This window comes from Oncorhynchus keta, chromosome 35 (genome assembly GCF_023373465.1).
Source record: "Oncorhynchus keta strain PuntledgeMale-10-30-2019 chromosome 35, Oket_V2, whole genome shotgun sequence".
Taxonomy (NCBI): Eukaryota; Metazoa; Chordata; class Actinopteri; order Salmoniformes; family Salmonidae; genus Oncorhynchus; species Oncorhynchus keta.
The window spans coordinates 76,040,518-76,143,017 of NC_068455.1; the positions used below are offsets into that span (position 1 = coordinate 76,040,518).

The window sequence follows — 102,500 nt, forward strand, 5'->3', positions numbered from 1 at the left end:
GTTAGGACGCCTGATCATTTGAGGGTTTTTCTTAATTAATTTTTTTTTAAATTAAAATTCTACTTTGAAGAATAATAGTGAAGACATCACTACTATGAAGTAACACATGGATTCATGTAGTAACCTGATTCCCATGGTCTCCTCTGGACAGTTGATGTTGAGATGCGTCTGTTACTTGAACTCTGAAGCATTTATTTGGGCTGCGTGAATCAGGCTGGTAACTAATGAACTCATCCTCTGCAGCAGAGGCAACTCTGGGTCTTTCTTTCCTGTGGCGGTCCTCATGAGAGCCAGTTTCATCATAGTGATGGTTTTTGCGACTGCACTTGAAGAAACTTTCAAAGTTCCGTATTGACTGACCTTCATGTCTTAAAGTAATGATGGACTGTCGTTTCTCTTTGCTTATTTGAGCTGTTCTTGCCATAATATGGACTTGGTCTTTTACCAAATAGGGCTATCTTCTGTATACCAACCCTACCTGGTCACAACACAACAGATTGGCTCAAACACATTAAGAAGGAAATAAATTCCACAAATTAACTTTTAACAAGACACACCTGTTAATTGAAATGCATTCCAGGTGACTTCCTCATGATCTGGTTGAGAGAATGCCAAGCGTATGCAAAGCTGTCATCAAGGAAAAGGATGGATACTTTGAAGAATCTCAAATATAAAATATATTTTTTGGTTACCGTGTGTTATTTCATAGTTTTGATTTCTTCACTATTATTCAACAATTATTCAACAATTTTTTTTATAAATAATGAAACCCTGGACTGACTTAGGTGTCAACTTTTGACTAGTACTATATATATATACACACACGCAGTACCATTATATATAATATAGTGCACTACTTTTGAACAGGGCCGTAGGGTAGTAATTGTTGCCATCTCTGTTACGTACAGAAACCTTCAGGTTATAGTGGCTGGCAGATCTGGGTTGCCAGATTGAAGGGTTTCACATATAGACACTAGAAACCCACCTCTGTGCTGTGTGTTTGTATCCCACATGGCATGCTAATGCCCATAGGTCTCTGGTTAAATGTAGTGCACTAAGGAATAGGGTTATATTTGGGATGTCTCCCCAGTGACCGGGAAGATACTCAACACTGGCATCTCACCCAGGCTCGAAGTTTAATGCTTTATTAAAACGACAAAAGAAACTACAACAAAAAACGTTGACATTTTTTTTCCTTGTGCATTGTATAAAGATAAACTGTCAGGTAAGTACAATCACTCGTTTTGTTTTCTACTTTCCAACCAGATAATATTCTACAGACCATGTCTGTCTCAGGTTCAAATCCCAACTGACACTAACAACCATCTCTTCTTCGTGTTTCTTAGCAACTATGTTACGGTCAAATAGTTTGGGGGGAAAAATAAGACGCCCCTAACCACAGATCTAGTATCAGATTTCCCACCTCAAATTTTACTTTGTCCTGGACTAAAAAAAAATGAATGCTTTTTAAATCCAGGACTAGGCTTCATCTCGGTCTTGGAAACCGGTGACAACGTTCCTCACCTGAGATCAGCGGTTAGTTCGGGCATATAAATGGAAGTACTAAAATGGTCATAGGCTTCTTCTAGAAATCCTATTTTTATAGGTCAGAGGCAACTTGTTTTAGCACCAACTCTGTTGGGACGTGGGGACAGGGTGGTTAGGGTTCTGATCCCAGATCTGTATCCGCTACCTGGATTGGTGGCTTTGGTCAGGTGGTGCGGGGACCGCTTTTGTTTAAATTGAAAATCCCATTTAGTTTAGGGAATAAACGTTTCTACATAATTAAGAAAAGATAAATAAATCGGACTTTAGTATGACCTGTTTGAATATTTTCCCTCGTGATCAACTCTCTTATTTGTTTCTATCGATCATTGTCTCCTTCTGTCTGTATATAATCTGTTACAGATTCATTGGATTGGTTTCTATTTGCTTTTTACAGGTAAAACAATTGTTTAGGTTTTAAAAAATGACATTTAAACTCAATGTTGGACAATGAGTGTACCTGTCCTGTGACTGATTTCATTATTAACTGACAACGATGAAAGGAGGGGAAAAAACGAAACGGTCATTTCAACCTTGTCAGTGTTTTATTTGTATGTTACAAATAAAGGAAACTTGTTTGACTACTGTTCCAGTTGTCCTGGTTTATTATATATTTAGTTTGATGTAGTTACCAGTTACCGGTGCGTAAATCCCAAATGCCACCCTTATTCCTTAAATAGTGAACTACTTTAGACCAGATCATTGTGGGTCCTGGTCTAAAGTAGTGTAGTATTTTCTGTTTTCTATCAGTCAGTGAGACCAGGTTGTTGTTTTTTTTTCTTCACAGATGAGCCCTGAATTAACAGAAAATATACACGAAATATAAAATGCAAGCAGAAATATAAACACTCGTTAAAAAAAAATCAGCTTTCTGAATTGCCGTAGAGGAACCCGAACATCAAATTGAAGATTGTGAAAATTGTTCCACAAGTAACATGCAAAAACTTGAAGCTGGTTTACTCACCAAAGACCAAAGGACTTTCCAGAGTTTTCCACCCCTGAGACCGGGGTGGAGACTCGGGTCTGTAGTGATGTTAGGTACGGTGGGAGTTTTTTTTTAACGGCTTTATACGGTGCATTCGGAAAGTATTCAGACTCCTAGACTTTTTCCACATTTTATTACGTTACAGCCTTATACTAAAATTAATTAAATTAATGTTTTTCCTCAATCTATATGTAATACACCATAATGACAAAGCGAAAACAGGTTTTTAGAAATTTAAGTACCTTATTTACAGAAGTATTCAGACCCTTTGCCATGAGAATCGAAATTGAACTCAAGTGTATCCTGTTTCCATTGATCAATGTTGAGATTGGGCCCCCTGAGTGGCGCAGCGGCATCACTACAGCCCCACGTTCGATCCCAGGCTGTGTCAGAGCCGACCGTGACCGGGAGACCCATGAGGCGGCTCACAATTGGCCTAGCGTCGTCAGGGTTACGTTCTAGCAAATCCTTGTGGAGGGCCGGGTGCCTGTAAGCTGATTTCGGTTGAAAGGTGTTTCCTCCAACACATTGGTGCAGCTGGCTTCCAGGTTAAGCGAGCATCAAGAAGCAGGGTCGTGTTTTGGAGGACGCATATGGCTCTCGTCCTTCGCCTCTCCTGAGTCCCTAGGAGAGTTGCAGCGATGGGACAAGACTGTAACTATCACCAAAAAAAAGATCATCCTTGAGATGTTTCTACAACTTGATTGGAGTCCACCTGTGGTAAATTCAATTGATTGGACATGATTTGGAAAGATATAAGGTATAAAGTCCCACAGTTGTCAGAGCAAAAACCCAAGCCATGAGGCTGAAGGAATTGTTCGTAGAGCTCCGAGACAGGATCGTGTTGAGGCACAGATCTGGGGAAGGGTACCAAAAGATTTCTGCAGCATTGAACGTCCCCCAAAACATGGCCTTCATCATTCTTAAATGGAAGAATTTCGAAACCACCAAGACTCTTCCTAGAGCTGGCCGCCCGGCCAAACTGGGCAATCGGGGAAAAGGGTCTTGGTCAGAGAGGTGACCAAGAACCTGATGGTCACTCTCAAAGCTCCAGAGTTCCTCTGTGGAGATGAGAGAACCTTCCAGAAGGACAACCATCTCTGCAGCACTCCACCAATTAGGCCTTTATGGTAGAGTAGCCAGACGGAAGCCACTCCTCAGTAAAAGGCACATGACAGCCCTCTTGGAGTTTGCCAAAAGGCACCCAAGGACTCTCAGACCATGAGAAACAAGATTCTCCGGTCTGAAGAAACAAAGATTGAACTCTTCGGTCTTAATGCCAAGCGTCACTTCTGGAGGAAACCTGGCATGGTGGTGACAGCATCATGCTGTGGGGATGTTTTTCACCGACAGGGACTGGGAGACTATTCAGGATCAAGGTGAAGATGAGCAGAGCAAAGTACAGAGAGAGAGAGATCCTTGATGAAAACCTGCTCCAGAGCGCTCAGGACCTCAGACTAGAGCGAAGTTTCACCTTCCAGCAGGACAACGACCTTAAGCACACAGCCAAGACAAGGCAGGAGTGGCTCCGGGACAAGTCTCTGAATGTCAGGCCTCCCGAGTGGCACAGTGGTCTAAGGCACTGCATCACAGTGCTAGCTGGGTTCGAGTCCAGGCTCTGTCGCAGCCGGCCGTGACCGGGAGATCCATTGGCCCAGCATCGTCCGGTTTAGGGGAGGGTTTGGCCGGCAGGGATGTCCTTGTCCCATCGTGCTCTAGTGACTCCTGTGGCATGCTGGATGCAGTGCATGCTGGTCGCCAGGTGTACGGTGTTTCCTCCAACACTTTGGTGTGGCTGGCTGCCGGGTTAAGTGGGCAAGAAGCAGTGTGGCTTGGTTAGGTTGTGTTTTGGAAGAGGACTCTCTTGACCTTTGCTTCTCCCGCGTCCAAATGGGAGTTGCAGCGATGAGACAAGACTGCCAATTGGATACCACGAAAAAGAGGTACAAATAAAAATGAAATGTCTCTGAAAGTCTTTTGAGTGGCCCAGCCAGAGCCCGGACTTGAACCCGATCTAATATCTCTGGAGAGACCTGAAAATAGCTGTGCAGCGACGCTCCCCATCCAACCTGACAGAGCTTGAGAGGATCTCCAGAGAAGAATGGGAGAAACTCCCCAAATACAGGTGTGCCAAGCTTGTAGCGTCATACCCAAGAAAACTCAAGGCTGTAATCACTGCCAAAGGTGCTTCAACAAAGTACTGAGTAAAGGGTCCTCCTCCCAGAGCGCTAAGAACCTTGGCGTGATCCTGGACAACACCCTGACGTTCTCAACTAACATCAAGGCGGTGTCCCGTTCCTGTAGGTTCATGCTCTACAACATCCGCAGAGTACGACCCTGCCTCACACAGGAAGCGGCGCAGGTCCTAATCCAGGCACTTGTCATCTCCCGTCTTGATTACTGCAACTCGCTGTTGGCTGGGCTCCCTGCCTGTGCCATTAAACCCCTACAACTCATCCAGAACGCCGCAGCCCGTCTGGTGTTCAACCTTCCCAAGTTCTCTCACGTCACCCCGCTCCTCCGCTCTCTCCACTGGCTTCCAGTTGAAGCTCGCATCCGCTACAAGACCATGGTGCTCGCCTACGGAGCTGTGAGGGGAACGGCACCTCAGTACCTCCAGGCTCTGATCAGGCCCTACACCCAAACAAGGGCACTGCGTTCATCCACCTCTGGCCTGCTCGCCTCCCTACCACTGAGGAAGTACAGTTCCCGCTCAGCCCAGTCAAAACTGTTCGCTGCTCTGGCCCCCAATGGTGGAACAAACTCCCTCACGACGCCAGGACAGCGGAGTCAATCACCACCTTCCGGAGACACCTGAAACCCCACCTCTTCAAGGAATACCTAGGATAGGGTAAGTAAGGGTAAGTAATCCTTCTCACCCCCCTTCTCCCCCAACAAGATTTAGATGCAAGTGGCTGTTCCACTGGTTGTCATAAGGTGTATGCACCAATTTGTAAGTCGCTCTGGATAAGAGCGTCTGCTAAATGACTTAAATGTAAATGTAAATGGGTCTGAATACTTATGTAAATGTGATGTTTTTTTAGATATTTTATTTTATTTACAAAAATGTCTAAAAGACTGTTTTTTCTTCTTCATTATGGGGTATTGTGATGTCATTATGGGGTATTGTGATGTCATTATGGGGTATTGTGATGTCATTATGAGGTATTGTGTGTGTAGATTGAGAGAGGAACAATGTAATCCATTTTAGAATAAGGCTGTAATGTAACAAAATGTGTAAAATGTCAAGGGGTCTGAATACTTTCTGAATGCACGATAAAACTAAACTGCAACTGCCTAGTCTGATTTGGCTAGGGGATACCTACACACACACACACACAGATTTGTAGACTTTATTTCAACAAGAAACTCCAGGCAATCATTAGCTATGTTTCCATCTAATTGCCGACAGATTTTCATGTGAATATGCTAATTTCTGCATGAAAGCATTTTCCCACCAAAAATGTGTTTCATTTCAAATTGACTTCTTCGGATAAAAGGCTGTGTGTGCTGATATAGTGCACAGAAAAATACCTTTTGCAAGAAAAAATAAATAGTTCATCTCTTAAAGGGGATTGGGGGGTCTACTAAGCTAACATATACATTTGTTTTAAGGTAATACCATGGATCATTTAGCTATAGAATTTTAGGACCCCTGTAGGTATCATTAAATATTGAATTTGGCCTTTACTACCAACCCCCATAGAAACACATTAAATAACACATTCATACGTGGCAAGAAAGTACCAGACAGTCAAAAAATAAATCATAAGGAATAAGGTTTTTGAAGTGTCTGTCCTTTATCTAGGACAGTGGTACCCAAACTTTTTATCGTCCAGTACCCCTTCAAACGTTCAACCTCCAGCTACGTCTCCCCCTCTAGCACCAGGGTCAGCGCACTCTCAAATGTTTTTTTGCCTTAATTGTAAGCCTGCCACACACACACTATACAATACATTTATTAAACATAAGAATGAGTGAGAGTTTTTGTCACAACCCGACTCGTGGGAAGTGACAAAGAGCTCTTATAGGACCAGGGCACAAATAATAGTAATCAATAATCCTTACATACAGTGGGGAGAACAAGTATTTGATAACCTGAAAAATCATCAGTGTTTCCTACTTACAAAGCATGTAGAGGTATATATATCATAGGTACACTTCAACTGTGAGAGACGGAATCTAAAACAAAAATCCAGAAAATCACATTGTATGATTTTTAAGTAATTTATTTGCATTTTATTAAAACAGACATTTTTCCATGTTTTTTTTGTTAAAAAAGTTTGAAATATCCAATAAATGTCGTTCCACTTCATGATTGTGTCCCACTTGTTGTTGATTCTTCACAAAAAAATAAAGTTTTATATCTTTATGTTTGAAGCCTGAAATGTGGCAAAAGATCGCAAAGTTCAAGGGGGCCGAATACTTTCGCAAGGCACTGTGTGTGTATATATATATATATATATATATATATATATATATATATATATATATATACACTACCGTTCAAAAGTTTGCGGTCACCTAGAAATGTTATTGTTTTCCATGAAAACATAAATGAAATGAGTTGCAAAATGAATAGGAAATATAGCTAAGATGTTGGTTATAAATAATGATTTTTAATTGAATTGTGTCCTTCAAACTTTGCTTTTGTCAAAGTATCCTCCACTTTCAGCAATTACAGCCTTGGCATTCTAGTTTTCAATTTGTTGAAGTGATCTGAAGAGATTTCACCCCATGCTTCCTGAAGCACCTCCCACAAGTTGGATTGGCTTGATGGGCACTTCTTACGTACCATACAGTCAAGCTGCTCCCACAACAACCCAATAGGGTTGAGATCCGGTGACTGTGCTGGCCGCTCCATTATAGACCGAATACCAGCTGACTGCTTCTTCCCTCAGTAGTTCTTGCATCGTTTGGAGCTGTGCTTTGGTTCATTGTCCTGTTGTAGGAGGAAATTGGCTCCGATTAAGCGCCATCCACGGGGTATGGCATGGCGTTGCAAAATGGAGTGATAGCCTTCCTTCTTCAAGATCCCTTTTACCCTGTACAAATCTCCCACTTTACCACCACAAAAGTACCCCCAGACAGGGAGCAACTATTTGTGAAAATGTTTTGTTTTTTTAAACAGAAATACCTTATTTACATAAGTATTCAGACACTTTGCTATGAAACTCGAAGTTGAGCTGAGGTGCATCTTGGGGGTGGGGTATGGAGGGGGGTTCAGGGGACAATGGGGGGGGGTCGGCGGCCTGGTGATTTAGAGCTTGGGCCGGTGGCCCAAATTGGTTCGGGTCCCAATTGGTCGACGTGCCCTTGGGAGGGGCACTTGACCCTGTTTGCTCCTGTGGGTCTCTCTAGATGAGAGTCTGTGGGTCTCTCTAGATGGGAGTCTGTGAGTCTCTCTGGATGGGAGTCTGTGGGTCTCTCTAGATGAGAGTCTGTGGGTCTCTCTGAATGGGAGTGTGGGTCTCTCTAGATGAGAGTCTGTCGGTCTCTCTAGATGGGAGTCTGTGAGTCTCTCTGAATGGGAGTGTGGGTCTCTCTAGATGAGAGTCTATGGGTGTCTCTAGATGGGCGTCTGTGGGTCTCTCTAGATGGGCGTCTGTGGGTCTCTCTAGTTGAGAGTCTGTGGGTCTCTCTAGATGAGAGTCTGTGGGTCTCCCTAGATGAGAGTATGTGGGTCTCTCTCTGGATGGGAGTCTGTGGGTCTCTCTAGATGAGAGTCTGTGGGTCTCTCTAGATGAGAGTCTGTGGGTCTCTCTAGATGGGAGTCTGTGAGTCTCTCTAGATGGGAGTCTGTGGGTCTCTCTGGATGAGAGTCTGTGAGTCTCTCTAGATGGGAGTCTGTGAGTCTCTCTAGATGGGAGTCTGTGGGAGGCTCTATAGCTGTATGGATCTGTAACTGCTACAGTGTAGTTTAGTAGGATGGAGGCTCTATAGCTGTATGGATCTGTAACTACTACAGTGTAGTTTAGTAGGATGGAGGCTCTATAGCTGTATGGATCTGTTACTACTACAGTGTAGTAGGATGGAGGCTCTATAGCTGTATGGATCTGTTACTACTACAGTTTAGTAGGATGGAGGCTCTATAGCTGTATGGATCTGTAACTGCTACAGTGTAGTTTAGTAGGATGGAGGCTCTATTGCTGTATGGATCTGTAACTGCTACAGTTTAGTAGGATGGAGGCTCTATAGCTGTATGGATCTGTAACTGCTACAGTTTAGTAGGATGGAGGCTCTATAGCTGTATGTATTCATTAGAATTTCTTGCCGCGTTCTGTGAAATGTAGTTAACCCGGAAACTTTATTCATGCCTACTTTATTCCGGGGGATTTCTTTGTGTGCCGTACCCTCAAGCCGGAAGTTGTTGGTATCCATCAAATATTTCATACGTAGCTAACTAACTGAATTGATGATTTATCGCCCATCTAATTGGGGTGCATTTATAACTAATGCCTTCCCCAAAAAGCCATAAATGAAGAAATTGGTGGCTCACAAGACCTAATACGAGTAACGACGTTATTCCCGGTAAGTGTCCATAGATGGCTAACGACGGTGGCTAACTACCTCTAAACCTGGCTAACGGGCTAGGTAGCTGGTGAGCAATTGCTCCCTGGCTTTCCAGCAAACAGGAATACATAGATAGTAGCTAGCTAGCTAACCGAAAATGTAACATTAGCTAGCTAATAACACAGCGAGACATCATAGCTACCTTTCGCTTATTTCGCCGTCTCATGAGTCAGTGGCCAGTTTACTAATGACAACAAAGCAATTGGCTAAGCAGAAACAAACTAATAATTGGTTTGCGTGTCTAGTGGTTAGCTTGTGTATTTCTTCTGACAAATTGGTTTTCTGTCCAATGTTGTGTGTGTGTAGCCGGCGGGTTGCCATGGCTACTAGGATGAAGTTAAAACTGAAGACCGTGTTTGTCCTCTACTTCATGGTCTCACTTATGGGCCTCATCTACGCTCTCATGCAGCTTGGTAAGACTGTCTATCTCTCCTTTCCTTGTCTTCTCTTTCCTCGTCACCTTTACTTGTATCCTGTCCGCATCTCTCTTGGTTCCTTTCCCCTGTCTCCTCTCCTTTGTTATCACTGACAGTCCTATGAAGTCCTCTTAGATCAGTAGTCTCACAGGAATGTATCACATCGTTATTGAGACAATTGTTGTTTGGTGAACATAGTCCTAACCAGAGCAATACCTTTACAAATAAGATATATAAATATATGGCTTTGGTCCTAACTAACCTTTACTTCCATGAGATGTAGTGCACTGAATAGGAGACAGGAATTGGGCTGCATTTCAATTGACTGAATGGGAGACAGGAATTGGGCTGCATTTCAATTGACTGAATGGGAGAGAGGAATTGGGCTGCATTTCAATTGACTGAATGGGAGACAGGAATTGGGCTGCATTTCAATTGACTGAATGGGAGACAGGAATTGGGCTGCATTTCAATTGACTGAATGGGAGACAGGAATTGGGCTGCATTTCAATTGACACCTTAACTGACTGTGTAACCTGTTTCTGTCCTCAGGCCAGCGCTGTGACTGTGCAGAGCATGACATGCCCAAGGACCGTACTATCTCTCGTCTGCGGGGGGAACTGCACCGGCTGCAGGAGCAGATGAGGAAGGCTGAGCCCACCAAACTCCCTCAAAAACTAGCAGTGAAACCGGCCCAACCCACCATCTACGTCATCACACCAACCTACACCAGGTAGGAAGATGGAGAGAGACACACACACTTTCTCTACCGCCTGTTGTCTCTTCCCTCGCTCTTTCCTTTCCTTGCTCCATCTCTAACATTCTCTCCATCCCTTTCTCTAGGTTTGTCCAGAAAGCCGAGTTAACCCGGCTTGCCCAGACGTTCCTCCATGTCCCTCAGCTCCATTGGATACTGGTGGAAGACTCTCCCCATAAAACCCCTCTGGTCTCTGGGTTCCTGGCCTCCAGTGGCCTGGCCTACACACACCTCCACACTCCCACACCACGCGACCGCAAACTACAGGAGGTGGGTTCAGATCCGGTCGCTGACCAGGCACACTATTTTGCGTGTCAGTCATCTGCCAGATCTCACAATGCCTAGATAGCTAACTGCATTATATAAAGAAATCTGATACACATCCTTATTTACTCACTTCCAAACTCCTACAGGGTCTACATTTAAATTAAAACAAAGAATTAATAAAATTACCATATTGATTGATGGATTTATCATTTGATTTATTGAATGGTCATTCCCCCAGGGTGACCCTAGCTGGTTGAAACCCCGCGGGGCGGAGCAGAGGAACGAGGGGCTGCGGTGGCTGAGAGAGGACAGGAGGGGGCAGCCTGGAGCAGACACACAGCTGGGGGTGGTCTACTTCGCTGACGATGACAACACATACAGCCTACAGCTATTTGAGGAGGTAGGAGACAGATGCACAGGATCTGACGTCTTCTAGCTCTTCAACCATGGGGGCTGTGCCAGCTCATTGCCCAAAATATTCTGAGTTAACTTCCTCTTTTCAAGAAATAGACTTGGTATAGTATAATTGACTTGACAACCAACAAGACATTGAAGTTTAGCTTTCAAAATTAACCACAAAATTGTGTTTTTTTTACCCCTTTATTCTCCCCAATTTCGTGGCATCCAATTGGTAGTTAGTCTTGTCTCATCGCTGAAACTCCCGTACGGGCTCGAGAGAGAGGCGAAGGTCGAGAGTCCTGCTTCCTCCGAAACACAACCCAACCAAGCCGCACTGCTTCTTGACACAATTCCCGCTTAACCCGGAAGAAAGCCACACCAATGTGTCGGAGGAAACACCGTACACCTGCTAACCGTGTCAGAGGCAGAAGTCGCAATGGGACAAGAATATCCCTGCCGGCCCAACCCACCCTTAACCCGGACGATGCTGGGCCAATTGTGCGGTTCGCGGCCGGCTGCGACAGAGCCTGGACTCGAACCAAGATTTCTAGTGGCCACTCGGGATGCCATGAACCACAAAATTAAGAACTATATTTAACTATCACCCACTGGTGTATTGCATTCTTGTGACTAGTTTAAAACTTGTCTGTAACATCTCTCTAGATGTGTGGTACCCAGCATGTGTCTAACATCTCTCTAGATGTGTGGTACCCAGCATGTGTCTAACATCTCTCTAGATGTGTGGTACCCAGCATGTGTCTAACATCTCTCTAGATGTGTGGTACCCAGCATGTGTCTAACATCTCTCTAGATGTGTGGTACCCAGCGTGTGTCTAACATCTCTCTAGATGTGTGGTACCCAGCATGTGTCTAACATCTCTCTCTAGATGTGTGGTACCCAGCATGTGTCTAACATCTCTCTAGATGTGTGGTACCCAGCGTGTGTCTAACATCTCTCTCTCTAGATGTGTGGTACCCAGCATGTGTCTAACATCTCTCTCTCTAGATGTGTGGTACCCAGCGTGTGTCTAACATCTCTCTCTCTAGATGTGTGGTACCCAGCGTGTGTCTAACATCTCTCTAGATGTGTGGTACCCAGCGTGTGTCTAACATCTCTCTCTCTAGATGTGTGGTACCCAGCGTGTCTAACATCTCTCTCTCTAGATGTGTGGTACCCAGCGTGTCTAACATCTCTCTCTCTAGATGTGTGGTACCCAGCGTGTCTAACATCTCTCTCTCTAGATGTGTGGTACCCAGCGTGTGTCTAACATCTCTCTCTCTAGATGTGTGGTACCCAGCGTGTGTCTAACATCTCTCTCTCTAGATGTGTGGTACCCAGCGTGTGTCTAACATCTCTCTCTCTAGATGTGTGGTACCCAGTGTGTGTCTAACATCTCTCTAGATGTGTGGTACCCAGCGTGTGTCTAACATCTCTCTAGATGTGTGGTACCCAGCGTGTGTCTAACATCTCTCTCTCTAGATGTGTGGTACCCAGTGTGTGTCTAACATCTCTCTCTCTAGATGTGTGGTACCCAGCGTGTGTCTAACATCTCTCTCTAGATGTGTGGTACCCAGCGTGTGTCTAACATCTCTCTCTAGATGTGTGGTACCCAGCGTGTGTCTAACATCTCTCTCTAGATGTGTGGTACCCAGCGTGTGTCTAACATCTCTCTCTCTAGATTTGTGGTACCCAGCGTGTGTCTAACATCTCTCTCTCTAGATTTGTGGTACCCAGTGTGTCTAACATCTCTCTCTCTAGATGTGTGGTACCCAGTGTGTGTCTAACATCTCTCTCTCTAGATGTGTGGTACCCAGTGTGTCTAACATCTCTCTCTCTAGATGTGTGGTACCCAGTGTGTGTCTAACATCTCTCTCTCTAGATGTGTGGTACCCAGTGTGTCTAACATCTCTCTCTCTAGATGTGTGGTACCCAGTGTGTCTAACATCTCTCTCTCTAGATGCGTGGTACCCAGCGTGTGTCTGTGTGGCCAGTCGGCCTGGTGGGAGGGATGAGATATGAGAGACCTGTGGTCGAGGGGGGTAAGGTTGTACGCTTCCATACTGGCTGGCGCCCCAGCCGCCCCTTCCCATTGGACATGGCTGGCTTCGCCGTGTCGCTCAAGCTGGTGATAGCCAATCAGGACGCATGTTTCGACGGCGACGCACCGATGGGGTTCTTGGAAAGCAGCTTCCTGCAGGGATTGGTTACCATGGATGAACTGGAACCTAAGGCGGAGAATTGTACTAAGGTGTGTGTTGGGTGTGGATAAGGGGGGGGGGTTGCTAAAGATAGAATAGTGGTGTTGAACTGGTGATGTTTTTAGTGTAGGGAGGTTGTTGATGGTGTAGGGGGGATGTTTAAACGTCGTGTGTGTGTGTGTGTGTGTGTGTGTGTGTGTGTGTGTGTGTGTGTGTGTGTGTGATTGACAGGTGTTGGTGTGGCACACGCGGACAGAGAAGCCCAAGATGAAACGAGAGGAAGCGCTTCAGAAACAAGGCCTGGGGTCTGATACTGCTGTAGAGGTGTGAGAACAACACACACCTACAACTACACACACCTACAACTACACACACCCACTACATCTGCTTTAAAACTTTTCATGCGTCTGAAAAAGGCTCCCTGTATAGTGCAATACTTTTGTCAAGTTAATGGGTCTCTAGCTGTACATGTTCACTTAATGGGTCTCTAGCTGTATGGGTTCACTTAATGGGTCTCTAGCTGTACGGGTTCACTTAATGGGTCTCTAGCTGTAAGGGTTCACTTAATGGGTCTCTAGCTGTAAGGGTTCACTTAATGGGTCTCTAGCTGTAAGGGTTCACTTAATGGGTCTCTAGCTGTACGGGTTCACTTAATGGGTCTCTAGCTGTATGGGTTCACTTAATGGGTCTCTAGCTGTACGGGTTCACTTAATGGGTCTCTAGCTGGGTTCACTTAATGGTTCAGCTGTAATGGGTCTCTAGCTGTTCACTTAATGGGTTCTAGCTTAATGGGTCTCTAGCTGGTCTCTAGCTGTAGGGTTCACTTAATGGGTCTCTAGCTGTGAGGGTTCACTTAATGGGTCTCTAGCTGTGAGGGTTCACTTAATGGGTCTCTAGCTGTACGGGTTCACTTAATGGGTCTCTAGCTGTACGGGTTCACTTAATGGGTCTCTAGCTGTACGGGTTCACTTAATGGGTCTCTAGCTGTACGGGTTCAGTTAATGGGTCTCTAGCTGTACGGGTTCACTTAATGGGTCTCTAGCTGTGAGGGTTCACTTAATGGGTCTCTAGCTGTGAGGGTTCACTTAATGGGTCTCTAGCTGTGAGGGTTCACTTAATGGGTCTCTAGCTGTACGGGTTCACTTAATGGGTCTCTAGCTGTACGGGTTCACTTAATGGGTCTCTAGCAGTACGGGTTCACTTAATGGGTCTCTAGCTGTACGGGTTCACTTAATGGGTCTCTAGCTGTACGGGTTCACTTAATGGGTCTCTAGCTGTACGGGTTCACTTAATGGGTCTCTAGCTGTACGGGTTCACTTAATGGGTCTCTAGCTGTACGGGTTCACTTAATGGGTCTCTAGCTGTACGGGTTCACTTAATGGGTCTCTAGCTGTACGGGTTCACTTAATGGGTCTCTAGCTGTACGGGTTCACTTAATGGGTCTCTAGCTGTACGGGTTCACTTAATGGGTCTCTAGCTGTACGGGTTCACGTAATGGGTCTCGAGCTGTAAAGGTTAACTTAAGGATTGGCCCTTTTTTTTTCAATTTTTGCCTAAAATGACATACCCAAATCTAACTGCCTGTAGCTCAGGCCCTGAAGCAAGGATATGCATTTTCTTGGTACCATTTCAAAGGAAACACTTTGAAGTTTGTAGGAATGTAGGAGAATATAACACATTAGATCTGGTAAAAGAAAATACAAAGAAGGGAAAGAAACTTTTTTTTTTGTACCATCATCTTTGAAATGCAAGAGAAAGGCCCATAATATATTATTCCAGCACAGGTGCAGTTTAGATATTGGCCACTAGATGGCAGCAGTGTATGTGCAAAGTTTAAGTCTGATTGCATTTCTGTTCAAAATGTAGTATCAAGACTGCCCAAATGTGCCTAATTTGTTTATTAATGACCTTTCATGTTCAAAACTGTGCACTCTCATCAAAACAATAGCATGGTATTATTTCACTGTAATAGCTACTGTAAATTGGACAGTGCAGTTAGATTAACAAGAATTTAAGCTTTCTGCCAATATCAGATATGTCTATGTCCTGGGAAATGTTCTTGTTACATTAGACCTCATGCTAATTACATTAGCCTACGTTAGCTCAACCTTCCCGCAGGGGACCGGTCTCTCGAGCTGTAAGGGTCCCCCACGTTTAAGGATTTTGCCCTAGCAGTACTTAGCTGATTCTTTTAAATAACCAACTCATCACTATAAGCTTTGGTTATTTGAATCAGCTGTGTAGATGTTAAGGCAAAAACCAAAAGGTGCACCCAAGGAGGGGGGGGTTTTGGAACCCTGTTCCAGCTAGCTGTACTATGCTGATGCTGTATATGGAATGAACAAGATATTCTTAGTGGTACCCTATCCTGTGGCATTTAGGGTGGCATTTAGGAAGCAGACACAATGTACATAATGTAAGATATTATCTGAAGACTGTTTTTAAGACCAGTCAACCTATTTAAATTTGTCGTAACTGTGAATGTGTTTTGTTTGTGTATGTAGTTCCAGTCAAAAGTTTGGACACACCTACTCATTCAAGGTTTTTAATTATTATTATTTATTTTTTTACAGTTTTCTACATTGTAGAATAATAGTGAAGATATCAACACTATGAAATAACACATATGGAATCATGTAGTAAAGCCAAAATAAATACAATTTTTAAAAAAAATACTTCTAAATATATTTTAGCCACCCTTTGCCTTGATGACAGCTTTGCACACTCTTGGCATTCTCTCAACCAGCTTCATGAGGTAGTCACCTGGAATGCATTTCAATTAACAGGTGTGTCTTGTTAAAAGTTAACCTGTGGAATTTCTTTCCTTTTAAAGTGTTTGAGCCAGTCAGTTACAGCAGATAGCCCTATTTGGTAAAAGACCAAGTCCATATTATGGCAAGAACAGCTCAAATAAGCAAAGAGAAATGACAGTCAATCATTATTTTTTCAGACATGAAGGTCAGTCAATCTGGAAAATTTCAATAACTTAATAAAGGTTTTTTGATTCACGCAGCCAAAAGAAATGCTTCAGAGTTCAAGTAACAATTAACTGTTCAGAGGAGACTGCGTGAATCAGGCCTTCATGGTCAAATTGCTGCAAAGAAACCACTACTAAAGGACACCAATAATAATAATAAGAGACATGAGCAATGGACATTCGACCAGTGGAAATCTATCCTTTGTAATACCCCCAGTCCAAATTTCAGATTTTTGTTTCCAACCGCCATGTCTTTGTGAGACGCGGAGTAGGTAAACAGATCTCTGTATGTGTGGTTCCTACCATGAAGCTTGGAGGAGGAGGTGTTGATGTGTCAGGGACAATTTTCTGGTGACACGGTCAGTGATTTTATTTAGAATTCAAGGCACACTTAACCAGGATGGCTACCACAGCATTCTGCAGCGATACGCCATCCCACCTGGTTTGCGCTTAGTGGGACTATAATTTGTTTTTCAACAGGACAATGACCCAACACACCTTCAGGCTTTGTAAGGGCTATTTTACCAAGAAAGAGAGTGATGGAGTGCTGCATCAGATGACCTAACCTCCACAATCACTCGACCTCAACCCAATTGAGATGGTTTGGGATGAGTTGGACGGACTGCAGAGTGAAGGGAAAGCAGCATATGTGGGAACTCCTTCAAGACTGTTGGGAAAACCATTCCAGGTGAAACTGGTTGAGAGAATTCCAAGAGTGTGCAAAGCTGTCAAAGGCAAAGGGTGGTAACTTTGAAGAATCTCAAATATATCATATTTTGATTTAACACTTTATTTGGTTACTACATGATTCCATATGTATTATTTCATAGTGTTGATGTCTTCACTGTTATTCTACAATGTAGAAAATAGTAAAAAATAAAGAACAACCCTTGAATGAGTAGGTGTGTCCAAGCTTTTGTTTGTGTGTGTGTGTGTGTGTGTGTATGAGAGAGAGTACTAGGGTAGCAGAATTCTGGGAACCTTCCCCAGGTTTTCTAGAAGTCCCAGTTGGAAGATAACCGCGCACGAGTCGGGAGCAAGCATGAAATCTGGAATCTTCCAACCAGGATTTTCTGGAAAACTGTAGTTTAGCCACCATTTGTGTATTACTAGAGTACTTGGCAGTAGATAATGATACTAAGTGGTTGAGTGTACTGTGCTGCCTGTTGAATCTGTCTGTAAGAACGTTATTAAGTGCAGCCCAAATGGCATCCTAGTCCCTTTTTATAGTGCACTACTTTTGACTATGGTCTATTAGGGCTCTCCAAAGTAGTGCACTATATACAATATATAGGTTGTCATTTGGGAAGCATTCCTCAGTATTATGTGGCCGTTGTCTTAATTGTCCCTGCCTTGAAAATACATTATTTAATCAGGAAAATAAACATTTTGTTGTTTTGTGAAATTCTTCTTGCCGTTTTGTCTTCTTCAGAGGAATTTCAGGAAATGACCGTGTCTGGCTTTTGTCCAGTTTCACTGAACGGAGGCATTTTATTAGGCTCGTGTCAGCGACTTTGAAAGACACACTAACCCACATGTTCTCTGTGTGACTCCCATTTATAGAGAATAAAGGCTAGGTAGTGACAACGATGAGCTGTCACATTGAAGACTGAAGAAGCCAGTGAGAGAATCTACAGTCTTAACTTTTGTCTTTCTTTAAAAAAATAAATCTTGTTTATTTTGGCGCTGAGCCGTCACCGTGGCGACGAGCAGTCTGCTGGAGGGCAACTTTCCTCGTCTGTGTGTCAACTTTGTCTCTATCTGACTGCCTTCATTACCCTGCTTGTCTCTCTTCCTGTGTCTTTGGCATAGTAAGGACCTATCTTTAACACACAGTCTGTATGACCATGATGGTAAACCCTGTTCCTTGAGTCCCAAATGTTGGCCCCCTATTTACTATATACAGTGAGCTCAAATTATTGGTACGGTGACACACATTTGTTGTTGGGTTTGGCTCTGTACTCCAGCATTCCTTAATTTGAAATGATACAATAACTGAGGTTAAAGTGTAGACCGTCAGTTTTAATCTGAGGGTATTTTAGTGAGTAGTGAGTAAGTTAGACGCACGAATATCACACCCCGAAGACATGCTAACCTCACACCCTTACAATAACAGTGGGGGTTAGCATACCCCCAAGACATGCTAACCTCTCACCATTAAAATAACAGGGGGGGTTAGCATAGCCCCAAGACATGCTATTCTCTCACCATTACATTAATTGGGGGTTAGCATACCGCCAAGACATGCTACATGCTAACCTCTCACCATTACAATAACAGTGGAGGTTAGCATACCCCAAGACATGCTAACCTCTCACCATTACAATAACGGGAGGTTGTATATAAGTGTAACTTCATCACATCACGTGCATCGCACAACAGAGACTGACCAATAGAATGCTGTGGATTCACCAGCTCTCACTTTCTCCCGTCGTGCTGTTTACAAACAAACACCTGACTGTCTCAACTGTTCTGGGGAACTATGGTAAAGCTTCATATTTTGAAATACTGTGACAGGAAAAAGGCAACCTGCTTTATCTCCTAAAAGCTACCCTCCTGTAGGTTTTGGCTCCAAGCCCAGTTGTAACTAACCTGATTCAGTTTATCAACCAGCTAATTATTAGAATCAGGTGAGCTAGATTAGGGTTGGAGCGAAAACCTACAGGACGGTAGCTCTCCAGGAACAGGGTTGGAGAGCCCTGTCCTAAGGTACTGTATTGCACAAATTCACTGCAGGTAATAACGTAAAAAGTAGTGGTAGTGTTCTTATTTACAATAAAAGTGACTCCAAAATGTTAAAATACATTATTTACCTTTAATTTCAAATGGGCACAAAATAATCTGTAACAACCAAAACAAACAGAAAATAGATCCCAAAAATGTGTAGAATCACAATCTTGATGTAGTCATTGAGTGTATATGGAAATATATGGAAAATATAAATCAAAACTGGATGGTGTAGAGATAGATGGGAGGGGTTGAGGGTAGCTGAAGGATGGGAGTAAAAACAAGATAACTAATGTAAAATATACTGTGTCTGTAAAATGTATAGTGTGTATAAGCTGGAAGTAGAAGCCTAAGTGTTGTTCATTAGTTTACTCCAATTAGGAGAGGGGTGGCAGGGTTAGGGGAATATAATAAAGGAAATAAATATTGAAAAACAATTATATATATATTATATTGAAAATTGGAAATGGTGCAGACAATGACATTGATGGAAGCTGCAATCTATTTGCTATGTTGAAACTGACCCCCCCCAAAAAGAATGCTGTAATTTCTAAACAGTCCACCCGATAACGATTAAAATACCCTAAAATTAAGGCTGACAGTCTGCACCTTAACCTCATAATCATTGTATTATTTCAGTGCTGGAGTAAAGACCCAAAACAACAAATGGAGCTAAAATGGGCCCATAGGGTTCTGGTTCAAAAGTAGTGAACTATGTAGGGTACAGCTTGCCATTTGGAACATAAACGGTAACTGGTGACTTAGTCTCTTCCTGTGTTCCGGAACCCTAATTGTCCTATAGCTTCTGAACACAGCTGGGTCTTTGATTGACAGCTGTTCCGCCCACTCCGGTGGGAGTGTATAGTGATTATGACCATATATGGAATTTCAATCCCTCTCTCTCTCTCCAACTTCCCCTGCGGTGTGGGTGCGTTGTCAGGTGAGTAATCAGACTAGTGGCCATGAATCAGATGACACACACACGGTTTGATCCTGTGATTCACACACGACATGTTGGATCACAGTAAGTGGCACACCACATCCTAACAGAGCAAGGCCATGCTGCCTCGTGTGTGTGGTAGATGTGGTAGAGACAAAGGGATAGGGTAATTATCTGGGTGGTAAAGAACCTGGGATGAAGAAATACTCAGTGCTCACACCCTTGTTTTACATCCCAAACACACACACACACACACCACATTCCTTTGGATACCAAAGGAGCGACACGAGTACTATTCAAATAACTCTTGTATATGAAATTACAAGTTTGTATTGTACCCTCACAACAGACCCTCACAACACACCAGACTGACCCTCACAACAGACCAAACTGACCCTCACAACAGACCAAACTGACCCTCACAACAGACCAAACTGACCCTCACAACAGACCAAACTGACCTTCACACATACCAAACTGACCCTCACACAAACCAAACTGACCCTCACAACAGACCAAACTGACCCTCACAACAGACCAAACTGACCCTCACAACAGACCAAACTGACCCTCACAACAGACCAAACTGACCTTCACACAGACCAAACTGACCTTCACACAGACCAAACTGACCCTCACAACAGACCAAACTGACCCTCACAACAGACCAAACTGACCTTCACACAGACCAAACTAACCCTCACACAGACCAAACGGACCCTCACAACAGACCAAACTGACCCTCACAACAGACCAAACTGACCCTCACAACAGACCAAACTGACCCTCACAACAGACCAAACTAACCGTCACACAGACCAAACTGACTCTCACACAGACCAAACTGACCCTCACAACAGACCAAACTGACCCTCACACAGACCAAACTGACCCTCACACAAACCAAACTGACCCTCACAACAGACCAAACTGATCCTCACAACAGACAAAACTAACCCTCACACAGACTAAACTGACCCTCACAACAGACCAAACTGACCTCACACAGACCAAACTAACCGTCACAACTGACCCTCACACAGACCAAACTGACCCTCACAACAGACCAAACTAACCATCACAACAGACCAAACTGACCCTCACAACAGACCAAACTGACCCTCACAACAGACCAAACTGACCCTCACAACAGACCAAACTGACCCTAACACAGACCAAACTAACCCTCGCACAGACCAAAATGACCCTCACACAGACCAAACTGACCCTCACAACAGACCAAACTGACCCTCACAACAGACCAAACTAACCCTCACACAGACCAAAGTGACTCTCACACAGACCAAACTGACCCTCACAACAGACCCTCACAACAGACCAAACTGACCCTCACACAGACCAAACTGACCCTAACACAGACCAAACTAACCCTCGCACAGGCCAAAATGACCCTCACACAGACCAAACTAACCCTCGCACAGACCAAACTGACCCTCACACAAACCAAACTGACCCTCACAACATACCAAACTAACCGTCACAACTGACCCTCACACAGACTAAACTGACCCTCACACCAGACCAAACTGACCCTCACAACAGACCAAACTGACCCTCGCAACATACCAAACTAACCGTCACAACTGACCCTCACACAGACTAAACTGACCCTCACAACAGACCAAACTGACCCTCACAACTGACCAAACTAACCCTCACAACTGACCAAACTAACTGTCACAACTGAACCTCACACAGACCAAACTGACCCTCACACAGACCAAACTGACCCTCACAACAGACCAAACTGACCCTCACACAGACCAAACTAACCCTCGCACAGACCAAACTGACCCTCACACAGACCAAACTGACCCTCACACAGACCAAACTGACCCTCACACAGACCAAACTGACCCTCACAACAGACCAAACTGACCCTCACACAGACCAAACTGACCCTCACACAGACCAAACTGACCCTCACAACAGACCAAACTGACCCTCACAACAGACCAAACTGACCCTCACAACAGACCAAACTGACCCTCGCAACAGACCAAACTGACCCTCACAACAGACCAAACTAACTGTCACAACTGACCCTCACAACAGACCAAACTGACCATCACAACAGACCAAACTGACCCTCACAACAGACCAAACTGACCCTCACAACAGACCAAACTGACCCTCACACTTACATCTTAATCTGTTTATGTGTATACAATAGTCTCATGTGCCTGATTTTAGTTGTGAGTGCTGAGACGACCACGTGCACACGAGTAAGTTAGATATACCAATTAGTACAGTGTAACAACAGTTGCTGTACCATCAATCTAGTTATGTGTGGTACTATATATCTCTAGAGAACATGTTGATCATGTAAGACATCTAGTCAGGGTGTTCCGTGTAACAGTTAGTATGATCGTCATGATTGTTCAGAACTAACAACAGTACTGGGTATCTATGTGTGTCAGTGGATACATTCTTACACAGTGCATTATTTTTTGACCAGAGGGCCCTAATGTAGTTATCTCTTATACTCCCTATCTATCTGTGTTTGTGTCAGTGTGTACGTCAACCAGTCCTCCATCAGGCTTGTGAGTGTCAGAGAGATGGTGTGGGTGTTTTTTTTTTTTTTTTTGCTCTGGTGACAGCAAGTTCAGGCAGGGTGTGTGACGGAGGAGATATGAGAAGAGTTCCCAAAGCAACAGGCACTCAGAACACATAGAGAAGATCGCCCAGGAACACAGAGACACAGCAGGTAAGAGAGAGAACGCTCTCTCATCTCTCCTTCTCTCTTTCTGTCTTTCTTTCCATCATTCTCTCTTTCTTTCACTATCTTTCTTTCCATCATTCTCTCTTTCTTTCACTATCTTTCTTTCATCTCTCTCACTCTGTACTTTCCAGTATTCACTAACGTATGTTAGTTATGTATAAATGCTGTTATGTTGTCTGACTGAGTAATGCGTTGGAGTCCTGATTTACCTCCACGTTAAACCAATATTAGCGATTTTGACAAAAATCCAAAGAAGATTTTCTAACCAGACAAGCATTTGTAAATCTCTAACCAATCACATGGTCCGTATATCTATGTCAATGTTAATAACCAATCACATGGTTCACATGTTACAGTTAGTGAAAACAGAAGGAAACGTTTAGATACTGTTTTACGTGTCTATGAGTTTTCATATGAAATGGTTTGACAACAGTCTGAGTTAATAACATTGACATAGATATACAGACAAATATATACAGACAGATATATACGGACAGATATATACAGACATATATATACAGACAGATTTATACAGACAGATATATACAGACGGATCATTACGGACAGATATATAAACAGACAGATATATACAGACAGATATATACAGACAGATATATATGGACAGATATATACAGACAGATATATACAGACAGATATATACAGACGGATCATTACGGACAGATATATAAACAGACAGATATATACAGACAGATATATACAGACAGATATATATGGACAGATATATACAGACAGACATACAGTTATAACCTGTTGTCATGGAGATAGTCATGAAGTGACTCATAGGTCTACGTTCCAAATGGCACCAGATTCCCTATTTAGTGCATTACTTTTGAGCAGGGCCCATTAAAAGCAGTGCACTACCTAGGAAATAGGGTGCGTGGAAGCTGCCAGTGTTTGAGGCTCCAACTCGAGAGCGAAGAGTCAAAGTCTGAGTGAGTCTGGAACCAGGAGTCCCTGTTATCTCTGTCATAAATTGAACACACAGAGGTGGCACACAGGCACACACAGTGAACTCTCTGTCACCCAGATGAGATGATGCGACAGAGAGAGATGGAGTGACAGATAAACACAGATAAATATTATCTGGCACATTACTGTTGTATCTCATCCAGCACAATGCTTCTTTCCGTCTTATTTCATACTGAATCAAAAACCACCCGTCCACAACCTTTGGTGTGTGTGTGTGTGTGTGTGTGTGTGTGTGTGTGTGTGTGTGTGTGTGTGTGTGTGTGTGTGTGTGTGTGTGTGTGTGTGTGTGTGTGTGTGTGTGTGTGTGTGTGTGTGTGTGTGTGTGTGTGTAAACTGTCTATGCAATTCTATAGTACAGAGAATGAGATCATCTATCTGGAAGAGCTACATTAAGACATGAATCCCTTTCTCTCTCCCCCCTTTCTCTCTCCCCCTTTCTCTCACCCCCTTTCTCTCTCCCCCTTCTCTCTCCCCCCCCTTTCTCTCACCCCCTTTCTCTCTCCCCCTTTCTCTCTCCCCCTTTCTTCACCCCCTCTCTCACCCCCTTTCTCTCTCTTTCCCCCCCCTTCTCTCCCCCTCTCCACCCCCTTTCTCTCACCCCCCTTTCTCTCACCCCCCTTTCTCTCACCCAGCTTTAAAGACATAAAAACAACAACAGAGAGATACATTGCATCGCGAAGGAGAAGAGAAGGAGAGAAACAAAAGAAAGAGAAGAGAAGGAGAGAAACAAAAGAAAGAGAAGAGAAGGAGAGAATAAAAAAAGAAAAGATGGCGATCGGAAAGAGTCCCAGAAACGGTTCCGTCAGGTCTCCAAAGTACCTGGACAAGAGTTCTGGGTTCTACGGTCGCCTGGATGAGCCCGAGATGGGAGGAGAGGAGGAGGAGCGGGGGAGAGAGGGGGACTGGGGGGGATCGTGCCCAGCCACAGAGCTCTCTACGCGGGGAGAGACGGACCGGGGAGAAGCTGGGGTGTTTGACTTCAACGAGGGAATGATGGAAGATGACGACACCACTCTCCTCCGAAGGAAACCCAGCCGGCTCAGCTCCCGCTGGAGAAGAAGCTCCAGGAAGGCCAAACCCCAGGCGATCTCCCCTAGGCAGGGGGACCAGATCCTGGGTACGGAGATTGAGGCCCCTGTCCTGGAGGTCACTGCGGTGGAAGTGAGAAGGAGCCGCTGGGGGAGAAGCACCGGGAAGAAACAGGGGGCCGAGCCCCTGACGGTCTCCCCCAGGGAGGAGGGCCCGAACATGGGTACGGAGATGGAGACACAAACCCCTGTCCTGGAGGTCCTGGAGGTGGAGGTGAGGGTAGAGACTGAAGAAGGACAGAGGGAGAAAGAGAGAACAGAAGAGGAGAGGACGCTGGTCCACTTTGCGAGCAGAGAAGAAGCGGATGACCAGGTTCTGATAAAGGACAATAAGAGAGGGAGGGAAGAAGAGAAGGAGGAGGAGATGAAGGTGATGAGGAAGAGGAGCACGCTGAAGAACTACCGCAAGGTGAGAGAACGAGAGAGGATGGTGTGTGTTTTGCCTTCCAGGTACCCTTGGAAAACCTCCACTTGTTAATGTTGTAGCAGCAGCAGTAATATCCAGGTGTACCCTTCTTACCCAGTTCCATTTTAACAGACAGGACACGGATGACTTAACACATTCTCCCCTCCCCTCCCCTCCCCTCCCTGTGGAATTCTCCTAGAGGGAGGAACAATGGGTTAAAGTTCCAGGTTCCACGTTCCACAGTTACATTCCAAGAATAGCAGCCAGTAATTAGTTATTTATGGAAACATTTATATGACCCTCTATGCCCATATCATTAACGGTCTGGTCAGAGTCCAATGGCTGATCTGTGTACGTCAACCACCCCATGAGCCCAAATGCTAAATTAACTCTGTAGGCCATTTTGAAAATCTATTTCTTATTTTATTCAGTTGATAGTTAGACCTATTGTGCCAAAAACAAAAACAGATATTATAGCTATAGTAACATTATCGCACTAGTAATATTATAGCTATAGTAACATTATCGCACTAGTAATATTATAGCTATAGTAACATTATCACTATTGTAATAGTCCCAGGACAACTCTTCAGCTAGTATCAGGTGACACACCTGTTCTCCCCACCTGCGACCCTCTCTTCTCTTCCCCTCCCCTCCCTAAAGCTAAGATGTTGTCTGTTTGCTTTATGAATCCATCCCCCTTTCCTCTCCTACTCCACATTGGGAAATGTTCCCTCCCTCCTGCCTGCCTGTTGATCTGTCTCTCTCTTTATCATCTGCCTTCCTCATCCTCCTCTCCTCCCCCTTCCTCCCACTCTTCTCCCTCTCATCCCCCCTTCCTTCACGTCTCTCCCCCCCTCCCCTCCCTCCACATCTCCTCACACATTATTTAGGAACAACCCTGGGCCTTTCTCCTCCCCCTGTCTGTCTTTCTCTTTCTTCTCCATCAGCGGGGAGAACACACACGCACACAGGTGTCATTCCTGTGCCTTACTATCTGACCACAGATCATTGTTTGGGGGCACTAGCGATCATCCCTCGCTCCTACCCAGAAACCACCAGGCCAATATTTCTTCCTGATTACACAGAGGTCAGGGGTCATGTCATAAGAAAGAGACCAGGATGAACACAACATATAACTACATCAAAGGAATAATGATACACATCCACTCTGAACACACAAACTGGGACGTCCCAAGTTATCTTGTTCTGATCTCGACTGGATCATGTTCCAATTCAAATGTTTTCTTGTGTGAACACATTTGTTAACAATGTTTTTTTAAAATCAATATCAATCAAACAATGTTTTCTTGGTCACCTGTATCGATTATTCATTCTATCCCCTTCAGACTTTCGACCGAGCGTTCCGTCGAGGGTGGGAGACCTTCGTCACTAACCTGTACAGCGTGACGCTCACACCTGACTCATCATCATCACCGCCACCATCAAGGGAGATGCACCATTCCTCAGCATTAGCAGATTACAGATAGGATTCACAAACCTGTTCATCTAATCTGTAAACTGCAATTGTTCCAATCAGGTTATGTAACGCCCATATTGTAATTTGAGATTGAGGCTGGCTTGGACAGAGCGTTCCGTTTGTGTTCTCAACGCAAATGACCTGTGTTCACCTCAATGTATGGTTCAGTTGATTAATCAAGCAGTGATATTGATCTAGTACATACGGGTTTATCAATGATCAATATGAACAGCACCCGATTAACACCAGGAAGTACACAAAGTTTAACTCATTCTTATTCTGAATTTCAAAATAGCACACTATTGTACTAGTGCACTAAATAGGGAATGGGTTGACTACTTCCTCAAGTTCATACCTCTCTGGAGGACCGTCTGCAGGGTGGTTTCAGTGTTGTGCAACCTGAGGGATAAAGTATGTTTCACTACACATGTGCCTAATGAACGCAGCCCAAGATGAGACCTGATAACGTATGTTTCACTATCCATGTGCCTAATGAACGTAGCCCAAGATGAGACCTGATAACGTATGTTTCACTATCCATGTGCCTAATGAACGTAGCCCAAGATGAGACCTGATAACGTATGTTTCACTATCCATGTGCCTAATGAACGTAGCCCAAGATGAGACCTGATAACGTATGTTTCACTATCCATGTGCCTAATGAACGTAGCCCAAGATGAGACCTGATAACGTATGTTTCACTATCCATGTACCTAATGAACGTAGCCCAAGTGTGTTATGTTTGTTTCATAAAAAGAGAACGTTTACATACCATGAAATTAACTAACTATGGGGGACATGAGGGTACGAAAAAAACGGTCTCAAACTTTGGTCCTCTGACTTTGTCTAAAAGGAGGTTGCACACAACACACATTTAATACATTATTTATTCATGTTAATGTATTTACTATATGATCAGTTTTCACACATTTCTGTGTAATCTCTCTCAATAATATCTTACCAAAGAGTTTATTTATTTTTAATTATTGGCTTAAATCACAACATAATATCTCTCTCTTGCAGCATTGAAGTCAAGCTCAGGATTATATGAGAGCTATACTGAGCTGGTGGAGAATGGTTTGTTTTCTGTGTTGCACTTGAATTACTAAATTGTTATATTTAGTTTAAAAATCAATGCTTTGTATTACTTGTGCCATCTTTGTAGCCTTTGTCCTTAAATAAAATATAATTTCTCAAATATATTTTGTTCTTCATCCTCCTAAGAAAATAACATTTTTGGTCAGCTGTATACTGCCCTACAGAGGCAAAAGGCGGTAACTGCTCATTAGCTTTAGCCTCTGGCACTCCAGGGTGAATTAACGAACGCACCCTCTGTATGGGGTGCGCGTCTAATTGACTGTCAGCTGGCTATCGATCGTGTGTGTGGTGTAACGTTACTGATTCAAATAACACATTGAATGTCTGAATAAAATGTCTGAATAAAATTATAGGTATTATATTAATCATAGGGATAATAGATTGAAGCTAGTATACATTGATGATCGCCTTTTGTGGGAGCAGGTAGCACAAATATATTGCTAATTTAGGTAGGTTGTTTTACATTTTGGTCAGCTCCAGCTAGATGGCTGTCGTGTGTGTGGTGTACTGATTCAAAGAAACCATCAAATGAAATTTCAGGATATAATTCATTATTGGGCTAATAGATTGCAGATCAATTGCAGATCTCCTCTTATGGGAGCCGGTGGCATTGTTAGTCTATGGTCGCTAGCTAATTAATTATATTTTCAGATCTACTTAGCTCGCTAGTTATTACCAGTGTCTGGATTGTCGGCGTTTCAGAGCAAATTCAACCATCCTTTCCACACCGCAATGCTGTGCCTTGTATCCCTAGATTAGCAATGTAGCTGTCAGTCAGTGTCATACAGGTGTGATTGTGTCACTATCAGAATACAATGATATGATGATATCAAGGTAAAAGGCATTAACTATACAGCCACGGGCCGGTTAAAACCAAGTTATAAAGCAGTATGTTAAGTTACTGCAATTTACCTTAGTTTCACAATACATTTTTGCTGTTACTGCTAATATGAAACCCCAATTTTCTCCCAAACACAATACACTAGACTAAGTGTAATTAACTCATTTTCGACCAAATTAGAAGTTACTGCTTTTTTGTTGTTGCTTGGTAGGGCGGTATAACGATATCAAAGATGCCAAATGAAGTAAATGACTCCAGTGTTCCAGCCATGTCGCGACAGACAGAACGTTTGTCGACAGCGCCTAGCGACTGTTACTACAGTAATTTAGAATCTTTTGAAGTAACCAATAAAAATGCACAATGTTATATTTCTTTGACCTCATTGGTGTATTCAAATAAAAAGTATTTTCCGTCGAGAAAATGATGCAGTAGCTAAACTGTTTCAGTTGATAATTATTATTATTATTTATTTATTTTTTACAAATTCTGCTAATAATAATAATAATATCTCTGTTGATTTGAACTGGCGACGATGAGTTGCCGTCATCGTTTGATACTCTGCGTCCTCTTATTGCTATTTGATGAAGGTAAATAACTTGGTTAATAATTAATTGGCTAGCAACATTTGCTAACGTAACGTTAGCATAGCTAATGGTTCTTTGATAGCTATAGCTAGCCAAGTGTCACACTCAGGCTAGCAAGGACGAACGTGTCATTTTAGCTGTGATTGTTTGAAAAATGAGAGCTGTCAGATTAGCTCGAAGACAATACCAGTTATTATTGCAATTTAATTGTGTGTAAATTATGATGCTTCAACTGGCCATAAAATATTACACAAACACCGCTCTATCAATAATCACTCAAACACAATATAGCTAATAACACTCACAAACAATAGTCTATGGTGTGTCAATGATGTAACGTTAACGTTGTCTACTATATTAGATGTAGATCATTGTCATTGATGTTTCTTTTTATATATATATATATTTTAAATTATTAATCCCAGCCCCGTTCCCGCAGGTCTTTTGGTATGCAGTCATTGTAAATACGAATTTACAATGACCACTACTTAGCCACAATTTAGCCATGCTTAGCCACTATTTAGCCACTATTTAGCCATGCTTATCCACTACTTAGCCACAATTTAGCCATGCTTAGCCACTATTTAGCCATGCTTATCCACTACTTAGCCACAATTTAGCCATGCTTAGCCATTACTTAGCCATGCTTAGCCACTATTTAGCCATGCGTATCCACTACTTAGCCACAATTTAGCCATGCTTAGCCACTACTTAGCTACAATTTAGCCATGTTTAGCCATTACTTAGCCATGCTTAGCCACTATTTAGCCATGCGTATCCACTACTTAGCCACAATTTAGCCATGCTTAGCCACTACTTAGCTACAATTTAGCCATGTTTAGCCACTACTTAGCCACAATTTAGCCATGCTTAGCCACTACTTAGCTACAATTTAGCCATGTTTAGCCATTACTTATCCACAATTTAGCCATGCTTAGCCACTACTTAGCCAGATATTCTGTATTCATGCCTAGTCAGAGTATGGTTCTCAAGATTATGATTCTCAGTCACATCCCCAACCAGCCCACTACAGTACAGTCATTGTTTCTCCCCTCCTCTCCTGTAGGGTCACTGAGGTACATCCCATTCCCAGCAGCACCCCTCATCCCTGTTGCCTACACATTGGAGCCACAGGGAGACCTCTCAACAAGTCAAGATGTCTTCACTCCTTCCCCATCAAATCTTCTGAACCAAATTCACCACAATCCTACACCAGCATTCAAAGATCAGCACAACACACCATCCCATCAAGATATTATTGATCTATCTGGATTTTCAACCATTAGCTATACTGACCACTTTGACTCAATATCCACAACTTCTCCAAGTGGTGGTCTCAAATTCAATGCCAGTCAATTTATCAATGATCAAACATCATCATCATCAGCTCACGATGTTGGCTACACTGAACGGATAGACAACGAAACTAAAATGGCGACCGCTAGTGGTTGGAATAACAGCAGTGATGTTACACCTTCCTCTTCTTCTGCTGTTTCTTATTCTGAGCTAAACAACTCTCTTGTTGGAACCAACATTAGCCAGAGCAACGCTAGTGGCCACACTGAAGATCTCTCTGTGACTTTGGAGGACAGTCCTCATCCGAACGGATCTGTGGTGGTGCTGGAAACAAGTGATCCGTTAGCTGATCTAAACGTTGATCCTATGTCAGCCCCTGACGTCATTGACTTCTACACTCATCGGACAGTTTCTGTCTCGGTCACCGATGACCTTGGCAACACTAGTCTTAGTTTACATCGTAACAACACTAACGTTACTGTCACAGTAGATACTAGTGCAGTAGTTACTGAGACGGCAGCGCAGGCTGAACCGAACACAGATTTGATGCTGGGCCTGGAGGAGGAGGAAGAGCGGGAAGAAGAGGAGGAGGTAGAGCGGGAAGAAGAGGAGGAAGAAGCCAGTGGCCATCTTAATACTGCTCAGGATGCTTCACTCTCAGACCCCCTGATCGACGATATTAATCATGCTTATGTGATAACAGGTGACTATAATGTTAGCGCTGAGGCTAATGACTCTGTGATCACAGGTCACTATAATGTTAGCGCTGAGGCTAATGGCTCTGTGATAACAGGTCACTATAATGTTAGCGCTGAGGCTAATGACTCTGTGATAACAGGTCACTATAATGTTAGCGCTGAGGCTAATGGCTCTGTGATAACAGGTCACTATAATGTTAGCGCTGAGGCCAACTACTCATCCTCAGTTGCTATTAGTGGCTTCAGCGACAAATTGTACTTTATAAGAGAAGAAGCAAATGCTCACAATGAAAGTCAGGAAGCCGTTACCCTTTCCTCTTCTGCCATTGGCTACACTGAATATGAAGATTCCATCGAAGTGACCAATGACTACCAGGGTACTGTTACCAGCGGAGACGAAGGAACAACATCACCTACGCTTACTAGTACCAGCGTGGAGCAGAGTGGCGAGAATGAGAACCAGGAAGTGCTTCCTATTGCGGCTCCTATGATTGGGTATCCTTCCTTGGAGTCTGTGGATCCTAATGAAAGCACCACAAAGTCAACTGTTGTGCTGAACCACATTGACTATATTGACTCTGAACCTAGTTACTCTAACCACTATGTGAATGTAGCCAGCAGTGAAAAATATGCCCACTCTTCATCCTCCTCCTCCCCTCTTGAACCTGACAGTGACCACCTCCAATCTGCTGATGATGCTGAACTAGAGGTACTAGGCTCTGGGTTGGAGGAAGAGGAGGAGAATAGGAGCGGAGAGAACAACTGTAGCAGCTGTAGCTGTGGTAACACCACCTCCAGTGCCAGTCACCATCCCACCACCACCATTGACAACACTGACTATGATTGGGGCTCGGCTGAAGTCAGTACGACAGGTAACCAGGGTAACAGCACAGCAGACATTGAAGTCCCAACTGAAGTTAGTAGGATTGTTCAGGGAAACAGCAGCAGCATCTCCATGGTACCTTCTGCTGAAAGCAGCTCTGTCCATGGTAACTACACAGTCATTGTTCTATCTGACTACAGTGATAACATCACCAGCACTACTCTGACCCCCACCAACCGTACCAGAGAAGGGGTTGTTGTGAGTACCACCCCCACCGCCGTGCTTGAGGAACCCACAGGAGAGAGCCGATGTGGGACTGCATGTTCTCCCAGCAAGGCTCTACCCTCCACCACCACCAGTCTGGAAGCCAAACAGGAAGAGAAGGACCAGAAAGCGTCTGATGCTGTAAAGAAGCCCGTGTCATTGTGGAACAGGGGCCGCTCGTTGTGGCCTCGGTTTCCATGGATGCGCAGGTTTTAGAACTACGGATCTCTGGGACCGGGAACATTTTTTGAGGGGAACCAAATCTTAGGGGAACATTTTTGAGGGGGAACAGTTCTGAGGGGATTAATGAAAGATAAGAGATATTAATATTTGTATTGTTTTTTTAGATGTTGACATGGATGCAGTATTTTGGGGGTTTAATGTTCGTGCATGTCCACTATGTTGTTGTACACTACAATATGTATATTTTAAATAAATAGTCCTCAATAGTGTTGTGTTGGTCTTTGTCTGAACTGTGTTGCGCAGCATACCTGCTACTCCCATTGATTAAACAGAACAAGCATAGTCTCTACCGCCATCTACTGGATATATGTAGGAAGTGTTTCAATTAAATGTCCTGTATTGGTCATCAGGTTTACAACAACACACACACACATACCATAGGGAGAAGTTATGCTATTGTATTTATCCTTCATTTATTCAGGAGATCATATTGAGATGAGCACTCCTTTCCCACTATATAATGAAAAGCAATGAATGCTCACCGAAACATGAGAAGTAATTAACTTAACAGTATACAGCCAGGTCGCAACTGTAAATGAGAACTTGTTCTCAACTTGCCTACCTGGTTAAATAAAGGTGAAATAAAAAAATATTTACAAAATTACACCACAGTTATACATTGTATATGGCTAGACGTAGGCCTATATACTGTAGAACAAATCTTTAGCTACAATGTGTTAGCCTGGTCCCAGACCTGTTTGTGCTATCCTGTTTCGCAAGGAGTTGTTGACATGACAGCATAAACAGATCTGGGAACAGACAGGTTAACAATCTGAACTGTAGCCTCTGAAACCACAATGAATGACTGGGCCTACGAATAATTTCACTTATCAGATTACAGATGAAGACAAACAAAATCAACATCGGACATCTTGAGACAAGTACAAAATATCTGGCAGTAATACCAGACAACAAAAAGGAAATGTCATGTATAAGTTATATTTTAACAGTTGTCCTTGGGAAATCAAAAAAACATGAAGGAATAGTCCTGTGCCTGAAGTCATGTATCCATGTTCACAGCGCCTCTTCAGCAGATGAAGTATGGTATTGCAGTGTCCCTCCATCCCAATTCTCCTGTATGGTATTGCAGTGTCCCTCCATCCCAATTCTCCTGTATGGTATTGCAGTGTCCCTCCATCCCAATTCTCCTGTATGGTATTGCAGTGTCCCTCCATCCCAATTCTCCTGTATGGTATTGCAGTGTCCCTCCATCCCAATAGTTCATAAGATAAAGTCCCCTCAATTTTTTTAATTTTTTTTTAACCTTTATTTAACTAGGCAAGTCAGTTAAGAACACATTCTTATTTTCAATGACGGCCTGGCCTGGGAACAGTGGGTTAACTACCTGTTCAGGGGCAGAACGACAGATTTGTACCTTGTCAGCTCGGGGGTTTGAACTCGCAACCTTCCGGTTACTAGTCCAACACTAACCACTAGGCTACCCTGCCGCCCCAAAATCATTGTAGGATTGAAGGATAGGCAGCCCACAATTACTTTCTGATTTTCCAATCAAAATTGATTTAAAAGCTTAAAATGCCATACAATGCGATGCACAATGACTACTTTAAATAATTTACATAAAACAGCCCTTAGTCGTGATATATTGGCCATATACCACACACCCCCAGGACTTAATGCTAAAATATCTCCTAAAAGCCAATTTAAACTTTTAAAAAATATATATAAAATTTAATCGGCACATGTGTAATGCAGACCAAGTCAAGGATTAAACAGTATGCAAGGTTAACAGTACAATACTTAAAAAAAGAAGCCTACTACAAACTACCCCATAGCGGTAAACACCTACTACCCCATAGCGGTAAACACCTACTACCCCATAGCGGTAAACACCTACTACCCCATAGCGGTAAACACCTACTACATGACTGGACATGCTACACTACAACATCCTTTCAAAAAACAAATCAAAGCCGTAAAATAATTGAAGTCAGTCAACTTTCTATAGCCAGTGAAATATGTCAGTCACCGATACGTTGTGTTTCAAACCACCTAGAATAACGACGTAAAGATTTGAGTTGACAGGAAATGTCACGTTGTTCAGTATTGAAATTAGAACACCACATGGTTCATTCAAAATGGCCAGATTCTTTCTGGTGGTAGTAAATCAGACATAAGACAAGAATTCATTTGTAGATTTATTTACACATCAAAACAGTCACAGGGTTGAATTGACTTGGCCTGGTTTCCCCCAGTTCCAACCAGATGTCCCACTTCCTTGCTGACCAATCAGGAGTGTAAGAGGTCTTGCCGGTGTAAAACAGGAGAGCTAGAGGGGAAAACAGTGTGAGAATTAAACCCTGGTGATACTGTAGGGACTAATACACAAGGTATGAGATGACTTGATCAGAGATGAACCAATCAGTCAGAGTTACATCAGACTGGGGCGGTAATGATGACTCATCACGTCAGTCTGTAGTGTAGAACACATTGCATGGGTCAGTGTGATGATCCAAGAGGAACATTCAACAGAACATTAACATCTTCCTAATATTGATCTGCCCCCTTTTCCATTACAACACATATCCACTGAGTGGTCAATACATTAACCTGACCAGGTGAAAGGGAGCCCTTATTGAAGTCACTGGTTAAATCAGTGTAGATACAGACAGGTTAAAGGGGTTTTAAACCACAACACATGGATTGTGTACCACTCAGAGGGTGAATGGACAAGACAAAGGATTTAAGATCCTTTGAATGAGGTATGACAGGTGCCAGGCACACCGGTTTGTGTCAACTGAAACACTGCTGGGTTTGTCAAGCTCAACAGTTTCTCATGTGTATCAACACTGGTCCACCACCCAAAGGACATCCAGCTAACTAGACTCCAATGCCGAACCACAGTTGTGTCCCGGGCCAACATCCCTGTGGAACGCTTACAGACCCCTTGTAGACAACAGGCTGTTCCGAGGGTAAACTCAATATTAGGAAGGTGTTAATGTCCTCTATACTCAGTGTATTATAATAACACTACACACCTTCCCACTCCACCAGCACAGCAACACTTCAGCAGCCAACCAGATCTAAAGAAACAGAACAGTTTTAAAACCAAATAATCCCCATCTTAGATTACTAGACTACATCCAGAACATTCTGAAACCAGATCAGAACACTAGTTCAGTCATTGTAGCCACCCAGCGGTCCAGGGTCTGGGGTCAAGCCCCACCCAGACACCCTCCCTCCAGGCAGGCAGCCCACCTTACCCCTGCCCCCCGAGGATAAGAGCAGGCTTGTCAGTGTCTGCCCAACCCACAGGAGGACCGATGGGAGACCAGACCTTGATCCAGCCCCAGAACACAGAACTGACAACAGACTGTCAGTGGAAATGACTGCATCATTTACAACATTCCAGAATGCTTCATGTGGAAGGAGTGTTAAGATTCCGTCTAAAGTCACACCTTTCCAAACCCTGCAGACACCAGGACCTCAACCAGAGGGGCAGAAACCTAGAGGGAGAAAGTAGGAAAGCATGAAGTGACATTGTAAGACCTTGTAGTCAGACATGAGATCAGTCTATAGCAGTGTATTCTAATCTTGGGGACCCAAAACAGTCAACAAGTGTTTCCCCCAAGAACTGGGCTTGAGCGGTATTCCCAGAGTATTTCAGAAACCAGAGTTTCACCAACATTAGGGTCTGATTATTCAAAACTAAAAAGTGAAAGATCAGAATTGAGCTGTCAGTCTAAACGAAGCCTTACATCTGTCCCAAGAACCAGGATTGTGAAACACTGCTCTAGAGTATAGATCAGTTCAGTAACCAATCAGTCAGCTTAACATCAGACTGGGGCGGTAACAGGAAATCATCACTTCTACATGATAAAGGACAGTTAATGGCAACAGATCAAGTGAAAGTTGATCCTTACACACCTTGAGGTCGTACAGCAACAGTTCTCCAGTGGCCAGGCTGGAACAGTCAAGACCTGGAAGAACAGATCCCTAATTAAACATTATGCAGAAGTACATTAGGTACTGCAGACTATATGCAGAGCATTCTGAAATGAGATCAGACTTGGTGTCAGTCATTGTAGCCATCCAGCCAGTGGTCCACGGTCTGGCTCCAAGCTCCCCACCCAGACACCCTCCCTCCAGGCAGGCAGCCCACCTTACCCCTGCCCATTGCACCAGAGAGCAGGCTTGTCAGTGTCTGCCCAACCCACAGGAGGACCGATGGGAAACCTGGATTGATGCCAGCCACAGAACACCGGACAGAAGCTAACGAACTACTGTGTGACCTCATCACATACAGCATTCCAGAATGTTCCATGTGGTGGGTGTGTGCTGTAGCAAAGCTTTCATGGGAGTTGTAGTTCCCTCAGTGATGTTAATGAGTAGGTAGAAGGTAGGTGGAGTTTGTAGCAAGTTCAAGAGGTGCAGGGTCAGTGAGTGAAGATGCTGTAAAAACAAATCATACACACCTTCCTGAAGACTGCAGACCCACAAGGACATCAACTGGGGGAGGAGAGTTGAGGGATCATTAAGTGATATTGTAAGAACTAGTGGTCAGACATTAGACCAGTCAACAGCACAGCATTAACTAATCTTAGGGACCCCCCCCTCCGGGTTCCCAGGGCCAGAACACACTGCCAGAGTAGATCAGTTCAGTAACCAATCAGTCAGCTTAACATCAGACTGGGGCGGTAATGTGAAATCATCACTTCTACTAACCAACAGGTGGCACTATTATTAATTTCACATCTATTTTTCAGTCTGGTCCTTGAATCGTCTTGGTCCATTTTCCCACCACACTAGAAGTGGCTGATTCTACTTCCTCATGTCGTGCCTCGTGTTCAGCCAGGAGTGGACAGACTGCTGCAGTCATTGTCTGAACACCAGGAAGTAGCATAGATTGCAGTTGACAAGTGAAATAATCTGCCAGCTGGTTGTGCTACACTTCTACTCACAATAACTTGAATTACACACCTTCATTCACTGTCACAGCAAAGAGCTTCCTGCTAGTGGCCAGTCTGTATTAATGTGATAAAATGCAGTACAGAAAAGTAGCCCCATCTCTATAGATCAGTTCAGTAACCAATCAGTCAGCTTAACATCAGACTGGGGCGGTAACAGGAAATCATCACTTCTACATGATAAAGGACAGAAGTCAAGTCGATCACACACCTTGAGGTAGTTCAGTAACAGGCATCTTCTAGTGACCAGTCTGGTACCACCATCAGGACCTGAAGGAGTAGTCAAAATACAGATGTCGAACAGCACTACATTGAAGACGGCTTTTTGTCTTGAGTTGCTATAACCCATAACAATTACCAAACATACTCATTAACCAAAACTCACCAGTCTAGTTGGCACCACGGCTCCCTGTTCAGCCACATACAGAAGAACCTAGGAAGACATAAGCTTCAGGTTACAGTCTGGGTGGGGACCAGATATGAGGAGGGCACAAGGAGGGGGTTAGACACAACATATGTAGCCTTTATGACAGGTTACGTAGCCCTCTGCTGAAGTCAGCTATTCCTTTTCTCAACAGGAGTTCAGACGAACGAGATTCCAAAGAGAATATTCATCATGTTCAGCAGAAGGTTGGGAGATCTAAAACATATCGTGTTCAGCTAAACTATACAAGTAAAAGTTGACAATGCTGTGTAAATATCAATACAATAAACTATAAAGCACCACTTGGGACAGTTTCAGAACCACAACTTACCAGTATGTTGGAGTCCACGCTGCAATGCCACGGACCACAGCACCCAAACCCTGAAGAACGAAAGGCAAACATTTTATTAGTGTGACGATTGAGGAATCGATGACCAACTGCTGCACTATATACAGTCACTCAGTAGTTCATGTCGTTTCACATCGGTTCAAAGTGAGCTAAGTTCATCATCATTGGGACTGTAGCACATCCCGGTAGCCATAGAAACTAAACAGTCATTCCAAGAAGCCATCTTGTACAGTTGGCCAACCAAAAGGTGAAAGAGTCTGCATCCAAAGTCACCCCCTATTCCCTTTATAGTACACGGGTCCTGGTCTAAGGTAGGGCACTATAAAGGGAAGTGGGGTACTATTTCAAATGATGTCAGTGTTTTAACATTTCACCAACCTGGATTTTCACAAAGCGCATCAGTCTTGTGCATCAGTCTTGTGGTCTGGAATCAGGTATTCTATAGAAGGAATCACAAAACATTAGTTATGGTTTGGCTTCTATGAGAGGATAGAAGGTTCTTAAATAGAGCCCACCAGATCAAAGATTACCTTCACAAAAAATATATATATTTATCCGACATATTCTTGTCTTTGAGGATCATCATTTACAGACAGTCACTTATGAGTCAGTTACCACATCCTGAACGTCCACCCCAAAGGGCACTTCCCCATTTAGCTGTGAATCCATGACCGTTTGCCAAGTGCACAAAAGACATACTTAGGGATTTTGGGCAGAGGACCTTATGTCAGAGTCCAGTACGAGGTAAATTAAATGTAGTTTTGCAAGCCGATGCTAACTAAAGCTAGCACAATGACTGGAAGTCTATAGGTATGTTCTAGCATGCTAGCTGACAACCACATACTTTATAGCTGCGCTAATGCTAGTTAATATTCTCTTATGAAACTACCTTTTAACTTCTCTCATAAATGGACACGCATTGTATCCACTGATTTGGGAAGTAGATTAAGGCCTCTGCCAAAATCCTGAAGTATCCCTTTAAGGTGAAGGGCTGAGAAGCAGGACACAGCCAGGAGGAAAATTACAGAGGTCCATTTATGAACAGGCAACGTGCGGGCATATAGAACCATCTCCTCATTGGTTAAACCCACGTGGGTGATTGAAAGACCAGCTGTGTTGCTGGTTGTCGTGGTAATAAAATGAAGGTTGAGATGCCAATCACCATATAAATTCAAATATGAAAAACCCTGGAAGGAGGAGAGGTGACTTGAAACGATTCGGTTTACCATTGTATGTGTGGATTAATTGTCAGAGTAGAGGACCTTGTGCATTTCAGGTAAAACAACAACTCAATGTTTATATCCCAGGACAAAATGGGTTAGCAACAGCAAGCTAGTTAAAAAGGACAAATTAGCTAGCAAGTGCACGTTTCATGCTTTTCGACCCGTCCCCAAATGAATGTAATTAGTTGAGTTCGTTTTGATATTTTAATCTGCGTGTAGTGATCCCGTTTGGTGTGGGGGGACAAAATACATTTATGAGCGATGGCGCAGCCGGTTTAGCTTCCCCACCCGCTATTTTTAAAGAGACCCGAAGGCGCTCATTGCCTCTTGAATCATGCAGAGATGGACATCATGAAGGTCTCATCATTTTGTTGGAAAGGGGAGAAATGGCGCTTTACAAATGGTATTACAGTTGATCTGAAAGTATTACGTTTTCTGGGCGCTAAAATAAGGTCAATTGTACGGACCAGCGCGACGTACAAAAGTGAGTTAGTTTACCTTACAACTTTTTGACCAGAGCAATGTTCATTTTATTTAACTAGGCAAGTCAGTTAAGAACAAACTCGTATTTACAATGATGGCCTACTAAAAAGCCTCCTGGGGAGGGAGCTGGGATTGTTTAATATAACGTACACATTTCCCTCTAAATGTCAAACTATTTTCTCTGTCACACACTGTCACAACACACGCGCCTGGCTGCAAAAGCGCATTCTGAGTGACGTCAACAGCAGGCGTTTAGCTCGTGCACAAGCAGCAGCAATTTCAGTAAAATTGCAAATCATTGTTGGCTGACTGCAGCATCAGTAGTACTGGTTCGATGAGACAAACCCAACGAATATAGTTGGTCACGAATGTTTGATCTTGAACAGAACTTACATCAATCAACATGTCTCAATCAATTGTACAGCCAGAAATACAGGAATGCGTGAGTCTGTACCTGAACAAAATGGCAGCAGCACAAAACATGGTACAAACATTGGGCACCGACAACATGCAGGCATATAGAACCAGACACGGATATCGTCGCTAATGGAACCTTATTTCCAATACAGTGAACTACTTGACCAGATCAACGTTAATAAGTAGTAGACTATTGAGAATAGGGTGCCATTAGCGCAGCAACAACAGTCGAATCAGGGGCCAAATGCTACTCAGAATCTGGTAAAGAAGTTTATTCTTCAAACGCTGATTCGGTAAGAGAGTGATGGTGCAGTCACTAATAACTGGGGACCTAGCCTACTAGCTAACATCAACATGACACGTGGTAAAGCAGGTGATAACAAAAACCACCAAACTGGCCAGTTGGCAAACTAACGCTCGCTTGCATCGTTTTCCTGCCGCAAATGTGAGTCATTGTACCATGCATGGCAGACATTTCAGTAATATGCAGCTTACCTGAGATGCATATTCTCTACCGAGTCATCGGCATCTTGAAAAGAGTAAATGAAAGTTTAAACACACGGAGGAGAAACTCCAACAACTCTCTCTCACCTGAATGAAAATCCACGAGTGACCAGCTGTTGTGTCGCTCTCCCTTCTTCTTCTATGGTATAATGGCGTTCGCAACAATTAAATGTGCATTCCGCCACCTACTGTCCGGTGGATAATACGGATCCCAAAAAAGTAAAACATTTGGGTAAAAATAAAATATCATAAAAACTACCAACAAAGAAATTAACTAAATAAAATCAACCTGCTTCTCTGTAAAAACCTCATTCTAATCAGGTCCAACACATCCCCAGAAGCCTCCTGTGAGGAAAGGACATTTCCTGGTGACATAAGTCCTTGTTATCGTGCTTCTTCAAAATCTTCTCGGATGCAAAAGATATGATATCCAGCTTCTTGGACACTTGTCCTGTACAATTAATCACTGTGGCTATAAATGCCACAAAAATCCACATTCACAATGAGTTTATCCAGATCAACTGGCTATGTGTGTCTTTTTTTAAATGTATGTAGTTCTGTCACTGAGCTGTTCTTGTCTAATGATGTTCTGTATTATGTCATTCTGTATTATGTTTTGTGTGAACCCAAGGAAGAGTAGCTGCTGTTTTTGCAACAGCTTATGGGGATCTTAATAAAATACCAAATTCTTAAAACACTAACAACTGGTTGCATTGCATCCCCTGCTATATCTTCAACACTGTTGCCTCTTGCTCCTTTGACTCTCTTCACAGCCTCCACATAGGAGACCCGCTGAGCAGCCCTGATCTTTGACACCTTGACCTCCTTCACCCTAACAGGGCACTCAGGGAAGTCCGGAGTATGATCCCCACCACAGATGCAACATTTTCCATTCACAGATTCTTCAATATCATTCTTCTCTCGTCTGCTAACATTTGACATGTGACCATATCCTTTACAATGTCCAAACTGTAATGTTTCACACCTGAGAGAACACAGTACCCCCCTATACACACAGACACACACACACAGACTCCCACACAATTTCTGTGTTTTTGTCATCAGTGGGTTGGAAAAACATTGTTTGATAACTTTGATTTCATGTCTAATACTTGTATTCATATTATTACTGTGTGTGTGTGTGTGTGTGTGTGTGTGTGTGTGTGTGTGTGTGTGTGTGTGTGTGTGTGTGTGTGTGTGTGTAGGCCCTGGGTCTGGATGACATTAAGACCCACCACTGGTGTATCATCGGCTGCAGTGCTGTGACAGGAGAGAACCTACTGACCGGAGTAGACTGGCTACTGGATGACATCGCTGCACGCGTCTTCACTGCAGATTAACATCCTGGGTGTTGCATTAATAAAACGCATCTGAAGAAGCTTCAGTGTTTCTCAACCTCCGCTCTGTGGGATGTTGTTAGCTGACAACATAATCACTTCTATAATGATAGTTTTAGGGGAAGTTTCCCAGACACATATGCTTTTCAGTCCAGGACCAGGGTTAATTGGTTTCCAGTCTGGGTACCAGGACTAGGGTTAATTGGTTTCCAGTCTGGGTACCAGGACCAGGGTTAATTGGTTTCCAGTCTGGGTACCAGGACCAGGGTTAATTGGTTTCCAGTCTGGGTACCAGGACTAGGGTTAATTGGTTTCCAGTCTGGGTACCAAGACCAGGGTTAGTTGGTTTCCAGTCTGGTACCAGGACCAGGGTTAATTGGTTTCCAGTCCAGGACTAGGGTTAATTGGTTTTCAGTCCAGGACTAGGGTTAATTGGTTTCCAGTCCAGGACTAGGGTTAATTGGTTTCCAGTCCATGACTAGGGTTAATTGATTTCAAGTCCAGGACTAGGGTTAATTGGTTTCCAGTCCAGGACTAGGGTTAATTGGTTTCAAGTCCAGGACTAGGGTTAATTGGTTTCAAGTCCAGGACTAGGGTTAATTGTTTTCCAGTCCATGGTTGATGTTGGTGTATAACTGTATATTACATTCAGTCACCCCACCATGGTTAGTGTTGGTGTATAACTGTATATTAAATTCAGTCACCCCACCATGGTTAGTGTTGGTGTATAACTGTATATTAAATTCAGTCACCCCACCATGGTTAGTGTTGGTGTATAACTGTATATTAAATTCAGTCACCCCACCATGGTTAGTGTTGGTGTATAACTGTATATTAAATTCAGTCACCCCACCATGGTTAGTGTTGGTGTATAACTGTATATTAAATTCAGTCACCCCACCATGGTTAGTGTTGGTGTGTAACTGTATATTAAATTCAGTCACCCCACCATGGTTAGTGTTGGTGTATAACTGTATATTAAATTCAGTCACCCCACCATGGTTAGTGTTGGTGTATAACTGTATATTAAATTCAGTCACCCCACCATGGTTAGTGTTGGTGTGTAACTGTATATTAAATTCAGTCACCCCACCATGGTTAGTGTTGGTGTATAACTGTATATTAAATTCAGTCACCCCACCATGGTTAGTGTTGGTGTATAACTGTATATTAAATTCAGTCACCCCACCATGGTTAGTGTTGGTGTATAACTGTATATTAACTTCAGTCACCCCACCATGGTTAGTGTTGGTGTATAACTGTATATTAAATTCAGTCACCCCACCATGGTTAGTGTTGGTGTATAACTGTATATTAAATTCAGTCACCCCACCATGGTTAGTGTTGGTGTGTAACTGTATATTAAATTCAGTCACCCCACCATGGTTAGTGTTGGTGTATAACTGTATATTAACTTCAGTCACCCCACCATGGTTAGTGTTGGTGTATAACTGTATATTAAATTCAGTCACCCCACCATGGTTAGTGTTGGTGTATAACTGTATATTAAATTCAGTCACCCCACCATGGTTAGTGTTGGTGTATAACTGTATATTAAATTCAGTCACCCCACCATGGTTAGTGTTGGTGTATAACTGTATCTTAAATTCAGTCACCCCACCATGGTTAGTGTTGGTGTGTAACAGTTTGACTTAATGTCTTGAAAAGGTTTTAATTTCATGACTACAGAAAAACATCATAAAATACAGTTTTCCAGGGAGTTCTAGAAACCAGTTGAAGGACAACGCCATCCAAAAACCATCTTCTGGTATTTGCTTCATTAGTCCATTGTGACATCGTCCCAAAATGTTTCGCTTATGAACAATCAGGTTCTCAAGATTTGGAACTTTCAATATACATGAATCCTCATATGATGCATTTTGCAAATACAAAAAGACAGTTTTGGGGTGGAATTTTCCTTTAAGGAAAGGATGCATCAGTCAGGTGAAAGGTTGTTTGACACCATGTCCAATGTCAGACGAAGACCTTTGAATGCCACAGAAAATACCATCCATCTGAGTAATTAAAGGAATTTTATACCAATAATCCTATTTTTTATATACATTGTCGCATACACTAATAGTCTTAATTCCTGATCAAATTTGGCCGAACCACTGTATGTCCGAAATTATAGGACTGTCGCAATCTGCTGCACTATCCCAGTTCACCACTAGAGACATACAGGTATTGTATCCAGTGTTCTGCTGCACTATCCCAGTTCACCACTAGAGACATACAGGTATTCTATCCAGTGTTCTGCTGCACTATCCCAGTTCACCACTAGAGACATACAGGTATTCTATCCAGTGTTCTGCTGCACTATCCCAGTTCACCACTAGAGACATACAGGTATTCTATCCAGTGTTCTGCTGCACTATCCCAGTTCACCACTAGAGACATACAGGTATTGTATCCAGTGGTGTTCTGCTGCACTATCCCAGTTCACCACTAGAGACATACAGGTATTGTATCCAGTGTTCTGCTGCACTATCCCAGTTCACCACTAGAGACATACAGGTATTCTATCCAGTGTTCTGCTGCACTATCCCAGTTCACCACTAGAGACATACAGGTATTGTATCCAGTGTTCTGCTGCACTATCCCAGTTCACCACTAGAGACATACAGGTATTCTATCCAGTGTTCTGCTGCACTATCCCAGTTCACCACTAGAGACATACAGGTATTGTATCCAGTGGTGTTCTGCTGCACTATCCCAGTTCACCACTAGAGACATACAGGTATTGTATCCAGTGGTGTTCTGCTGCACTATCCCAGTTCACCACTAGAGACATACAGGTATTGTATCCAGTGTTCTGCTGCACTATCCCAGTTCACCACTAGAGACATACAGGTATTGTATCCAGTGTTCTGCTGCACTATCCCAGTTCACCACTAGAGACATACAGGTATTGTATCCAGTGTTCTGCTGCACTATCCCAGTTCACCACTAGAGACATACAGGTATTGTATCCAGTGTTCTGCTGCACTATCCCAGTTCACCACTAGAGACATACAGGTATTGTATCCAGTGGTGTTCTGCTGCACTATCCCAGTTCACCACTAGAGACATACAGGTATTGTATCCAGTGGTGTTCTGCTGCACTATCCCAGTTCACCACTAGAGACATACAGGTATTGTATCCAAGAACTGGAAGAGGAAAGATGTTGAAAAAGTGCTTAGGTTTCTCTTTTTTAAATTAACATAATTAACTAAGTTAGTTAAGAACAATTTCTTATATGCAATGACGGCCTACCAAAAGGCCTCCTGCAGGGACGGGGCCTGGGACTAAAACAAAATACAATATATTGGTCAAAACACACAATCACCACAAGAGAGACAACACAACGTGCTTCTACACCTGCATTGCTTGCTGTTTGGGGTTTTAGGCTGGGTTTCTGTACAGCACATTGAGATATCAGCTGATGTACGAAGGGCTATATAAATACATGTGATTGTGATTTGATAAAGAGAGGCCTAAAGACAACATAGCAAGGAAGCAACACATAACACAGCATGGTAGCAAAACATGGTAGCAGCACCAAACATGGTACAAACATTATTGGGCACAGACAACAGCACAAAGGGCAAGAAGGTGGAGACAATACATCACACAATGAGGTTTGAGACGGATGGCAAGCGAGACTACCATTCTCTGAACAATGTGTAGTATTCAATTAACTAGGTAGACCAGACCCAGCTGCTAGAGAGAGTAATAGTAATGGCATCTTGTTAGGCACAAACTGCCATGGTTTGTTGGACAAATGCTCTGGGGAAATGTTTTTACATCAACACTGAAAATAAGGTCTGAAAATAAGGTAAACGCAGGCTTAAACCTTTTTCTGGGATCAGCTAACGTCACAGAATTGAAACATTTGTACTCAAATTAAAAGCACCTGTTATAACGGTCATGTTTATTGATCTCAGAAAATGTGGAATCTCCTAAAAAGCCAATTTATGATTGACAGGAGCATGTGATCGGTGCCATATGGATGGTGTGACGCAGACCAGTACTGCACGGCGCACAATATTAACTGTACAGGCCTGGCCAAAAGTTGACAATGACACAAATATTAATTTTCAATGTCTGCTGCCTCAGTTTGTATGATGGCAATTTGCAAATACTGCAGAATGTTATGAGTGATCAGATGAGTTGCAATTAATTGCAAAGTCCCTATTTGCCATGCAAATTAACTGAATCAAGATTTCTTTTTTTTAATTTCACCTTTATTTAACCAGGTGGGCTAGTTGAGAACACCTTTATTTAACCAGGTAGGCTCGTTGAGAACACCTTTATTTAACCAGGTAGGCTAGTTGAGAACACCTTTATTTAACCAGGTAGGCTAGTTGAGAACACCTTTATTTAACCAGGTAGACTAGTTGAGAACACCTTTATTTAACCAGGTGGGCTAGTTGAGAACACCTTTATTTAACCAGGTAGGCTCGTTGAGAACACCTTTATTTAACCAGGTAGGCTAGTTGAGAACACCTTTATTTAACCAGGTAGGCTAGTTGAGAACACCTTTATTTAACCAGGTAGACTAGTTGAGAACAAGGTCTCATTTACAACTACGACCTGACCAAGATAAAGCAAAGCACTGTGAGTTACACTTGGAGTAAACAATTAAGTCACTTTCTCTACCATCTTCCAGATTGTTTGGGGCGAGCCTCAAGAGGCGGGTGAACAAACAAAAACCCCAAAATTGACCAAACCACATGAAATGCTTGTAATTATACTTCACTATTCCACAGTAACATTTGACAACATATATCTGAAAACACTGAGCAAAGCAACTTCAGAAATTAATATTTGCGTCATTTATACGGCTTTTTTTCGCCAGAATTCTAATGTAAATGCAGTCCCGGATTGGGCTCAATCTGTGTCCGGGAAACTCGCCTCATGAGCTAACACTGAATTACCTTTTCAGAGCCCAAATTCTTTGCCACTAACAGTTCACATTAATACGATTGGTTGACGGTAGGGCCTGTACTAACTCACTTCCTTAACAGCTCTGCAGTGCTCCACGAAATCACCGTAAATCCTTCGACCAACGCAAACAAATTGACCACGTAGCGCCTTTAACCCTCGTTCTCTCGCTGATCACAAAAACCTATCCCTGCCACCATAGTAATAGTTGAAAGAACCGGCACATTGCTGTCCATCATAACCATGCAGTTACATACCGCAATTCTCTTTTCGGCCCAATGGTAAAGGCCCGAGTAAACACTTTATCCACCATCTGTAGTGGTATTGGTAGCGTCGTAGCTTAATTCCTTAAGTCCTTCTGTGGCTCAGTTGGTAGAGCATGGCGCTTGGCGCCAGGGTAGTGGGTTCGATTCCCGGGACCACCCATACGTAAAATGTATGCACGTGACTGTAAGTCGCTTTGGATAAAAGCGTCAGCTAAATGGCATATATTAATTTATTCAATGTCTATCCCATTGTGGTAGAGCTTACTACATGACTAACAATTGTGCTCACAACATATTTTAAAAAACAAAGAATTGCCTTAAATCAGTTCCTATAGCCAGTGAGAAGTCAGTCACCGTCAAATGTGCAGGTTTAAAACCTTGAATAGCGTCGATGATTGACATCATTGTTCAGTATTGAAATCAGAACACCACACGGTTCATTAAAAATGGCCAGATTAAACAACTACCACCAAGAAAGAAAAATAGGACGAGCATTCATTTGTAGGTTTATTTACACATCAAAACAGTCACAGGGTTGAATTGACTTGGCCTGGTTTCCCCCAGTTCCAACCAGATGTCCCACTTCCTTGCTGACCAATCAGGAGTGTAAGAGGTCTTGCCGGTGTAAAACAGGAGAGCTAGAGGGGAAAATAGTGTGAGAATTAAACCCTGGTGATACTGTAAGGACTAATACACAAGGTATGAGATGACTTGATCAGAGATTAACCAATCAGTCAGAGTTACATCAGACTGGGGCGGTAATGATGACTCATCACGTCAGTCTGTAGTGTAGAACACATTGCATGGGTCAGTGTGATGATCCAAGAGGAACATTCAACAGAACATTAACATCTTCCTAATATTGATCTGTCCCCTTTCCCATTACAACACATATCCACTGAGTGGTCAATACATTAACCTGACCAGGTGAAAGGGAGCCCTTATTGAAGTCACTGGTTAAATCAGTGTAGATACACAGACAGGTTCAAATGGTTTTAAACCACAAAACATGGATTGTGTACCACTCAGAGGGTGAATGGACAAGACAAAGGATTTAAGATCCTTTGAATGAGGTATGGCAGGTGCCAGGCACACCGGTTTGTATCAACTGAAACACTGCTGGGTTTGTCAAGCTCAGTTTCTCATGTGTATCAAACTGGTCCACCACCCAAAGGACATCCAGCTAACTAAACTCCAATGCCGAACCACAGTTGTGTCACGGGCCAACATCCCTGTGGAACGCTTACAGACCCCTTGTAGGCAACAGGCTGTTCTGAGGGTAAACTCAATATTAGGAAGGTGTTAATGTCCTCTATACTCAGTGTATTATAATAACACTACACACCTTCCCACTCCAGCAGCACAGCAACACTTCAGCAGCCAACCAGATCTAAAGAAACAGAACAGTTTTAAAACCAAATAATCCCCATCTTAGATTACTAGACTACATCCAGAACATTCTGAAACCAGATCAGAACACTAGTTAAGTCATTGTAGCCATCCAGCGGTCCAGGGTCTGGGGTCAAGCCCCCCACCCAGACACCCTCCCTCCAGGCAGGCAGCCCACCTTACCCCTGCCCCCGAGGATAAGAGCAGGCTTGTCAGTGTCTGCCCAACCCACAGGAGGACCGATGGGAGACCAGACCTTGATCCAGCCCCAGAACACAGATCTGACAACAGACTGTCAGTGGAAATGACTGCATCATTTACAACATTCCAGAATGCTTCATGTGGAAGGAGTGTTAAGATTCCGTCTAAAGTCACACCTTTCCAAACACTGCAGACACCAGGACCTCAACCAGAGGGGCAGAAACCTAGAGGGAGAAAGTAGGAAAGCATGAAGTGACATTGTAAGACCTTGTAGTCAGACATGAGATCAGTCTATAGCAGTGTATTCTAATCTTGGGGACCCAAAACAGTCAACAAGTGTTTCCCCTAAGAACTGGGCTTAAGCGGTATTCCCAGAGTATTTCAGAAACCAGAGTTTCACCAACATTAGGGTCTGATTATTCAAAACTAAAAAGTGAAAGATCAGAATTGAGCTGTCAGTCTAAACAAAGCCTTACATCTAAGTCCCAAGAACCAGGATTGTGAAACACTGCTCTAGAGTATAGATCAGTTCAGTAACCAATCAGTCAGCTTAACATCAGACTGGGGCGGTAACAGGAAATCATCACTTCTACATGATAAAGGACAGTTAATGGCAACAGATCAAGTGAAAGTTGATCCTTACACACCTTGAGGTCGTTCAGCAACAGTTCTCCAGTGGCCAGGCTGGAACAGTCAAGACCTGGAAGAACAGATCCCCAATTAAACATTATGCAGATGCAGAAGTACATTAGGTACTGCAGACTATATGCAGAGCATTCTGAAATGAGATCAGACTTGGTGTCAGTCATTGTAGCCATCCAGCCAGTGGTCCAAGGTCTGGCTCCAAGCTCCCCACCCAGACACCCTCCCTCCAGGCAGGCAGCCCACCTTACCCCTGCCCATTGCACCCGAGAGCAGGCTTGTCAGTGTCTGCCCAACCCACAGGAGGACCGATGGGAAACCTGGGTTGATGCCAGCCACAGAACACCGGACAGAAGCCAATCAACTGTGAAAAAGGCTTCATCACAAACAGCATTCCAGAATGTTCCATGTGGTGGGTGTGTGCTGTAGCAAAGCTTTCATGGGAGTCGTTGTTCCCCCAGTGATGTTAATGAGTAGGTAGAAGGTAGGTGGAGTTTGTAGCAAGTGAAAGAGGTGCAGGGTCAGTGAGTGAAGATACTGTAAAAACAAATCATACACACCTTCCTGAAGACTGCAGACCCACAAGGACATCAACTGGGGGAGGAGAGTTGAGGGATTAGTAAGTGATATTATAAGAACTAGTGGTCAGACATTATTAGATCAGTCAACAGCACAGCATTAACTAATCTTAGGGACCCCCCCCCCCGGGTTCCCAGGGCCAGAACACACTGCCAGAGTAGATCAGTTCAGTAACCAATCAGTCAGCTTAACATCAGACTGGGGCGGTAATATGAAATCATCACTTCTACTAACCAACAGGTGCCACCATTATTAATTTCACATCTATTGTTCAGTCTGGTCCTTGAATCGTCTTGGTCCATTTTCCCACCACACTAGAAGTGGCTGATTCTACTTCCTCATGTCGTGCCTTGTGTTCAGCCAGGAGTGGACAGACTGCTGCAGTCATTGTCTGAACACCAGGAAGTAGCATAGATTGCAGTTGACAAGTGAAATAATCTGCCAGCTGGTTGTGCTACACTTCTACTCACAATAACTTGAATTACACACCTTCATTCACTGTCACAGCAAAGAGCTTCCTGCTAGTGGCCAGTCTGGTACAACAGTCAGGACCTGAAAGAGGAGATTTTCTATCTGTATTAATGTGATAAAATGCAGTACAGAAAAGTAGCCCCACCTCTATAGATCAGTTCAGTAACCAATCAGTCAGCTTAACATCAGACTGGGGCGGTAACAGGAAATCATCACTTCTACATGATAAAGGACAGAAGTAAAGTCGATCACACACACCTTGAGGTAGTTCAGTAACAGGCATCTTCTAGTGACCAGTCTGGTACCACCATCAGGACCTGAAGGAGTAGAGTCAAAATACAGATGTCGAACAGCACTACATTGAAGACGGCTTTTTTGTCTTGAGTTGCTATCCCACAGCTATCTAAAAGACCCAAGACCAGCACTACCACACTGAGAGACAAAGGGGAAGGTGCTGACAAGGGCCCTGTACTGCATCAGGACACCAGTTATTTGGAAGTAAGTAATCAATATGCAAGAAAATATGAACCTGACGACATCCCGAGTGGCCCATCCACCCCAGTCCCTTGTGCTGCTACTCCATATTAAATCTAATAGCAGCCATTTTGGATCAACAATGCAGAGCTAAATGCTATTTTGTGTGAGTCTCTGGTCCCATCAGACAGTTGGTAACTCCAACCAGCTGTCCCCTTGTTGCCCTGGCAACGCCAGTGGGTCCACCTTTGCAGGTTCTGTCGTCGACGCAGGGCGTAAGACGCGTGCGGGTGTCATCACTAGGAGCCAGAGTCACCACGACTACCAAACATCAACTGTTCCCTCTGGTTTGCGGTGAGTTTATACACTAGACGGGTTATAGCTTGTGGCTAAGGCAGAGTCTCTGGATAAGATCTAGATTCATTACCCATAACAATTACCAAACATACTCATTAACCAAAACTCACCAGTCTAGTTGGCATCACGGCTCCCTGTTCAGCCACATACAGAAGAACCTAGGAAGACATAAGCTTCAGGTTACAGTCTGGGTGGGGACCAGATATGAGGAGGGCACAAGGAGGGGGTTAGACACAACATATGTAGCCTTTATGACAGGTTACGTAGCCCTCTGCTGAAGTCAGCTATTCCTTTTCTCAACAGGAGTTCAGACGAACGAGATTCCAAAGAGAATATTCATCATGTTCAGCAGAAGGTTGGGAGATCTAAAACATGTCGTGTTCTGCTAAACTATACAAGTAAGTTAACAATACTGTGTAAATATCAATACAATAAACTATAAAGCACCACTTGGGACAATTTCAGAACCACAACTTACCAGTATGTTGGAGTCCACGCTGCAATGCCACGGACCACAGCACCCAACCCCTGAAGAACGAAAGGCAAACATTTTATTAGGGTGACGATTGAGGAATCGATGACCAATGGCTGCACTATATACAGTCACTCAGCAGTTCATGTCGTTTCACATCGGTTCAAAGTGAGCTAAGATTGTCATCATTGGGACTGTAGCATCTTCAAGTGACTGGTTCCACAGAGTCATGTCACTCAACCCACATGGCACCCCAGTCCCTATACAGGGGACTACTTATTGACGAGACCGACTGGCCGTACTCTATTGTGACCTGCCCCATGGGGGTCCCAATCACAGCCGGATGTGCCCTAGACCCCCGCGCCACTCAGGAGCAGTCCACAAGGTGCCATTTGGGATTCCAGCAACATGTATACAGGTTAAAGACCAATCCTACCCGTAGTGGGGAACCCAGTTTGATAGTTGATGGACGAACTCACCAGTGAAGGCCGTGTTAATCCCTTCAGGAAACTTCATCCCCACGTCTGTTGAAATGAGAAAGGAAGTGAGTGTTTTGCTGTAAAGAACATTTAAACAACTGGTTCATTAGCTACAGTCACTCAGTAGTTCATGTCGTTTCACATCGGTTCAAAGTGAGCTAAGTTCATCATCATTGGGACTGTAGCACATCCCGGCAGCCATCTTGTACAGTCGGCCAGCCAAAAAGTGAAATTGCCTTCATCCAAAGTCACCCCCTATTCCCTTTGTAGTACATGGGTCCTGGTCTAAGGTAGGGCACTATAAAGGGAAGTGGGGTACCATTTCAAATGATGTCAGTGTCTTAACACGTCACGAACCTGGATTTTCACAAAGCGCATCAGTCTCAAGGGTCTGGAATCAGGTATTCTGTAGAAGGAATCACAAAATCATTTTAGTTATAGCTTGGCTTCTATGAGAGGATAGAAGGTTCTTGAATAGAGCCCATCAGATCAAAGAGTATCTTCACAAAAGAATCAGACATATGCTTGTCAATGGATCATCATATAAAGCCCAGATGTAGTGGCCATATAGAAATGTGGTGCCATTAGAAGTGTCCTGAACACCAGTGAATAAACTCAAATGTTACTCACCAGCACCACATTCCTATTCCAGAATGGAACTCCAAGTGGAGATTCTGTTCAGATGCCTTGAAGTCATGTCACAAGTAATGCAGACCTGAGCAAAGTACACATCCAAGTTAGTGACCCACTAGTTTGTATATTACTACAAGAGGCATTGAAACACAGGACAAGGAGGCCATCAGATCAAAGTTAGCATCACCAAATATCAGATATATGCTTGTCATTGAGGATCATCATTTATAGCCAGTCACCACATGCTGACAGTCTACCCCAAGGTGCACCGAGGTGGCATTATTCACCTACCTCATGCCTTTTGCACACATTGTATATAGACTGCCCATTTTTTTCTACTGTGTTATTGACTTGCTAATCGTTTACTCCATGTGTAACTCTGTTGTCTGTTCACACTGCTATGCTTTATCTTGGCCAGGTCGCAGTTGCAAATGAGAACTTGTTCTCAACTAGCCTACCTGGTTAAATAAAGGTGAAAAAAAAATTAAAACTGTAGCGTTGATAGCCAATGCTAACTAAAGCTAGCACAACGACGTCTACAGGTATGGTCTAGCATGCTAGCTGACAAACCATATTCTTAATAGTTAATGCTAGTGAATAGTAACTTAATAATCTACCTTCACAGTGAGCTTGTATTTGTAATTGTATCCACTAACTTGGGAATTAGATAAAGGGCCCTGGCGAATCCCTTAAAGGTGAAGGGCAGACAAGCTGAACACATTAATGATCCTTGAGGTAAAGTCAATGTACTCACGTGTCATTCTTCTGGACTTCCCGGCATCTGTCCTGCATTTCTGTTGATCAGAGGGGAAGTTAAGTCCATTTAGTAACAGGCAACATGCAGGCATATAGAACCAGACACGGATATCGTCGCTAATGGAACCTTATTTCCAATACAGTGAACTACTTCTGACCAGATCAATGTTAATAAGTAGTTGACTATTGAGAATAGGGTGCCATTAGCGCAGCAACGACAGTCGAATCAGAGGCCAAATGCTACTCAGAATCTGGTAAAGAAGTTTATTCTTCAAAGGCTGATTCGGTAAGAGAGAGTTCATTTTATCATCACCGTAGCAGAGACCTCTAATGTTGGGTTTATAATGACCGATGGTCCTAACTGGAAAGCTAGCATACTAGCTAACATGGCACGTGGTTAGCAACTTGCTAACTAAAACCAGGTATTTAAGTAATATGTTTCTTACCAAAGCAGCACATTCGAGTCATCGGCATCCTGAAAGGAGAAAATTATAAAAAGTGAACTTATGATAGTTACAACCCCGGTAGCTAGCCAGCCATTAAACGGTGTTTGCCATGTGACCTCGCTAGTTGCGGACACGTGTTCTGCAAACGCAGCATTTCGAAACAAGTTCTTGGTTAAATATAAATTGCAAGTCTCTCATCAGAAATACTGAAGTACAATCAGGTATTCAGAACAGGTCTGTGTAAATTCTCGTCATCGAAAGACGTTGCAATGCTAACAGACAGATATCGGCCTGAACATGAAATGAAATCAAAACATGTTTGATCATATAAATACAGTCCATTATTTGTCGAGTAAAGTCTGCAGACCAGTGGAGGAGTTGAAACGAAAGGATGGCTTTAGATTGAACGCCCAAGTGGCGACAAAACAGACGAAAGGCAACTTTCAATGTTACTGATTGGGGCTTTTGCCGCATTCCGCCAACAGTTAAATAGAGTTACCGGGATAACTAATGGCAGCAAATGCAAATATATATAGTATTTATAGTATATGAACAATGCAAATAAACGCTACACATTATTGCATTGTAGTGAATGTGTTCCTATCAAATGCGTAGCTAAAAGATGTTCGTGGGAGAGACGGGATATTTAACCTTACCTCGGTTGGATGGGAGGAGAAAATGGAAGGACTGGAAGGTTCCTGCGCCTTTTATGCTGTTTACGTCCGTGCGTCACGAGCGCGGACTCCTTCCTCGTTTGAAAAAGGTTTTGCAAAAAAAAAATCTAATACATTTTTATTATTGTTGTGAATATCAATACAAAAACAATGCTACAAGTGAAACGGTTGATATTGATCAGTTTGCACCCGAAATGAAATACAGCTATCACAGGAAATAGCATTACAAATTTGCCGCCAAAACCCTCATCTGCCTGCACTCGGTGTTCATATATTTCAAGCCTATACCAGGTTTATGTTTAGGTTTATTTTAACTTCCTGGTACAGATGCAAAATTATGTCATAGCCTACAACACACATATATATATACACATACATATATATATATATATATATATATACATATACACACACACATATATATATATACATATACACATACATATATATATATATATATATATATATATATATATACACATACATATATATATACATATACACATACATATATACGCATACATATATATATATATACATATACACATATACATATATATACACATATACATATATATATATACATACATATATATACATATATATACGGCAGCGTAGCCTAGTGGTTAGAGTGTTGGACTAGTAAGCGGAAGGTTGCGAGTTCAAACCCCTGAGCTGACAAGGTACAAATCTGTCGTTCTGCCCCTGAACAGGCAGTTAACCCACTGTTCCCAGGCCGTCATTGAAAATAAGAATATGTTCTTAACTGACTTGCCTGGTTAAATAAAGGTAAAATTAAAAAAATATATATATATATAAATACGCATATATATATACATATATTTTTTAAACTAATATCTTACATTATACATAAATAAAAATGCAAGTCAATTCATGAAATGGGGGGCAGGATAATCCCATCCTAGATCTGCCTTTCGGCCTTTACTAGTCCTGTGTTAGCGGGTGAGGCCCAGAACGATAATGTGGTTCAAGAGGGTCCTCATGTCCGTTGTGGCCTGTGCCCTAGGCGGGGCACAGACCAGCCCATCGTCCAGGTAAGACAGTTACTCCTCCAGTAGAATGCACCACCAGAGCAAAAGGCAAAGGCCGGCCGGCCCGCCAGGCAAAATGCTGCAGAAACAGTGTCTACCGTGCCATGTTACAGCCCATTCGGATACGTCCTAGCCCAGAGCTCTCTCACCATAGTAAACAAAGAATAACTGATAAAGCTTTCATATTGCCGGTGTCTGTGAAAATTAAGTGTCCATTGCCCTAGCCGCAACAATGGGAGGGGTGTATGTGGACTGTAATGGCTGGTTAACATGTTTGTCAGACAAGAGCCCTTGGCCATAATGAGGGGTTTTATCTAAACTCATTTGAAAAACATTCAGTCAACCAAGACGTCTAAACACCAGAAGGACGATGAGACATGAGAGGAGCCAGAACTACAGCAGTGGATTTGGAGTTCGTAGCCTTCCCATCACTTCATTTAATTCCCATGGGGACTCCACTTTCCTCTTTCAGTTTGACCTTTGGGCCTGTGAGATGCTGCCAATGTCGGTGGCGAGCACGTCAAGATAACTGCTCAGTGCCACCCTTCTTAGACGCAGACCTTGCATTTCTCAAGGCGAAACACCATACTGGAAATAGTAGTTTCTCTCTGTGGAAGGAAGAGAAGGGTAGTGTGTACACCCTGCAGTGGAACAGAAGACGATGGCAACCCCAGAAACACACTGTGTTAGACCAGCAGTGTAATAGAGCTCTTATGCGAGTTTCTAAGGTTAACTATGATAGTTACTGTCTGTACTGTAAAGGAGTGTATAACTATAGTAAACACAGCTATTCCCAGAAACCCTCAGTGTACTAGAGCTGAGATGTGAGTTTCTAAGGGAAACTAAGATGGTTACTGTTTTACTGTAAAGTAGTGCAACAGAAAACTAATAAACCCAGTTACACACTGTGCAAGGCCAGTGTAATATACCTGAAAAAATGGTTTCTAAGGGAAAACTAGGATAGTTACTGTATGTAGCCTACTATATGGAGTGCAACAGAAACAATAGTGAAACCAACCAGCTACACACTATGTTTGGAAAAAACAGCAATGCAATAGAGATGTGAGTGTCCAATTTAGGGAAAACAGTGTAATCTCACTATGGTGTGGCAAGCACATACCCAGCCTAATACTGGAAAATGAAGCCAAAGTAATATACTCCGTCTACAGTAAACACTGCGCAATACTTTACTATTGTAAAGATTACTACGGACCTACAGTATCAGACCTACAGTATCAGCCTGTCTCGTACACTATCCGAAGGACATACGTGGATGGAGTGTGACCTGCCTGTTCGTGAAAGGACACGGTTGTAACTCACGCCACGTGTATTTCTTGCTACATACGTGGGCGTTCAGGTTGGCAGGCCTTAAGGGTAAGTGTGCTTATAACGTTGGTCCTGCAAATGGTCACTTCTCATTTAAGCTAGCTAGCTACTTTTGCATAGCCCGGTTACCTTGGAACACAGAAGAGTCCAGGCAAGATGGCTGCGCCCTGTGAGAGATGAGGCGTGGTGCGCAACCTTTGCTCTCAGGGGAGAACTGCAAGTCCGCGAGAGCGAAACATTCAGTCTCCTGGTGCACCGAACTTGTAGAGTCGGGGAGGATTCCGAGCCCGAAAGTTAAAACCGGAATGGTTCCGGTGGAAAGACACGTCACACAGACCACAAGAACAAACGCTCAGCGCCGCAATACTGGTAGACCGAACCGAGTATCGCCCAGGTTGGTAACACTGTCACAAGTAATTAGAACAAGGACACACAAGCCCAACAGAGTCGTGGGAAAGTAGAACATCCATATGGAGAATTAGTGTGGTATGTTTACAAAGGCGGTTGGACATATAGCGCCCCATATCTAGCAACCCAAAGTTTGTGAGTTTGAATCTCATCACGGACAATTTTGGCAAATGTTCAACTTTTTAGCACCACAAACATAAGGGGTAGTAACCCACGTCACAGGGGCTACAAAACTGAAGCATCAGTTTAGAACGTTTTCTCACCACCAAATATGGTAGCGAGAGGAAGTCCAGTCAGGTGTCGTGGAAGGATGGAACGAGGTGAAACTGGGCTGACATTCTACACAATTTCGCACTGATGAAACATCTGATCTCATACTTTTTATTTTCCCAAAACTAGAATCTGTTATGAACACAGTGCACTAAGTTTTATAGACTTGACGGTTTGCTAAAGTTGTAAAAAAAAAAAAAAAAACAGCTTGTGTTAGTTAGAAATACATATCTTTGGGTATGCCTCTGTGCATGTACACCCAAGATGTATCCACTCTGACAGATTTCTTACCAAGTGAGTACTGCTTCTTCTTCTTTGTTTTATTGTCGAATCCAACCAACTGACAGGTGAATACACCGCCACCTACTGTAAAGGAGGGAGATGCAGGTCACGACCTCTCTGTACCACTATATTCTCTTAACTAACCCTGAATTTCAAATCAAATCATTCCCAACAAACATCACCACTCCCATCACCCCCACCCAAAATACAACCCACAGCCCATTCTCATCTAACCTCTCTGACCTTGTCAAACAACCTCTCCCTTTCTACATCAAATTGTATTGGTCACATACACATATTTAGCAGATGTTATTGCGGGTGTAGTGAAATGCTTGTGTTCCTAGCTCCAACAGTGCAGTAGTATCTAACAATTCACAGCAATACACACATCTAAAGGTAAAGAATGGAATTAAGAAATATATAAATATTAGGATTAGAGGTTGACCGATTAATCGGATATCAAGTTTTTATAACAATCTGAAATCGGTATTTTTGGGTGCCGATTTGACATTTTTATTTATTTATTAATACCTTTATTTAACTAGGCAAGTCAGTTAAGAACACTATCTAATTTTCAATGATGGCCTAGGAACGGTGGGTTAACTGCCTTGTTCAGGGGCAGAACGACAGATTTTCACCTTGTCAGCTCGGGGGATACAATCTTGCAACCTTACAGTTAACTAGTCCAACTCAATAACGACCTGCCTCTCTCTCGTTGCACTCCACAAGGAGACTGCCTGTTACGCGAATGCAGTAAGCCAAGGTAAGTTGCTAGCTAGCATTAAACGTATCTTATAAAAAACAATCAATCATAATCACTAGTTAACTACACATGGTTGATGATATTACTAGATATTATCTAGTGTGTCCTGCGTTGCATATAATCTGACTGGGCATACAAGTATCTAAGTATCTGACTGAGCGGTGGCACTTTCTTTGCGTTTTGCCAGCAGCTCTTCGTTGTGCATCAAGCATTGCGCTGTTTATGACTTCAAGCCTATCAACTCCCGAGATGAGGCTGGTGTAACCGAAGTGAAATTGCTAGCTAGTTAGCGCGCGCTAATAGCGTTTCAAACGTCACCCGCTCTGAGCCTTCTAGTAGTTGTTCCCCTTGCTCTGCATGGGTAACGCTGCTTCGATGGTGGCTGTTGTCATTGTGTTGCTGGTTCGAGCCCAGGGAGGAGCAAGGAGAGGGACGGGAGCTATACTGTTACACTGGCAATACTAAAGTGCCTGTAAGAACATTCAATAGTCAAAGGTTAATGAAAAACAAATGGTATAGAGGGAAATAGTCCTATAATTCCTATAATAACTACAACCTAAAACTTCTTACCTGGGAATATTGAAGACTCATGTTAAAAGGAACCACCAGCTTTCATATGTTCTCATGTTCTGAGCAAGGAACTGAAACGTTAGCTTTCTTATATAGTGTGACAGGTTAAAGGAAATATTCATAGCCTGTTATACATTAAAAAGTATTAGTAAGTTCATAGTATGTGAGGATTTTAAAACATCTAAGGTTAAAAGGATGCATTCAGTATTAGTTGATAGAGATTGATAACATTCATATAATTGTGTTAAAGTTAAAATCTGTCAAAAGGTACGAATTGTGAGAGTAATGTGTAAACGTTATATTGATTACTTTATTTTGTGGTGCCTAAAAGTGTTAATCTGTGATCTACGAAATGCTCTTAATCTATGAGCTGGAGATCGATTGCTCTGGTCTCCACCCATATTCCTGGGGAAAATATATTTTTTTAACTAAACGTTGACTTGAGAATACAACACCGTATCACTCTCGTGATTATTTCTCCCCTATTTTCAGGGGCGTAACAATAGCACATATTGCACTTTTACTTTCTTCTCCAACACTTCGTTTTTGCATTATTTAACCCAAATTGAACATGTTTCATGATTTACTTGAGGCAAAATTGATTTTATTTATGTATTATATTAAGTTAAAATAAGTGTTAATTCAGTATTGTTGTAATTGTCATTATTAAAAATAAATCAATAAAAATTTGTCAGATTAATCGGTATCGGCTTTATCAGTCGACCTCTAATTAGGATGTCTGAGTGGCATTCAATCAAATGTATTTATAAAGCCCTTCTTACATCAGCTGATGTCACAAAACGCAGCCTAAAACCCCAAACAGCAAGCAATGCAGGTGAAGAAGCACGGTGGCTAGGAAAAACTCCCTAGAAAGGCCAGAACCTAGGAAGAAACCTAGAGAGGAACCAGGCTATGAGGGGTGGCCAGGCCTCTTCTGGCTGTGCCGGGTGGAGATTGTAACAGAACATGGCCAAGATGTTCAAATGTTCATAGATGACCAGCAGGGTCAAATAATAATAATCACAGTGGTTGTCGAGGGTGCAAACAGGTCAGCACCTCAGGAGTAAATGTCAGTTGGCTTTTCATAGCCGATCATTCAGAGTATCTCTACCGCTCCTGCTGTCTCTAGAGAGTTGAAAACAGTAGGTCTGGGACAGGTAGCATGTCCGGTGAACAGGTCAGGGTTCCATAGCCGCAGGCAGAACAGTTGAAACTGGAGCAGCAGCACAGCCAGGTGGACTGGGGACAGCAAGGAGTCATCAGGCCAGGTAGTCCTGAGGCATGGTCCTAGGGCTCAGGTCCTCCCGAAAGAGAGAGAATTAGAGAGAGCATACTTAAATTCACACAGGACACAGGCATTGACTAAAGTACAGTACAATACAGCATATGAGATGAGTAAAACAGTATGTAAACACTATTAAAGTGACTAGTGCTCCATTATTAAAGTAACCAGTGATTCCATGTCTATGTATGTTACAGGAAGGCCATAAAGATCATCAAGGACATCAACCACCCGAGCCACTGCCTGTTCACCCCGCAATCATCCAGAAGGCGAGGTCAGTACAGGTGCATCAAAGCTGGGACCGAGAGACTGAAAAACAGCTTCTATCTCAAGGCCATCAGACTGTTAAACAGCCACCACTAACATTGAGTGGCTGCTGCCAACACACTGTCATTGACACTGACCCAACTCCAGCCACTTTAATAATGGGAATTGATGGGAAATGATGTAAATATATCACTTGCCAATTTAAACAATGCTACCTTATATAATGTTACTTACCCTACATTATTCATCTCATATGCATACGTATATACTGTACTCTATATCATCGACTGCATCCTTATGTAATACATGTATCACTAGCCACTTTAACTATGCCACTTTGTTTACTTTGTCTACATACTCATCTCATATGTATATACTGTACTCGATACCATCTACTGTATGCTGCCCTGTACCATCACTCTTTCATATATCCTTATGTACATATTCTTTATCCCCTTAAACTGTGTATAAGACAGTAGTTTTGGAATTGTTAGTTAGATTACTTGTTGGTTATCACTGCATTGTCGGAACTAGAAGCACAAGCATTTCGCTACACTCGCATTAACATCTGCTAACCATGTGTATGTGACAAATAAAATTTGATTTGATTTGATATCTTCCTCCCTTCTCTTCCCATTATGTTGTAGGAGAGTTAAAAATGTCAAACATCAAACTTCAAATTATTAGAGTAGTTCACAACGCAGAACAACCAGGTTGAGGGTCAGTGGCCAAAACCCGCAAACAGGAATATTCCAAGTTCAGACAGAAGGGGGGGGAGTCAGATCGCAATGATCGCCAGGAACTTTACTTTTGGTGTCTATTTTTAATTGTTTGCGCTACTGGTGCTGCCTGTTGAGGTTAGGTAGTGTAGAGGGTTGCGTCAATTCGAATCTGGTATTAGAACAAGTATGACACTGAGTCACCGATTGTATACTATGTACTTTTTATTAGCTAAGCAATAAGTGGTAAATGCAATTTTCGTATATTCGGGTCGGCTGTAGCACCACGCAGGGTAGAACAGAGAACTGGACAAGACCCTAACGGTATCTTCTTTAATACTCGGACAGAAGTAGTTCCTGCTTCCCAGCTGGCCTGTCACAGAGTAGAGACTGGGCGTGGTTTAAACCCACCCAGCCTATCGTTGGCGCACCAGGCTGGTCCCAGTCCCCCCAGGCGCTCCAGTTGATAGATGTAACTGTTGCTGTGTAGAATATCTATGCGCTCATACTCTCAATACAGTTATCACACATCTGGCTCCTGTTATCTAACAAAAGACTGTTTGTTCTCGCAACACTATGTTCTGTATGTGGCCCCCAACAACTCATGATAACTGCCTATACCCAAGGTTAGCCATAGCCTTTCCGCTAATGCTACTGCTAACACACACAGACACCCTCATGATGGGCCAAGCATATTTTCAACCCTCACAGTAGGCAGCTACAGTAGCTGAATGATGTTAACATCTTTGGGTTTTTGTGTCATTAAATGTATTTTATTTCATCTGGGTGCCTGCGTCACCTACTAACATCCTGGTACTACCCGTAGCTCCCGTTCTCCTCAATCCGAGAAAACACTGAGAAAGGTACGTGTTGCAGGTTACTCCTTTGTAGAAGTTTATAACGTGAAAATAAATTAAACATCCCAAGGTTAATGCTGTAGATATTGTTATAAGGGAGTATTGTGGGATTCTGTGTTTTATATTATAGCCATTACCATATATATATGATTAAATATTATCTGATATTGGCTGTGTGAGGTATCTATCTGCATTTGTGCAGTTGAGCATCATCACGAGATTAAACAACTGCTTAATACATCTGCGTGTGTGTGTGTGTGTGTGTGTGTGTGTGTGTGTGTGTGTGTGTGTGTGTGTGTGTGTGTGTGTGTGTGTGTGTGTGTGTGTGTGTGTGTGTGTGTGACAAGGACTGAGCAACATGGTGTGACTTGCATGTTGCAAAGCGGTGTACTGTTTGCTACATTTGCCTTGCCTGTCTGTGTGTGTGACAATATTGAGCACATGGTGTGACCTGCTGCATGTTACAAAGTTGTGGTTAATCAGGTACAGGGAGGGGTGGTCATCGCAAAGGTTTAACTGAGATGTAAAAATACTGAACAACACAATAGCAGGAACTGTTATAACTAGGCTGTGATACCAGAACAGTAGGAATCTATACATCGACGGAGGGAGGGAGGACTCCCAAGAAGCGCCAAGGGGCGGGGACCAGTCTCAGCGCCTGCGATAGGCTGAGCAAGTCTAAACCACGCTCAGCCTCTACTGTGATAGTTCCAACCTGTCTGTTGGCCTATGTCTATCACAGTATAAGAGCAGCTGTTTACTGACATCCTGTCAGCTCTCTGTTAACCCTGCGTGGTGACACATTGAACCTGTATATACGAAAATTGCATTTACCACTTATTACTTTAATTTAATTAAAGATAATTAATGACAGATTCTGACTTTTATTCTTCCTAATACCGGATTCGAAAGACGCAGCCCTATCAGTATGAGACTATTGAAACATGTAACTTTCAGAGTTTTATTGTTGTTATTAATATAGTTTACAGAGTGCTAAAAGTGCTGCTGTTGCTAGCTAGCATACCTTTCTGTGATGCAGACGGTTAGCTGAGCTGCCGACTGGTGATAGCGTTGCATAATGGGAGATGTAGTTTTGGCCCTCTAAGGTCTGAATGGGATAGAGGCGTTTTCACGTTGTAACTTGTTTGTGTTGCCGTGTTTTTGTACTTGAGTTGTTGGTATTTTGGTTCTGTCAACACTGAAAGCACCTAGCAATGTATTGGGGATGTGAGACAGGATATGTGTTTGACCTTTCTTCACGCTCCCATATAGAACAACTGGTCAGATGGTGCATTGGAGACTGCCGTGTTCCTGTCCTGTCTTTTCACAATACTATTGCAGGTATGGTTCTATTTTCTTAGAATTAAATCAAATCCAATTTTATTTGTCACATACACATGGTTAGCAGATGTTAGTGCGAGTGTAGCGAAATGCTTGCGCTTCTAGTTCCGACAATGCAGTAATAACCAACAAGTAATCTAGCTAACAATTCCAAAACTACTACCTTATAGACACAAGTGGACACAAACTACCAGGGGGACACAAGGGGATAAAGAATATGTACATAAAGATATATGAATGAGTGATGGGACAGAGCGGCATAGGCAAGATACAGTAGATGGTATTGAGTGCAGTATATACATATGAGATGAGAATGTAAACAAAGTGGCATAGTTAAAGTGGCTAGTGATACATGTATTACATAAGGATGCAGTAGATGATATAGAGTACAGTATATACGTATACATATGAGATGAATAATGTAGGGTATGTAAACATTATATTATGTAGCATTGTTTAAAGTGGCTAGTGATATATTTTACATAATTTCCCATCAATTCCCATTATTAAAGTGGCTGGAGTTGAGTCAGTGTGTTGGCAGCAGCCACTCAATGTTAGTGGTGGCTGTTTAACAGTCTGATGGCCTTGAGATAGAAGCTGTTTTTCAGTCTCTCGGTCCCAGCTTTGATGCACCTGTACTGACCTCGCCTTCTGGATGATAGCAGGGTGAACAGGCAGTGGCTCGGGTGGTTGTTGTCCTTGATGATCTTTATGGCCTTCCTGTGACATCGGGTGGTGTAGGTGTCCTGGAGGGCAGGTAGTTTGCCCCCGGTGATGCGTTGTGCAGACCTCACTACCCTCTGGAGAGCCTTACGGTTGTGGGCGGAGCAGTTGCCGTACCAGGCGGTGATACAGCCCGACAGGATGCTCTCGATTGTGCATCTGTAGAAGTGTGTGAGTGCTTTTGGTGACAAGCCAAATTTCTTCAGCCTCCTGAGGTTGAAGAGGCGCTGCTGCGCCTTCTTCAAGATGCTGTCTGTGTGGGTGGACCAATTCAGTTTGTCTGTGATGTGTACGCCGAGGAACTTAAAACTTACTACCCTCTCCACTACTGTTCCATCGATGTGGATAGGGGGGTGCTCCCTCTGCTGTTTCCTGAAGTCCACAATCATCTCCTTAGTTTTGTTGACGTTGAGTGTGAGGTTAATTTCCTGACACCACACTCCAAGGGCCCTCACCTCCTCCCTGTAGGCCGTCACGCCGTTGTTGGTAATCAAGCCTACCACTGTTGTGTCGTCCACAAACTTGATGATTGAGTTGGAGGCGTGCGTGGCCATGCAGTCGTGGGTGAACAGGGAGTACAGGAGAGGGCTCAGAACGCACCCTTGTGGGGCCCCAGTGTTGACGATCAGCGGGGTGGAGATGTTGTTGCCTACCCTCACCACCTGGGGGCGGCCCGTCAGGAAGTCCAGTACCCAGTTGCACAGGGCGGGGTCGAGACCCAGGGTCTAGAGCTTGATGACGAGCTTGGAGGGCACTATGGTGTTAAATGCCGAGCTGTAGTCGATGAACAGCATTCTCACATTTAAGTAAGTTTAAGTAAGTTTGAGATGGATACAAGTTAAAGTTACTCGGATCAAACAGGAAATCTCGTCTGCAACCTCCGCTATCTTCAGCACCCCTGTGAAACTATATATATATATGTTTTTCGCCGAGATGGCCAGTCAATTTATTTTTTATTAACAACAAATCAATACATAAAGCACATGAGGGAACACAAGCATACATAGATTACAAACAATGGACAATCGAGCTAGGGGCGGGGCTGGGGGCGGGGCTAGGGGGTACAATATCACATTACAATTACACAAGGACCTTAAGGGACATGCATATACTTACAATTCTAACAGCTTTTTTGTTAGTAGAGCATTTAACCGTCTTAAAATACAGTTCAATTTCTTTTTGTAGGGTACGAAAATGTGGTTTTCTGTTTGTAAATTTACATTTGTGTATATGAAATTTGGCCAAAAGAATAATGAAATTAATTACATAAAAATGATTCCGCTTATTTCTATTGTATGTAAACATTTACATTTAAGTCATTTAGCAGGCGCTCTTATCCACAGCGACTTACAAATTGGTGCATTCACCTTATGACATCCAGTAGAACAGTCACTTTACAATAGTGCATCTAAATCTTAAAGGGGGGTGAGAAGGATTACTTATCCTATCCTAGGTATTCCTTAAAGAGGTGGGGTTTCAGGTGTCTCCGGAAGGTGGTGATTGACTCCAAACAGTACATCTCTCCACAATAGTGTAAAATCTTCATAAATGTGTTCAATTATAAACCTACTGATGTCTTGCCACAGTTTTCTTACATGCATACAATGCCATGGCCAGTCAATTTGAGTAAGGTGGTTAGCGTGTATTCCACGTAATGACGCTTGTTGCACGTTATTACGTATTGGCGGCATCACGCAATGACATCACAACGTCATTTAGCAAAAAATCTAGTTCCTCTGGAAATTAGTTGGCAACACTGAGCGGAATGAGGCGAAAGCATTTACGGGTAACTAAGCTAGTCGCCACTTTGACATTCAATCTAAAGCCATCCTTTTGTTTAAACTCCTCCACTGATCTTCAGAATTTACTCGACAAATAATGGACTTTATTTCTAGTATCAAACATGTTCTGATTTCATTTCATGTTCAGGCCGATATGTCTGTTAGCATTGCAACGTCTTTCGATGATGAGAATTTACACAGACCTGTTCTGAATACCTGATTGTACTTCAGTATTTCTGATGAGAGACTTGCAATTTATATTTAACCAAAACGTGTTTCGAAATGCTGCGTTTGCAGAACACGTGTCCGCAACTAGCGAGGTCACATGGCCGTCACACCGTTATTTAATGGCTGGCTAGCTACCGGGGTTGTAACTATCATAAGTTCACTTTTTATAATTTTCTCCTTTCAGGATGCCGACGACTCGAATGTGCTGCTTTGGTAAGAAACATATTACTTAAATACCTGGTTTTAGTTAGCAAGTTGCTAACCACGTGCCATGTTAGCTAGTATGCTAGCTTTCCAGTTAGGACCATCGGTCATTATAAACCCAACATTAGAGGTCTCTGCTACGGTGATGATAAAATGAACTCTCTCTTACCGAATCAGCCTTTGAAGAATAAACTTCTTTACCAGATTCTGAGTAGCATTTGGCCTCTGATTCGACTGTCGTTGCTGCGCTAATGGCACCCTATTCTCAATAATGTACTACTTATTAACATTGATCTGGTCAGAAGTAGTTCACTGTATTGGAAATAAGGTTCCATTAGCGACGATATCCGTGTCTGGTTCTATATGCCTGCATGTTGCCTGTTACTAAATGGACTTAACTTCCCCTCTGATCAACAGAAATGCAGGACAGATGCCGGGAAGTCCAGAAGAATGACACGTGAGTACATTGACTTTACCTCAAGGATCATTAATGTGTTCAGCTTGTCTGCCCTTCACCTTTAAGGGATTCGCCAGGGCCCTTTATCTAATTCCCAAGTTAATATACAGACCAGTACGTCACTAACATGGATGTGTTCTTTGCTCAGGTCTGCATTACTTGTGACATGACTTCAAGGCATCTGAACAGAATCTCCACTTGGAGTTCCATTCTGGAATAGGAATGTGGTGCTGGTGAGTAACATTTGAGTTTATTCACTGGTGTTCAGGACACTTCTAATGGCACCACATTTCTATATGGCCACTACATCTGGGCTTTATATGATGATCCATTGACAAGCATATGTCTGATTCTTTTGTGAAGATACTCTTTGATCTGATGGGCTCTATTCAAGAACCTTCTATCCTCTCATAGAAGCCAAGCTATAACTAAAATGATTTTGTGATTCCTTCTACAGAGTACCTGATTCCAGACCCTTGAGACTGATGCGCTTTGTGAAAATCCAGGTTCGTGACGTGTTAAGACACTGACATCATTTGAAATGGTACCCCACTTCCCTTTATAGTGCCCTACCTTAGACCAGGACCCATGTACTATAAAGGGAATAGGGGGTGACTTTGGATGAAGGCAATTTCACTTTTTGGCTGGCCGACTGTACAAGATGTGCTACAGTCCCAATGATGATTAACTTAGCTCACTTTGAACCGATGTGAAACGACATGAACTACTGAGTGACTGTAGCTAATGAACCAGTTGTTTGTTTAAATGTTCTTTACAGCAAAACACTCACTTCCTTTCTCATTTCAACAGACGTGGGGATGAAGTTTCCTGAAGGGATTAACACGGCCTTCACTGGTGAGTTCGTCCAACAACTATCAAACTGGGTTCCCCACTACGGGTAGGATTGGTCTTCCACCTGGGGCAGGTCACAATAGAGTACGGCCAGTCGGTCTCGTCAATACGTAGTCCCCTGTATAGGGACTGGGGTGCCATGTGGGTTGAGTGACATGACTCTGTGGAACCAGTCACTTGAAGATGCTACAGTCCCAATGATGACAATCTTAGCTCACTTTGAACCGATGTGAAACGACATGAACTGCTGAGTGACTGTATATAGTGCAGCCATTGGTCATCGATTCCTCAATCGTCACCCTAATAAAATGTTTGCCTTTCGTTCTTCAGGGGTTGGGTGCTGTGGTCCGTGGCATTGCAGCGTGGACTCCAACGTACTGGTTAGTTGTGGTTCTGAAATTGTCCCAAGTGGTGCTTTATAGTTTATTGTATTGATATTTACACAGTATTGTTAACTTACTTGTATAGTTTAGCTGAACACAACATTTTTTCAGCCCTCCCAACCTTCTGCTGAACATGATGAATATTCTCTTTGGAATCTCGTTCGTCTGAACTCCTGTTGAGAAAAGGAATAGCTGACTTCAGCAGAGGGCTACGTAACCTGTCATAAAGGCTACATATGTTATGTCTAACCCCCTCCTTGTGCCCTCCTCATATCTGGTCCCCACCCAGACTGTAACCTGAAGCTTATGTCTTCCTAGGTTCTTCTGTATGTGGCTGAACAGGGAGCCGTGATGCCAACTAGACTGGTGAGTTTTGGTTAATGAGTATGTTTGGTAATTGTTATGGGTAATGAATCTAGATCTTAACCAGAGACTGTCTTAGCCACAAGCTATAACCCGTCTAGTGTATACTCGACGCAAACCAGAGTGAACAGTTGATGTTTGGTAGTCGTGGTGACTCTGGCTCCTAGTGATGACACCCGCACGCGTCTTACGCCCTGCGTCGACGACAGAACCTGCAAAGGTGGACCCACTGGCGTTGCCAGGGCAACAAGGGGACAGCTAGTTGGGGTTACCAACTGTCTGATGGGACCAGAGACTCACACAAAATAGCATTTGGCTCTGCATTGTTGATCCAAAATGGCTGCTATTAGATTTAATATGGAGAATCATTCATGTCATGCTAGTTGTCGCGTGTGTTTTGTGCTGCTACTAGTGGTAGTCCTGATGCAGTACAGGGCCCTTGTCAGCACCTTCCCCTTTTGTTTCTCAGTGTGGTAGTGCTGGTCTTTGGTCTTTTGGATAGCTGTGGGATAGCAACTCAGACAAAAAAGCCATCTTTAATGTAGTGTTGTTCAGCATGTTTATTTAGACTCCTCTCCTTCAGGTCCTGATGGTGGTACCAGACTGGTCACTAGAAGATGCCTGTTACTGAACTACCTCAAGGTGTGTGTGATCGACTTTACTTCTGTCCTTTATCATGTAGAAGTGATGATTTCCTGTTACCGCCCCAGTCTGATGTTAAGCTGACTGATTGGTTACTGAACTGATCTACTCTGGCAGTGTGTTCTGGCCCTGGGAACCCGGAGGGGGGGGGGGTCCCTAAGATTAGTTAATGCTGTGCTGTTGACTGGTCTAATGTCTGACCACTAGTTCTTACAATATCACTTAATAATCCCTCAACTCTCCTCCCCCAGTTGATGTCCTTGTGGGTCTGCAGTCTTCAGGAAGGTGTGTATGATTTGTTTTTACAGCATCTTCACTCACTGACCCTGCACCTCTTGCACTTGCTACAAACTCCACCTACTCATTAACATCACTGAGGGAACTACAACTCCCATGAAAGCTTTGCTACAGCACACACCCACCACATGGAACATTCTGGAATGCTGTTTGTGATGAACCTTTGCCACAGCCATTGGCTTCTGTCCGGTGTTCTGTGGCTGGCATCAACCCAGGTTTCCCATCGGTCCTCCTGTGGGTTGGGCAGACACTGACAAGCCTGCTCTCGGGTGCAATGGGCAGGGGTAAGGTGGGCTGCCTGCCTGGAGGGAGGGTGTCTGGGTGGGGAGCTTGGAGCTAGACCTTGGACCACTGGCTGGATGGCTACAATGACTGACACCAAGTCTGATCTCATTTCAGAATGCTCTGCATATAGTCTGCAGTACCTAATGTACTTCTGCATAATGTTTAATTGGGGATCTGTTCTTCCAGGTCTTGACTGTTCCAGCCTGGCCACTGGAGAACTGTTGCTGTACGACCTCAAGGTGTGTAAGGATCAACTTTCACTTGATCTGTTGCCATTAACTGTCCTTTATCATGTAGAAGTGATGATTTCCTGTTACCGCCCCAGTCTGATGTTAAGCTGACTGATTGGTTACTGAACTGATCTATACTCTAGAGCAGTGTTTCACAATCCTGGTTCTTGGGACAGATGTAAGGCTTCGTTTAGACTGACAGCTCAATTCTGATCTTTCACTAATTAGTCTTGAATAATCAGACCTTAATGTTATTGGTGAAACTCTGTCGTTTCTGAAATACTCTGGGATACCGCCTAAGCCTAGTTCTTGGGGGGTAAACACTTGTTGACCGTTTTGGGTCCCCAGGATTAGAATACACTGCTATAGACTGATCTCATGTCTGACTACAAGGTCTTACAATGTCACTTCATGCTTTCCTACTTTCTCCCTCTAGGTTTCTGCCCCTCTGGTTGAGGTCCTGGTGTCTGCAGGGTTTGGAAAGGTGTGACTTTAGACGGACTCTTAACACTCCTTCCACATGAAGCATTCTGGAATGTTGTAAATGATGAATTCTCACTCCTCCCCAGTCTGTTGTCAGTTCTGTGTTCTGGGGCTGGATCAAGGTCTGGCCTCCCATCGGTCCTCCTGTGGGTTGGGCAGACACTGACAAGCCTGCTCTTGTTGTTGGGGGCAGGGGTAAGGTGGGCTGCCTGCCTGGAGGGAGGGTGTCTGGGTGGGGGCTTGACCCCAGACCCTGGACCGCTGGATGGCTACAATGACTGAACTAGTGTTCTGATCTGGTTTCAGAATTTTCTGAATGTAGTCTAGTAATCTAAGATGGGGATTATTTGGTTTTAAAACTGTTCTGTTTCTTTAGATCTGATTGGCTGCTGAAGTGTTGCTGTGCTGGTGGAGTGGGAAGGTGTGTAGTGTTATTATAATACACTGAGTATAGAGGACATTAACACCTTCCTAATATTGAGTTTACCCTCAGAACAGCCTGTTGTCTACAAGGGGTCTGTAAGCGTTCCACAGGGATGTTGGCCCGGGACACAACTGTGGTTCGGCATTGGAGTCTAGTTAGCTGGATGTCCTTTGGGTGGTGGACCAGTTTGATACACATGAGAAACTGAGCTTGACAAACCCATCAGTGTTTCAGTTGATACAAACCGGTGTGCCTGACACCTGTCATACCTCATTCAAAGGATCTTAAATCCTTTGTCTTGTCCATTCACCCTCTGAGTGGTACACAATCCATGTTTTGTGGTTTAAAAACCATTTGAACCTGTCTGTATCTACACTGATTTAACCAGTGACTTCAATAAGGGCTCCCTTTCACCTGGTCAGGTTAATGTATTGATCTCTCAGTGGATATGTGTTGTAATGGGAAAGGGGGCAGATCAATATTAGGAAGATGTTAATGTTCTGTTGAATGTTCCTCTTGGATCATCACACTGACCCATGCAATGTGTTCTACACTACAGACTGACGTGATGAGTCATCATTACCGCCCCAGTCTGATGTAACTCTGAATGATTGGTTCATCTCTGATCAAGTCATCTCATACCTTGTGTATTAGTCCCTACAGTATCACCAGGGTTTAATTCTCACACTGTTTTCCCCTCTAGCTCTCCTGTTTTACACCGGCAAGACCTCTTACACTCCTGATTGGTCAGCAAGGAAGTGGGGGAAACCAGGCCAAGTCAATTCGACCTCACGACTGTGTTTTGATGTATGAATAAATCTACAAATGAATGCTTGTCTTATTTCTTTCTTGGTGGTAGTAAATCAGACAATCTGGCCATTTTTAATGAACCATTTGGTGTTCTGAATTCAATACTGAACAGTGTGACATTTCCTGTCATTTCAAATCTTTGGTTCTAAACATGTAACTGATTTTGACATTTCACTGGCTATAGAAAGTATATTAATCCATTGATTTGTTTTTGGAAGGATGTTAGTGTGAGCAGCATGTTTTCGGCTTTAACGATACGATGGGACAGTTAATATATGATCTATGGAATAAACTCAGTTTACACCGAAACCAGGGCTAACAGGTTTCTAGGCGCCGCATGGTCAATCCGATTGCATTTACGGTGATTGTGGCCTCTGCGTAAATCAGGGCATTCATCATTTCTCAGAGCTGTTTCGTTGACGGTAGGTCCTGTATAAACAATCGTATCAATGTGGAGCTGTTTGGAGCCCTCCGACTAGTTACAAAATGTGAGGCGCACAGTGGCAGAGAACTCAATTTGGGCTCTGACCACTGCAAGGTGGTCAGCGTTTCCTCTGATTGCACTACCTCAAAGTAACCAATATTGGTTAGAGATTTATTTTATTTATGAGCTAGTTTTTTTTTTTGTAATAGTTACATTCGAATTTTGGTGATTTAGCAGGAGGGGGAAAAGGCCGTATTGTACATTAAATATTGCGCGCCGTTCAGTACTGGTCTGCGTCACACCATCCATATGGCACCGATCACATTTTCCTGTCAAGCATAAATGGGCTTTTAGGAGATTCCACATTTTCTGAGATCAGTTAACATGACCATTATAACAGGTGCTTTTAATTTCAGGACAAATGCTTCAATTCTGTGACGTTAGCTGATCCCAGAAAAAGGTTTAAGCCTAAATTTACCACAGATCTTGTTTTCAGTGTTGATCTACAAACATTTTCCCATAGGATTTGTCCAACAAACTAATGCGGAATTTGTGCCTAACAAAAAAATGCCATTACTATTGCTCTCTATGTAACGGATGTGAAACGGCTAGCTTAGTGAGCGGTGCGCGCTAAATAGCGTTTCAATCGGTTACGTCACTTGCTCTGAGACTTTGAAGTAGTAGTTCCCCTTGCTCTGCAAGGGCCGCGGCTTTCGTGGAGCGATGCTTCGTGGGTGACTGTTGTTGATGTGTGCAGAAGGTGTGTGCAATTTTCCGGTTCATGCCCGGGTATGGGCGAGGGGACGGTTTAAAATTATACTGTTACATCTATATCAGCTGGGTCTGGTCTACCACCCCCTGTACAAAAAAAGTGTACAGGGGGTGGTAGTCTCGCTTCCTCTTCCGTCTTAGTAGGATACAAAGTCTCTAGTGGTGAACTGGGATAGTGCAGCAGAACACCACTGGATACAATACCTGTATGTCTCTAGTGGTGAACTGGGATAGTGCAGCAGAACACTGGATAGAATACCTGTATGTCTCTAGTGGTGAACTGGGATAGTGCAGCAGAACACTGGATAGAATACCTGTATGTCTCTAGTGGTGAACTGGGATAGTGCAGCAGAACACCACTGGATACAATACCTGTATGTCTCTAGTGGTGAACTGGGATAGTGCAGCAGAACACTGGATAGAATACCTGTATGTCTCTAGTGGTGAACTGGGATAGTGCAGCAGAACACTGGATACAATACCTGTATGTCTCTAGTGGTGAACTGGGATAGTGCAGCAGAACACTGGATAGAAAACCTGTATGTCTCTAGTGGTGAACTGGGATAGTGCAGCAGAACACCACTGAATACAATACCTGTATGTCTCTAGTGGTGAACTGGGATAGTGCAGCAGAACACCACTGGATACAATACCTGTATGTCTCTAGTGGTGAACTGGGATAGTGCAGCAGAACACTGGATACAAAACCTGTATGTCTCTAGTGGTGAACTGGGATAGTGCAGCAGAACACTGGATAGAATACCTGTATGTCTCTAGTGGTGAACTGGGATAGTGCAGCAGAACACTGGATACAATACCTGTATGTCTCTAGTGGTGAACTGGGATAGTGCAGCAGAACACTGGATAGAAAACCTGTATGTCTCTAGTGGTGAACTGGGATAGTGCAGCAGAACACTGGATAGAATACCTGTATGTCTCTAGTGGTGAACTGGGATAGTGCAGCAGAACACTGGATAGAATACCTGTATGTCTCTAGTGGTGAACTGGGATAGTGCAGCAGAACACCACTGGATACAATACCTGTATGTCTCTAGTGGTGAACTGGGATAGTGCAGCAGAACACTGGATACAATACCTGTATGTCTCTAGCGCCACAGAATGCAACAGTCAAATAATCTTTGGCAAAATTTGATCAGGAATTATGACTATTAGTGTATGTGACAATGTATTTTAAAAAAAAAGATTATTGGTAGAAAATGCCTTTTATCACTCAGATGGATGGTATTTTCTGTCAAATGTAAAGGTCTTACTTAGCCTGACATTGAACATTAGTGCCAAATGTATTTTTATTTACCTAAGCAAGTCCAGTTAAGAACAAAAACCTTATTTACAATTGACGGCCTACTTCGGGCCAAAACCTGACCCGGACGATGCTGGGCCAATTGTGTGCCGGTATGGGACTCCTAATCACAGCCGGTTGTGATACTGCCTGGAATCAAACCAGGGTCTGTAGTGATGCCTCAATCAAATGTATTTTTGAAGCCCTTTTTACATCAGCCGATGTAACAAAGTGCTGTACAGAAACCCAGCCTAAAACCCCAAATAGCAAGCAATGCAGATGTAGAAGCACGGTGGCTAGGAAAAACTCCCTAGATTGGCAGGAACCAGAAAGGAACCAGGTCTTGAGGGGTGGCCAGTCCTCTTCTGGCTGTGCCGGGTGGAGATTATAACAGTACATGGCCAAGATGTTCAAACATTAATAGATTCAAACACTCAAATAATAGTCGTGCTATGGCGGCATAAATAATATATAATAAATAATAATAATAATAATACTGGAGGCAGGAGGGCTTGGGAGACACTGTGGCCCCGTCCGATGATACTCCCGGACAGGGCCGACCAGGCAGGATATAACCCCACCCACTTTGCCAAAGCACATCCCCCACACCACTAGAGGGATATCTTTATTTTTTTTTGTATCCCCTTTTTCTCCCCAATTTCGTGGTATCCAATTGGTAGTTACAGTCTTGTCTCATTGCTGCAACTCCCGTACGGACTCAGGAGAGGCGAAGGTCGAGAGCCATGCGTCCTCCAAAACACAACCCAACCAAGCCATACTGCTTCTTGACACAACGCACATCCAACCAGGAAGCGAGCCGCACCAAAGTGTCGGAGGAAATACCGTACACCTGGCGACCTGGTCAGTGTGCACTGTGCCCGGCCCACCACAGGAGTCGTTAGTGTGTGATGAGACAAGGATATCCCTGCCGGCCAAACCCTCCCTAACCCGGACGACGCTAGGCCAATTGTGCGTCGCCCCATGGACCTCCCGGTCGCGGCCGGCTGCGACAGAGCCTGGGCTCGAACCTAGAATCACTAGCTGTGCCACCACTTTTCAAGACATGAAGTCAAACCAAATTTAATATACAGTTATACACCAACACTAACCATGGTGGGGTGACTGAATTTAATACACAGTTATACACCAACACTAACCATGGTGGGGTGACTGAATTTAATATACAGTTATACACCAACACTAACCATGGTGGGGTGACTGAAGTTAATATACAGTTATACACCAACACTAACCATGGTGGGGTGACTGAATTTAATATACAGTTATACACCAACACTGACCATGGTGGGGTGACTGAAGTTAATATACAGTTATACACCAACACTAACCATGGTGGGGTGACTGAAGTTAATATACAGTTATACACCAACACTAACCATGGTGGGGTGACTGAAGTTAATATACAGTTATACACCAACACTAACCATGGTGGGGTGACTGAAGTTAATATACAGTTATACACCAACACTAACCATGGTGGGGTGACTGAAGTTAATATACAGTTATACACCAACACTAACCATGGTGGAGTGACTGAATTTAATATACAGTTATACACCAACACTGACCATGGTGGGGTGACTGAATTTAATATACAGTTATACACCAACACTAACCATGGTGGGGTGACTGAATTTAATGAACAGTGACACACCAACACTAACCATGGTGGGGTGACTGAATTTAATGAACAGTGACACACCAACACTAACCATGGTGGGGTGACTGAATTTAATACACAGTTATACACCAACACTAACCATGGTGGGGTGACTGAATTTAATATACAGTTATACACCAACACTAACCATGGTGGGGTGACTGAATTTAATACACAGTTATACACCAACACTAACCATGGTGGGGTGACTGAATTTAATATACAGTTATACACCAACACTAACCATGGTGGGGTGACTGAATTTAATATACAGTTATACACCAACACTAACCATGGTGGGGTGACTGAATTTAATATACAGTTATACACCAACACTAACCATGGTGGGGTGACTGAATTTAATACACAGTTATACACCAACACTAACCATGGTGGGGTGACTGAATTTAATATACAGTTATACACCAACACTAACCATGGTGGGGTGACTGAATTTAATATACAGTTATACACCAACACTAACCATGGTGGGGTGACTGAATTTAATATACAGTTATACACCAACACTAACCATGGTGGGGTGACTGAATTTAATACACAGTTATACACCAACACTAACCATGGTGGGGTGACTGAATTTAATATACAGTTATACACCAACACTAACCATGGTGGGGTGACTGAAGTTAATATACAGTTATACACCAACACTAACCATGGTGGGGTGACTGAATTTAATATACAGTTATACACCAACACTAACCATGGTGGGGTGACTGAATTTAATATACAGTTATACACCAACACTAACCATGGTGGGGTGACTGAATTTAATGAACAGTGACACACCAACACTAACCATGGTGGGGTGACTGAATTTAATATACAGTTATACACCAACACTAACCATGGTGGGGTGACTGAATTTAATATACAGTTATACACCAACACTAACCATGGTGGGGTGACTGAATTTAATATACAGTTATACACCAACACTAACCATGGTGGGGTGACTGAATTTAATATACAGTTATACACCAACACTGACCATGGTGGGGTGACTGAATTTAATATACAGTTACACACCAACACTGACCATGGTGGGGTGACTGAATTTAATATACAGTTATACACCAACACTAACCATGGTGGGGTGACTGAATTTAATATACAGTTATACACCAACACTAACCATGGTGGGGTGACTGAATTTAATATACAGTTATACACCAACACTAACCATGGTGGGGTGACTGAATTTAATATAGAGTTATACACCAACACTAACCATGGTGGGGTGACTGAATTTAATATACAGTTATACACCAACACTAACCATGGTGGGGTGACTGAATTTAATATAGAGTTATACACCAACACTAACCATGGTGGGGTGACTGAATTTAATATAGAGTTATACACCAACACTAACCATGGTGGGGTGACTGAATTTAATATACAGTTATACACCAACACTAACCATGGTGGGGTGACTGAATTTAATATACAGTTATACACCAACACTAACCATGGTGGAGTGACTGAATTTAATATACAGTTATACACCAACACTAACCATGGTGGGGTGACTGAATTTAATATACAGTTATACACCAACACTAACCATGGTGGGGTGACTGAATTTAATATACAGTTATACACCAACACTAACCATGGTGGGGTGACTGAATTTAATATACAGTTATACACCAACACTAACCATGGTGGAGTGACTGAATTTAATATACAGTTATACACCAACACTAACCATGGTGGGGTGACTGAATTTAATATACAGTTATACACCAACACTAACCATGGTGGGGTGACTGAATTTAATGAACAGTGACACACCAACACTAACCATGGTGGGGTGACTGAATTTAATATACAGTTATACACCAACACTAACCATGGTGGGGTGACTGAATTTAATATACAGTTATACACCAACACTAAACATGGTGGGGTGACTGAATTTAATATACAGTTATACACCAACACTAACCGTGGTGGAGTGACTGAATTTAATATACAGTTATACACCAACACTAACCATGGTTGGGTGACTGAATTTAATATAGTTATACACCAACACTAACCATGGTGGGGTGACTGAATTTAATATACAGTTATACACCAACACTAACCATGGTGGAGTGACTGAATTTAATATAGTTATACACCAACACTAACCATGGTGGGGTGACTGAATTTAATATACAGTTATACACCAACACTAACCATGGTGGGGTGACTGAATTTAATATACAGTTATACACCAACACTAACCGTGGTGGAGTGACTGAATTTAATATACAGTTATACACCAACACTAACCATGGTGGAGTGACTGAATTTAATATAGTTATACACCAACACTAACCATGGTGGGGTGACTGAATTTAATATACAGTTATACACCAACACTAACCATGGTGGGGTGACTGAATTTAATATACAGTTATACACCAACACTAACCATGGTGGAGTGACTGAATTTAATATACAGTTATACACCAACACTAACCATGGTGGGGTGACTGAATTTAATATACAGTTATACACCAACACTAACCATGGTGGAGTGACTGAATTTAATATACAGTTATACACCAACACTAACCGTGGTGGGGGGAGTGAATTTGATATACAGATGCATTGAAGTGAGGCACTGGTTGGCAGAAAACCAACCAACCGCTGTAAACATCACTCAGTATGATGCTACTGTCTAGTAGCAGCCTAACAGATCTGACAGGTGTACGACACAGCAGCATCACTGAGTCAGCCAACTCATTTTCATAAACAACCGCAAATTCATTGGTTTGAGTTCAATCAAAACGCTGATGTGCGTTTTGGTCGTTGAGTCAATTAGACCACGGACATTTCAAGCTTACCGGTATCTTTCTAAAAATGTGTTCCTGCTTTGTGATGTCATCCCCCTCCTTGTTGTTTGACATGACAAGCAGTACAGGGGCATGATGTCACAAACACACTGGTACCCAGACTGGAAACCAATTAACCCCTAGTCCTGGACTGGAAACCAATTAACCCTAGTCCTGGACTGGAAACCAATTAACCCTGGTCCTGGTACCCAGACTGGAAACCAATTAACCCTGGTCCTGGTACCCAGACTGGAAACCAATTAACCCTGGTCCTGGTACCCAGACTGGAAACCAATTAACCCTTGTCCTGGTACCCAGACTGGAAACCAATTAACCCCGGTCCTGGTACCCAGACTGGAAACCAATTAACCCTGGTCCTGGTACCCAGACTGGAAACCAATTAACCCTGGTCCTGGTACCCAGACTGGAAACCAATTAACCCTGGTACCCAGACTGGAAACCAATTAACCCTAGTCCTGGACTGGAAACCAATTAACCCTAGTCCTGGACTGGAAACCAATTAACCCTAGTGCTGGACTGGAAACCTATTAACCCTAGTCCTGGACTGGAAACCAATTAACCCTAGTCCTGGACTGGAAACCAATTAACCCTAGTCCTGGACTGGAAACCAATTAACCCTAGTCCTGGACTGGAAACCAATTAACCCTAGTCCTGGACTGGAAACCAATTAACCCTAGTCCTGGACTGGAAACCAATTAACCCTGGTCCTGGTACCCAGACTGGAAACCAATTAACCCTGGTCCTGGTACCCAGACTGGAAACCAATTAACCCTGGTCCTGGTACCCAGACTGGAAACTAATTAACCCTGGTCCTGGTACCCAGACTGGAAACCAATTACCCCTGGTCCTGGTACCCAGACTGGAAACCAATTAACCCTGGTCCTGGACTGAAACTTCCCCTAAAACTAGCATTATAGAAGTGATTATGTTGTCAGCTAACAACATCCCACAGAGCGGAGGTTGAGAAACACTGAAGCTTCTTCAGATGCGTTTTATTAATGCAACACCCAGGATGTTAATCTGCAGTGAAGACGCGTGCAGCGATGTCATCCAGTAGCCAGTCTACTCCGGTCAGTAGGTTCTCTCCTGTCACAGCACTGCAGCCGATGATACACCAGTGGTGGGTCTTAATGTCATCCAGACCCAGGGCCTACACACACACACACACACACACACACACACACACACACACACACACACACACACACACACACACACACACACACACACACACACACACACACACACAGAGAGAGAGTACTAGATGAATACAAGTATTAGACATGAAATCAGTTATCAACCCACGGGATGGTAAAAACACAGAAATTGTGTGTGTGTGTGTATGGGGGGGGGGGCGTACTGAGTTCCCCACCTCTCGAATTGTCTCTTTATTCAGGGATCCAGGAAGGTCCTGTTTGTTGGCGAACACCAGGAGAGTAGCTCCTGATAACCTCTAGAGAGGAAGAGAGAGAAAAAGAGAGGGTAGATAAAGGGAGCGAGACATCAGCAGTTAGTAATTTATAAATGTTCACCATGCGTGTGTGTGAGTTTTTGGCGTGTTTACTCCTCTGTGTGTGTGTGTGTGTACCTCCTCCATCAGCAGAGAGCTAAGTTCCTGTCTGCAGTCCTCCAGTCTCAGTCTGTCTGCGCTGTCCACCACCCACACCAACCCATCGGTGCTCTCAAAGTAGTTCCTCCAGTAAGAACGAAGGGATTTCTGACCGCCCACGTCCCAGATGTTTAACTTGAACCTGAGGAGGACGACGGGACGAGATAGACGATGAAAAGAGAGGAGTTAAGGAAAGGCGTGTATTCTCCATCTGCCTAAGAGAAGAGGTGTAAACATGACTCTGCCGATGATGCTGGTGTGTTTTGACTTACCCTTTATGTTCCAAGGTTTTGATGTTGAACCCCAGTGTAGGAGAGATGGTACTCACATCCTCCCCATTGAACTTCTTCAGAATAGTGGTCTTACCAGCGTTGTCTAAGCCTCTGCAGTACATGGTTAAGGACTGGGAATGGCCAGGGGGGGGACTTCTGTACAGATTACCAATTTGTAAGTCGCTCTGGATAAGAGCGTCTGCTAAATGACTTAAATGTAAATGTAGAAGAGGGTGACACACACATCATCGTTTTAACCATGTTAGCCAGTGGGTTAACAAACGTAGCTTATAAAACATGGCGAGATATGTAGCCTAGCTATGAATGTGACTGGTAGATAGTAGCTAGCTTAGCCTACTAGCTGACAAGCGAAGCAAGATGACCACAGCGAAATGGCCACTTTAAAAAACACAAATGTATCAGGCCCAAAGGCTGGCGACAAAAACGAGTCCGATCACATAGGTAGATACGCGGATGAAAGTGGTTTATCTAGTACATATAGTCATGTAGATATAGATAGGTAAACATCATAGCTAACTAACTCATCACAACTCTAATTTCATTGCAGCAAAAAAGGATACAACATAAGGAGTCGCATCTCTCGCTCCTTGTGCTTCATTTTCTTCAGTATTGTCAGCAAACCCATCGTGACGAACGTTTGATAAACTATTTAATATAAAACGGAAGTAACACAAGATAAATAGTGGTATAATGTTTTAACTTTTGGTTATAATATCAACACATAACTTGTCTCTCATGACCGTTGCTATCTAAAACAAGCACGGAGCTCCAAGACAAGCAGGAAGTTGATACTAATGTAGTCCCGCCCACTCTAATCGTGGATTGGTGAATGTTTGGGACAAGCTTCCGATAAAAATATGATTGGTTGACGTCAGCGTCACTCAAAAGGCTTTAGGCTATTTGATTCGTAAACCGCCACCAAGGCAAAGCCGCGGCTGTGTCAATTCAGAGGGAGCAACAAACGTTTTGGAAACGTATATTTTGGTTTCCACTAGTTACCACAGCGAAAAGGTCAAATAGGCTGTATTGTAAAAATGAATGAAAACAAAAAGGAATGTGCTTTTTGGGTCTTGGTTAGGGCTGGTACAAGGTTAGCAGTGGGGTTAGGTTTAAATCTCATATTAAGAAGAGGAATTGTAGAAATAGGCAGGCTATATGACTTTGTGGCTGTGGTAACTAGTGACGACCTTAGATGTTGTGACAAAATAGCGCAACACGCGGTTCATATCAGGGACGACAATGTTAGGAGATATTGTAGGCATTAGATTGTTCAAAAACAACAATTCATACTTCATTAGAGATTATTGGTTAAATCCACACTTTACATTTTATGGATACCTTTTATGGACACCAGGCTGTAGTGTCATCGGGCTTAGAGTTGTTTATTCTTCTCTTAATAGACATACACTACATGACCAAAAGAATGTGGACACCTGCTGTCGAACATCTCATGCCAAAATCATGGGCATTAATATGGAGTTGTGTGGCTTAGACTTTCCACTTCACAATAACAGCACATACAGTTGACCGGGGCAGCTCTAGCGGGGAAGAAATTTGATTAACTGACTTGCTGGAAAAGTGGCATCCTATCCAGGCGGAATCACAACCGGCCGTTATTGGGAGTCCCATAGGGCGGAGCACAATTGGCCCAGCGTCGTCCGGGTTTGGACGGTGTAGGCCGTCATTGTAAAACATAATTTGTTCTTAAGTGACTTGCCTAGTTAAATAAAGGTTTTTAAATATATATATTTAAATGATGGTGCCACGTTGAAAGTCACTGAGCTCTTCAGTAAAGCCATTCTACTGCCAATGTGTGTCTATGGAGATTGCATGGCTGTGTGCTCGATTTTATACACCTGTCAGCAAATGGTGTGGTTGAAATAGCCAAATCCACCCATTTGAAGGCGTGTCCACATACTTTCGTATATCCAGTTAATGATCAAATCAATTGGTCAGTTATTTGACGTTTCTTATTCGATTCTTGATTAGACTATGAAGATTATGTTGATCTTTTGTAGTAATGTGTAACAACAATCGTATTTAGCAAACAATCTACCTGATTTACTCAAAATATATAGTTGAAGTCAGAAGTTTACGTACACCTTGGCCAAATACATTTAATCTCAGTTTTTCTCAATTAGTAAAAATTCCTTGTCTAGGGTCAGGTAGGATCACCACTTTATTTTAAGCATGTGAAATGTCAGAATAATAGTAGAGAATGATTTATTTCAGCTTTTATTTCTTTCATCACATTCCCAGTGGTTCAGAAGTTTACATACACTCAATTAGTATTTGGTAGCATTGCCTTTAAATTGTTTAACTTGGGTCAAACGGTTCAGGTAGCCTTCCACAAGCTTCCCACAATAAGTTGGGTGAATTTTGGCCCATTCCTCCTGACAGAGCTGGTGCAACTGAGTCAGGTTTGTAGGCCTCCCTGCTCACACACACTTTTTCAGTTCTGCCCACAAATGTTCTACAGGATTGAGGTCAGGGCTTTGTGATGGCCACTCCAATACCTTGACTTTGTTGTCCTTAATGCCATTTTGCCACAACTTCAGAAGTATGCTTGGGGTCATTGTCTATTTGTAAGACCCATTTGCGACCAAGCTTTAACTTCCTGACTCATGTCTTGAGATGTTGCTTCAATATATCCACATCATATATCCACATCATTTTCTTTCCTCATGATGTCATCTAAGTGCACCAGTCCCTCCTGCAGCAAAGCACCCCCACAACATGATGCTGCCAACCCCTGTGGGTTGGGATGGTGTTCTTCGGCTTGCAAGCCTCCCCTTTTTCCTCCAAACATAACGATGGTCATTATGACCAAACAGTTCTATTTTTGTTTCATCAGACCAGAGGACATTTCTCCAAAAAGTACGATCTTTGTCCCCATGTGCAGTTGCAAACCGTAGTCTGTCTTTTGTATGGCGGTTTTGGAGCAGTGGCTTCATCCTTGCTCAGGTTATGTCGATATTGGACTCGTTTTACTGTGGATATAGATATTTTTGTTCCTGTTTCCCCCAGCATCTTCACAAGGTCCTTTGCTGTTGTTCTGGGATTGATTTGCACTTTTCAAACCAACAAATTTTAATCTCTAGGAGACAGAACGCGTCTCCTTCCTGAGCGGTATGACAGCTGCGTGGTCCCATGGTGTTTATACTTGCGTACTATTGTTTTTACAGATGAACGTGGTACCTTCAGGAGTTTGGAAATTGCTCCCAAGAATGAACCAGACTTGTGGAGGTCTACAATTGTTTTTCTGAGGTCTTGGCTGATTTATTTTGATTTTCCCATGATGTCAAGCAAAGAGGCACTGTGTTTGAAGGTAGGCCTTGAAATACATCCACAGTTTAACCTCTAATTGACTCAAATGAAGTCAATTAGCCTATCAGAAGCTTATAAAGCCGTAACATAATTTTCTGGGATTTTCCAAGCTGTTTAAAGGCACAGTCAACTTAGTGTATGTAAACTTCTGACCCACTGGAATTGTGATACAGTGAATTATAAGTGAAATAATCTGTCTATAAACAATTATTGGAAAAATTACTTGTGTCATGCACAAAGTAGATGCCCTAACCTACTTGCCAAAACTATAGTTTGTTAACAAGACATTTGTGGAGTGGTTGAAAAACGAGTTTTAATGACTCCAACCTCAGTGTATGTAAACTTCCGACTTCAACTGTACGTAGGCCTATGTCTACAGCCTATCCACGATCCGTGTCAGCGAAATTCCTCACGTTGATTGAAATTATGACTGTCTAATCCTACCTCTATTATGGTATCATATCCCTAACAGTCTGTGTATTAAACTTGGTGGAATTTAAATCCTAATTAAATGTGTTTTTGACCCTCCAAAATTACCTGTTAAATTGTGTAAGTTTCACAAATGTTATTTATCTGGAAAATGATATTCAAGTACAATTTTTTTAAACATTTTTGAATAATAATAATTAAAATTATTTTGATTAATAAAGTTATTAAAATGATTTGGAATAATAAAGTTATTAAAATTATTTGGAATAATAAAGTTATTCAAATGAATAGGATATCCATTTTTCAAAGGCTTTTGGTTTGACAATGATATTTATTTTATTTGTGATTTGTTAGACAACGCTGGGGAGTTTCTGCCGTTTGATGAGTTTCATTGGTAAATTTCGGGTTAATATTACTCAGAGAGAATATATGTTTGCAAAGCAATTCCACTTTCTATACTTTGTTATATTATGAGGTTGTTCCTTTTTTTCCAAGTTTAGAAATTAATGATTTTAATCTTTTGGATAAAAAATTCAACAATAAGTGGATACGTTTGGCAGTTAATGAAGTAATTTTGGGTGATTATAATTCAATATATTGCTATTGATGTTGTCACGTTTGTCGTATGAAGCGGACCAAAGCGCAGCGTGGTATGAATGCATTCTTTTATTGAATGACGAAAAACACGACGTAAACTGAACAAGCTAACAAAACAACAAACGACCGTGACTGCTAATGAAACATAGCACTAACATGCAACTAGACATAGACAATCACCCACAACCCACAATGACAAAACAGGCTACCTAATTATGGCTCCCAATCAGAGACAACGACTAACACCTGCCTCTGATTGAGAAACATATTAGGCCAAACACAGAAACAGACAAACTAGACATCCAACATAAAATGCCCACCCAGCTCACGTCCTGACCAACACTAAAACAAGGAAGACACAAAAGAACTATGGTCAGAACGTGACAGTACCCCCCTGCCCCCCCCCAAGGTGTGGACTCCGACCGCACAACCTAAACCTATAGGGGAGGGTCTGGGTGGGCATCTGTCCGCGGTGGCGGCTCTGGCGCTGGACGTGGACCCCACTCCACCATTGTCTTTGTCCACCTCCTTAGCGTCCTTTGAGTGGCGACCCCCCTAAATGTCCCCACGGGACTGAGGGGAAGCTCGGGACTGAGGGGCAGCTCGGGACTGAAGGGCAGCTCGGGACTGAGGGGCAGCTCGGGACTGAAGGGCAGCTCGGGACTGAGGGGCAGCTCGGGACTGAAGGGCAGCTCGGGACTGAGGGGCAGCTCGGGACTGAAGGGCAGCTCGGGACTGAGGGGCAGCTCGGGACTGAAGGGCAGCTCGGGACTGAGGGGCAGCTCGGGACTGAGGGGCAGCTCGGGACTGAAGGGCAGCTCGGGACTGAGGGGCAGCTCGGGACTGAAGGGCAGCTCGGGACTGAGGGGCAGCTCGGGACTGAGGGGCAGCTCGGGACTGAGGGGCAGCTCGGGACTGAGGGGCAGCTCGGGACTGAAGGGCAGCTCGGGACTGAAGGGCAGCTCAGGACTGAAGGCAGCTCGGGACTGAAGGGCAGCTCGGGACTGAAGGGCAGCTTGGGACTGAAGGGCAGCTCCGGACTGAAGGGAAGCTCCGGACTGAAGGGCAGCTCAGGACTGAAGGGCAGCTCAGGACTGAAGGGCAGCTCCGGACTGGCTGACGACTCTGGCAGATCCTGACTGACGACTCTGGCGGATCCTGGCTGACTGGCGGCTCTGGCGGGTCCTGGCTGACTGGCGGCTCTGGCGGATCCTGGCTGACTGGCGGCTCTGCCGGATCCTGGCCGAATGGCGGCCCTGGCGGATCCTGGCCGAATGGCGGCTCTGGCGGATCCTGGCCGAATGGCGGCTCCCTGCTGACTGGCGGCACTGGACAGACTGGCGGCACTGGCGGCTCCCTGCTGACTGGCGGCTCTGGACAGACTGGCGGCTCTGGCGGCTCTGGACAGGCTGGCGGCTCTAGCAGCTCTGGACAGACGGGAGACTCTAGCAGCTCTGGACAGACGGGAGACTCTAGCAGCTCTGGACAGACGGGAGACTCTAGCAGCTCTGGACAGACGGGAGACTCTAGCAGCTCTGGACAGACGGGAGACTCTAGCAGCTCTGGACAGACGGGAGACTCTAGCAGCTCTGGCCAGACGGGAGACTCTAGCAGCTCTGGACAGACGGGAGACTCTAGCAGCTCTGGACAGACGGGAGACTCTAGCAGCTCTGGACAGACGGGAGACTCTAGCAGCTCTGGACAGACGGGAGACTCTAGCAGCTCTGGACAGACGGGAGACTCTAGCAGCTCTGGACAGACGGGAGACTCTAGCAGCTCTGGCCAGACGGGAGACTCTAGCAGCTCTGGACAGACGGGAGACTCTAGCAGCTCTGGACAGACGGGAGACTCTAGCAGCTCTGGACAGACGGGAGACTCTAGCAGCTCTGGACAGACGGGAGACTCTAGCAGCTCTGGACAGACGGGAGACTCTAGCAGCTCTGGACAGACGGGAGACTCTGATGGTGCAGGGCAGACGGGCAGCTCAGGCGGCGCTGGGCAGACTGGAGACTCCGGCAGCACTGGAGAGGAGGAAGGCTCTGGCAGCACTGGACGGAGGAGCTCTGGCGCCTCTGGACTGAGGGCATCTGGCGCCTCTGGACTGAGGGGCTCTGGTGCCTCTGGACTGAGGGGCGGAAGCTCTGGCAGCGCCGGACAGGCGGGAGACTCTGGCAGCACTGGAGAGGCAGGAGCACCTGTAGGGATGAGATGGAGAGACACCCTGGTGCGGGGGGCTGCCACCGGAGGGCTGGGGATAGACCGGGCCGTGCAGGAGCACTGGAGCTCTTGAGCACCGAGCCTGCCCAACCTTACCTGGTTGAATGCTCCCGGTCGCCCTGCCAGTGCGGCGAGGTGGAATAGCCCGCACTGGGCTGTGCAGGCGAACTGGGAACACCATGCGTAAGGCTGGTGCCATGTACGCCGGCCCAAGGAGACGCACTGGAGACCAGATGCATAGAGCCGGCTTCATGGCACCTGGCTCGATGCCCACTCTAGCCCGGCCGAAGCGAGGAGCTGGTATGTACCGCACCGGGCTATGCACCCGCACTGGGGACAGCGTGCACTCCACAGCATAACACGGTGCCTTCCCGGTCTCTCCCGCCCTCCGGTAAGCACAGGAAGTTGGCGCAGGTCTCCTACCTGGCTTCGCCACACTTCCTGGATGCCCCCCGCCCCCAATACATTTTTGGGGCTGACTCTCGGGCTTCCAGCCGCGCTGCCGTGCTGCCTCCAGCTCTTCTTTGGGGCGGCGATATTCTCCTGGCTGTGCCCAGGGTCCTTTACCGTCCAACTCGTCCTCCCATGTCCATTCCTCCTTGCGCTGCTCCTGCTGCCGCTGCCTGTCACCACGCCGCTTGGTCCTTGGTTGGTGGGTGATTATGTCACGATCGTCGTATGAAGCGGATCTAAGCGCAGCGTGGTATGAAGGCATTATTTTATTGAATGACGAAAGACTGAACAAGCTAACAGAACAACAAACGACCGTGACTGCTAATGAAACATAGCGCTAACATGCAACTAGACATAGACAATCACCCACAACCCACAATGACAAAACAGGCGACCTAAATATGGCTCCCAATCCGAGACAACGACTAACACCTGCCTCTGATTGAGAGCCATATCAGGCCCAAACACAGAAACAGACAAACTAGACATCCAACATAAAATGCCCACCCAGCTCACGTCCTGACCAACACTAAAACAAGGAAAACACAAAAGAAGTATGGTCAGAACGTGACAGATGTGACCGACCCATACTGTGGTCAAAAGCAACTACGTTTAATTGTCCATTTATCTCGAAAGTTAAAGAAAGTAATTTTAAAATATTTTCTTCCATCTTGTTTTTTGTTCCTCTGATTCAGAATCTGTAGAACATTCATTGTTTTCATGTCTAGTAAACTATGAATCGAAATTCATGAATGGTTGTGTAAAAAAATCTCCTAAATGCCCTATGTTTACCTTGAATGATGTTAAATGACATTATGTTTATCGTTGTAATTCCGATCATAACAATTGTATTAACATTATTATTCTCTTGGCCAAATATTATATTCGGAAATGTAAATGTGTAGAAAAATGTTTTATTTATTTTTTATTTTTTTATTTTTTTCATTTGAACTGTTACAATTTTATAAATCCCTCAAACTTCTGAAACTTTGTTGGAAAAATTATGAGTAGTCATGTCTCTGAATGTCTGTTAATAATGTCTCATTGCCTTGTCAAATATAAATTATGCTCTGAATTATTGTTATTTTAGTTATTAATTTCAACCCAAAACAATTGGGGGTTCAACTGGTATTCTATTTATTTTTTCATTGTATTCGCAGGAATGTCCCTTTGTTGATGTGGAATATTGTTATGATTATTGCAATAAAAAAATACATTATAATAATACAACAAAAATAATCATATATAAATCTCCACGTTTCTGCTTGACATTGTCGACACTTCCTACCATTCATAAAATTCCCAGCACGTGGTTTCGAAAAAAAAAAAGCACGGTCAAATATGGTCATGTCCGCCGCGCGCCCATTGATCAACTTCCTCCTGTTACTTTGCAACCAGGCCATTTAAAATAAACTGAAACTGAAAGCACAAGACCCTAGCCCCCCTTCCCTCTCTTTCCCTCCTTAAGGTTCTGCCCTATTGTACAAACAGGTGGGCGGTTTCTACAAGCATTATAAGTGTGAAAGGACGTTCCAGCTTCTGCAATACAAGCGTAAAGAGACGTCTGCAGGTAAACTGACAGCCAATATCCTGCCCATTTATCCAAGGAGGCGCTGTAGGGTTTTACAACAAGCTGAGAAGATCATAGGAATACCGTAGTCCCCATATCCAGTCGTGAAAAGGAAATGCATACATCTTTGCCCGTGGCCGTTTAGAAACGTTTCCTTCATTTGCTGCTGCGGTTTACGGTGCGTCATATGGGACCTTTACTAACAGATATGCCGCTGGTGGCATCCTTCGTCGACTCGCGATCAGAAGGCAGCGGCACGTCTTTCTCCGGTGAGGACTGCCCAAGCCCATCTGAATCGGTAAATTACACTGTTTATTGAGATATTAATAGCAAGTCGTTGCATAATTAATCACTTATATTCTAGTATAAGTATTGAGATAATGAAATGATGATCAAATTGTTTGTGATGCTGGTGTGATACATTCGCAGTTCTGCATCTGTAGTATAAAACAGTATAAAACTATAAAACAGCAACCAGTGTTCCTATATGATGTGCAGGGTTTTGTTCCAGCCCAGCAGTAAAACATTTGCAGCACATCTTGTACCTCTCCACGACCAAAAGGGGTTATAACCTGGTCATACAGCTGGTCAGATCACTAGTTATAGATCACCTGAGTGTACAGGTGGTCAGATCACTAGTTATAGATCACATGAATGTACAGGTGGTCAGATCACTAGTTATAGGTCACCTGAGTGTACACGTGGTCAGATCACTAGTTATAGATCACCTGAGTGTACAGGTGGTCAGATCACTAGTTATAGATCACCCGAGTGTACAGGTGGTCAGATCACTAGTTATAGATCACCTGAGTGTACAGGTGGTCAGATCACTAGTTATAGATAATTTGGGCATACAGGTGATCAGATCACTAGTTATAGATCACCTGAGTGTACAGGTGGTCAGATCACTAGTTATAGATCACCTGAGTGTACAGGTGGTCAGATCACTAGTTATAGATCACCTGAGTGTACAGGTGGTCAGATCACTAGTTATAGATCACCTGAGTGTACAGGTGGTCAGATCACTAGTTATAGATCACCTGAGTGTACAGGTGGTCAGATCACTAGTTATAGATCACCTGAGTGTACAGGTGGTCAGATCAGGGGATAAAGAACACTGTTTTATTTGTATTAAGGTGTATTACAACCTGTATGTTACTGAGTTGATCACACATTTTATTTCCAGGAGAGAGGAGGACAGAAAGGAGTACGTGTGGACCGGAGAGGTAAAAGAAGAGTGAAGAACAGAGACGCTGCCAGGAAGAGCAGGAAAAAACAGACGGAGAGAGCAGACATTCTCCACCAGGTCAGTCTGGCTCCTTTATCTTTAACCCAGATTTCTCTCCTCTTCTTTATCCTCTCTTTCTCTCATGTTCTTTGTTCTCTCTAACTCTCTTTCACTTTCTCTTTTTCTTTCTCTCTCACTTCTTAACTTGTCTTGTATATTTTCAGTTTCTCTCTTTCATCCTCAACTCTCTCTCTCGCTCTCATTTCTATTTAAATGTAAGGTCTTTATTGGCATGGGAAACATATGTTTACATTGTCAAAGCAAGTGAAATAGATAATAAACTAAAGTTAAATAAAAAATGAACAGTAAACATTACACTTTCAAAAGTTCCAAAAGAATTGAAGACATTTCAAGTGTCATATTATGTATATCTCTTTCTCTCTCTCTTTATCTCTCTCAGTCTCTCTTTACCTGTTTCTCTCTCTTTATCTCTTTCTCTCTCTTTATCTGTCTCTCTCTCGTTATCTCTCGCGGCCTCTGTCTCTCTCTTTCTCTTTCTCTCTCTTTATCTCTCTCGGTCTCTCTTTACCTGTTTCTCTCTCTTTATCTCTTTCTCTCTCTTTATCTCTCTCTCTTTATCTGTCTCTCTCTCTTTATCTGTCTCTGTCTCTTTATCTCTTGCGGCCTCTGTCTCTCTCTCTCTTTATCTGTCTCTCTCTCTCTCTCTCTCTCTCTCTCTCTCTCTCTCTCTCTCTCTCTCTCTCTCTCTCTCTCTCTCTCTCTCTCTCTCTCTCTCTCTCTCTCTCTCTCTCTCTCTCTCTCTCTCTAACTCTCTCCCCCTACCTCCCACCTTTCCATTGGTCACTTCCTCCTGTGTTACTCTCATGCATGTGGTTTATAGTAAGGCTGGTTACTCACAGAGAGGGTCAGGGATCGATAACGATGGTGTGTGTGTGTGATGCAATCTGCCTGTGCAGTCAGAGCATTTCTGGGAAACCCTTGCTCTAAAGAGAAACCCTCCCTGCCTCTCTCCTCCCCCTCTCACCCCTCCCTGCCTCTCTCCTCCCCCTCTCACCCCTTCCTGCCCCCCCCTCTCACCCCTCCCTGCCTCTCTCCTCCCCCTCTCACCCCTCCCTGCCTCTCTCCTCCCCCTCTCAACCTCCCTGCCTCTCCTCCCCCTCTCACCTCTCCCTGCCTCTCTCCTACCTTCTCACCTCTCCCTGCCTCTCTCCTCCCTCACTCCCTCTCTCCCTTCCTCATAGTACACTACATAGGGAATAGGGTGGCAACTTTATTTATGACACTCACACCACCACCAGCTAGCTAACTACTGGAACTACACACTACTGTTTTACCAGGTAGCGGTGGAGCTAACTACTGGAACTACACACTACTGTTTTACCAGGTAGCGTTGTAGCTAACTACTGGAACTACACACTACTGTTTTACCAGGTAGAGGTGTAGCTAACTACTGGAACTACACACTACTGTTTTACCAGGTAGCGGTGTAGCTAACTACTGGAACTACACACTACTGTTTTACCAGGTAGCGGTGTAGCTAACTACTGGAACTACACACTACTGTTTTACCAGGTAGCGGTGTAGCTAACTACTGGAACTACACACTACTGTTTTACCAGGTAGCGGTGTAGCTAACTACTGGAACTACACACTACTGTTTTACCAGGTAGCGGTGTAGCTAACTACTGGAACTACACACTACTGTTTTACCAGGTAGCGGTGTAGCTAACTACTGGAACTACACACTACTGTTTTACCAGGTAGCGGTGGAGCTAACTACTGGAACTACACACTACTGTTTTACCAGGTAGCGTTGTAGCTAACTACTGGAACTACACACTACTGTTTTACCAGGTAGCGGTGTAGCTAACTACTGGAACTACACACTACTGTTTTACCAGGTAGCGGTGTAGCTAACTACTGGAACTACACACTACTGTTTTACCAGGTAGCGGTGTAGCTAACTACTGGAACTACACACTACTGTTTTACCAGGTAGCGGTGTAGCTAACTACTGGAACTACACACCACCAACATGTAGCTTTCCTTCTTCCAGTGTGAAAGTAGCTTGGTAGCTTGGTAGCTTGGTGAACTGTATTTTCAGAGTAGCTTCCCCAACACCGACAGTCAGACACACACATTTTTATAGGGCCGTTTAGTTCAGAAACTCTGCAGGCTATCCCTAACTGCTGTCCTAGAATCAGAGCCAACTTTCACTTTCTCTCTCAACAAACCACAATTACCTCTGTCTAAGAACGGAATGTTCCCCTAGTGGAATGGAGTGAGTTCCAAAGGTACTGGTGCAGTGACCATTTAAAAAAAAAAAATGTTATTGTTTTGGCTCTGTACTCCAGTACTTTGGATTTTAAATGATACAATTACTACGAGGTTAAAGTGCAGACTGTCATCTTTAATTTGAGGGTATTTTCATTTCATGTGAACAGTTTAGAAATTACATCCCTTTTTCTACATTTTTTGGGACCAAGAGTGTTGGGACAAATTCACTTGTTTATTAAAGTAGTCAAAAGTTCAGTATTTGGTCCTATATTCATAGCACGTATTGACGACATCAAGCTTGTGACTCTACACATTTGTTGGATGCATTTGTTGTTTTGTTTTGGTTGTGTTTCAGAGTATTTTGTGCCCAATAGAAATGAAGGGTAAATAATGTATTGTGTCATTTTAGAGTAACTTTTATTGTAAATAAGAATATAATGTTTCTAAACACGTCTACATTAATGTGAATGCTACCATGATTACGGATAATCCTGAATGAATCGTGAATAATTATGAGTGAGAAAGTTACAGACGCACAAATATCATACCGGCAAATATCATACCTGCAAATATCATACCTGCAAATATCATACCTGCAAATATCATACATGCAAATATCATGGGGGGTATGATATTTGTGTCTAACTTTGTCACTCATAATTATTCATTATTTACCATTCATTTGTCTCAATAATTTTGGTCCCGAAAGTGGGGGGGGGACTACGTACAAAAAAAGTTAATTAATTTCTAAACGGTTCACACGATAAGGATGAGAACACTGTAGGTTTGTGTGTGTTTGCATATTAGTATTTCTAATAATAGCAATGCTAACCAACATCTCTCTCTCTCTCTCTCTCTCTCTCTCTCTCTCTCTCTCTCTCTCTCTCTCTCTCTCTCTCTCTCTCTCTCTCTCTCTCTCTCTCTCTCTCTCTCTCTCTCTCTCTCTCTCTCTCTCTAGGATCTACAGACCTTGGAAAGTTCTAACTCAGCTCTAGAGAAGGAGATTGCTGGTCTGAGAAGAGAGTTCCAGCTCTACACAGCCACCCTGGAGCAACATGAATCTGCCTGCACCCTCCGGCCCTCGTCTATACCCGCCAATATCCCCTGCTGCCAGATCCTGTCCCCCTCCGCGTCATCTATTGCCCCTGTGACTACCCCGGCACCCACTGTGTCCCCTCAAACCAGCCCGGCACCCGCTGTGTCCCCTCAAACCAGCCCGGCACCCGCTGTGTCTCCTCAAACCAGCCCGGCACCCGCTGTGTCCCCTCAAACCAGCCCGGCACCCGCTGTGTCCCCTCAAACCATCCCGGGCTCTCTTCTTGCCCCAGTACCTGGAGGGCAGAGGACTTGTTTACCACTCCCCACTCTCGTCACTGTTCCTTCAACTGCCCATGTGACTAACCCCTACCCTTTTCTTTCCACTCTATATTCCCCAATATCTAATAATGCCTCTCTGATTGCCCCAAACAATATTTGTTCCTCTCCAATTACCCCAAAAACTAATATTTCCCCTCTAACTACCTCGATAAATAATTTTGCCCATCCAACTACCCCAATAACTAATATTGCCCCTCCAACTATCCCTGCTCTTACTCTGTCACCCATGTCCTACCCTCTGACCATGTACCCTATGAACTTGTCTACCCCAGCCATTGAACCCCCAATAGAATTGTCCCTCTCCGACATCCTGGACAGTCCTGATTGGCTCTGCGACCCTGCATCACCCACCTGGGGCGAGTTCTAATGGACCAATGACACTGTTTGGCGAATGGTTGAAAGCAGCCGGTGGTTCTTCGGCCCTATTGCCTCTGACCACTGAACATCAGTACTGATTTTCTGGCAATTGTCTGACGAATCTCTACGTTGAATCTCCACTGTCCATCGACAGACAACCACTAGGTGATCTACAGCCAACGTCTGTGATGATGTGTCTTTCACGGAGTAAGATTCCTGGCACCCTGTGAAAGACTCATTTAGGTTTCTGTTGAAAAGAACAGAAAGACACTTAAAATTGATGGACTCTGGTGTTTGGTACATGTATATACCAAGCACATGTAATGGTTGTTCACATCTTGTGAGGAATTCTGTAGCTGTTATGTTGATTCACGGTTTGTGTTTTTGACTAACCGGCCCTGTTCATTGGTCATAACAGACTATTGGCCCTGATCATTGGTCATAACAGACTATTGGCCCTGTTCATTGGTCATAACAGACTATTGGCCCTGTTCATTGGTCATAACAGACTATTGGCCCTGATCATTGGTCATAACAGACTATTGGCCCTGATCATTGGTCATAACAGACTATTGGCCCTGTTCATTGGTCATAACAGACTATTGGCCCTGATCATTGGTCATAACAGACTATTGGCCCTGTTCATTGGTCATAACAGACTATTGGCCCTGATCATTGGTCATAACAGACTATTGGCCCTGTTCATTGGTCATAACAGACTATTGGCCCTGATCATTGGTCATAACAGACTATTGGCCCTGATCATTGGTCATAACAGACTATTGGCCCTGATCAACTTCTTTGAGAGTAGAATAATTGATTGATTGATTGTAATAATCTTTTTAACTCACATATTGAGTTAATTTATTTGTGTATAAAATCAACAATTCAATGGACTTTCAAACCTTTTAAGTGTGATTTTAATTAATTGTAAAAAGCTGCAAATGTATTGAACAGGCTATAGACAAAACGAATAGCATATGACTATATTTGGAAAACCACATCTCGTACAATATAAACTACGTCTATATTCAAAATATCCCAGATTTAGGATTAAACACAGGATATACAGGTAACTGCCAAAGGAAACTCCAACATAAAGTGTCTTAATGAGACGTTGGGCCACCGCCAGAACAGATGCATCTTGGGTAGTGCCTTCAGAAAGTATTCAGACCCCCTTGACCTTCTCCACATTTTGTTACGTTACAGCCTTATTCTAAATTTGATTAAATTGTATTTTTTCCTCATCAATCTACACACACAATACCCCATAATGACAAAGCAAAAAGAGGTTTTTAGAAATGTTTGCAAATGTATTACAAAAAAATAAAAATAAAACTGAAATATCCCATTTACATAGGCATTCAAACCATTTACTCAGTACTTTGTTGAAGCACCTTTGGCAGCGATTACAGCCTGGAGTCTTCTTGGGTATGACGCTACAAGCTTGGCACACCTGTATTTAAGGAGTTTCTCCCATTCTTCTCTGCAGATCCTCTCAAGCTCTGGCAGTTTGGATGGGGGGCGTTGCTGCACAGCTATTTTCAGATAATTAACACGTGAAAAGATTATGGGGATGAACGTGGACATCTTCAATATGCACCCATTGTTTTTAATATATACAGTTGAAGTCGGAGGTTTACATGCACTTAAGTTGGAGTCATTAAAACTTGTTTTTAAAGGCAAGAATGGCCTTCTAGGCCATCAAAAGGAACATAAAATTTGACTTACAAATTTTGATCTGGCTAAAATTACTCCGCTCACCAACCAAGAATTCACAAAATGAGACAAACACCAAATTGAGACTCTGCACGCAGAATTCTGCTAAAATATTCTCTGTGTACAATGTGAAACACCAAATAATGCATGCAGAGCAGAATTAGGCCGATACCCACTAATTATCACAATCAAGAAAAGAGCCGTTAAATTCTACAACCTCCTAAAAGGAAGCAATTCCCAAACCTTCCATAACAAAGCCATCACCTACAGAGAGATGAACCTGGAGTAGAGTCCCCTAAGCAAGCTGGTCCTGGGGCTCTGATCACAGACACAAACAGACCCCACAGAGCCCCAGGACAGCAGCACAATTAGACCCAACCAAATCATGAGAAAACAAAAAGATAATTACTTTGACACATTAGAAAGAATTAACAAAAAAACAGCAATAGAATGCTATTTGGTCCTAAACAGAGAGGACACAGCGGCAGAATACCTGACCAATGTGACTGACCCAAAATTAAGGAAAGCTTTGACTACGTACAGACTCAGTGAGCATAGCCTTGCTATTGAGAGAAGACCGGCTATGAATGAGTTGGAAAATACCACAAGAAAAGGGCAACCAGTGAAGCAGAATCACCATACAACCCATATTTATGTTTATTTATTTTCCCTTTTATACCTTTTATACTATTTGCGCATAGTTACAACACTGTATATAGACATAATAGGATCTTTGAAATGTCTTTTATTCTTTTGGAACTTTTTGAGTGTAATGTTAACTGTTTATTTTGTACTGTTTATTTTACTTTTTGTTTATTACCTATTTCACTTGCTTTGGCAATGTAAACATATGTTTTCCATGCCAATAAAGCCCCTTGAATTGAAATGAATTGATAGACAGCGAGAGGAAACATTACCACACCACTGGAGAGACACCGAGCACTGGTAATGAATGGTAACCGTTACTAACCGGGTTGATACAGACGATTCCTTTACAAACAAAGCGCGTGTGGACACCAGGCACGAGAGCGTGAGCAAGGCAAGAATCAATAGCCGAAAGTGTTTACCTCGTCTGTGAGACACGGTAGACACGCGCAGAGGCGAGGGAAGGGAGGGAGGAAAAGGGGGTGAGAAGGAGGAAAAACAGACCGTGGGGAACAATCGGTGGGGGTATCTTAGCTAGAGGAACAGAAGGAGCGCAGGTCGGGTAAAAGGATAAACGCTGCTCTTTTTTTCTACATTTTAAAGATGGGGGAGTGAAAGAGCGTGTGCGCCCGTCGTGTCATAACGCATCCACCGACTAGCCCAAAACAAGCGCGCCACCGTCCGTCCATGGCGTAAAAACAGGGGGTAAGTCTACATAAATATAAGTGAAATAATTAAATAATTCGCTGTGGCGAGAAGAGCGTCATCCGCAGTGTGTCTCTCTCTCCTTGCACCACCTAAGTGCAGCTGAGACAGAAGAGAGACGAGGATACAGCAGGGAGGGGAGAGAGAGACACCGCTTCCCTTACCGAATCAAGGAGAGAGGAGACGCGACTTGCAGACAGAAAATAACGGGAATATACCTAACGTATCTGTGACCAACCGGCACTGCGAATGTTTTGGAGGTGTTTTTAACGGTGAGCAGGGATTCGGTGTTGCAGCGGCCTACCTGAAGAACCGCACATGTCGGCACGTTCGAGCACCCCATCTCCATCCCCGCCCTGCGCGGAGCCCTGTTCGGTCTGAAACGGCAGGGCCAGACGGGTTACCGAATATCGGAACCGTTCACGGAACCGGGGAACAGTGATGCGTTATCGAAGCGGAATCAGATCGACGATTTTATGATACGAGTCTGGTATGACCTAATCAATTAATGATTTATTATTCATTGATGTGGAAGGACCAATCAAACGACTGATTTTATGGATTCATGTTGTTGACGTTTTCTTGAATGGAATGATTCCAATAACCGGTGCTCTGGTAGTTCTGCTTTATCGGTGTGATGTGCTTTATGTAAGGATCCATAGGCTATAGGCTAGGCTATATCCATGACAGAAATATATAAATAAATACCAAATTTAGGCCGATGACAGGCTGATGACGCCAATACGGCAAAGCAACCCTCACAGTTGTAACCGAAATAATCCACGTGCTTCTTCCTGTCCGTCAGTAGATACATGGATCATTTCCGTTAGATCAATGCGTTTGTCTTTTGTGTAAAAATATGTTTCGTTATTTCAAAAACGACTGGAGCAACGTTTTTTTCCTCCCTCGGCTGCATTGAGACGGTATAGGCAGCAGGCAGTCACAAGGTGCGAAACGAATTGAACTTCAAGCAACAGCAGAACACACACACAGCCTATTTATTTTACCCTCCTGTCCTCTAATCTTACATCCATCCATCTCTGGACTGCAGCAATCCGTCTCTATCCCTCCCTCCTTCCTCCCTCCTTCCTCCCTCCTTCATCTAATTCCTCACTATGTTCTATTCCCAGATTACCCATTTTGATTTTAAAAAATAATTACGTTTTGGCTCTATAAGAGGTTTTAAAAAACAGTTTTTCCACTCCATCCTGTACACCTCTCCTTCACTATCATACCATCGGTGCATTTGGTCACACACACACGCACTTGACACACACACCGGGCCGCTCGCTAACACGGCACGGCAACGATGGAGACGACTAAACTACCCCCGACCAGCCCTTCCTCCCCGACCACCGGGTTCTCGGTCCCATCAGCGGAGAAGGTGGATGGGTTTCCCCGGCGGTCGATGCGCAGAGCCCGGCAGAGGCGTTCCCACTCCTCGTCCCAGTTCCGCTACCAGAGCTCCCAGGTCGAGCTGACGCCGCTGCCGCTACTCAAAGGTGGGTTGTATAGTCCTACCTCCTCGTCAAGGTCTATTCTGTTTAGGCCTGTTGTAGGAGGCTACTATTTTAAGTCATATACCTCCGCGTCAATGTATTTGATCTTTGTCCTGTCTTATTCTATGTACACTCTAAGAGAAAAAGGTGCTATCTACAACCTAAAAGGGCTCATCAGCTGTCCCCATAGGAGAACCCTTTGAAAAAAACAACATTTTGGTTCCAGGTAGTACCCTTTTTGTATTCCACGTCGAACCCTTTCCACACAGGGCTCTACATGGAACCCAAATGGGTTCTTCCTGGAACCAAAAATAGTTGTACCTAGAACCAAAAATGGGTCTCCTATGGGGACCGCCAAAGAACCATTTTGGAACCATTTATTCTAAGAGTGTTCCTGGAGAGATACCCTCCTGTAGGTTTTATCTCCAACCCTGTTCCTGGAGAGATACCTTCCTGTAGGTTTTAACTCCAACTCTGTTCCTGGAGAAATATCTTCCTGTAGGTTTTATCTCCAACCCTGTTCCTGGAGAGATATCTTCCTGTAGGTTTTATCTCCAACCCTGTTCCTGGAGAGATACCTTCCTGTAGGTTTTAACTCCAACCCTGTTCCTGGAGAGATATCTTCCTGTAGGTTTTATCTCCAACCCTGTTCCTGGAGAGATACCTTCCTGTAGGTTTTAACTCCAACCCTGTTCCTGGAGAGATATCTTCCTGTAGGTTTGAACTCCAACCCTGTTCCTGGAGAGATACCTTCCTGTAGGTTTTAATCTCCAACCCTGTTCCTGGAGAGATATCTTCCTGTAGGTTTTAACTCCAACCCTGTTCCTGGAGAGATACCCTCCTGTAGGTTTTAACTCCAACCCTGTTCCTGGAGAGATATCTTCCTGTAGGTTTTAACTCCAACCCTGTTCCTGGAGAGATACCTTCCTGTAGGTTTGAACTCCAACCCTGTTCCTGGAGAGATATCTTCCTGTAGGTTTGAACTCCAACCCTGTTCCTGGAGAGATATCTTCCTGTAGGTTTGAACTCCAACCCTGTTCCTGGAGAGATACCTTCCTGTAGGTTTGAAATCCAACCCTGTTCCTGGAGAGATATCTTCCTGTAGGTTTTAACTCCAACCCTGTTCCTGGAGAGATATCTTCCTGTAGGTTTTAACTCCAACCGTGTTCCTGGAGAGATACCTTCCTGTAGGTTTGAACTCCAACCCTGTTCCTGGAGAGAAACCCTCCTGTAGGTTTGAACTCCAACCCTGTTCCTGGAAAGAGACCCTTCGCCCAACACCAGTTGTAATTAGCCTGACGCAGCTTATCAACCAGTTAACTATTAGAATCATGTGGGCTAGAATACGGTTGGAGCTACTAGGTGTAGTTGTAGTTCTAGGTGTAGTTGTAGTTGTGGTTGTAGTTCTAGTTGTGGTTGTAGTTCTAGTTGTAGTTCTAGTTGTAGTTCCAGGTGTAGTTCTAGTCCTAGGTGTAGTTCTAGATGCAGTTGTAGTTGTAGTTCTAGGTGTATTTGTAGTTCTAGATGTAGTTGTAGTTCTAGGTGTTGTTGTAGTTGTGGTTGTAGTTCTAGTTGTGGTTGTAGTTGTAGTTCTAGTTGTGGTTGTAGTTCTAGTTGTAGTTGTAGTTCTGGTTGTTGTAGTTCTAGGTGTTGTTGTAGTTGTGGTTGTAGTTCTAGTTGTGGTTGTAGTTGTAGTTCTAGTTGTGGTTGTAGTTCTAGTTGTAGATCCAGGTGTAGTTCTAGTTCTAGGTGTAGTTCTAGATGCAGTTGGAGTTGTAGTTCTAGATGTAGTTGTAGTTCTAGGTGTTGTTGTAGGTGTAGTTCTAGTTGTAGTTCCAGGTGTAGTTCTAGTCCTAGGTGTAGTTCTAGATGCAGTTGGAGTTGTAGTTCTAGGTGTAGTTGTAGTTCTTGGTGTAGTTGTAGTTGTAGTTCTAGGTGTAGTTCTAGTTGTAGTTCTAGGTGTAGTTGTAGTTCTAGGTGTTGTTGTAGGTGTAGTTCTAGTTGTAGTTCTAGGTGTTGTTGTAGATCTAGTTCTAGTTCTAGTTGTAGTTGTAGTTCTCATATTAAGCACGATAGAATAATAACATACAACTATCATTATTATAAGAATCTCGATTTATTTAGAGTGTAAAACATCCCTGTAGGTAAAACCCAGAGCGGAGTGCTGATTCATAAGGATGAGTTTTGTCTTTGAGATAATAATGAATAAAGGGAACCTGGTCCCAGATCAGGTCTCCTAATCTGAGACGCTTTGTGACTACAGGCTCCGTATTATAATAACAATACCATTGGATTTAGAATAATATAGTACTAGAAACATTCGTCCTCTAGAGCTCCACGTCTCCCTCAGACTGCCTGTTAGCCTTGCGCTCCTGCCCAGCTTTGATGTCCTCCCCTGAGGCTACAGCATCAGCCTCCCTCTCTGGTCATGGGTCTCCATGCTTTAGCTAACATGCTAACGATGCTAAGGTCACATTTTCACCCACAGGCTAGATTCTCTCCTCTCCTCTCCTCTCTCTCCTCTCCTCTCCTCTCCTCTCCTCTCCTCTCCTCTCCTCTCCTCTCCTCTCTCTCCTCTCCTCTCCTCCCTCTCCTCATCTCTTCCTCTCCCCTCTCCTTCCTCCCTCCCTCTCCCATCTCTTCTCCCCCTCTCCTTATCTCTCCCCTCTCCTCCTCTCCTCCCCTCTCCTCCTCTCCTCTCCACTCTCTTCCTCTCCTCCTCCTCTCCTCTCCTCTCTCCCATCTCTTCCTCTCCCCTCTCCTCTCTCCTCCCTCTCCTCCTCTCCTCTCCCCTCTTCCTCTCCTATCCTCCCCTCCTTATCTCCTCCCTCCTCTCCTCTCTCCTCTCCCTCCTCTCCTCTCCCCTCTCCTCTCTCCTCTCCCTCTCCTCTCCCTCTCCTCTCTCCTCTCCTCTCTCTCCCTCTCCTCTCCTCTTCTCTCTCCCTCCTCTCCTTATCTCCTCTCCTATCCCTCCTCTCCTCTCCCTCTCTTCTCTCTCCTCTCTCCTCTCTCTCCTCCTCTCTCTCTCATCCTCTCCACTCTCTTCCTCTCCTATCCTCCTCTCC

At 43.6% G+C, this 102,500-nt stretch overlaps 7 protein-coding genes, 1 long non-coding RNA gene and 21 other non-coding genes across 34 annotated transcripts in view; 13 read left to right on the top strand and 16 right to left on the bottom strand.

Moving 5' to 3' along the window:
* naa40 (N-alpha-acetyltransferase 40, NatD catalytic subunit) overlaps nucleotides 1–2,132 on the top strand; it is a 25,797-nt gene extending 23,665 nt beyond the window's left edge. For all 3 annotated transcript variants that reach the window (XM_052497768.1, XM_052497769.1, XM_052497770.1), the window contains one exon: nucleotides 1–2,132. This exon is cut by the window's left edge and continues 914 nt beyond it. The gene's annotated coding sequence lies outside the window, so the exon portion shown is untranslated.
* A 6,742-nt stretch (nucleotides 2,133–8,874) lies between these two features.
* Nucleotides 8,875–17,850, top strand: b3gat3 (beta-1,3-glucuronyltransferase 3 (glucuronosyltransferase I)). Of its 3 annotated transcripts, none has more exons than XM_052497762.1 (8): nucleotides 8,875–9,061; nucleotides 9,410–9,516; nucleotides 10,072–10,252; nucleotides 10,363–10,546; nucleotides 10,782–10,943; nucleotides 12,901–13,191; nucleotides 13,373–13,465; nucleotides 17,682–17,850. In XM_052497762.1, the coding sequence occupies exons 2-8, from the start codon at nucleotides 9,423–9,425 to the stop codon at nucleotides 17,697–17,699; spliced, it is 1,023 nt and encodes a 340-aa protein (XP_052353722.1). In that variant the 5' UTR covers nucleotides 8,875–9,061; nucleotides 9,410–9,422; the 3' UTR covers nucleotides 17,700–17,850. The 3 variants fall into 3 exon arrangements, with proteins under 3 accessions (XP_052353722.1, XP_052353721.1, XP_035609404.2); XM_052497761.1 differs by lacking the exon at nucleotides 17,682–17,850 and adding an exon at nucleotides 16,599–17,523; XM_035753511.2 differs by lacking the exon at nucleotides 17,682–17,850 and having other exon boundaries at nucleotides 13,373–13,861.
* Nucleotides 17,851–22,363: 4,513 nt separating this feature from the next.
* On the top strand, nucleotides 22,364–27,690 carry sb:cb1058 (uncharacterized protein LOC394209 homolog). Of its 2 annotated transcripts, XM_052497767.1 has the most exons (4): nucleotides 22,364–22,513; nucleotides 24,151–24,204; nucleotides 24,236–25,015; nucleotides 26,362–27,690. In XM_052497767.1, the coding sequence occupies exons 3-4, from the start codon at nucleotides 24,287–24,289 to the stop codon at nucleotides 26,500–26,502; spliced, it is 870 nt and encodes a 289-aa protein (XP_052353727.1). In that variant the 5' UTR covers nucleotides 22,364–22,513; nucleotides 24,151–24,204; nucleotides 24,236–24,286; the 3' UTR covers nucleotides 26,503–27,690. The 2 variants fall into 2 exon arrangements, with proteins under 2 accessions (XP_052353727.1, XP_052353726.1); XM_052497766.1 differs by having other exon boundaries at nucleotides 22,365–22,513; nucleotides 24,151–25,015.
* Nucleotides 27,691–28,808: 1,118 nt separating this feature from the next.
* Nucleotides 28,809–32,545, top strand: LOC118368995 (uncharacterized). Its single transcript, XM_035753509.2, has 2 exons — nucleotides 28,809–29,018; nucleotides 30,082–32,545. Exons 1-2 carry the CDS (start codon nucleotides 28,964–28,966, stop codon nucleotides 32,310–32,312), a joined length of 2,286 nt encoding a protein of 761 aa, XP_035609402.1. The 5' UTR covers nucleotides 28,809–28,963; the 3' UTR covers nucleotides 32,313–32,545.
* Nucleotides 32,546–34,698: 2,153 nt separating this feature from the next.
* Nucleotides 34,699–34,770, bottom strand: LOC118369329 (small nucleolar RNA SNORD31). The gene has a single exon (XR_004822568.2). It is a non-coding gene; the product is annotated as a small nucleolar RNA SNORD31 (small nucleolar RNA).
* Nucleotides 34,771–36,101: 1,331 nt separating this feature from the next.
* LOC118369328 (small nucleolar RNA SNORD31) lies at nucleotides 36,102–36,171 on the bottom strand. The gene has a single exon (XR_004822567.1). It is a non-coding gene; the product is annotated as a small nucleolar RNA SNORD31 (small nucleolar RNA).
* A 778-nt stretch (nucleotides 36,172–36,949) lies between these two features.
* Nucleotides 36,950–37,019, bottom strand: LOC118369323 (small nucleolar RNA SNORD31). The gene has a single exon (XR_004822563.1). It is a non-coding gene; the product is annotated as a small nucleolar RNA SNORD31 (small nucleolar RNA).
* A 353-nt stretch (nucleotides 37,020–37,372) lies between these two features.
* On the bottom strand, nucleotides 37,373–37,442 carry LOC118369326 (small nucleolar RNA SNORD31). Its single transcript, XR_004822566.1, has one exon. It is a non-coding gene; the product is annotated as a small nucleolar RNA SNORD31 (small nucleolar RNA).
* A 372-nt stretch (nucleotides 37,443–37,814) lies between these two features.
* LOC127916431 (small nucleolar RNA SNORD30) lies at nucleotides 37,815–37,886 on the bottom strand. The gene has a single exon (XR_008094994.1). It is a non-coding gene; the product is annotated as a small nucleolar RNA SNORD30 (small nucleolar RNA).
* Nucleotides 37,887–38,143: 257 nt separating this feature from the next.
* On the bottom strand, nucleotides 38,144–38,207 carry LOC127916429 (small nucleolar RNA SNORD29). The gene has a single exon (XR_008094992.1). It is a non-coding gene; the product is annotated as a small nucleolar RNA SNORD29 (small nucleolar RNA).
* A 9,481-nt stretch (nucleotides 38,208–47,688) lies between these two features.
* Nucleotides 47,689–54,740, bottom strand: LOC127916241 (uncharacterized). The gene is made up of 14 exons (XR_008094062.1): nucleotides 54,094–54,740; nucleotides 53,646–53,685; nucleotides 52,889–52,973; nucleotides 52,616–52,664; nucleotides 52,259–52,303; nucleotides 51,786–51,835; nucleotides 51,418–51,465; nucleotides 50,735–50,793; nucleotides 50,495–50,557; nucleotides 49,987–50,020; nucleotides 49,432–49,484; nucleotides 48,961–49,008; nucleotides 48,540–48,584; nucleotides 47,689–47,832 (listed from the first exon to the last, which is right to left on the bottom strand). It is a non-coding gene; the product is annotated as an uncharacterized LOC127916241 (long non-coding RNA).
* On the bottom strand, nucleotides 47,905–47,976 carry LOC118369331 (small nucleolar RNA SNORD31). Its single transcript, XR_004822570.2, has one exon. It is a non-coding gene; the product is annotated as a small nucleolar RNA SNORD31 (small nucleolar RNA).
* LOC118369325 (small nucleolar RNA SNORD31) lies at nucleotides 49,309–49,378 on the bottom strand. The gene has a single exon (XR_004822565.1). It is a non-coding gene; the product is annotated as a small nucleolar RNA SNORD31 (small nucleolar RNA).
* LOC118369322 (small nucleolar RNA SNORD31) lies at nucleotides 50,167–50,236 on the bottom strand. Its single transcript, XR_004822562.1, has one exon. It is a non-coding gene; the product is annotated as a small nucleolar RNA SNORD31 (small nucleolar RNA).
* On the bottom strand, nucleotides 50,630–50,699 carry LOC118369332 (small nucleolar RNA SNORD31). Its single transcript, XR_004822571.2, has one exon. It is a non-coding gene; the product is annotated as a small nucleolar RNA SNORD31 (small nucleolar RNA).
* LOC118369336 (small nucleolar RNA SNORD22) lies at nucleotides 51,129–51,255 on the bottom strand. The gene has a single exon (XR_004822574.2). It is a non-coding gene; the product is annotated as a small nucleolar RNA SNORD22 (small nucleolar RNA).
* LOC127916432 (small nucleolar RNA SNORD30) lies at nucleotides 51,583–51,654 on the bottom strand. The gene has a single exon (XR_008094995.1). It is a non-coding gene; the product is annotated as a small nucleolar RNA SNORD30 (small nucleolar RNA).
* Nucleotides 51,910–51,973, bottom strand: LOC118369318 (small nucleolar RNA SNORD29). Its single transcript, XR_004822557.1, has one exon. It is a non-coding gene; the product is annotated as a small nucleolar RNA SNORD29 (small nucleolar RNA).
* Nucleotides 52,374–52,437, bottom strand: LOC118369314 (small nucleolar RNA SNORD29). Its single transcript, XR_004822554.1, has one exon. It is a non-coding gene; the product is annotated as a small nucleolar RNA SNORD29 (small nucleolar RNA).
* A 13,229-nt stretch (nucleotides 54,741–67,969) lies between the features above and the next one.
* Nucleotides 67,970–68,033, top strand: LOC127916428 (small nucleolar RNA SNORD29). Its single transcript, XR_008094991.1, has one exon. It is a non-coding gene; the product is annotated as a small nucleolar RNA SNORD29 (small nucleolar RNA).
* A 308-nt stretch (nucleotides 68,034–68,341) lies between these two features.
* Nucleotides 68,342–68,405, top strand: LOC127916430 (small nucleolar RNA SNORD29). Its single transcript, XR_008094993.1, has one exon. It is a non-coding gene; the product is annotated as a small nucleolar RNA SNORD29 (small nucleolar RNA).
* A 256-nt stretch (nucleotides 68,406–68,661) lies between these two features.
* LOC118369320 (small nucleolar RNA SNORD30) lies at nucleotides 68,662–68,733 on the top strand. The gene has a single exon (XR_004822559.1). It is a non-coding gene; the product is annotated as a small nucleolar RNA SNORD30 (small nucleolar RNA).
* A 323-nt stretch (nucleotides 68,734–69,056) lies between these two features.
* On the top strand, nucleotides 69,057–69,183 carry LOC118369335 (small nucleolar RNA SNORD22). The gene has a single exon (XR_004822573.2). It is a non-coding gene; the product is annotated as a small nucleolar RNA SNORD22 (small nucleolar RNA).
* Nucleotides 69,184–69,572: 389 nt separating this feature from the next.
* LOC127916435 (small nucleolar RNA SNORD31) lies at nucleotides 69,573–69,642 on the top strand. The gene has a single exon (XR_008094998.1). It is a non-coding gene; the product is annotated as a small nucleolar RNA SNORD31 (small nucleolar RNA).
* Nucleotides 69,643–70,411: 769 nt separating this feature from the next.
* Nucleotides 70,412–70,481, top strand: LOC127916436 (small nucleolar RNA SNORD31). Its single transcript, XR_008094999.1, has one exon. It is a non-coding gene; the product is annotated as a small nucleolar RNA SNORD31 (small nucleolar RNA).
* A 1,334-nt stretch (nucleotides 70,482–71,815) lies between these two features.
* On the top strand, nucleotides 71,816–71,887 carry LOC118369330 (small nucleolar RNA SNORD31). The gene has a single exon (XR_004822569.1). It is a non-coding gene; the product is annotated as a small nucleolar RNA SNORD31 (small nucleolar RNA).
* Nucleotides 71,888–80,083: 8,196 nt separating this feature from the next.
* On the bottom strand, nucleotides 80,084–81,805 carry arl2 (ADP-ribosylation factor-like 2). The gene is made up of 5 exons (XM_052497771.1): nucleotides 81,575–81,805; nucleotides 80,994–81,104; nucleotides 80,701–80,863; nucleotides 80,485–80,565; nucleotides 80,084–80,262 (listed from the first exon to the last, which is right to left on the bottom strand). Exons 1-5 carry the CDS (start codon nucleotides 81,637–81,639, stop codon nucleotides 80,128–80,130), a joined length of 555 nt encoding a protein of 184 aa, XP_052353731.1. The 5' UTR covers nucleotides 81,640–81,805; the 3' UTR covers nucleotides 80,084–80,127.
* Nucleotides 81,806–89,528: 7,723 nt separating this feature from the next.
* On the top strand, nucleotides 89,529–97,476 carry batf2 (basic leucine zipper ATF-like transcription factor 2). The gene is made up of 3 exons (XM_052497763.1): nucleotides 89,529–89,905; nucleotides 90,794–90,913; nucleotides 94,092–97,476. The coding sequence occupies exons 1-3, from the start codon at nucleotides 89,795–89,797 to the stop codon at nucleotides 94,875–94,877; spliced, it is 1,017 nt and encodes a 338-aa protein (XP_052353723.1). The 5' UTR covers nucleotides 89,529–89,794; the 3' UTR covers nucleotides 94,878–97,476.
* A 106-nt stretch (nucleotides 97,477–97,582) lies between these two features.
* Nucleotides 97,583–102,500, top strand: part of ppp2r5b (protein phosphatase 2, regulatory subunit B', beta) — a 39,645-nt gene continuing 34,727 nt past the window's right edge. Inside the window, exon 1 of the mRNA XM_052497760.1 lies at nucleotides 97,583–99,438. Within this exon, the coding sequence (XP_052353720.1) occupies nucleotides 99,246–99,438 (193 nt within the window). The 5' untranslated portion in view covers nucleotides 97,583–99,245. The remainder of the gene's footprint in view (nucleotides 99,439–102,500) is intronic.

Excerpts from the sequence above, each read along its gene's own strand:
- b3gat3 (XM_052497761.1), top strand. The coding sequence starts at position 9,423 with ATGGCTACTAGGATGAAGTTAAAACTGAAGACCGTGTTTGTCCTCTAC. Across the intron at positions 10,253-10,362 it reads ATCACACCAACCTACACCAG|GTTTGTCCAGAAAGCCGAGT; the intron begins GTAGGAAGATGG and ends CCCTTTCTCTAG. Across the intron at positions 13,466-16,598 it reads GGTCTGATACTGCTGTAGAG|GACAATGACCCAACACACCT; the intron begins GTGTGAGAACAA and ends GTTTTTCAACAG.
- sb:cb1058 (XM_052497767.1), top strand. The coding sequence starts at position 24,287 with ATGGCGATCGGAAAGAGTCCCAGAAACGGTTCCGTCAGGTCTCCAAAG. Across the intron at positions 25,016-26,361 it reads CGCTGAAGAACTACCGCAAG|ACTTTCGACCGAGCGTTCCG; the intron begins GTGAGAGAACGA and ends TATCCCCTTCAG.
- LOC118368995 (XM_035753509.2), top strand. The coding sequence starts at position 28,964 with ATGAGTTGCCGTCATCGTTTGATACTCTGCGTCCTCTTATTGCTATTT. Across the intron at positions 29,019-30,081 it reads CTTATTGCTATTTGATGAAG|GGTCACTGAGGTACATCCCA; the intron begins GTAAATAACTTG and ends CCTCTCCTGTAG.
- arl2 (XM_052497771.1), bottom strand. The coding sequence starts at position 81,639 with ATGGGTTTGCTGACAATACTGAAGAAAATGAAGCACAAGGAGCGAGAG. Across the intron at positions 81,105-81,574 it reads GAGATGCGACTCCTTATGTT|AGGCTTAGACAACGCTGGTA; the intron begins GTATCCTTTTTT and ends CATGTACTGCAG. Across the intron at positions 80,263-80,484 it reads ATAAAGAGACAATTCGAGAG|GCCCTGGGTCTGGATGACAT; the intron begins GTGGGGAACTCA and ends GTGTGTGTGTAG.
- batf2 (XM_052497763.1), top strand. The coding sequence starts at position 89,795 with ATGGGACCTTTACTAACAGATATGCCGCTGGTGGCATCCTTCGTCGAC. Across the intron at positions 89,906-90,793 it reads GCCCAAGCCCATCTGAATCG|GAGAGAGGAGGACAGAAAGG; the intron begins GTAAATTACACT and ends TTTTATTTCCAG. Across the intron at positions 90,914-94,091 it reads GAGCAGACATTCTCCACCAG|GATCTACAGACCTTGGAAAG; the intron begins GTCAGTCTGGCT and ends CTCTCTCTCTAG.